The sequence below is a fragment of the Bubalus bubalis genome, chromosome 6, assembly GCF_019923935.1.
Source record: "Bubalus bubalis isolate 160015118507 breed Murrah chromosome 6, NDDB_SH_1, whole genome shotgun sequence".
In the NCBI taxonomy this organism is placed as follows: domain Eukaryota; kingdom Metazoa; phylum Chordata; class Mammalia; order Artiodactyla; family Bovidae; genus Bubalus; species Bubalus bubalis.
The window spans coordinates 5,736,937-5,881,115 of NC_059162.1; the positions used below are offsets into that span (position 1 = coordinate 5,736,937).

Genomic DNA, 144,179 nt, shown 5'->3' on the forward strand with positions numbered 1-144,179 from the left:
AAATAATCACATTGTGCATCTTTATGTATGTTGATAATGTTTCAATAAATCTGGAGGAAAAGATATGGGTGAAGGGGCAGACAAGTAATACAGAGAGAAAAACTAATCATCCTGTTTATTTTTAACAGATTGTCAAGAGGAATTGTGCCTTTATTTAATTATTTAACTCCTGGCATCTTGGTGCGCATAGTGAGAAACACAGGACCCTCTTTCATGTGCAAATTCAGTTACAGCAATTTCCAATTAAAGGTTAGACAGTTACTGCTGACCTGGCCCTCACAGAGATGTTGAAAATGACAACTGATGACTTGAATTCCAAAAAGAAAGACTTAAAACTGCTAAGTGTCAAACTTAAGAAATTAGAAAAAGAGTACAAACACACAAAGAAGAAAGTAGAAAAAAGATAGCTTAAATTAATGAAATAAGCAAACATGAAATAGAAAGGATACAAGTATGAAAAGGTTGACTTCCTGTAAAGTTTAAAAAACTGACAAACCATTTGCAAAACTGATTACAGAGAAAGAACATGGGAAAGATAAAAACAGAAAGAGAAGTTCCCAAACACAATATTAGAAGTAAAAGATAAACAGAACCACAGATGCACTAAAGATTAAATAAATATTATGATATATTTTAAATTTTATTTATTTTTAATTGAAGCATAATTGCTTTACAGCATTGTGTTGGTTTTACCAAACATCACCATGAATCAGCCATAGGTCTACCTATGTCCCCTCCCACTTGGCCATCCCTCCTACCTCCTTTGCCATCCCACTCCTCCAGGTTGTTACTGAGCTCCGGTTTGAGTTCCATGAGTCCTAGAGCAAATCCCTGTTGGCTATCCATTTTACATATGGTAATGCATGTTCCCATGTTACTCTCTTCATACATCCCATCCTCTCCTTCCTTCCCAGCCCCAAGCCACGTCCATAAGTCTTTTCTTTGTGTCTGTGTTTCCATTTTGCTGTGTTGCTGTGCTTAGTTGCTCAGTCGCGTCCTACTCTTTGCAGCCGCATGGACTTTAGCACACCTGGCTCCTCTGTCCATGGGATTCTCCAGGCAAGAATACTGCAGTGGGTTGCCATGCCCTCCTCTAGGATATCTTCCCAACCCATGGATCAAACCCAGGTTTCCTGCATTGCAGATGGATTCACCATCGTCTGAGCCATCAGAGAAGCTCTGCAAATATGTTCATCAGTATCATCTTTCTAGATTCCATATATATGTGTTAGCATACAATATTTGTTTTTATCTTTCTGACTTACTTCACTCCGTATAATTATACCAATAAATTAGCCTAACTTTTAGACATTCTATTAGGAAAATGGGAATTAGCTCCAAGAAGTCAACTTAGAAAAATCTTCTTTTATTAACTCAGGACACACTGCTTTAATATAATGCAGGTCATATACGTTGTTAAATATTGAAACATCTACACACTAGCTTTTAAGAACTCCTTCCTTGATTCCGAAGTACTAATCAAACCACTTTTTGCTCCTCCTCCAGGCCTCCATAAACCTCTCTACAATCCATCAGCTGAAGGTTAATTCTGGGTCCAGTAGATCTTCAGATCCTAATTCAAGGCTACTTGTTGGAATCTATCCTGACTAGTTCAGTGCCTGATGCAAAACACTAGTAAAATATTCTACCTGTCACTCCTGCTTATAACAATTACTTAAAATAAATAACCAATAAAAAATATATTCATCAAAAACATACCAGGTCCAGATAATTTTATAAATGAATTCTGCAAAGCATTTAAGAAATTGGTAAATTCACACAATTTTTCACACATTTCTTCAAACTCTATAAAAAGAGGAAATATTGCCTAATTCATTCTATTGGAATAATCTAGATACAAATTCAAAATGAGACAAGAAAATTATGAAATGTAAAAATCACAGGCCAATTTCATTGACAAATTTAAATGAAAAATTATTGGACACAATATCAGAAAATCAAATTCATAATGTATATAAAGATGGCACATCATTAGCAAAATTAGGCTTATTCCAAGAATGCAGCATGAAAGTGAAAGTCGCTCGGTTGTATATGACTCTTTGTGACCCTGTGGACTGACTATACAGTCCATGAAATTCTCTAGGCCAGATTACTGGAGTGGGTAGCCCTTCCCTTCTCCAGGGGATCTTCCCAACCCAGAGATCAAACCCAGGTCTCCCATATTGCAGGAGGATTCTTTACCAGCTGAGCCACAAGGGAAGCCCAAGGATAATTTTGGTATAAGAAAATGCAGTAATGTGGTTCACTGTATTAAAAGAATAACATAAAAAATGCAGTCATTTCAATAAATACAGAAACATAATTTAACAAAATTCAACTGATATTCATGATTTTTAAAAATAGAACCTTAGAAAATTTGGAATAGACATGATTTCCTTCGCCTGGCAAAAGTTATGTTCAAAAACTATAGTAACTCCATATTGCATGGAGAATATTTAAAGAGTTCTCTTTTCAGTTATGAATAACATTTTAAAAGCCTACTCTGATCACTTCTCGTCAACATAGTATTTGAACTTAGCTCAATTTGACTATAATAGTAATAATAATACAAAGAGTGGAAAAAAAGAGCTGAACTGTCATTCTCAAGTGATATGTGTTGATTGGAAACCGAAAAATAGAGATTAATTATTAGAATTAATAAAACAATTTATCAGTGTTTCCAGCAAGATGACCAACCTACAAAAATCATTTTCATAGCTAGAAATAATACAAAAGCATTAGAAAACATTGTGTGTGTTGTCGTTTTTCAGTCACTGAGTCATGTCCAACTCTTTGCGACGCTATGGACTGCAACATCCAGGTTTCCCTGTCCTTCACCATCTCCCATTGTGTCAGTGATGCCGTCCAATCATCTCATCCTGTTGTCATCTTCTCCTGCCTTCAATCTTTTCCAGCATCGGTGTATTTCCCAATGATTAAAGATTTACTGAGCATGGCCCTACCCATCAGAGCAAGACCTAGTTTTCCCTGCAGCTAATCCCTCCCATCAGGAAGCTTGCACAAGCCTCTTGTCCTCATCTATCAGAGGACAGACAGAAGAGCATTGTGTGTGTGTATGTGTACTATGTATGATGATAAAAAGAACAAGGAGCAAGTGCATCAAAAGATAGGAAGACCAAACCTTTTCGAAGAAAATTATAAAGTATTATCGAACTACTTTAAATAAATCATAAGCAAATGGAAAGATACATCTTACCAATCATGAATGTCAATTGTTTCTGAAATTATTTATTACATTCAATTCAGTTCCAAATAAAATTGTATACTTTTTTTTCAAACTGATTCTAACATTTATATCTAATAGCAAAAAATGAAGAACAGTCAATACATGAATTCTGAAGAAGGAAAAGATAATAAATCTTGCTATAAGCAAGAATTATAGTAAAGTCTAGTAAAGACAATATAGTTTGGGGATAGTGCAAGATAAATGGACAAATACAATCAAATGGAGATCTCACAAACTTAGAAACTTAATACATGATAGAAAAATCAGTGAATAAAGTAAACTCTAATGATGTATGTGGAGATCATTAGTTATCCATATGGAAAAAAATGGAATATTTCCTGCTATTTGCAAATATCATTTACAACTACATTTATGACATAAATGTAAAAGATGAAATATTTAACTTTTAGAACAAAATATAAGGAAAGTCTTTTGTGATTTCAAGATAGAAAAACATTTCTTAACCTAGACTCAAAAGCAAAAATCATAAAGAAAGAAATTGATAGATTCAACTATATTAAAATTAGAAATTGCTTTTAACAAAAGACACTATAAAGAAACTTCTAAGAGGCGAGCCACAAGCTAGGGAAAAAAATACTTGCAGCACATATAATAATAAAGTATTTGTGTTCAGATAAAAGAGAAAACCTCTGGATTTCAAAAAGAAAAAGACAAAATCTCAATAGGAAAATTTGCAAAAGTCATGAACGTGAATTTTCCAGAAAAGAAAACTCCAATGCTCAATAAACATAAGAAAATTCACTAACTTTATTATTAATCAATGAACTGTAATATAAAATCCCAGTGAGATACAAGTATACAATCAACACATTAGCAAAAATTGAAATGCTGGACAATAAAAAAGTTGTCAAGAATGCACGATGAAAAGTTTTATATTCTGCTAATTGGAGCATAAATGAATCCAATTACTCTGGAAAATAATTTGGTAATAAACACCTTGGAAAGTTGAAGATGCATAGACCTTACCACCCATCAATTCTACTCCAAGAGTTATATAAGGATGCTCAGAAAAGCAATGCTTTCAATGGAAAAAAATACAAAAACAAAAATGGAGAAGAACACAAATGCCCAACAGTAAAAAATTGTGTTATATGAAAAGTAGGGAATACTACTTATATACATGGATATAGCTCCATGTAAAAATTTAGAAGAATTTCAAAAATATGGGATTGAGAAAAACATTAAAAAATCTCAAAACATATGTGGCATAATTTCACTTATATGAAGTAAATAATATACTGCGTAGGGAGACATATATGTGTGAAAGCAACAACACAAACAATTAAGACCAAACCTAGTGTATGGTGAACCCAAGCAGGGAGAGAGGGATTTTGATCTGTGAAGGGCACACAGGATGTCGAAAGGTACTGGTATTGTTCTCTTCTGTATGCAGTCTGGTGTGTACACATGAGTTCATTTCAATATTTTTCTCTAAATTCTAAATATATGTTGTATAGATTCTTCTCCGTGGATGATGTATTTTATAATAAAAAATTTTAATATCATGGAAATCCCATGTTGAAAATATTTTAGAAGTCTCAAAAGAAAAGCCCTGTGGATTGCATATCAAGGCATAGTAATTCAGTGTAAGGAATAAACTCAAAGGTGATATGAAGAAAATACAACTTATACAAAAGAACCCTGTTACACAGCCTGGGCAACCAGGCACAGAAGTGAAATGCAATTTTAGACTAGCTTAAATCTTGGAATAAGAAAACAAAGAAAAAAAATATTGGTTTCAGAGAGGAAATGCAAATTTACATTTGAATGAGAATTTTGGGGGCAATGAAACCACAAGATGAAAATGTTCATGAATCTGTCTGCAGATGCTGGCAACAGAACTGTGACCTCCCCCACAGACCTCTAGCAGGGCATCCAGCTCTTGCCCTAGCATTAGAACCCTGGGACTCCTGGGCTGGGAGATGGGAATAGTTGGCAACTAAAAGTCCAGAAGAGTGGGTTAACCCACAGCTGGTGGAAATCAACCAAAGGACTAGGAAGACAAAGAACGTGTGGAGGAGGTGCCGACAGAAGCAAGAGAGGAAAAGAGCTGACCAAATTAAATCAGACATCCTATGAATTAAGCTTTATTAAAATGGTGCCTTGGTTCTGATTCTTTTAATACTAATGTATTGGTTTAATCGACTCTTACAGCTGAGAAGAGCTCAGGGTACAGGAAGGCAGAATGTTCCTGTGTTAGGGACAGAGAATACTATGAGGCTTCCCTATTCTCTTCTTCCTCCTTCCCGCAGTCCCTCATCCTTCAAGACAGCCTGGCATGTTTGTTTCCATGGAGCCCCTGAAACCAAGCATCCTGAAAAGCTAAGATCTGTGTCAATGGCTCTAGTGATGAAGTATAACTCACACTGATTCAGCTTTTAGGCTTGACCATTAAGAAAACATTTCTTACTGTCAAATGCAAAAGACTAAAACATATTTTGCTAAAGAGTGTAGTTTACCACTAAAAGCTAAGTGGGCCACATTTCAGAAAGATCTGTAAAGTTTAAGAGGAATTAAAGGAGGAATATATCAATGTTTATGGAAGATTAATGAAAGACTGCAAAATGTAAAATGCAATGTCCTTAAATTAGTCTGGGAAAAGAGAAATGAACAAAATGTTGAGGAAACGGATAAAATTCAGAAAGAAACCTCTTAGACTGAACATCAGAATGACAGACAAGGAGAAATTGACTATGATAAGGGGCTTTCCCAAGGAAAGGGAAGAAGTGGCCCAGAGGAGACAGATCGTTCTGGGGGTCCACTGTCAGGGCCAGGTGAATGAAATGATCTGTTTTGTACTGTATCTTCCATCTTTAATGTCTCATCTCTGTCTGACCAAAACAACTATCTATCTTACAGCAGGACATTTTCATCAAAGATGTGTCATTCCTAGGGTGGGCAAATTGACCTTAGGATAAAATGAAAATTCCAAATTTACTCAAACAGTCAAACAGGAGCTCTGTTCCCCAGAGGCCCTTCTTAATGCACCCCGATCAATTCCTGAGTATTTTCTAGAGGAGGTTGAATGGAGTGGGGGAGCAGAGAAGCAGGGTAGAGGATAAATTGTTTTGCTTTAAACAAAGATAAATAACATCTTGAATTTTGATATAACTATATTTATATATATATATGATATATATATATAAATGGGCTTAGAAGTTTAAAATCTCTAGTAAATCAGAGTAGACTATGAAGAAAACAAATTTATATAAGCTCTCCAATTTCTATCTTTTTTTTTTCCCCAAATGTAAAGGAGTAAAACTTCTTGGGGATCTTGAAGAGCAAATGACAAATGGTAAGTGAAAATGCTTTGTTAGTGCAAATAGAATTTTCATAGTAAAGAACATCTTTGGAGTTCAGACAATGCACACTTCATAATAATTTACACCCTAAACCTCTTTTCTTAAACATCAGTGAGGTAATCAGGTTCCCAAATGACCCAAATAACCCCACCACACTAAGAGTGAGTGCTTTCTGTATGTTACACAATATCCTAAGCATTAATTCCTCAGATGCAAAAACCTCATGGAATAGGCACAATCTCTATCTTCATTTTCCAGAGGAAACACATAAGCTCAAAGAGATTTGCTAATTTGTTTAAGGTCAAGTAGTGAACATAAAGGTGAGGGGGGTCCTGCCCAGTCCTGCCACTTAATAACTTTGTGATTTGGGGAAAGTTCCTGGTCAAAATATAATGGTACCCTCCCCTTGGGATTATTGGAGAAGGAGATTACATGAGATAAAAGTAATAGAGAATCTGGCACTAAGTAAGTAGGTGAAAAAGTTCATTTTAATGTTCATTAGTTGTAGAAAACACTGGTCTCTAGAATTTGGCTAGCATCAGTATTATCTATGGGTGTTATAGAAAAAAAAAAAATTAAAAAGCCTTGAGCTCCACTCCAACTTTGTCCTACTAAGTCATAATCTCCAGGAGTGGGCCCATGAACTGGTTTTTGAAAAAGCTTCCTCTCAAGGGATTCTGTTGTAGTAGCTGAGTCTGGTATTTAGAAACTTATTATTGGTATTTGGGTTAAAGAAGGTCAGTGAAAGGTCGACCATGAAGCTAGCTATGGTGGTTGGAATGTGCTTCCTGGGGACATAGGTAAAATCTGCCTCTTGAAGGCACATAAAATGTAGACATGTTGAACTGAGTCAACACATATCGCCCAGGAACTGGCCACCTGATTATGAGCCGTGGCTACTTTCACGAGATTGGCGCCCCCTCTGAATGTCCTGGGCAATGCTCAGGAAATAAACATCTAATCCACACTGCTGCATCTCCCATGCATACTGCAGTGGGTTAGGATTTCTTGGGCTCAGAAAGCTATCAAGGGGAGGAGGTGCTGTTACCCAATTCAAAGTGTTCATGGTCCTAAAAGCCCATCTCATCTTAAAACTAAGGTCAGGGCAAGGTGCAAATTCTCTGCTGGCCTCAGTGCCCCAGCTAGAAAATGAGAGGGGTCAAATCAAATAATGCTGTGACTTCAACATTCCATGAGTTTAAGACTTACAATTATTACTTAGACTTTCCAAGTGAGTGTACATGTTAAGAGGGGTTGGGGGAGGCACAGAGAGTGTGGATTTCTGTCTGGAACTAATCTCCATGAAGCACCAGGAATGTAAGGAAGTATGGATTCCATTTGTCCAAAAGAGTTCCCTTTTCCCCTTCCCTGTGGTTGCAGGTCCTCCTGCCTGCTAAAAAGAACCACGGACCCAAATAAAGTTACTTATGCTAAGCCCCAGGGCTTCCCTAGTGGCTTAGATGGTAAAGAATCTGCTTGCAATGCAGGAGATCTGGGTTCGATCCCTGGGTCGGGAAGATCCCCTGGAGAAGGGCATGGCAACCTACTCCAGTATTCTTGCCTGGAGAATCCCATAGACAGAGGAGCCTGGCGGGCTACTGTTCATAGGGTTGCACAGAGTTAAACACAACTGAAGTGACTTAGCACACATGCAGGCATGTTAAGCCCCAGGACAGTTTGCTTCTCTCAGAGACAGAATCCTAATCCAGTCAATCAGGAGTTGCTGATTAGCACACACACAAACTGCCTGATACACACCTGTCACACCCTAAAGCAGAGATCTGAATCTTTTTGGCACCAGGGACCAGTTCCGTGGAAGACAATTTTTCCACAGACCAGTGGTAGGGGGATGGTTTTGGGATGATTCAAGCAAAATAAATTAATTGTGAACTTTATTTCTATTATTATTATTGCATCAGCTCCACCTCAGATCATCAGGCATTAGATCCTGGAGGTTGGTGACCCCTGCTATAAAGAAAAGTAAACTTGCAATCAGTTCAGTTCAGTCGCTCAGTCATGTCCGACTCTTTGTGACCCCATGAATCGCAGCACTCCAGGCCTCCCTGTCCATCACCAACTCCTGGAGTTCACCCAGACTCACGTCCATCGAGTCAGTGATGCCATCCAGCCATCTCATCCTCTGTCATCCCCTTCTCCTCCTGCCCCCAAACCCTCCCAGAATCAGTCTTTTCCAATGAGTCAACTCTTCACATGAGGTGGCCAAAGTACTGGAGTTTCAGCTTTAGCATCATTCCTTTCAAAGAAATCCCAGGACTGGTCTCCTTCAGAATGGACTGGTTGGATCTCCTTGCAGTCCAAGGGACTCTCAAGAGTCTTCTCCAACACCACAGTTCAAAAGCATCAATTCTTTGGCACTCAGCCTTCTTCACAGTCCAACTCTCACATCCATGCATGACTACAGGAAAAACCATAGCCTTGACTAGACGGACCTTTGTTGGCAAAGTAATATCTCTGCTTTTGAATATGCTATCTAGGTTGGTCATAACTTTCCTTCCAAGGAGTAAGCGTCTTTTAATTTCATGGCTGCAGTCACCATCTGCAGTGATTTTGGAGCCCAAGAAAATAAAATCTGACACTGTTTCCACTGTTTCCCCATCTATTTCCCATGAAGTGATGGGACCGGATGCCATGATCTTCGTTTTCTGAATGTTGAGCTTTAAGCCAACTTTTTCACTCTCCACCTGCACTTTCATCAAGAGGCTTTTTAGTTCCTCTTCACTTTCTGCCATAAGGGTGGTGTCATATGCATATCTGAGGTTATAGATATTTCTCCTGGCAATCTTGATTCCAGCTTGTGTTTCTTCCAGTCCAGCATTACCTACCTGCTTTCTTGCCTAGGAGACTTGCCTAGGATAACTCCCTGTTTCTCTTACCTTCTGCCTATAAAAGTCTTTTATTTTAAGTATGAGGATCTAATGTATAATATGGTGAATACAGCTGACAACACTGTATTTTTTTAACTAATTAATTTATTTTAATTGGAGGCTAATTACTTTACAATATTGTAGTGGTTTTTGCCATACATTCACATGAATCAGCCATGGGTGTACATGTGTTCCCCATCCAGAAGCCCCCTCCCACCTCCCTCCCCATCCCATCCCCCAGAGTCATCCCAGTGCACCAGCCCTGAGCACCCTGTCTCATGCATTGAACCTGGACTGGCGATCTGTTTCACATATGATAATATATACGTTTCAGCACTACCCTCTCAAATCATCCCACCCTCACCTTCTCCCACAGAGTCCAAAAGACTGTTCTTTACATCTGTGTCTCTTTTTGCTGTCTCACATATAGGGTCATCGTTACCATCTTTCTAAATTCCATATATATGCAGACAACACTGTATTGTATAATTAAAAGTTGCTAAGAGAGTAGAACTTGTGTTCTCACCAAAATAAAATGGTAAATATGTGTGTATCTATCTATCTATCTATGATAGTCAGAATTTTAATCCATTGGTCTGAAAGCTAAAATTCTTAATATGTCCACCCATAGACTTCACATTATGTTTTTATTCTTTAGTCACTAAGTCATGTTCAACTCTTTTTGCAAACCCATGGACTGCAGTCCACCAGGCTATCAGTTCAGTTCAGTTCAGTCGCTCAGTCATGTCTGACTCTTTGCCACCCGATGAACTGCAGCATGCCAGACCTCCCTGTCCATCACCAGCTCCCAGAGTTCATTCAAACTCATGTGCATCGAGATAAGAAAGCCTTCCTCAGTGATGAATGCAAAGAAATAGAGGAAAACAACAGAATGGGAAAGACTAGAGATCTCTTCAAGAAAATTAGAGCTACCAAGGGAAGATTTCATGCAAAGATGGGCTCGATAAAGGACAGAAATGGTATGAACCTCACAGAAGCAGAAGATATTAAGAAGAGGTGGCAAGACTACACAGAAGAACTGTACAAGAAAGATCTTCTTGACCAAGATAATCACAATGGTGTGATCTCTCACCTAGAGCCAGACATCCTGGAATGTGAAGTCAAGTGGGCCTTAGAAAGCATCACTATGAACAAAGCTAGTGGAGGTGATGGAATTTCAGCTGAGCTATTTCAAATCCTGAAAGATGATGCTGTGAAAGTGCTGTACTCAAAATGCCAGCAAATTTGGAAAATTCAGCAGTGGCCTCAGGACTGGAAAAGTTCAGTTTTCATTCCAATCGCAAAGAAAGGCAATGCCAAAGAATGCTTAAACTACCGCATCAGGCTATGAAATCTAATAAATTCTAATATGTTAACTCACCAAAAAAAGTCTTTCATTTTGTACAGCTTCTTGGAGCTCCTGTTTGTCTGCTAGACTGGATGCTGTCCAAGTGAATTCAGTCTTTGCCCAAATAAATTCTTATAATGTTTAACATTCCTAAAATTACCTTTCAATACTTCCCATCCTGACTCTTTCTTCCTTGGTGCCCCTGAATATCAATCAGCAAGGCCCCCCTGAGCATTTCATCCCCACCCTCCCACTACACATTTTGCCTGCTGTATATTTATCCTGTTTAGAGTTGTATACTGTTGTGCTTGAAATCTGACTCTCTCTTTTGTTTGCTAAATCAGCAGTACTTCCCCTGCTCCATACATCTATGCTGGCAGTAAATTGGGACTTTGTCTTCTAGAGTCCTTTGGAGCTACTGAGTTTTGGAAATCCATTGATTCCACATTTGCATTTGCATGTTAGTGAACATTCAAGCATCTCATCTACATAAGCAAAAAAGAACATCTGTTTTCTTTTCCTAAATAGTATTGATCTTAGATTTTTCAGGAACTTTATCGCTGAGTGCTCCTTGATATCTAATCCCAGCATGTATTATAGAGCCACCTCCTGGCCAAAAGGAAGGAAGGAAGGGAAGAAGGGAGGGCAGACAGAAGGGAGGATAGGTTTGGTGAAGTAAGAGAAGGGGCACCTGTGGGAAGACAAGATTGTTCCTAGCGCTTGTGCAGCCCTAAACATGAACTGAGACTTCAAGGCAGTTGCTGACTCTTTCCTCTGAGTCTCTGGAGCTGTTTTTAATAGGAGTGCACATCATGAAAGAAAGAAAGTGAAGTTGCTTAGTCGTGTCTGACTCTTTGCGACCCCATGGACTGTAGCCTACCAGGATTCTCAGTCCATGGGATTTTCCAGGCAACAGTACTGGAGTGGACCATTTCCTTCTCCAGGGGATCTTCTCTACCCAGGGATCGAACTCTGCTCTCCCACATTGTAGGCAGACGATTTACCCTCTGAGCCACCAGGGAAGCCCATCATGAGCTCGGGTGAAAAAGGCCTGTTAGAGCATACAATTTGGTCCTTAGAGATAAAACAACTCAGGGAAGTATGAGTGACTCTCTTGCCAAAGGTCAAAGAGATTAGATTTCTTTTTAGCCTCACAACCAGAAACCATCACCTGCTGCACTTGTAGAACCAAAATAAATCTTTTCATTCCTTTGTCCATTCATATTAACACATAACTAGCCTTCTTGACCATGGTTCCCAGATGGCACCAGTGGTAAAGAATTTGCCTGCCAATGGGGAAGATGCAAGAGATGAGGGTTCAATCCCTGGGTCGGGAAGATCTCCTGGAGTAGGAAATGGCAACCCACTCCAATATTCTTGCTTGAAAAATTTCATGGACAGAGGAGCTTGGTGGGCTACAGTCCCTGAGTTTACTAAGAGTCAGACATGACTGAGCACACACATAAGCCTGCCTGATGCAGAATTGTAAATAAGAGATGTTTCAAGAAGGGGGGATCCCTTCCAAGGCCTTAAAGGAAGCTCTTGTCTAACACTCAGAAATGAATTGTCTGAGGAGATACACATGCTGACAAAGCAAGAGACTTTATTGGAAAGAGGCACCCAGGCAGGGAGCAGGAGGGTAAGGGAACCTAGGAGAACTGCTCTGCCATATGGCTTGCAGTCTCAGGTTTTGTGGTGACGGGATTTGCTTCTGGGTCATCTTTGACCAATTATTCTGACTCAGGGTCCTGATGACGCACACATTGCTCAGCTAAGATGGACACCAACAAGGATTCTGGAAGGTGGTAGGACACGTGTCATCTCCTTTTGACTTTTCTCAAATTCTTCTGGTTGGTGGTGGCAAGTTAGTTCTGTGTTCCTTACCGGGACCTCCTGTCATAAAATAACTCACACGAATAATTACTATGGTGCCTGGCCAGAGTGGGCAATTTCAGTCAGTGCATTTCCCCTAACAAAGAGACAATTATGTGCTTAGAAAACCTGGAGAGAGATATAACCATTTGTGAAAGAACATGGGTATATAGAATGCACCAGACTAGAACTCTGAATGGTGTGCTCCCCAGGCCCGGCTCTGTTGCTCCAAAGATGTGAGAGCTTGGAGCCATACTTCCTCTTCTGGACCTTAGTTTTCTCACACTGATACTGAGTTATAAAACTTCTGAGGCCCCCTCCATGTGTTTAATACTGAGTCTCAGAGTAGTTAGTCCTCTTTCCCCATATGTGTTCATCTCATCCTGCACGTGCACACGCACGCACGCACACACACACACACACACACACACACACACACACTCCTCAACAGTGCCCAGTGGTGACAAAATCTTTCCCTTCATCAACCCAGGGCCTATGCAGCCAAGATATTTCAGGCCTCAGTATCTGTATTCTTCCAGGTCAAAGTGAAGGTAAGAACTTTTCACCAAACAAACAAATTCTTGTAATGGGATAAAAATTAACTTCCTAGATCATATCAGGTTAAGTCCTTCACTGTTTGAGAATGCTTTTGACAACTTAAGTTAAATATTATTTTTTCCAGCAATGGAGACTCATGCTAGAAATACTTTTAAGGTGGCAGAGGTGCTGCAAGATACCTGGGACCACTTACTTGCAAAATTGGACCTAAATGAGATCTCGTAGTTTCTATTATTTACAGGTGAAGGGACTGCGGAGCCAGCATGACAGCACCAGTGAGAGGCACATTCGGGACTGGAGGCCCTGTCTTCTAACGTCTGGGTTGGTATCCTGCCCACTGTAGTGTTCACTCCATACCTTTTCCCTTTAGGAGTCTCCTGACACGGTGGTCAGCTGGGTTCTGAGACCACTGACCTGAGTTGGAAGTATGTGTCAGTCCTTGAGTGATGACTCACCTCAGCAGGAGCAAAGCACAGGCATAGCACAAAAGGGACACAGGTAGCAGCCTAGAAAACCAAGGCGTCTTAGAAGTAAAGGGTTCAGGATGGGGAACACATGTATACCTGTGGCAGATTCATTTTGATATTTGGCAAAACTAATACAATTATGTAAAATTTAAAAATAAAATAAAATTTAAAAAATAAAAATAAAAAAAAGAAGTAAACTTTGAACTTTAACAATAAGAAAAATGTCCTGCTGCTGATGCTGCTAAGTCGCTTCAGTCGTGTCCGACCCTGTGCGACCCCATAGACAGCAGCCCACCAGGCTCCCCGGTCCCTGAGATTCTCCAGTCAAGAACACTGAAGTGGGTTGCCATTTCCTTCTCCAATGCATGAAAGTGAAAAGTGAAGTCGCTCAGTCGTGTCTGACTCTTAGCAACCCCATGGACTGCAGCCTACCAGGCTTCTCCATCCATGGGGTTTTCCAGGCAAGAATACTGGAGTGGGGTGCCATTGCCTTCTCCGAAGAAAAATGTCCTATTAATGTTTAAATTCCTTCTCTTTTGGTCTCAGTCACAACACCTGCCACAGAGCAGGTTCAAGGCTTATAAGCTGATGGAGTGACAATGGAATGGAAGCAAGTGTGTGACACTGTAACTACTTGCTATCTGTCAACCTTAAACTTTTTGCCTTTTTAAACCTGTGGCGGATTCATTTTGATATTTGGCAAAACTAATACAATTTTGAAAAGCTTAAAAAAAAAATAAAATTTAAAAAAAACAAAAACAACAACAAAAAATACATCTAACAAAAAACAATTGAAGTACAGTTGATTTACCATGTGTACAACAAAGTGATTCAGTTATACAAATATGTATATATTCTTTTTCAGATTTTTTCAATTATAGGTTATTGCAAGATATTGAATATAGTTCCCTGTGCTATACAGTGGGTCCTTTTTAAATCCCTTTCATATAGTAGTGTGTAGTAGTGGGTTAGTGGTAAGAACCCAGGTGGCACTAGTGGTAAGAACCCGCCTGCCAATACAGGAGACACAGGAGATGCAGGTTTGATCCCTGGGTCAGGAAGATTCCCTGGAGTAGGAAATAGCAACCCACTCCAGTATTCTTGCCTGGAGAACTTCATGAACAGGGGAACCTGGTGGGCTATGGTCCATAGGGTAGCAAACGGCCAGACACAACTGAAGCAACTTAGTATGCATGCAGGAGAGGTGGTAGATATATAGTAGTAAATATAGTAGCAGATACATAGTAATGTGCATCTGTTAATCCCAAATTCCTAATTTATCTCCCTCCTCCTTTTCTGTTTGGTAACCAGAAGTTTGTTTTCTATGTCTGTGAGCCTGATTCTGTTTGTAATAAGTTCATTTATCTTTGCTATTTATCTTTCTCCATCTGACTTATTTCACTTACTATCATAACCTCTAGATCCATCCATGTTGCTGCAAATGGCATTTCATTTCTATGGCTGAGTAGTATTCTATTGTGTGTGTATATATACACCACATTTTCTTTATCCATTATTCTGTTGATGGAATGTTTGTTTCCATATCTTGGCTGTTTTAAATATTGCTGTGATTATCACTGGGGTGCATATAGCTTTTCAAATCAGAGTTTTCTCCAGATATGTGCCTATGAGTACTTTCCTGGTGGCTCAGATGGTAAAGAGTCTGTCTGCAGTGTGGGAGACCCGGGTTCAATCCCTGGGTTGGGAAGATCCCCTGGAGAAGGAAATGGTAATCTGCTCCAGTCTTCTTGCCTGGAAAATCCCATGGACGGAGGAGCCTGGCAGGTTACAGCCCATGGGGTCACAAAGAGTCAGACACAACTGAGCAACTTCACTTTCTTTCTTTATGCCCAGGAGTGTGGTTGCTGGATCATGTGGTAGCTGTATTTTAGTTTTTTGAGGAACCAGCATTCTGTTCGCCATAGTGGCTGTACCAATTTACATTCCCACCAACAGTGTAAGAGGGTTTCCTTTTTTCCAGTATTTCTTATTTCTAGATATTTTATTGATAGACTTTCTGACTAGTGCTAAGTGGTATCTCATCATGGTTTTGATCTGCATTTATCTAATAATTAATAATAGCAATGTTGAGCATCTTTTCATGTGTCTATTGGACATCTGTATGTCTTCTTTGAAGAAAAGTCTATTTAGTAAGGGTTTACTTCTACCCATTTTTTGACTGAATTTTTTTTATATTGAGTTGTATAAACTGCTTGTGTATTTTGGAAAGTAATCTATTGTTGGTCACATTATTTGCACATATTTTCTCCCATTCCATAAGTTGCATTTTAATTTTGTTTATGGTTTTCCTTACTGTGCAAAAGCTTTTAAGTGCAATTAGGTCTCATTTATTTATTTTTTCTTTTGTTTCCATTACTCTAGGAGACAGATTCAAAAAAAAATATTGCTGTGATTTATGTCAAAAAATCTTTTGCCTATGTTTACCTCTAGGAACTTTATAGTATCCACTCTCACATTTAGGTCTTTAATACATTTTGAACTTATTTTTTTATGGTGTTAGAGAATGTCCTAATTTCATTCTTTTACATGTAGCTGTCCAGTTTTCATTGGAGAAGGCAATGGCACCCCACTCCAGTACTCTTGCCTAGAAAATCCCATGGATGGAGGAGCCTGGTAGGCTGCAGTCCATGGGGTTGCTAAGAGTCAGATACAACTGAGCGACTTCACTTTTCACTTTCATGCATTGGAGAAGGAAATGGCAACCCACTCCAGTGTTCTTGCCTGGAGAATCCCAGGGATGGGGGAGCCTGGTGGGCTGCCATCTATGGGGCCGCACAGAGTCAGACACGACTGAAGCGACTTAGCAGCAGCAGCAGCAGTCCAGTTTTCATAGCACCATTTATTGAAGAGACTGTTTTTTTCTCATTGTATAGTCTTTCCTCCTTTAGATTAATTGACCTCCATAGATTAATTGACCACAGATGCATAGGTTTATTTCTCAGCTTACTATTCTGTTCTATTGATCTATGTGTCTGTTTTGTGACAATACCATACTGTTTTGATGATGACTGTAAGTTTGTAATAAAGTCTGAAAACAGGGAGCCTAATTCCTCCAGCTTCATTCTTCTTTCTCAAGATTATTTTGGTTATTCACTATATTTTGTGTTTCTATACAAATTTTAATATTATTCATTCTAGTTCTGTGAAAAATACCACTGGTAATTTGATAGGGATTGCAGTAAACCTGCAGAATGCCTTGGGTAGAATATTTGTTTTAACAATATTAATTCTTCCAATCTAAGAATACAGTATTTCTTTCCATCTGCTTGTGTTGCCTTCATTTTCTTTCATCAGCATCTTATAGATTTTAGAGTACAGGCCTTTTGCCTGCTTAAGTAGGTTTATTCCTAGGTAGTTTTTTTGATGCAAGGGTAAATGTGATTGTTTTCGTAATTTCCCTTTCTGATCTCTTTGCCTTTTGCTGCCTCTATCACATTTGCCTGCCACAATCTCAATCTTGCCAAATCTAGTTCTCCACTTATGTTGCACCTATACCAGAGGAAAATACACACACAAACATATATACACAAGGGTACTTTCTTCTTCATTTATGATCATCATCTTGGACATAAAACACTGTTAGACAATTTCGCTAGTTCCCAAGTAAATTCGCTTGTTCTTTTACACACTTACTCAAGTACTCCCCCCATTCCTGAAAATATCCACTTTTGCTTTTCTACCATCAGTTTCTTCCTCTCTGCTGGATTACAATCATCAGGATACAAGCCTTAACATCATGCTTTAATATCATCTATCTGAGGTGATATTAAAAACAAAGAAAAGAAAAGAAAAACAAAGTCTCCTTGAACTTGACTTGCTTAGCAGCTTTCATCTCATTTTTTCCCCCTATTTACAACAGAATACCTCAAAAGAGTTGTATATACACACTGACTCTTTTCCCTCACATTCTACCCTCTCCTCAACCACTCCCATTGGGCTTTTGTCCCTGTCTCAGAGCCCTCAACAGGACTCCTTAATGTCACCAATAACTTCCATCTTACCAGAACCTGAGTCATTTTGCCATGCACATCTCATTCAAATTCTCCCCAACATTTGACTCAATTGATCGCATCCTCCTTGTGATGGTTTCTTCTCTAAGCTTCCAAGGAAATTGCGTTTATCCAGTTTTCTCTTTATCTTCTCCTGAATCCCGTAATTGGCATCTCCTTCTCTGAAACATTTTTAAATGTTATTGCACTCCAAGAATCTGAAGGATTTGTCCTTGGCCTTCAACATTTTCTCCTTAGGTGATCTTTCTGAATGCTATGGATAAAATCTCTCTCTCTCTCTTTCTCTTTCCGTATAGATAGATAGATAGATAGATAGAATTTAGGATTCCCAAAACCATATCTCCAGCCTGGACCTCTGTGTTAAGTTTGTAAATCCAAATGCGTACAGCAAGTCCCCAACATACAAATTTTCAAGTAGTGAACTTTCAAAGATGCAAATGTGCATTGATGACAGATAGAATTAGAGGCCCAGAGAAAGGATGAAGAGAGATAAGAGAAAAAAGTAACTGAAGAACTGAAGAGATTCACAATGCAGGAAATGGCAAGAGGATTTTCTTTATTTGATAAGGCACTGCTAGTTTTTGAGGCATAGGACCCAAACTTAGAACAGTACATGAAGAATTTAGCAGCCATTCAGAATGCAATCCAGTGTTATGCGTCATTTATGATGAGAAAAAAGAGCTGCTACCAGGCATCACTGGATCATTTTTTCAGGAGGGTAGACGGAATTGAATCCAGCAAGGAGCTAAAACCTGTGCCATCAATGTCAGGCATGAGTGAAATTGCAACGGGCCTTCTGTCTCTTCAGTCAGTCGGTCAGTTGAGTCATTCAGTCGTGTCTGATTCTTTTCCACCCCATGGACTGCAGCACACCAGGCCTCCCTGTCCATTACCAACTCCTGGAGTTTATACAAACTCATGCCCATTAAGTCGGTGATACCATCCAACCATCTTATCTTCTGTCATCCCCTTCTCCTCCCACTTTTAATGTTTCCCAGCATCTTTTCAAATGAGTCAGTTCTTCACATCAGGTAGCCCAAGTATTGGAGTTTCAGCTTCAGCATCAGTCCTTCCAATGAATATTCAGGACTGATCTCCTTTAGGATGGACTGGTTGAATCTCCTTGCAGTCCAAGGGACTCTCAAGAGTCTTCTCCAACACCACAGTTTGAAAGCATCAATTCTTCAGTGCTCAGCTTTCTTTATAGTCCAACTCTCACATCCATACATGACTACTGGAAAAACCATAGCCTTGACTAGACGGACCTTTGTTGACAAAGTAATGTCCCTGCTTTTTAATATGCTTTCTATGTTGGTCATAACTTTTTTTTCAAGAAGTAAGCATCTTTTAATTTCATGGCCGCAGTCACCATCTGCAGTGACTTTGAAATCCAAAAAAATAAAGTCTGCCCCTGTTTCCACTGTTTCTCCATCTATTTGCCATCCATCAAAGATGCCATGATCTTTGCTTTCTGAATGTTGAGCTTTAAGCCAACTTTTTCACTATCCTCTTTCACTTTCACCAAGAGGCTTTTTAGTTCCTCTTCACTTTCTGCCATAAGGGTGGTGTCATCTGCATATCTGAGGTTATTGATATTTCTCACAGCAAGCTTCCTCCAGCCCAGCATCTCTCATGATGTACTCATATAAGTTAAATAAGCAGGGTGATAATATACAGCCCTGACATACTCCTTTTCATATTTGGAACCAGTCTGTTGTTCCATGTGCAGTTCTAACTGTTGCTTCCTGACCTGCATACAGGTTTCTCAGGAGGAAGGTCTGGTGATCTGGTATTCCCATCTCTTTCATAATTTTTCACAGAATTTTCTGTCTCCTATTGCTGACAATTCTTCAGCTCTACTATCTCCCACCTTCTCTCCCTCCTACAGTCAGTAACTCTTCTTGCCTGTTACTCCTTGTCAGCCCCTGTATGCCAATTGTTGTACTATACTATTGTACCTTTCAAGGTACGGTACTGTAAAATTAATAATATTTTATTTTTTGTGTTTCTTTTTATGTATTATTTGTGTGAAAAGTAATATAAACCTATTACAGTACAGTACTACAGGGTCAGAAACGACTGAAGAGACTTAGCAGCAGCAGCTACATAGCCGATTGTGTCAGTTGGCTAATTAGGCTAACTTTGTTGGATTTATGAACAAATTGGACTTAACAAATGCACTCCCAGAAAGGAATTCATTTGTATGTTGGGAACTTACTGTACTTGGCACCTCCTCTTGGGGAACTGATATCTGAAACATAGCATGGTCAAAACACAGCTCTTGTTTTCCTCTCACTCTCATCTTACTAATCTACAGCTCTTCTAGTCTTCCTTTCTGACAGCATTATCTACTCAGTTAGGCAAAGAACCCAATCATTATCTTTGATTGTTCTTTTTCCTTAATTCTCTATATTAAATTCTTCGAGGTGTCATCTCAAAAATAAATATTTCCAAAATACATCCAAGACCAAGCCACTTCCTATCACTTTCCTTATAACAACTTTATTACAAAGAATGAATGAGTGACTAATGTGATGGAACCTACTGGGGGGGAACAGTGCTAGGGGTAATATTTTTAATTGTTCTGTGATGTAACATCACATGAACATGAAGAGAGAATTTATGAGGTGTGAACTCTGATATCTATATGTATTTTGAAAGAGAAGTCACACTGCTGCCATAATTCGTTGGCACTTTGGCAGACTCTTTGCAACCCCATGGGCTGTAGCCTACCAGTCTCCTACATCCATTGGATTTTCCAGGCAAGAATACTGGAGTGGGTTGCCATTTCCTTCTCCAGGGGATCTTCCTGACCCAGGAATCGAACCCAGGTCTCCTGCATTACACACAGACGCTTTACCCTCTGAACCACCAGGAGGACTCAAATTAAAAATGGAATTTTTACAAAGAAATTTTTCAAAACTTTAGAACCTCATTATAACTATCTCTGTTTCTGGGTCCTACAGAAATCCAACTTCTAACAAGGATGAACTTTCTTTCCTGACTTAGTTAAGATAGCACCATGAGACTTCTGCTTTCAGACAACTTAAAGTTACAGGGACTAAATTTAGCCTTCCCCTAGAAACAGATAAAATAACGTACAAAATAAGTGAAGTAACAATTTTCATATCATTTAATATCAAGCAGGAAAGGACACGGAAACTTCAGAGACAAGAATTGATCTGAAGCAGCTCCTATGAGTATCTCAGTCTGCAGACAAGGAAACTGAGTCTTTTCCAATAATAACAACTAACATTTCTGTGACACTTACTAGGTGCCTAGCACTGCTCTAAGTATTTGATGCATATGTTAGCTCAATAAACCCATAGAACAACTATTTGAGGTAGGTGTATTACTACTGTCTTCATTTTCCAGAAAAGAATTTGAGACAAAAATGTTTTGAACTTTACTCAAGGTTACACAATTATTTTATAATGGAACTGCAGTTGAGTCAAGACAGTCTGCATTCAGAGTTTATGCTCATAACTACCGATCTAAACAACTAATTGGGGCTTCCCTGGTGGCTTGGTGGTAAAGAATCTGCCTACCAATGCAGGAGATGCAAGTTCGATTCCTGGGTCAGGAAGGTCACCTGGAGAAGGAAATGGCAACCCACTCCAGTATTCTTGTGTGGGAAATCCCATGGACAGCAGAACTCATGAGCTACAGTCCCTGAGGTCACAAAAGAGTCAGACATGACTTAGCAAGTAAACAATAAAAACAAGCAATCAATTCAGTAAGATTTCTTTGGATTCAGTAGCACTGAGAAATATTGGAGTGATTGGGGAAGAATTTTCAAGTCTGTAGAAATCTGAAGCATTCAGGATGTGTATTAACAATCAGCTCACAGAGATGAAGGTCATGTGAAGACAGAGGTAGAGACTGAAGGTATATTGCCACAAGCCAATGAATGTCAAGACCTACCAAGAGCTAGAAGAGACAAGGAAGACCTTCTGAGGAATTTTGGCCTTTCTAACACCTTCATTTTGGACTTCTAACCTCCAGAACTTTGAAAGAATAAACTTCTATTTATAGTAATTACCAACTTTGTTGTGGTTGATTATAGCAGCCCTGGGAGACTAGTAAACATTTTGATTTTCAGTTCCTGGAACTAAGTCAGTTTTGACTGAAGGTTTTTCAAGCCATCCATCACTTAGTTCCTCATGCTGTCTGTCACTATGGTTTCCTAGTATTCCAGAGCTATACAGTATCATATAGAATGCATAGTCCAAGGGTTTTCAGAACTTCCTAAGAGAGCCAGAAGAGTAATCCATTCTTGCAAACAAGAACTTTACCAAAGTTGACTTTGGTAATTGGTTTAGGTAGCTCAATGGTTAATTAAGTTCTCACCAGAGACCACAGAGACTACATAACTCCTTGAGTCCCCTTACTCTTCTTCAATGGGGCTGTGCCTTTCTCAAGTCTATGATCTTTGTTTACTGCTTGGCTTCATTGTTTAAGTTTCAACTCAATTGTTTTCAGCATATTCAGTATCTTCCTGACTTCTGGTCAAGACAACATTTTGAATATTATTATTCTAGACAAGTAGGGACTGGATTTACCCTCTCCTTGAAACAGTTAAAATATCATACAAAATATACATAACAAGCTATTTTAAGACATTAGATATGAGACAAGAAAACCTCAGAAATAAGAATCAAATGAAATAAGACCTATGATCTTCCAAGACTGCAGCACAGGAAGAAAGAACCTAGACAAAACTGGCAGTCTGTCTGAGTTGAGAAAATGGAGCTGGAAGTACAATTAGACTAAGGCAATAAGAGTTTTCAGGGAAGAATCTCAAAGAGGAGAGAGCTACATAGTGACAGAACAACTGAAATCTGCAGAGCCCGCAAATCCTTAACTTAGAAAAGATCAGCAATCACTTTTAAGAAAAGTAGCAGAAGCCAGGGAAAGAACCACCTGAAGGATTATCAGGACCAGTTCAGTTCAGGTCAATTGCTCAATCGTGTCCGACTCTTTGAGACCCCATGAATCGCAGCACGCCAGGCCTCCCTGTCCATCACCAACTTCCGGGGTTCACTCAAACTCATGTCCATCGAGTCGGTGATGCCATCCAGCCATCTCATCCTCTGTCGTCCCCTTCTCCTTCTGCCCCAAATCCCTCCCAGCATCAGAGTTTTCTCCAATGAGTCAACTCTTTGCATGAGGTGGCCAAAATATTGGAGTTTCAGCTTCAGCATCAGTCCCTCCAGTGAACACCCAGGACTGATCTTTAGGATGGACTGGCTGGATCTCCTTGCAGTCCAAGGGACTCTCAAGAGTCTTCTCCAACACCACAGTTCAAAAGCATCAATTCTTTGGCGCTCAGCTTTCTTCACAGTCCAACTCTAATATCCATACATGGCCACTGGAAAAACCATAGCCTTGACTAGATGGACCTTTGTTGGCAAAGTAATGTCTCTGCTTTTCAATAGGCTATCTAGATTGGTCATAACTTTTCTTCCAAGGCATAAGCGTCCTTTAATTTCATGGCTGCAATCACCATCTGCAGTGATTTTGGAGCCCAAAAAAATAAAGTCTGACACTGTTTCCACTGTTTCCCCATCTATCCGTCAATTACTTAACCTCAAACAGTCAAGAATATTGCCTGTTATCACCAACTAAATTAGAAAACCTCATAATTGATGGACCATCAGGTAGAGAATTCCTAAAAGTCTATTTTCGTAGTTGAACAAAATTAAGCTAGACTAAATACGTTTTGATTCAGCCAAAGAAAGCTTAAAAGTAAAATCTAAAAGGATTAAATAATTTCCAAGTAATATAACTGCTTTGCAAAACAAAGTTCAATAAGGCTTTTAGGAACACAAAAACATCTATCACATAATAAGTAACATTCACAGTGTCTGGCATCTGGTCAGAAGTTACCTGACATGCAAAGGAGGGAAATAAAACCCATAAGGAGGATAAATAAATCCATTTGAAACTGACCAAGAAATGATAGAGATGATATAATGAATAGATATCACAAAACAAATTTTACATATTCTATTTTTATATGCTCAAGAAGCTAGAGAGAGATTGAAAATTTAGGTTAAGATATGGAATATGGTTTTAAAAAATAAAAATTGAACGTATAGAAAAAAAAACTGTAATATCTGAAATGAAAACTAACTGGATGAGACTAATAACAGACTGCATATTGCAGAAGATAGGAGTAAAGAACTTGGAGAAGCAGCGATAGAAATAGAATTCCGAAATGAAATTCAAAAAGAAAATACTAATATAATAAAAAAAAAAAAAAAGAATAGAAGACATCTGTTTCCAGACAAGATAGGATAAGAGAGGCTGGATCTACCTCCCAGCCACATGAAGCAAGTTTTAAAATTTATTTATTTATGTATTTATTTTTGGCTCTTCTGGTCTTTGTCACTACAGGCAGGCTTTCTCTAGTTGCAGCAAGTAGGAGCTACTCTTTAATTGTGTTTCCTGACTAGAGAAGTTCCTTTAGCACTTTTGTAAAACTGGTTGAGTGGTGCTGAATTCTCTTAACTTTTGCTTGTCTGGAATGCTTTTGATTTCCCTGACAAATCTTATTGAGAGTCTTGCGGGGGAGAGTATTCTTGGTTGTAGGTTCTTCCTTTTCATCACTTGGACTATATTTTGCCATTACCTTCTGGCTTGTAGAGTTTCTGTTGAGAAATCAGCCGAAAACCTTATGGGATTTCCCTTGTACATTGTCTTTTTTCCCTTGTTGCTTTTAATATTTTTGTCTTTGTCTTTAACTTTTGTCAGTTTGATTCCTATGTGTCTTGATGTGTTCCTCCTTGGGTTTATCCTGCCTGGAACTCCCTGTGCTTCCTGGACTCGGTTGACACTTTCTTTTCCCATGTTGGGGAAGTTTCTAGCTATTATCTCTTCAAATATTTTCTTGGGCACTTTCTCTCTCTCTTCTTCTGGGACACCGATAATATGAATGTTGGTGCGTTTACTGTTGTCCCAGAGGTCTCTTATGCTATCTTCGTTCCTTTTCATTCTTTATTCTATATTCTTTTTTGCATCAGTGATTTCCACCATTCTGTCTTCATGGTCTCTTATCTGTTCTTTTGCCTCAATTATTTGGCTATTGATTCCTTCTAGTGTATTGTTCATCTCTGTTTGTTTATTCTTTAGTTCTAAGTATTTGGTAAACATTTCTTGCATTTTCTCCATTCTTTTTCCGAGATCCTGGATCATCTTCACTATCATTTTTCTGAATTCTTTATCTGGAAGTTGCCTATCTCCACTTCATTTAGTTGCTTTCCTGAGGATTTATATTGTTCCTTCACCTGGGACATAATACTATTTCTTTTCATTTTTGGTTAGTTTTCTGTGGTTATGATATTAGTTCTGGAGACTGTGAGATTATAGTTCTTGTTTCTTCTGTCTGCCCTCTGATAGATGAGGATAAGAGGTTTGTGCAAGCTCCCTGGTGGGAGGGACTGGCTGTGGGGAAAACTAGGTCTTGCTCAGGTGGTCAGGGCCATGCTCAATAAAACTTTAATCCAATTGTCTGCTGATGGGTGGGTCTGCACTCCCTACCTATCAGCTGTTTGGCCTGAGGTGGGTCATCCACCTGGAAGGTATAGGATTTGATTTTATCATGATTGCACCCCTCCTACCATCTCCTTGTAGTTTCTCCTTCATCTTTGGATGTAGAGTATCTTTCTTCAGTGGGTCCCAGTGTCTTCCTGTCTATAGTTGTTCAACAGCTAGTTGTGATTTTGGTGATCTTGCAGGAGAAGATGGGCACATGGCTTTCTACTCCACCATCTAGAACCAATCTCACAGGAGCTACTCTTCTCTGCGGTGCTCTGTCTTCTCATTGCAGTGGTTTCCCTTGTTGCAGGGCACAGGCTCCAGATGCATGGACCTCAGTAGTTGCAACATGTGGGTCCTGGAGTATGGGCTCAGTAGTTGTGGTTCATGGGCTTAGATGGTCCACTGTATGTGGAACCTTTCCAGACCAACTAAAAGAAACATATCAAAGTGTGTTAACTGAAAAGAACTTGTATCAGAATACAGGAAAATTTTCCAGAATAAAATAAGAAAACAAATACCCAATAACAAAATGGGAAGAAGATGTGAATAGATATTTCACCAAAGAGGATATATGAGTAGTAAATAAGCACATAAAAATCTCCTTAGCATCATTAGTGATTAGAGAAATCCAAATAAATCCACAGAAAATACAACCTTGAGGTTGTTAGCAAAATGGTTAAAATTTAAAATATTGACCATATCATGTGTTTGCAAGGATGTGGAAGAAATGAAACCTAAATAAACTCTTGCAGCAATCTAAAATGACACATCTACTTTGGAAAACTTTTGGTGGGGTTCTTTTTCTTTTGTGTGTGTGTGTGTGAAAGATACATTTGTCACATGATCTAATCATTCATTTCACCCCTAAATAAATTTCCCTAGGGAAATTAAAACATATATTCCTAAAACAACACTTGTATGCCAATGTTTGTGGTTCTTTAATTTGTAATAGCCAAAAAGTCAAAACGAGACAAATTTGCATCAACAGACAATTAAATTGTGGGTCATCAACCTATGAAATAATAGTCAACAATAAAAATAAATGAACTATAGGAACACACACCAGCATGGATGATTTTCAAGATAATTATTGTGTGTGAAAGAATCCAGACAGAGGAGATAGAGTAAATATTGTTTGGCACAACTAATATAAAATTTGAGAAACTGAAAACTAATTTATAAAAACAGAAGACACATCATGCTTGCATAAGGAATGGGTATGGGGTGCAAGGAGCTATGTTAGGTAGGAAAAGAGAAAATGTTTGGAAGGGTTGGATGTGTTTAATAACTTGATTTGGGTCACAAATTCAAGAGTGTATACTAGTATTAAAATTTATAAATTTATATACTCCATGTATGTACCATTTTTGTAGTTGCTTACAACTAAATAAAGCTGTTATTAAAAATAACATGGGGAGTTCATGTATGCCAGACAATATCCATCTCTATATATACCCAATGCTCTGAAATAAAATAAATCTCTCTGTGGAATAGAACTGAAATAGAATCCCAAGAGAGTAAATGGTGCTAAATCCACAGATCTTCTAAACTAAGTGCCTGAAAGAGGCAAAAGCAATGAAAAGTTACAATTTTGTTGAGTAATGGGGACTAAAACGTTCCCCCTGTGAAGAATGAAACCAGAAAAATCTTACAATTAAAAACTATGAAGTGAGTGTCTCCTTCTTATAAAGAGGGTCAAACACTATCTATGTTATGAATTATATAAAGTTGCTTGCTTGGAGAGGAATGAGGAAAAAAACACAGCTTCTTAGCCATAACTGGGTCTGGCTCCTAAAATTGGTGACCAGATCTTCAATATCTAGAATATAAAACTGTAGTAGGAGACTTTAACCCTAATATAAAACTAGGTTCTTGATAAAGGTGTTTAAGCCACACTTAAAACTACAATGGAGGGAGGAGTAAGATAAAAATTGTGCAAAGTTGGATTTCCACAGAAGATGAATATATAAAACAAAAAGTTGAAAAGCATAAGAAAAAAAGATGTTAAGAAAGCTACAAAAATCAATAGTTATGAAATTAATTCATCAGAGATTAAATAAAACCAATAGATTCAATTAAAATGACTTTAAAATAACAGTTAATATCCTCACATAAAGGAAGAAATGCTATTCTTCACACACACAAATAAAACATTATGAGATAACAAGAAAGAGAATTGTTTTTTAAAAAAGGAATAGAAAAATCCTGGATATGAAAGATATACAGCTAACTCCTAGATATGACATAGAGTAGTCAGATACAATTAATATTGAAGAATCCACCAAAAACACAGCACAGAGAAATATATATTTTTATTTTATATTAGAGTATATTTCATTAACGATGTTGTATTGGTTTCAGGTGTATGGCAAAGTGATTCAGTTATCCATATACATGCATCTACTATTCTTTTTCAATTTCTTTTTTCCCATTTAGGTTATTACAGAATACTGAGCAGAGTTCTCACTGCTATACAGTTGGTCCTTGCTGGTTATTTAATTTAAATATAGCAGTGTGTACATGTCAGTCCCAAACTCCCAATCTATTCCTCCCTGCTATCATTCCCTTCTGCTAACCGTAAATTCATTCTCTAAGTCTGTCAGTCTGATTCTGTTTTGTAAATGAGTTCATTTGTATTGTTTTTATAGATTCCACATATAAGCAATATCATATGATATTTGTCTTTATCTATATGACTTACCTCACTTGGTGTGATAATCTCCATGTTCATCTGTGTTGCTGCAAATGGCATTATTTTATTCTTTTTTAAAGGCTGAGTAATATTCCATTGTATATATGTACCACTTCTTTTTTTTTAATTTAAATTTATTTATTTTAATTAGAGGCTAATTACTTTACAATATTGTATTGGTTTTGCCATACATCAACATGAATCTGCCATGGGTGTACACGTGTTCCACATCCTGAACCCCCACTCCCACATCCCTCCCCATACCATCCCTCCGGGTCATCCCAGTGCACCAGCCCCAAGCATCCTGTATCCTGCATCCACTTCATCTTTATTCATTTCTCTGTCAATAGACATTTAGGTTGATTCCATTTCTTAGCTATTGTAAACATTGTTGCAGTGAACACTAGGGTGCATGTATCTTTTCAAACCATGTTTTTCTCTGGACATATATCCAAGAGTGCTGGATCATATGGTAGCTGTATTTTTAGTTTTCTAAGGAACCTTCATACTGTTCTCCATAGTGGCTATACCAAAAAAAAAATAAAAAGAAAAGTGTAATTTCAAAAAGCAGCATTACTATACCTAAAAATACAAATATTTTATTAGTATTTTTGTATGATTATCCTACTTTTCCACCTTATTTAGTTTGGCAGTATAGTTCTATTAAAACAGAGGCTTTATTAAAAAAATGAAAGTTAATTCAAAAGATATGGAGAATACATTGATAGACTCCAATATAGATCTCAGAAATGTAGAGAAAGAATGGTGGAAAAGTTAATTTAAAGAGCAAATATCTGATAATTTTTTTTTATATTTGAGTTCTCAGATTAAACATGTAAAAGTATAAACCAAGATAAAATATATTAATACCAAAACCTTTTGTACATTTTAGGGAGTTCTTCGGGCTTCCCTGGTGGTTCAGTTGTAAAGAATCTGCCTGCAATGTAGGAATCTCAGGAGACACAGCTTTGATCCCCGGTTAGGGAAGATCCTCTGGAGGAGCCCATGGCAACTCACTCCAGCATTCTTACCTGGAGAATCCTTATTCTTACCTGGAGACAGAGGAAGGAGCCTGGGGGGCTATGGTCCATAGGGTCACAAAGAGTCGGTGTGATTGAAGTGACTTAGCACACCCGCAGGGAGTTCTTCAGCATACTAATAACTAGACCGTTGACTACCCTTGAAAAGATCCTCAAAATGAGACAGTAGAGTAATTGAAGATCTTGTCTTTTCACTTTACGTGTGATTTTATTTGATTAATAGATTTTAATTTAACATAGCCAGATTTACCAACATTTCCTCTTAAGGTGAGCACTTTTTTTCATCTTGCAAGAGAAAAATTTTAACCCTCCTTCAGATATGTTTTACTTCCTTAATATGTAGATGCATGTTTTTCATCAGTTTTAGAAAATTCACACCCAATATCTCTTTAAATATTGTCTCTTTCTCATTTTTATTCTGGTTTTATATAAAACTCCAGAAAATGGTCTGCTAGATTTTCTTGTTCTATTTTCATATATTTATTTGTTTTATTTTGCTATTTAACCCTTCAACTTTGTCTAATATGCTATTTAAATCTATTTAATAAGATATCTTAAATTTTAGATATTAAGATTCTTTTTTTTTATTATTTTTTTTAAATTTTATTTTATTTTTAAACTTTACATAATTGTATTAGTTTTGCCAAATATCAAAATGAATCCATCACAGGTATACATGTGTTCCCCATCCTGAACCCTCCTCCCTCCTCCCTCCCCGTACCAGCCCTCTGGGTCGTCCCAGTGCACCAGCCCCAAGCATCCAGTATCGTGTATCGAACCTGGACTGGCAACTCGTTTCATACATGATATTTTACATGTTTCAATGTCATTCTTCCAAATCTTCCCACCCTCTCCCTCTCCCACAGAGTCCATAAGACTGTTCTATACATCAGTGTCTCTTTTGCTGTCTCGTACACAGGGTTATTGTTACCATCTTTCTAAATTCCATATATATGCATTAGTATACTGTATTGGTGTTTTTCTTCCTGGCTTACTTCACTCTGTATAATAGGCTCCAGTTTCATCCACCTCATTAGAACTGATTCAAATGTATTCTTTTTAATGGCTGAGTAATACTCCATTGTGTATATGTACAATATCTAGAAGCTTCATTTATTTCTCTCTTTTTTTTAAATTTCTGATAGCTTTTTTTGTCTTAAGCTCATAAAAATTCTTTTATATCTTGTACCTGACAACTTCACCATCTTCAATCTTTTGTGATCAAAATCAGTTTAGTGTGTGTGTGTGTGTGTGTTGTTGCTTTATCTGTTGTCACTCATAGTAATATAGGTATGATTTCTTGACCAAATTCATACAACAAATGAGTGGCAGAGTCAGGATTTAAGTCCAGGCATGTCTGTCCCATCATCTGAGTTGAAGCATTTGCTTGTGAAGGCAGATATATTTCCTTTTGAGTCTTTGCTTGTAAGGGCTAATATGACTATTAATTATATCATAACCCTCTGATTCTTATTTGTTTGGTATCTGTGAGAGGCCTAAAGGCCTAAAATGAGGACAGTTCTCCTTATACTAATAAGTCAGGAGATACCTATGAGTCAGACCACAGTGGCCCATTTGGAGGATTTTATCTCATAGATTACTTCCTCATTTAATTGCTGCTCCAAATTGTAGTGACCTTTTAGTGTGGGTATGTAAATCTATCTTAATTTCAGTTGACCAGATCTTGGCTCCAGACCACTGAGGGTCCAGCTCCCAACTGCCAACATCCTGGAAGTTCCAAGCCAAGTTCATTTGTGTCTTTTCTCATTAATTTATTTTCTTTGGGGTAAGATGTCCTTGACGATGTCTCCTATCTTCTATTACATGATTATTGACTCAGTGAGTATGTTATGTTTTGTTTTGTTATCACTAGTGTTAGCATGGGATGATACTAAAATCAGAACTCTATGCATGTCTTTAAATTACAATAACATTTTGAAGGATAGACATACAGAAGGAAAGACTGTAATTGGAGAAGCCAGTTAAATTTTGTTTATTAAGTACACATCATGCCAGGCATTGTTTTAAGAAATTTTCATGTGTAACCTCACTTATTCCTTCATCCTCCCCTGTGAGATAGATAGGCAGGTGTCTTTAAAAATTCCCACATGAATTAATAGAACACTTACGAGGACTGATTTCTTAACCAAGTTCATACAACACATGAGTGGCAGTCAGGATTTAAAATCCAGGCATGTCTTTCCCATCATCTGAATTGAAGCATTTGCTTGTGAAGGCAGATATATTTCCTTTTGAGTCTTTGCTTATAAAGGCTACTAAGACTATTAATTATATCATAACCCTCTGATCCTTCATTACTCAGTTGTTTAATGGGCTTAATCCTTACCTCATAGGGTTGATGTGAGAAATAAAATGCTAAATTAATATGGTCTTTGACACACAATAAGGACCAAGTAAATATTAGTTATTATTTTCTGCCTTATATCTTTTTTATTCAACAATATACAATGGAATCCAAACTGTTTTCATCATAGGAATTAGAAACAGCAAATAAATGTCTTTAGCACAAAACATTTTACAAAGTTCTAGGATCATAGTCAACTACTTCTTTTTACACCTGCCCCTAAATATTGGCCTAACCCCAATCTTCCCCCAAATAAATACCACCTCCTGTGTTCTTCACTGCAGATGGTGACTGCAGCCATGAAATTAAAAGATGTCTGCTCTTTGGAAGAAAACTTGTGACAAACCTAGACAGCATATTAAAAAGCAGAGACATTACTTTGCCAACAAATGTCTATCTAGCCAAAGCTATGGTTTTTCCAGTAGTTATGTATAGATGTGAGAGTTAGACCATAAAGAAAGCGCTGGAGAGTTGATGCTTTTGAACTGTGGTGTTGGAGAAGACCATTGAAAGTCCCTTGGATTGCAAGGTAATCAAGCCAGTCACTCCTAAAGGAAATCAGTCCTGAATATTCATTGGAAGGACTGATGATGAATCTGAAACACCAATACTTTGGCCACCTGATGCAAAGAACTGACTCATTGGAAAAGACCCTGATTCTGGGAAAGATTGAAGGCAGGAGGAGAAGGGGATGACAGAGGATGAGATGGTTGGATGGCATCACCAACTCGATGGACATGAGTTTGAGCAAGCTCTGGGAGTTGGTGACAAACAGAGAAGCCTGCTGTGCTGCAGTTCATGGGGTCGCAAAGAGTCAGACATGACTGAGCAACTGAACTGAACTGATCTCCTTTGTTCTCAGTGAAAATCATCACCCACCCTCATTGCCGAGCAAGTAACCTAGAAGTCCATCCCTACTAATACTCTTCCATTCAAACCATTATTTCTTTTTTTAAAATTAATTTATTTTTTTTTGAAGGATAATTGCTTTACACAATTTTGTTGTTTTCTGTCAAACCTCAACATGAATCAGCCATAGGTATACATATATCCCCTCTGTTTTGAACCTGCCTCCCATCTCCCTACCCATCCTACCCCTCTAGGTTGATATAGAGCCCCTTTTTGACTTTCCTGAGCCATACAGCAAATTTCCGTTGGCTATCTATTTTACATATGGTAATGTAAGTTTCCATGTTACCCATTCCATACATCTCACCCTCTCCTCCCCTCTACCCATGTCCATAAGTCTATTCTCTATGTCTCTTTCCCCACTGTTGCTCTGTAAGTAAATTCTTCAGTACCATTTTTCTAGATTCTGTATGTATGTGATAGAATACAATGTTTATCTTTCTCCTTCTAACTTACTTCACTCTGTATAATAGGTTCTAGGTTCATCAACCTCATTAAAACTGATGTAAATGTGTTCCTTTTTATGGCTGAGTAATATTCCATTGTGTATATGTACAACAACTTCTTTATCCATTCATCTGTCAATGGACATCTAGGTTGCTTCCATGTTCTAGCTATTGTAAATAGTGCTGCAATGAACAATGGGATACATGTGTCTTTTTCAATTTTGGTTTCCTCAGGGTATATGACTAGGAGTGGGATTGCTGGGTCATATGGTGGTTTTGTTTCTAGTTTTTAAAGGAATCTCCATACTGTCTTCCATAGTGGCTATATCAATTTACATTCCCACCAACAGTGCAGGAGCGTTCCCTTTTCTCCACACCCTCTCCAGCATTTATTGTTGGTAGACTTTTTGATGATGGCCATTCTGACTAGTTTGAGTGATATCTCATTGTAGTTTTGATTTGTATTTCTCTAATAATAAGCAATGTTGAGCATCTTTTCATCTGCTTGTTAGCCATATGTATGTCTTTTTTGGAGAAACGTCTGTTTAGGTCTTTTTGCCACTTTTTGATTGGGTTGTTTGTTTTCCTGGTATTGAGTTGCATGAGCTGCTTGTGTATTTTAGAAAATAATCCTTTGTCAGTTGTTTCATTTGTTATTAATTTATCCCATTCTGAGGGTTGTCTTTTCACCTTGCTTATGGTTTCCTTTGCTGCACAAAAGCTTTCAAGTTTAATCAGGTCCCACTTGTTTCCTTTTGTTTTTATTTCTGTTACTCTAGGAGGTGGGTCATAGAGAATCTCACTTTGATTTGTGTCATCGAGTGTTCTGCTTATGTTTTCCTCTAGGAATTTTATCGTTTCTGGTCTTACATTTAGGTCTTTAATCCATTTTGAGTTTATCTTCATGTATGATGTTAGAAGGGTTCTAATTTCATTCTTTTACATGTAGCTGTCCAGTTTTCCCAGTAACATTTATTGAAGAGGCTGTCTTTTCCTGATTGTATATTCTTGCCTCCTTTGTCAAAAATAAGGTACCCATGGGTGCCTGGGTTTATTTCTGGGCTTTCTATCTTGTTCCATTGGTTTATACTTCTATTTTTGTGCCAGTAATACTGTCTTGATGACTGTAGCTTTGTAGTATAATCTGAAGTCAGGAAAGTTGATTCCTCCACCTCTGTTCTTCTTTTTTAAGACTGCTTTGGTTATTCGGTTGGACCTAACAGAAGCAGAAGATATTAAGAAGAGGAGGCAGGAATACAAAGAAGAACTGTACAAAAAAGATCTTCATGACCCAGATAATCACGATGGTGTGATCACTCATCTAGAGCCAGACATCCTGGAATGTGAAGTCAAGTGGGCCTTAGAAAGCACCACTACGAACAAAGCTAGTGGAGGTGATGGAATTCCAGCTGAGCTATTTCAAATCCTGAAACATGATGCTGTGAAAGTGCTGCACTCAATATGTCAGCAAATTTGGAAAACTCATCAGTGGCCACAGGACTGGAAAAGGTCAGTTTTCATTCCAATCCCAAAGAAAGGCAATGTCAAAGAATGCTCAAACTACCGCACAATTGCACTCATCTCACACGCTAGTAAAGTAATGCTCAAAATTCTCCAAGCCAGGCTTCAGCAGTACGTGAACGATGAACTTCCAGATGTTCAACCTGGTTTTAGAAAAGGCAAAGGAACCAGAGATCAAATTGCCAACATCCGCTGGATCATAGAAAAAGCAAGAGAGTTCCAGAAAAACATCGATTTCTGCTTTATTGACTATGCCAAAGCCTTTGACTGTGTGGATCACAATAAACTGTGGAAAATTCTGAAAGAGATGGGAATCCCAGACCACCTGATCTGCCTCTTGAGAAACTTATATGCAGGTCAGGAGACAACAGTTAGAACTGGACATGGAACAACAGACTGCTCCAAATAGGAAAAGGAGTACGTCAAGGCTGTATATTGTCACCCTGCTTATTTAACTTACATGCAGAGTACATCATGAGAAATGCTGGGCTGGAAGAAGCACAAGCTGGAATCAAGATTGCCGGGAGAAATATCAATAACCTCAGATATGCAGATGACACCACCCTTATGGCAGAAAGTGAAGAGGAACTCAAAAGCCTCTTGTTGAAAGTGAAAGTGAAGAGTGAAAAAGTTGGCTTAAAGCTCAATATTCAGAAAATGAAGATCATGACATCTGGTCCCATCACTTCATGAGAAATAGATGGGAAAACGGTGGAAACAGTGTCAGACTTTATTTTGGGGGCTTCAAAATCACTGCAGATGGTGACTGCAGCCATGAAATTAAAAGACACTTACTCCTTGGAAGGAAAGTTATGACCAACTTAGATAGCATATTCAAAAGCAGAGACATTACTTTGCCAACAAAGGTCCATCTAGTCAAGGCTATGGTTTCTCCAGTGGTCATGTATGGATGTGAGAGTTAGACTGTGAAGAAAGCTGAATGCTGAAGAAGTGATGCTTTTGAACTGTGGTGTTGGAGAAGCCTCTTGAGAGTCCCTTGGACTGCAAGGAGATCCAACCAGTCCATTCTGAAGGAGATCAGCCCTGGGATTTCTTTGGAAGGAATGATGCTAAAGCTGAAACTCCAGTACTTTGGCCACCTCATGTGAAGAGTTGACTCATTGGAAAAGACTCTGATTCTGGGAGGGATTGGGGGCAGGAGGAGAAGGGGACGACAGAGGATGAGATGGCTGGATGGCATCACTGACTCGATGGACATGAGTCTGAGTGAACTCCGGGAGTTGGTGATGGACAGGGAGGCCTGGCATGCTGTGATTCATGGGGTCTCAAAAAGTCGGGCATGACTGAGCGACTGAACTGACTGACTTGACTATTTGGTGTCTTTTTTGTTTCTATATGAATTGTGAAACTTTTTGTTCTAGTTCTGTGAAAAATGCCATTGGTAATTTGATAGGTATTGCACTGAATCTGTAGATTCCGTTTGGTAGTATAGTCATTTTCACAATATTGATTCTTCCTACCCAGGAACATGGAATATGTCTCCATCCATTTATGTTTTTTTTTTTTTCTTTCATTAGTGTCTTATAATTTTCTGTGTAGTTCTTTCATTTCCCTAGGTAAGTTTATTCCTGGATATTTAATTCCTTTTGTTGAAATGGTGAATGGGATTTATTTTGAAAATTTTCTTTCTGATTTTTTCATTGTTAGTATATAGAAATGCAAGTGATTTCTGTGTACTGATTCCTGCAACTTTGGTAAGTTCACTGATTAGCTCTAGTCATTTTCTGATACTATCTTTAGGGTTTCCTATGTACAGTGTCATGTCATCTGCAAACAGTGAGAGCTTTACTTCTTCTTTTCCAATCTGGATTCAAACCATTATTTTTCTTCAGGGTTCTATAACCACCATAAACATGCCCCCTACCATGACTTGAGGCAGTTCGTTTTTTCCACTGTCCCAGGGTCATCTTTCTAAAACACACGTCTAATTCAGTAATTCTCTTACCTAATATAGTTTACTGGAGTCCTATATTTTCAGGATAATCTCTAAATTTCTTACCATATATACAAGATCCCCCTGAACTGGTATTGACCTACCTTTCCAGATTTATTCTCCACAATCCCCTTCTTTACACAGTATAAGTCTGTAAAGTAGGTAGAAGTATTGCTTTCCTTATTTTATGAAGTAGGTAGAAGTATTGCTTTCCTTATTTTATGATGTTTGTATATAGAATTATGACTTGTAGCAGATGAAAACTGAATTTAACAGGTAAATTCAGCTCCCCTTCTAGGTCTTTGTTTCCTCATCTAGAAAGAAGTTGGACTTTATGTTCTTTCCAACTGTAGCATGGCATAATTAGCAGCTATATGCATCTCAAGTTATACCTAGTGGAAAATTTTCTGAAGGTTGCCATCTTCAAAGACAGAAACAGGTCACCAAAGAGAATGCAACTATTTCTCTTAAATAATAAGATCGACTCACCTCTGTAGAGTGGGGTAGAAGCTCTGCTCTGTGTTTGTACAAAATAAGTGTTCAACAAATGTTTATCCAGAAAATAAAGTTGATGTGCATTTTCTGACATCTGGCTCACAAAGCACTTTCTCATGTTAAACTAACATGGTCTTTGAAATGTCAACCCACTCCAATATTCTTACCTGGAGAATCCCGTGGACGGAGGAGCCTGGTGGGCTATAGTCCATAGGGTCGCAAAGAGTCAGACACGACTGAGTGACTTCACCACCTCTTAACCTCAAGGGCTAAGTAAATATTAGTTATTATTATTATTTTCTGCTCTATGTCTTTTTTTCTCTTCAACAACATACACTGGAGTCCAAACTGTTTTCATCATATTTAGAAACAGCAAATAAATGTCTTTAGCACAAAGTATTTTACAAAGTTCTAGGATCATATTCAACTACCTCTTATCACATTTGACACTGCACTGTTCTTAAAAAGTGGCTAGAGAAAGTATTCTTGACCCTCTTTTCTAGACCCACAGAAAAGCAAGCCTCAGAGCATCTAAGTGATTACACCAAGGTCACAAAGCTAGGAAATGGCAGAGCCAAGTCTCAAACTGAGATCTTTTAGCTCTAAATCCTGTGTTCTTTCCATGGCATTATGCAAGCCTTGTAATTCTAAGATACAGCCCTTAAAATAACACAAAAGACTCAGCCAGCCTTCTGCTCTGTTCCCTTGACCTCATTAAAGCCTTAAATGAAACTTGTCCTCACAAACTTAGGATGCAACATCAAATCCATCTTAGTTTCTAGGGCACGTAGCAACAGCTTGCTTTAATCTAATAATTGGCTGAAGCAGAACCACAGAGAGGATGTTAGGAAAGAAAAAAAAAAAGGCAAATTGTTATTTTTCAAAACCAAGCCATTCCCCTACCTAAAAGGTTCACAGCTTTTTCCTTTTCCAAGAAAATATTTATCCCTCTGAAAAGATTCCTTCCCGTTAACAATATTTTTACAGCCTTTGTGATACTTTTAGAGCATTTTAGATACAACCTAAATACTATATATTTCAAGAATGAAACCATTACATTAAGAACACTGCATATGTTTAAAAGTGCCTTTTATGAGGTTTATTAAAAGAAGCCATAAATTTCCAAGAAAGGTTTAAGTCATATTACATTGATCTTACTTCTCATTTAAACAAAATGTAAACTTTAAGTAAAACCTTGATGTGGAATGTAAACGCACTCATCTACCCTGAGCTTACTCATTCGCATGTGCTACCTCGAAAATATTAAATCATCTGTGAAGCACTCCATTTCTTTGAGTGTTTTCCAATCACAACAAATAGCTTTCCGGTGATTGCTTGTACCTGTTGAATTTCTTGGATTCATTCACAGTAAGTGAAGAATGGGTGGTGCCAGCTGGATACAAAACAGGGTTTTTAAATCATTCTCAACTCTGCACACTAAGGGCAAATTACAGCCCACCTTAGCTCTTGAGGTGTCCTCTCAAAATTGAGCTCATATAAAGAAAGTAGGTATTATAATTATTCCCATTTTATAGATGGAGATACTGAGACACAGGTAGGAGTTGGGCAGCTTTCCAAGGTCACACAGTTAATAAGGAATGGAATCACCCCATGAACTCAGGCAGCATGGCTCCAGATGGCCAAAGCCCAAGCCCTGCTGTATATCCTGACACCACTCTGCCTTTGTAATAAGACTCCTGTGGCGATAGATGAGATCACACACATAAAGCATTTGGTACAGAATTTGACGAGTAGTACTCAACAAGATTAGCAGTTATTGATATTGTGATTGGGGCTTCCCTGGTGGTTCAGATCGTAAAAAAATCCCCCTGCAATGTGGGAGACCTGGGTTCAATCCCTGGGTTGGGAAGATCCCCTGGAGGAGGGCATGACAACCCACTCCAGGATTCTTGCCTGGAGAATCCCCATGGACAGAGGAGCCTGGCAGGCTACAGTATCTTTACGAGTCTGCAAAGAGTAAGACATGACTGAGTGACTAAGCACATGGGATTATGATTATTATCCAGTGCATGTTCAGGCTGTTCACGAGGGCCAAGGTACATTGTGTGGTGAGTCCAACATTACCCTCTTAGCCCAGGCCCTCGGGGAGTAAAGTGAGCACTGATTGTCTGACAAAGAAACTGGAGTTACAGAATCTACAACAGAGGAAAGAAAGGCGGCTCCAACTCTGCAGTATTTTAAGATTCCACTTATAAAATTGTCAGGCCTTTTTAACACTAGAGTCTCCTTGAATTAGAGAGTAGCACCTCATCTGTCCACTCCAATACCGATACCCTCCATTCAGAGCAATTGTCATTAATTTTGCCCCAAACTTTTTACACTTGTGTATGTATTGATTCTTCTATCTGGAATGCTCTTCTCTAACTTCTCCACATGACAAAAAAAGTCCAACTTCCCTTTCCTTATCGACTTTGTTGCCCTTTCTCTAATAATATTTCAAAGGTTGTGTTAGAATTATATGCTTACATGTCTATCTCTTCCATTCAAGAGACAGAGGACAGGAACCGGCCTTACTTATCTCTGTATCCCTTTACCTAATAGAAAGTTTGACCCAAACGAAATTTTCTGTGAAACTCCAATAAGTAAATGAGTATGTGATGACCCCTTTTGTCCCAGCCTACCCGTTTGACCTCAAGGCCTGGTCAGGTCAGAATCAAGAACCAGAAAGAACTCATTCACCCAACACTACACCTAGGCCAAGATCTATGTAGATCATGGAAAAGGCTGAATCTCCCCTGACCCATAGATAATAAAGCTTTAGGCTCAAATCCAGTTGCCATAAAGTCAGACTCAGTGAAGCTGCCTCTTCCTACTTTACAAAGGTTCTTTCCAAGTCACCATATTCCAATCTGATCTTAAGCTCCTTTTTAAGTTAGGCCTCAGTGGCTTTGTCAATCATTATTCCACACCTTCTCAGAAATGGTTTTAAAAGCACGAAAATGAGTAGATGCTTCCTGACAAAGTCTAAGCTGAAAGAATACATCCAAGATTTCTAGGAAGCAGGGAGAAAACTGCTTCCACCAGAGAGCCACTATGGAAAAAGTTCAAAATCATCAAGTAGGGGACTTCCCGGTTGTCCAGTGGTTATGATTTGGTGCTTCCAATGCAGGGCACATAGGTTTGATCCCTGGCCAGGGAACTAAGATCCCCTTATGTTATGTGGCATGGTCAAAACTGTCAAGTAGGTCTAAATGCAGAACTGTTTTTTATAAAAGGTGATCATCATCCCCTGGCCCATGTATATTTCACAACCTACTAAACCTCTGCCATATTTTGTATTTAGAGAAGATGGCCATTGAAGTAGCATTTTCCTGCAGGGATTGTTAAACCATAGACTTGAACTCCTAGTATCTCACCTAACTCGCTATGTAGCAGTGACATCTACTGGGGAACAATGTCACTTCAGGGCTCCTACTTTCATACTGGACTCATTAAGTTTAAAATGTTAACTCATTTCATCATTGTCATGGCTCTGTGGGGTTTTTAATATTATGATCTGCATTTGTGAGATGAGGAAACTGATAGCCCAGAAATGGAGCAGGTGACCTGGTGTCATAGAGCTAATACATGGCAGAGCTGGAGTCTGAACCCAGGGGAGCACAACTCGAGGGTCTGGGTTTTATGCCATGGAGACCTACCACCTCTTCTACACTTTGAATACATCCATCTTATTGTGCTTTGCCTACTGCTTTGAAATTATGCATTGATATGTCTGTCCCTAGGAAACTCTGTCCTTCCAGTGTCTCATTCCTATTTGTAAATTTGGTACCTAGCACCATTCCTGACACATGTGTTAGTTGCTGGGTCGTGTCCGACTCTTTGCCATCCAGTGGACTGTAGCCCACTAGGCTCCTTTGTCCATGGAATTCTCCAGGCAAGAATACTGGAGTGGGTTGCCATGCCCTTCTCCAAATCCTGACACATAAGAGGTGCTTAATAAATACCTGTTGAATAAATGTTGCATATATAAATGAACAAACAAAAGTCCATCTTAGCATATGTGTGTGGTAGACAGAATGAGAAGGGGTTGATAAGGAAGGACTGGCTTCTCTCTTTCCAGCCATAAGGCTTTATAATGTGGCTCTCAGAAATGCATGTCAATGAGGACAGTGGTGTCAATAATTCTGGCCTAGTTATCACTGATATCTTTAGAGTTTCTTTGTAGTTATTAGACTTAAGTTCATGTCTAGCTGGGACTTTGCAATCTTACACCTACCTACCTCTCCAGCTTGTGTACCAGCAACAATGTCTTGTACCATTCACTCCAGCGTCCTTGAGCAACTGGGGATTCTCTGAACAAGCCTGTCCTCTCTTATCTCCAGGTTTTGACATGGCCTGTGCCTGGAAGACCCCTCTCACCCTGCAGGCCCCTTCCCTCTTTGCCTGAGAAACCTGTATTCATTTTGCAAGATTCAGGGGACTTGCCTGTTGATCCAGTAGTTAATACTTTATGCTTCCAATCCAGGGGGTGCTGGTTTGACTCCTGGCCAGAGAATTAAGGTCCCACATGCTGAGTGATGCAGTAAAAACAAACAAACAAACAAACAAAAAACACTATTTCTCAAGATTTAGGTATCATCTCCTCCAGAAAGATTTATCAGAGGTGCCAGTCAGGGCAGAGACCCTCTCCAATAGAATAACAGTGTCACAGGTAGGGGAAGGGTTTGCATGATCCCAGCTCAGTTGTTCAGTCATATCTGACTCTTTGCGACTCCATGGACTGTGTAGTCCACCAGGCTCCTCTGTCCATGGAATTATCCAGGTAAGAACACCAGAGTAGGTGGCCATTTTCTACTGTAAGGGATCTTCCTGACCTAGGGATCGAACCCATGTCTTCTGTGTCTCCTGCACTGGCAGGTGGATTCTTTATCACTGTGCTACTAGGGTCCCAACCTGGCCATTCACTAAATGTGTGACCTTAAGCAAGTTAGTTTTGCTGTCACTCAGTCCCTCCATTTTCAAAATAGGATAACGAAAACAGTGTAATAGGTTTCAGAATTAAGTTGTAAATGAATAAGCATCAACTGCCTCAGACTGCATAGTAAGAGAAACTTTGGTGTTTGTGATGATTATCACTACGACTGCCTATTTCCCCATCTCTCTTCCTTTCGATCAATGAGCTCCTTCACCAAGACTAATTCTGTAGTGTCCATGGGGCCTAGTGAAGTGTTAGAAAACAATAAATACCCAGCGGGGAGAGAGAGAAGGAGGAAGACAGAGTGAAACAGGCTTGATTTTCAGGTGTGGTTATGGCATCCATCCCACAAATAGAATCGGGCATTCTGAGGCAGCACAGAGCAAGAAGGGGGACAAGGATGGAGCTGAGCTGATTATTTTGTTGTAGCTTTTGCTTCCTTCTCTCTATGCTTTGCTCTGTGCACAAAGTTCATCTATAGTTGCTTCATCCGCCCAGACCCTATGCTCCTCTCCAAGCCCATCCCCCATCAAGACATCTTTTAAAGGTTACAACAACTTCCACACATGGAAAACATATTGAAACCACTCTGGATAGTCATTACAGAGAGACAGGAACCAGAGTGATATGCTCTTTCTGGGGCCAGGCCTCATAAGCTGGGTAGGGAGCCATCTCTGTGGGTACCATGCCAACAGCTTGAAATGCACTCAGCTCCAAAATACCTCCCTATTGCTCCTCCTCTGGGGCTACAATTCTAATTAGCATTAGAATCATTCCTTGGTTTAGGTCACTGTATTTCCAGAAAGACCCCATTCAAAAAACAAAGATATACCCAAGAAGGCTAATCTCATTTATATACATGAAAGGATTTGTTTTTCCCATGGAAAGACAAGACTTAGAAAGTGTTAAATAAAGAGCTGGTTCAAGTTATAGGGAAAAAATAAAGTTACCATGTGTTGAGTACTTTCTATGTGCTATTGGGCCTCATGGAAAATTCTTCTTATGAAGCATTTAACTTTTAAATGCTGAGTGAGAAGGATGGGGCTAGATGGCCAGCATTGATTGGCAACCCTGCATTGACAAGAGGCAAAGAGCTTCTAAGAAGGGAGGGCAGTTCAAAAAAAAAAGAAGAAGAAAAGTACAGACTGTGGGTCAAATATCTCCTAAGTCAAACCCAAACTGGATAGTTCTGTGTTCTTTACAGGTAAGGAGAAGCTGCTAGTCTGAGGAAATAATGGCATAGCCATTCAAGGATCATTCTTACCTATCATTATATGGCCATAATTTAACATGTATTTCATTAACCTCTTTCTCTTCCTCTCTTTTCCATCACAATCCGTGAGGAACCAAGTAGATGAGCTCTTTCCCATGAGGTTCATTCATTTGCTGGGTAAGTGTGGATGGTGTACCAGCTCCCCGCCAGGCACTGAGGGCCCCTAGGACAGAGCATCCAGCTAGACTCAACCCTGCTCTCAGATCTTCAGAAGTCTGGGAGAGCCCTCTCACTAAGCCTAGTGTGGCAAATCCTTAAAATTATGCCCCCCTTAACTGGATCCCACTTTTTCCTCCTTATGACCCTTCCCATTGTCAGCCCCATTGTCTCATCCCTGGAATCTGGCATGATCATCCTCACCACTCTGTCTTAGGTTAAGTGTCCCATCTTCAGAACAAGTTCCACCTCTCTTTGTCAAGTGTGTCAGAAGCTCAAGATCCTGCCTGTTTGCTGCCATAGCCCCCTCCCCTCCTGCATCCCACACTTTGCCCCAGCCCTGCTGAGCCTGCAGAGGTTTCCTCCAGCACCATATGTGAGCACTCACCTGGGAACCTTTGCACTTGTTCTGCTCACTCTCATCCCATGGCCATTGTTCCTTTAATAGCATTATTCCCACCCCTCACATTTCACCTCTTCAGGAGCCTTCACCCGTCTTCTCAAGAAGGTTCCTCCTCACCTCCATGCTCCCAGAGCCTTATCTAGTGATAGCAAACACTTTGCTGTAATAATTTGCTTACCTATGTGTTTGCTTGCTGAGGCAGTGAGCTCCAGGAGGGGCAAGGAATGTCTCCTTGTGATCTCTGTACCCACCATCTTCAGGGTCCGTCACCTGACAACACAAATCATACATGAATGAGTGAGTGAATATTTTTAAATAAATTAAATACAGTAAAGTTGTGTAAAACGACTATGAGAACATACAGCAGGAGTCACTCATTCTGCCTTGAGGAAGTGGGGAGAGAAGACTTCCATTAAATGTTGAAGGATAATTAGGGATCATTCTTCTCTACTTTGGTATCTGGAAACGATGAAAGCTCTAATGTGAAAAGATGCATTCACCCCAATGTTCATTGCTACAGTAGCCAAGACATGGGAGCAACTAAATGTCTCAATTCAGTTCTGTTCATTTCAGTCGCTCAGTCATGTCTGACTCTTTGCGACCCCATGGACTGCAGCACGCCAGGCTTCCCTGTCCATCACCAACTCCCGAAGCTTGCTCAAACTTATATCCATCGAGTTGGTGATGACCTATAAATAGACATTTGGGATCAATGTCTAATGTCTATTGATAGATTAGTGAATAAAGGAGATATGTATTACATATATATTCCATATATAATATATATGTGTATATTTATATATACACACATACAATAGAACATTATTCAGCCATAAAAAGAATGAAATAATGCCCTTTGCAGCAACATAGATGGACCTAGAGATTATTATGCTAAGTGAAGTAAGTCAAACAGAGAAAGACAAATATATGATATCATTGATATTGGAAATCTAAAAAAAAAAAAAAAAAGTACAAATAAACAAAGGAAGAGAGTATGACTTAGGAGTTGGTAAAAGTGCCCTAACAGAGATGAATTGGATTTTCTTTACCTTATCTGGAGCTCCTGAGTTGACATCATTAAACAGCTGCCTGTCCAGATATCTCAACTTTCCTACATATGCTTTTGCTGTCCTGGGGAAACCCAGGATGCTGTGCTTCTTTCAGAAGTTTGTTAAGTACCTCGGGAATGATTCAAGCACAGGGTTCCCTGTTGCCACACCTACCCCTTTTCCCTGACTCTGCAGAAACACTAGTCCTTGAATCTAACCACTTCCAACTCTGCCCTCCCTTATCTTATTTCATGAAAAATGCTGCTCCCCCAACTCTCAGTCAAGCAGATATGGTACATACGTGTTCATCCCCCCCAAATGTTGAGGAAATCACATCAATGTTCAGAATACTGTTCACAGTTTTGGCAAAGCATATTTTATCCTAGAATGCATTCTAGCTGTTTTAAAAGTCAGTTTTGAAGATCTCTCTTGCAGACATAGTTTGCAGAGAAAAGTTCTAAACACTGAAGCTGGATGACAATTGCCCAAATAGACAGAAGTAATGCATATAACTTCTGCGACCAGCGCATTCAGCGCGGGTGGCTACCCTACGTCGGAGGTCAGGGGCAGAAGCCGGGAGGACCCCATGCCCGAGAGGAGGTGGCCAAAAGGAGATACCCCACGTCCGAGGTCAGGGGCAGCGGCAGGGAGAAGCTACACCACGCCCAAGGCCAGGGGCGGCAGCCGGGAGGAGCAAACCCACCTCCAAGGAGCGGTGGGTGGCTGCATGGGTGCAGGAGGGCCTAGAAGAGCTATTCCACGTTCAAGGTCAGAAGGGACAGGCGTGAGGAGATACCCCTCGTCCAAGGTAAGGAGCAGTGGCTGTGCTTTGCTGGAGCAGCCATGAAGAGATACCCCATGCCCAAGGTAAGAGAAACCCAAGTAAGATGGTAGGTGTTGCAAGAGGGCACCAGAGGGCAGACACACTGAAACCATACTCACAGAAAACTAGTTAATCTAATCACAGTAGGACCACAGCCTTGTCTAACTCAATGAAACTAAGCCATGCCCGTGGGGCCACCCAAGACAGGCAGGTCATGGTGGAGAGGTCTGACAGAATGTGGTCCACTGGAGAAGGGAATGGCAAACCACTTCAGTATTCTTGCCTTGAGAACCCCGTGAACAGTATGAAAAGGCAAAATGATAGGATACTGAAAGAGGAACTCCCCAGGTCAGTAGGTGCCCAATATGCTACTGGAGATCAGTGGAGAAATAACTCCAGAAAGAATGAAGGGATGGAGCCAAAGCAAAAACAATACCCAGTTGTGGATGTGACTGGTGATAGAAGCAAGGTCCAATGCTGTAAAGAGCAATATGCATAGGAACCTGGAATGTCAGGTCCATGAATCAAAGCAAATTGGAAGTGGTCAAATAAGAGATGGTAAGAGTGAATGTCGACATTCTAGGAATCAGCAAACTAAAATGGACTGGAATGGGTGAATTAAACTCAGATGACCATTATATCTACTCCTGTGGACAGGAATCCCTCAGAAGAAATGGAGTAGCCATCATGGTCAACAAAAGAGTCCGAAATGCAGTACTTGGATGAAATCTCAAAAACGACAGAATGATCTCTGTTCATTTCCAAGGCAAACCATTCAATATCACAGTAATCCAAGTCTATGCCCCAACCAGTAATGCTGAAGAAGCTGAAGATGAACGGTTCTATGAAGACCTACAAGACCTTTTAGAACTAACACCCAAAAAAGATGTCCTTTTCATTATAGGGGACTGGAATGCAAAAGTAGGAAGTCAAGAAACACCTGGAGTAACAGCCAAATTTGGCCTTGGAATATGGAATGAAGCAGGGCAAACACTAATAGAGTTTTGCCAAGAAAATGCACTGGATATAGCAACCACCCTCTTCCAACAACACAAGAGAAGACTCTACACATGGACATCACCAGATGGTCAACACTGAAATCAGATTGATTATATTCTTTGCAGCCAAAGATGGAGAAGCTCTATACAGTCAACAAAAACAAGACCAGGAGCTGACTGTGGCTCAGATCATGAACCCCTTATTGCCAAATTCAGACTTAAATTGAAAAAAGTAGGGAAAACCACTAGACCATTCAGGTATGACCTAAATCAAATCCCTTATGATTATACAGTGGAAGTGAGAAATAGATTTAAGGGCCTAGATCTGATAGATAGAGTGCCTAATGAACTATGGACTGAGGTTCGTGACATTGTACAGGAGACAGGGATCAAGAGCATCCCCATGGAAAAGAAATGCAAAAAAGCAAAATGGCTGTCTGGGGAGGCCTTACAAATAGCTGTGAAAAGAAGAGAAGCGAAAAGGAAAGGAGAAAAGGAAAGATATAAACATCTGAATGCAGAGTTCCAAAGAATAGCAAGAAGAGATAAGAAAGCCTTCTTCAGTGATCAATGCAAAGAAATAGAGGAAAACAACAGAAAGGGAAAGACTAGAGATCTCTTCAAGAAAATTAGAGATAACAAGGGAACATTTCATGCAAAGATGGGCTTGATAAAGGACAGAAATGGTATGGACCTAACAGAAGCAGAAGATATTAAGAAGAGATGGCAAGAATACACAGAAGAACTGTACAAAAAAATCTTCATGACCCAGATAATCACGATGGTGTGATCACTCACCTAGAGCCAGACATCCTGGAGTGTGAAGTCAAGTGGGCCTTAGAAAGCATCACTACAAACAAAGCTAGTGGAGGTGATGGAATTCCAGTTGAGCTATTCCAAATCGTGAAAGATGATGCTGTGAAAGTGCTACACTCAATATGCCAGCAAATTTGGAAAACTCAGCAGTGGCCACAGGACTGGAAAGGGTCAGTTTTCATTAAATCCCAAATAAAGGCAATGCCAAAAAATGCTCAAACTACCGCACAATTGCACTCATCTCACACGCTAGTAAAGTGATGCTCAAAATTCTCCAAGCCAGGCTTCAGCAATACGTGAACCTTGACCTTCCAGTTGTTCAAACTGGTTTTAGAAAAGGCAGAGGAACCAGAGACCAAATTGCCAACATCCGCTGGATCATCACAAAAGCAAGAGAATTCAAGAAAAACATCTATTTCTGCTTTATTGACCATGCCAAAGCCTTTGACTGTGTGGATCACAATAAACTGTGGAAAATTCTGAAAGAGATGGGAATACCAGACTACCTGACCTGCCTCTTGAGAAATTTGTATGCAGGTCAGGAGACAACAGTTAGAACTGGACATGGAACAACAGACTGGTCCAAATAGGAAAAGGAGTACGTCAAGGCTATATATTGTCACCCTGCTTACTTAACTTATATGCAGAGTACATCATGAGAAATGCTGGGCTGGAAGAAGCACAAGCTGGAATCAAGATTGCCAGGAGAAATATCAATAACCTCAGATATGCAGATGACACCACCCTTATGGCAGAAAGTGAAGAGGAACTAAAAAGCCTTTTGATGAAGGTGAAAGAGGAGAGTAAAAAAGTTAACTTAAAACTCAACATTCAGAAAACGAAGATCATCGCATCTGGTCCCATCACTTCATGGGAAATAGATGGGGAAACAGTGGAAACAGTCAGACTTTATTTTTCTGGGCTCCAAAATAACTGCAGATGGTGAGTGCAGCCATGAAATTAAAAGACGCTTACTCCTTGGAAGAAAAGTTATGACCAACCTAGATAGCATAGTCAAAAGCAGAGACATTAGTTTGCCAACAAAGGTCCGTCTAGTCAAGGCTATGGTTTCTCCAGTGGTCATGTATGGATGTGAGAGTTGGACTGTGAAGAAAGCTGAGAGCCAAAGAATTGATGCTTTTGAACTGTGGTGTTGGAGAAGCCTCTTGAGAGTCCCTTGGACTGCAAGGAGATCCAACCAGTCCATTCTGAAGGAGATCAGCCCTAGGATTTATTTGGAAGGAATTATGCTAAAGCTGAAATTCCAATACTTTGTCCACCTCATGTGAAGAGTTGACTCATTGGAAAAGACTCCGATGCTGGGAGGGATGGGGGCAGGAGGAGAAGGGGATGACAGAGGATGAGATGGCTGGATGGCATTACTGACTCAATGGACGTGAGTCTGAGTGAACTCCAGGAGTTGGTGATGGACAGGGAGGCCTGGCGTGCTGCGATTCATGGGGTCCCAAAGAGTCGGACACGACTGAGCGACTGAACTGAACAGAACTGAATGCATATAAAAGTCAAAAACCCTGAACAGTGATTCCATTTGGAAATATATGTTAAGCAGGCAGAACATACTCTTCTTCATTAAAAGAAAGTAAATTTTGTATGAAAGGGAACATGAAGAACCACAAAGAATTTCATGACAAGACATAAAGAAGTATGGAATTGCTGTATGGATGTAGCAAAATAGAAGGAAAAAAAAAAGTGTTTTTCAAACAAGAAGGAGGACCAAAAAAAGGAGGAAGAGGAAGGAGGGAGGAAAGGAGGAAGGAGGGGGAAGGAAAGGGAGTGTCAGGGAGGAATATACCTTTTTCTGCCCTTCTAGGTTCTTCTGGCTGATCTATGAATTAAACTGACCTGAAAATGATTAGGGCTTCACAGGTGACTTAGTGGTAAAGAATCCGCCTGCAAATGCAGGAGACATGGGAGATGTAGGTTTTATTCCTGAGTTGAGAAGATCCTCTGGAGAAGGAAATAGTAACCCATCCAGTATTCTTGCCTGGAAAATCCCATGGACAGAAGAGCCTGGTGGGCTACAGTCCATGGGGTCACAAAAGAGTAGAACACAACTGAAGGGCTCTTTCTACTGTTTCCCCATCTATTTGCTGTGAAGTGATGGCACCAGATGCCACGATCTTCGTTTTCTGAATGTTGAGCTTTAAGCCAATGTTTTCACTCTCCACTTTCACTTTCATCAAGAGGCTCTATAGTTCTTCACTTTCTGCCATAAGGGTGGTGTCATCTGCATATCTGAGGTTATTGATATTTCTCCTAGCAATCTTGATTCCAGCTTGTGCTTCCTCCAGCCCAGCGTTTCTCATGATGTACTCTGCATATATGTAAGCAGGGTGACAATATACAGCCTTGACATACCCCTTTTCCTGTTTGGAACCAGTCTGTTGTTCCATGTCCAGTTCTAACTGTTGCTTTCTGACCTGCATACAGGTTTCTCAAGAGGCAGGTCAGGTAGTCTGGTATTCCCATCTCTTTCAGAATTTTCCACAGTTTATTGTGATCCACACAGTCAAAGGTTTTGGCATAGTCAACAAAGCAGAAATAGAGTTTTTTTCGGAACTATCTTGCTTTTTCAATGATCCATCAGTTGTTGGCATTTTATCTCTGGTTCCTCTGCCCTTTCTAAAACCATCTTGAAGATCTGGAAGTTCATGGTTCACGTATTGCTGAAGCCTGGCTTGGAGAATTTTGAGCATTACTTTACTAGCATGAGAGATGAGTGCAATTGTGCAGTAGTTTGATCATTCTTTGGCATTGCCTTTCTTTGGAATTGGAATGAAAACTGACCCTTTCCAGTCCTGTGGCCACTGCTGAGTTTTCCAAATTTGCTGGCATATTGAGTGTAGCATTTCCACAGCATCATCTTTCAGGATTTGAAATAGCTCAACTGGAATTCCATCACCTCCACTAGCTTTGTTCATAGTGATGCTTCCTAAGGCCCACTTGACTTCACATTCCAGGATGTCTGGCTCTAGGTGAATGTGAGTGATCACACCATCATGATTATCTGGTTCGTGAAGATCTTCTTAGTATAGTTCTTCTGTGTATTCTTGCCACCTCTTCTTAATATCTTCTGCTTCTGTTAGGTCTATACCATTTCTGTCCCTTATTGAGCCCATCTTTGCATTAAATGTTCCCTTGGTATCTCTAGCTTTCTTTAAGAGATCTCTAGTTTTTCCCATTCTTTTGTGTTCCTCTCTTTCTTTGCACTGATCACTGAGGAAGGCTTTCTTATCTCTCCTTGCTATTCTTTGGAACTCTGCATTCAAATGGATATATCTTTCCTTTTCTCCTTTGCTTTTCACAGCTATTTGTAAGGCCTCCTCAGACAGCCATTTTACTTTTTTGCATTTCTTTTCTTGGGGATGGTCCAAGAAATTTTTGGGCTCCAAAATCACTGCAGGTGGTGACTGCAACCATGAAATTAAAAGATGCTTACTCCTTAAAAGGAAAGTTATGACCAACCTAGACAGCGTATTAAAAAGCAGAGATATTACTTTGTCCACAAAGGTCTGTCTAGTCAAGGCTATAGTTTTTCCAGTGGTCATGTATGGATGTGAGAGTTGAACTATAAAGAAAGCTGAGCAAAGAATAATTGATGTTTTTGAACTGTGGTGTTAGAGAAGACCCTTGAGAGTCCCTTGGACTGTGAGGAGATCCAACCAGTCCATCCTAAAGGAGATCAGTCCTGGGTGTTCATTGGAAGGACTGATGTTGAAGCTGAAACTCCAATACTTTGGCCACCTGATTCGAAGATTTGACTCATTTGAAAAGAGCCTGATGCTGGGAAAGATTGAGGGCAGGAAGAGAAGGGGATGACAGAGGATGAGATGTTTGGATGACATCACTGACTCAATGCATATGGGTTTGGGTGGACTCCGAGAGTTGATGATGGACAGGGAGGCCTGGCGTGCTGTGGTTCATGGGGTCACAAAGAGTCAAACATGACTGAGCAACTGAACTGAACTGAGGGGCTGAACACACACACCCATGCACACACATGAGACAAATTAACCGGAAAAAATTAAAACAAAAGTTTAAATACATGGGAAAGACCCAGGAAAACTGAGTAATTTGCCAAAACAGGCAAAGCCCTCACCTTAAATACCATCTTCAGCTAAAGGTAAAAAAGAAGGATGTTGGGTGCAGTGTTTGGGACTTCAAAGAGGAGGAAGAAAATTTACAGGGAGATGGGAGAGCAAATGTTTGCTAAACAAATGTTTGCTGTTTCAGGCAGAGAAAATGGGGTACAGAGTGGACTCTGATCTCTAGGTCCTGTCTAGAGTTTCCCCACCACACCTAGCCCATATTTTTTGCAGGTATCTCTGGTGATAACTCTATGTTAGTTCTTTTAAACAATTAGGGGAAGGCAGTGTTTCCTCCTGAGTCTTCTGGGCTTTAAAAATAATCAGCCTAAATTTATTCTCATGATAAAGACACAATTTGGGATGGCAAATTTTAATCCCCTAGAGAAGGAAGGAAGAAAGGAAGGGAGGAAGGGAGGGAGGAATAAAGAAAGGAAAGAAGAGAGGGAGAGAGAAAGAAAGAAGGGAGGAACAGAGGAAGAAAGCTTGTCTATTAAATATGATCATTTAAATGTATTGGTTAAATGAGCCCTACCTAAGGTTAGTAAAAGAGGAATTATTAATATATTATAAGAATACTGAAGTAGTTCAGCAAATTGAAGAAGGAGATTAAAAGCCCCAGGAATACCAGCAATTAGAATAAGCTCAAAATAGTTAGGATTCTTTCTGTATAGAAAACTACTGTGAGAACCATCAGGCTTCTCAACCATATGCTTTTTCATCCAAGTTTCACAATTGCAGAAGATAAGATCTGGTTGACCCAGCTTGAATCAGGTGTAAAATTTTCTGGATCAATGGTTACAGCTAAAGGGTTGGGGTAGGAGGAGTGTGAAGGCATTAAAGGCATGACCACTCAAAAGACACACAAATATTCTGTGCTCCTTACTGCGTTGGAAGCATTTTGAGGAGCTACAGTAGAGAACAAGAAGACAGAATTTCTGCTTTGAGGAAGCTCAGGGGATCTGTATGGACAAGGCTGCCACCCAATTAGGGTTGATAAACCAAGAAACAGTGTTTCTGAGAATGAAACAAGAAATCTGCAAACTACCAGAAAGCTATAGACTCGTTTCTGGAGGATATTTTTTTTTCAGACAGTGAGCTGAGCTGAAACCTCCAAATTACATGCCAGCCCATGGAGGATTTGAATATTAAGGGAAAGGAGGAGAAAGTGGTAGAGAGAGCTTGAGAAAGAGAAAATGAACTTCTCAAGTCTAAGGAAGCTCACCTTTTTTTAAGCCGTGTTAGATAATAATTAGAATTAATGGAAAAATCCAAATTGTATCCATATTTACAGTGGATGCTTATTAAATATTAGCTGAACACGAATTTACATTTCATTAATTGATAGGAAGCCACAGAATATAGACAGAGTAGTAGATGTACAGACTTAACGCAGCCTGGTCAGTCAAAAGATGCACAAATATCCAACGCATCCTTACTGTGTCAGAAGCATTTTGAGCGGCTAAAGTGAAGAACAGCAGAATTTGTGCCTTCAGGAAGCTAAGGGGATCTGTATGGACAAGGCTACCACCTAATTACTGTATCAACAATAATTGATACAAGAAATAGTCATTGCTATATGACCAGGACAAAAAACTTAAGCTTCTTTAAACTGAGGACTCTGAAGTTATATTTAAAAAGTATTATGAAGATGAAATAAAATTGTGTATATAAAGGCATATAGTAAGTGCTTAGTAAATGTTTATTCCCTCTCTGATCTCCTACCTCCTTTAAGTTCATGCTTTTAACATTCAAGGTTGGGTTTTATTAGAAGGTTCAATTTTTTTTTTTTTTTTAAAGGAGTCTTGAAAGGTTAATTTTATAATGGGCTAGAAGACAAAGCCCGGTGTCACATAAGCCACGTTTCCTGAAGTGCAGACAGTAACTGTACTCTCACGGCTGCAACTACCACCGCCCGGTGGCTGCATGCTGTATAATATTTTGAGTTAAGTACAGAGTCAATGTGTGTGTCCTTACAGCTCACACAATTGGAAGGGGAGATAAAACAAGATTTTTACAACATAGTTTCCTAACCGATATGTGTGAGACTTGGATATGTTGTGCAGGTGCCTGAAGCAGAAACCTATGTTTTCTAAATTCCCTGCTGCTGCTGCTGCTGCTGCTAAGTCACTTCAGTCGTGTCCGACTCTGTGCGACCCCATAGACGGCAGCCCACCAGGCTCCCCCGTCCCTGGGATTCTCCAGGCAAGAACACTGGAGTGGGTTACCATTTCCTTCTCCAATGGGTGAAAGTGAAAAGTGAAAGTGAAGCCGCTCAGTTGTGTCCGACTCTTTGCGACCCCATGGACTGCAGCCCACCAGGCTCCTCCGTCCCTGGGGTTTTCCAGGCAAGAGTACTGGAGCGGGGTGCCATTGCCTTCTCCGCTACCATCTACTCCAATACCACTCTCCTTCAGTACTCCTGTTGCAACCTGAATCAAAATACTTGTAAGTTCCTTTTAAAAGTCATATAAATAAAGCAGGTTGTAACATCAAAGGTACAAACAGATATAAGATAAATTAGACTTTATCAAAATTAAAAACTCTGTGCTTCAAAGGACACTATCAAGAAAGGGGAAAAAACAGAGAAAATTTTTGCAAATAATTTGTACATAGAACATATAAAGGACACCTACAACTCAATAATAAAAAGCCAAATCATACAGCTCAAAAATAGACAAAAGATTTGAGTAGGTATTTCTCTAAAGAAGGTTTACAAAAGGCAAAAATAAAAATGTTCAACATCAGTCGTCAGAGAAATGGAAGTTAAAATCATGAGATATTACTTTACACACACTAGGATGGCTATCTTCACAAAGACAAAGACAGTTAATAACAAAGATGTGGGAAAATCTGGAAACCTCACTAACTATTAAGGGAAGTGTAAAATGGTACAGCTTCTTTGGAAAACAGTCTTAAAACATTAAACAAACATGTCATATGATCCCAGAAATTCATTCCTATATCTTAAAAAAGTGAATATATAGCCACAAAAAGCTTGTACATGAGTGTTCATAAGAGCATTATTCATAATAGTCAAAAAAAGAAAACAACCCAAATGTCTGTAAAATTGATCATTACAACAGAATATTATCCATCAGTGAAGAGTTAAGTACCAATACATTGAACAACACAACTGAATCTTGAAAATATCATACAAAGTGAAAGAAGCCAGTCACAAAGCTACATATTAAGTAATTCCATTTACATAAAATATTCAGCCCAGACAAATCCATAGAAATGGAAAATAGATCATGTTTTCCTAGAACTATAGGGGATGATGCGATTGGAAGATATGGCTAAGAGAGGCAGGGTTCCTTTTGGGTGTGACTGATGTTCAGTCACTCAGTCGTCTCTGACTCTTTGCGACCCCATGGACTGCAGCATGCTAGGTCTCCCTGTCCCTCACCGTCACCGGGAGTCTGCTCAAACTCACATCCACCAAGTCGGTGATGCCCTCCAATCCTCTCATCCTCTGTCATCCCCTTCTCCTCCTGCCCTCAATCTCTCCCAGCATCAGGGTCTTCTCCAATAAGTCATTGCTTCGCATCAGGTGGCCAAAGTATTGGAGCTTCAGGTTCAGTATCAATCCTTCCAATGACTATTCAGGACTGATTTCCTTTAGAATGGACTGGTTGGATCTCCTTGCAGTCCAAGGGATTCTCAAGAGTTTTCTCCAACACCACAGTTCGAAAGCATCAAATCTTCGGTGCACAGCCTTCTTTATGGTCCAACTCTCACGTCCATACATGACTACTGGAAAAACCATAGCATAATAAAATGATTTTGAGGTGTGATAAAATGTTCTAAAATTGATTGTGGTGATAGTTGTAAAAATCTGTGAATATATAAAAAGCCATAAAATTGTCCATTTTAAAATGGGTGGGGTGTATGGTGCTTTAATTATATCTTAATAAAACTCTTAAAAAACAAAAACAAAACATGTCTGAAACATGATGAAGAAGTGGTCCCCTATCTCTCCCCCATGCCAACAAAAAGCTCCACATATCTAGGAAAAAAAAAAAAGAACTAAAATTTTTAATCTAATATTGGAAAATACTTTTTAATAGAAATTAAAATCTTTTTCATAAACTAATTTGGAAGTTTGGAAACATTTTTGCCCTATTTAGTTTTCCCATAAAATACCAGGCTTTTTTTTTTCTTCCAGTTTTAGTAGTGTTGGTCAAAATGGAAAAATAATATAATTTCACATTTAACTGTAACAAGATTCTCTTTAGATATCCAGAGCAGAGCTAATCTCACCATCAGGAGTCATTTATGCTGCACTGCATTACTCTTTTTTTTTTTATTTCTTTCTTTTTTCTTTTTTTTTTTTTAATTTTATTTTATTTTTAAACTTTACATAACTGTATTAGTTTTGCCAAATATCAAAATGAATCCGCCACAGGTATACATGTGTGCATTACTCTTTTAATAGACAGAACCATACCTGCTCTTCATAACACACACACACACTCACATGTGTGCACACACAAGCACCCAAGCCTACAGACAGTTGTTACATGGAACAGCTTGGGGACCTTCACCTGCAGTACCAAGGCAGGTCCAGGCTAAACTAAGCATATACAACTGTTTAATTCTGGGTACTTATTATATGCCTAAAAACAGCATTTTGGACCTTTATAGCTCCAGATTGAAACAAATCACAGAATCTCAGCGTTGTAAAGCATTTACCAGCAGCTAAGTCTTACAGAGGCCTTCCAGTGTGAATAAAGCCAGTACAATCTTTCATTCCTATCTGATTCTGCTATAGTCATAGAGATGCCGTGCAAAGGATAAAAGAACCATTTTTCATGACCTTCCTCATGTCTCTGAACAAAGCCCGGTGTCAAAATCTTTGAAAAGCTCATATTATAGTAAAGAATAAGATTTTTTAAAAAATATTTGGAAGCATTCATGATACAGGAAAATAATTTCCTCTCTCTCTCCCATCCCAAAATAAAAAACAACCTTATGATGTGTTAGATTGAAATGTTTAAATATTGAACCAGTGCCAAAAAAATGGTGCGTATGCCTCAATAAACTTCATGAAATTTAAAAATGATATTATTATCCCATCTGACAGAATGTCTTTCAGAACTTGAAGCTGTGTGGTTCAGATTAGGGGCTTTCTAATAAAAATAAACGTGGAACACATTTGAATTACAAATATAGTGACATATATAATACTCACAAGACATATATTCAATGAGGTCCATCGGCAATTGCGAGTTACTAGTATCAATTTTGCTTCCTATGCAAGGCAGTGGAGTCTTCTCTTGAATATTACATGCTGATAGTCATAACAAAAACCTGCTTTCCAGGAAGGAAACAAAGCCAGCACTTAAGAAAGGCAACACAGTGCCTATACACACTGACTGAAATATCCTAAAACTTGGTATTTTAGAAATATGGACAACTGATTCTCTGTAATGAGGGTATAATATTCAATATGAAATACATGTATTCACTATAGTTGTCTGTGACATAATGTTAGATGTGTGGCTGAGAGTCATTTCTGCAGTCTCAGTTCTAGTTATTCCATTTTTTAATGATGAAATATATTCCATAAAACCAGTAACATAGGAGAAAAGGGCCCCCTTAGTCCATCTTTCTGTAGCCGTCTCTTTACCAGGAACACTTTATGTAAATAGCATCTCTTGTTTTGCTGCCTCCTGCTTTGCTGCAAATCCTGGTAGAGGAAGCAAAGGAAGTAAGAAATGTTTAGACAGAGGGGGAGGGGTAGAGAAGGGGCCTTGTTCACTCAGCGGCTCTGAGCTCAGAGCATGCACAAGATTGATGATGCTCCCTGGATGTACAGGAAGATCTTCTTGTGAAAGACTGCTCATGAGGCCTGATAGACTTGTCATCTCTTAATAAACATCTCGGATATGTTGGGAGGAGAAACTCAGAGCAGGAGTGGGTACATGCCAGCAGAGGGCTTGAGGATTTACTCAGCATGTCCAGCTGATGGGCCTGCAGAGAGGTGGACCTGCTTCCCCAGCTCAGAACTCCCCTGGGAGATTTCATTCCCTCTGGGGACCCCAGCAGACACATTTGTGATCCCGTTCCTCCCTCCTCTAAAATTTTCCTCATTCAGTGGAGTTCTCAAAAAAGAAGAAGTTCAAATGTTTCAGGAGTCTCTTCTCTAGAAATGCAGGGCATCCACATACTATGATTTTTCTTAGTCACTTGGGAGGTTTTTCTCTATGTTTTTTGAATACTAGAAACAGAGCATCTAATCAGCTTTCATAAACTCCCATGGCAGCAGAAGCAACTTCAGCAGAGACTCTGTCCTGGTTCTACAATGTTCTTCACCTCTTGCCTCCTCTTGACCCACCCCTTTTTATAAATTATTACTGAAACCCAACCTTTCCCATAAGAATGTTATTGATCAACTAACTCCCTAGGCCATTCTTGTTGCCCTTTACATGCATTACCGAGGAAATTCTGTTTCTCCTGTACTCAACACCCCCCACTCCCAAGCAAAGGTCTCACCTCTGTTGCCTCCTCCAGGTCCCAGTTAGGAGCTGGCAACCAGAGCACAAGTCACTAACATTTGAAAACAAAAGAACGTGTTCATGGATGAATTCTATGTTCATCCTTTCCCCTTCCCAACTTAAAATGAAACATTTTTGTATAGCCATTTAAATGTTCATTTTGATATTTCATTCTACTTTCCAATGAGTGATCAGCACATTTTCCCTGGTGTATCTGCATTAGAACATCCTGGAAGACAGGGGTGCAGGCAGGCCAGTCTCTGGGCAGCCCTAGGGCCCCTTTCAAGGAAGTAAAGTCTTTCCTAATGGATATTGCCAATGATGATGCTGACAGCCCTCACTGACACCTGCTTCAGCTCTATAGACATTTTTAATAGTACTGAATCAGTCATGCAGGCCACTTGGCCAGCACAAGACAGCTATCTGACCACTATAAAAACAGAAGAATCTGAAGACACAAATGGGGCCATAGCTTGGTGGCTGTGGTAGGGCTTTATGGTCTCAGCTTTGATATCTAAGCTATGTTCCATCCTTCATTTCCCCCTGTAGGAAATAACTCTTTTGATATTTTGAAGCCTTTTATGTATAACATGTGTGTGTGGCCAAATAGCAAGCTTGCTTATATACATTTTCATCTTGAAATAATTGCAATTAATAAGTTACAATGAAGCTGAAGTACAAGCTTCATTCCTAGGGGAACCACATGTTTATATTCTTACAAGTCAGCTATAGCCTGAAGTCAAAAAGGTCAGCTTCCACTGGAATTCAAGGTTTGTAGAAGATATGTGATGGGGTGGGCAATGAGGAAGGGGGTGAAGTTGACTTCCAGAATCCTCTTCTAGAGTCCTCTTCTGTCCTCTGCAATACCCAAGGCAACCACTCTTTATTACTCTCCTACTCATCTTATCCCCAGGCAGAGCAACAGAGAACTGCACATGTGGCAGCATCATTCCTCTTCTTAGTCCCCCACCTTTCAAGGTAAACAGCCTAGTAGAAAGCCTCTGCAGGTCTGCTTGCTGAGAAAACTGGGAAAGCAGCTATTCTGTGATGGTGTGGATGGAGTCAGCTGCATAGCTTTGTCAAAGAAACCTTTTATTAGGTTCTTTCAGAAATATCAGCTATTCCATGGAAATACTAGAATTCACTTTATAAAAGCCCCTAAGCTCAATTTCCCTGATGCTGGGAAAGATTGAAGGAAGGAGAAGGGAACAACAGAGGATAAGATGGTTGGACGGCATCACTGACTCAATGGACATGAGTTTGAGTAAAGTCCAGGAGTTGGTGATGGACAGGGAGGCCTGGCACGCTGCAGTCCATGGGGTTGCAAAGAGACATGACCGAGCAACTGAGGGGAACTGAACTGAACTGAACTGAAACTCAACTCAGGCAGTACAGCAAAGATGTAAGAAAGCTTGCTCCAAGCAAGATCAGCTTTGCTTTGATTCCAGGCTCTACCACTTTAACTGGACAGCTTTACCAGTTCTTATAATTCCCTTCTGCCATTCTCCTTTCTCATCTACGGGGGTCATTCATGGATAATATCTTATACACAATCACCACTCAAAATTTAGGGCTATTATTATTATCACAGCTTGTTATCATCATCGTGCTTGTTATTACCAGGATTGACTGAAATTCCCTTCATTAATTTAACATTTATTGATCATGATCTCTGTGCTATGTGCGGTCAAAGATGAAGAAAAACATGGAGCCTGAAATGAATGTATTTTACCTCCCACATCAATCTAAGTACAAAAATATTCACAGAACCAAGCGATTCCTAGACTATTTCAGGTTGCAGACAAAAAGTAGAAGATAATCATGATAACTAAAGCACCTCATTTGGCTTTGCATCCACCGCTTCTTTCCCAATTAAATCTTGGTGTTCTTGAGTGGTTTCTTGAGGGTTCATGAAATAGTTCCCTCAGCTAAAAGATACTCCCTGTATCCTTTGGCTTCAGTTTACCCTACTGGTGTCTCTTTTTACTGTCATTCTCAATAAATCAAATTTGCATCTGTCTTTGGAAGACCCTTTTGAAGAGGAGCAGAGAATTTTTAAATGTTGACTTGATACTCTAAGCCAGCCTGAGCTCCCCAGTTTGACAGACCCTACCACTACAATTAATTATCATATATATCACTTCACATTTCATGCATATTTTATATTTCTTGCCAAGACATTACATAGGTTTTGCAAATACCCCTTCCCATAAATTCACTGATTCCAAAAGCCAGTGATGCATGCTGAGGGCATCCAAACTGCTGCCGAACCTAGGAGGCCACCCCAGCACCTTACTTTGCCTGTTTCTTCCCCATGCCAGCTATCTTTGGCACATGGGAGGTGCTCCATGGAACGCACTGACTGACTGCTCAGTCTGACATGTCCATCTCTTATTGGTACCTGCTCTTAACCACAGCTCCGAAGAGGAGGTACTTTACGTGACATTTGATTATTTAGGCTACAAAATAAGAAGTCCCATCATCTCAACATATCAGGGAGATCTTAATGAAACAGCATTTTATTTTTCTTTTCTCTTTATTGCTTCTCTTCCTCACCCATGTAAGTCTTGGAAGAGCCATAGAAAACAATAAGAGAACATCCTATTGCTCTCAAAACAGTGTGGGTGTACACGCATATTTGTTTTTGTTTTTTTTGCTATATGTTGCTCAGTCACATCCAACTTGCTCAGTTGGATGCCCAGTTGCTCAGTCACATCCAACTCTTTGCGGCTCCATAGACTGTAGCCTGCAAAACTCCTCTGTCCATGGGATTGTTCAGGCAAGAATACTGGAGTGGGTTGCCATTTCCTTCTCCAGGGAATCTTCCTGACTGAGGGATCAAACCTGCATCTTCTGCATCTCCTGCATTGGCAAGCAGATCCTTTACTACTGAACCACATGGAAAGCCCACATATTTGTCTTTACTCCCTACTTATTCCAGGATGTTCAGAGAAATTTATCAGTCAGAGATATATTCCACTGCAGGTAACAGAAAATCCCTCAGAGAGCGGCATGCACAAAGAAAGGAAGTAGTTGCTGTGTGGAACAAGTTCAGGTGTAGGCAATCTAAGTCTGGAGAGAGGCTCAATGGCTTCTGGACCCTTCTATCTTTGGGTTGAACCACCCTTACTGTGGGGTCTCATCTTTAAAATTGCAAGATGGTAGCAGCACTTCCAAGCATCATGTCTGAAATCCAGACCAAGAGAAGAAAAAAGAGCAAAAAGTTGTGTGAATAACCCTATCCTGTTTAAAGAATTTCCCAGAAATCTTATCTAGCAACTGCCACTTGCATTTCTATGAACAGAACAATGCTTTATATTAATCTCCAATTTCAAGGAAGTCTGAAGAAGATAAATTTTTTAAAGCAGGTTTCCTACCACTCCCAAATAAAGTAAGTTTTGTCATCAAAGGAGAGAGTAGATATTAGATAGGTAATTAGCAGTGTCTGCCAAAAAAATAGGCTTTGATATAGCAAAAAAAAATGTCATCAAAGATATTTGTAAAAGAAAATTTCAAGGTCTAACTTCTAAGAAGAATCTTTATTTTAGGTGGATAGCACTTTACAAAAAGCATAACAGGATGTTAAAGTAGGACATTTTCTTCAACCGCAGCTCCTAAGGCCAAGAGTGAAATGATAGGTGTCAAGTACACCTGCATGGCCAGGTAAGATTATGGGCATTCTGTACAGAATTGGCAGCAGGAATAGCCAAGAACTGGTCTTCCATGCTTTAGCTGAACACACATCTCCAGCTGACACAAAAAGGCTCACCTCAAGTCAAACAGAAGGCCTATAAAAGAATCACCTGTAGGCTCGACTTGTGTCCCATGAAATCAAGGCACCCAGGCACTGGTACCTGATTCTCTCCTGAGAAAAACAAGATAAGAAAACCATGTAAAGTCACAGCCTTGGGACAGAGCGAAAGAGGTAGCTGCCTTCAGAGTAAAATGTATTTCTCCCAAGAACTGGGCAAAAGTATATGTTTTTCAGAACTAAGTGTAGAACCTCATAGAAAAGAAATACCCTAGGTTTATTTGAAACTGGATTGCAACTAAAAGAAGGCCAGGCGTGCATACTCGACTGTTGTCATTATGAGTAGGATGAGTTATGTCCTGGTTGGCCAGGGGCAATCCCATGGGACAACTGCTGTCCCAGCATCCCAGCAACTCTACTGATAGCTCCTCCTTACAATCTCAAAAGTGTCCACTTCAGATGACAAATTACATGGTCACTTGGTAATGAAGGACTCTCATTGACACACAGAGCTGGATTATCAGCCTGCAGTTTCTCAAGATCTTAATCTGTGAGGGTCCTAAAACATCACTGGGAAGGTACCTAGCAAAACTACTTATGAGGGATATTGTTTATGTGAATAATAGGATGACTTCAAGGTGCCAGTTAAGGAGAAGCAGAGTCATAGGTAGTAACAGCAGATGACTGATAAACTTCTTTCTCAGGATGGTACCTCCAGATAATTGGTGGAACTCATTTTGCCAATAGATAGCTAGTTTGAATGGATCAGAGGAATAGAAGAAAACATGTTACAAGAGATCTTCTGATGTGTTCTCCAATATAGAATTCAGTGGTAAATATACATTGAACAAGCAGATGAAGGAGATATCAGTTTAAAGTGGGGCTAAATACCTTCTGTAGATTCTCATGTATATCAGTCAAGCTTTGTCAATGCGTCATAATTTTTGAAATTATAAAGTATCAGGTGCTTCATTTCTCTACAACATCACTTTGGGGCTCAAAACACCCACAGGGTGTTTCCTATATGTGAAAATCATCCCTATGTATACAGCAGGACCAATACTGGGATAAAAAATCATCTTTTTTGGATGCAGACTCTGTCACAATTACATTTGCTATGCCCCCCAGAATGTAAAGAGAAAAAACAGAGGAGAATGAAAAGGAGCCAAATAGAGCACATAAGCCACATGGATTATCAATATCCTGACAATAGAGCATTAAATTAGTTTTCTTCACATCATTGATAAAAACAAATGTTGATTAGGACAAAACTAACCACCTCCTGGACTTCCCAAGTGGCACTAGTAGTAAAGAACCCACCTGTAAGTGCAAATAGATGTAAGAGACACAGACTTGATCCCTGGGTTGGGAAGATCCCTTGGAGGAGGTCAAGGAACTCATTCTAGTTTTCTTGCTTGGAGAATCCCCATGGACAAAGGAGCCTGGCAGGGTACAGTTCATAGGGTCGCAAAAAGTCACACATGACTGAAGCATTTCAGCAAGCAAGCCAGCAACCACTTTCTAATGGCACCACTTCTAAACACCATCACACTGGGTATTAGAATTTAACATATGAATCTTGCTGGGACACAGACATTGAGTTCATAACACCTGCCCTACTGGAAACCAAGTCTACTAGGTCTACTAGTATCCCTAATATTGCATCTAATAATACTGTTGATGAAATATACATGGCTGGTCTGGATGGGCTTTTTCTTTGTGAACCCAAGAGAGACTGAGCCCTTAGTTGTCATTACTAGCTTTTCTAAATGTCTACACATTGCAGCATCTTGCTAGGGAACAGTGCCAGCCTTGTCAGGATTTATAAAATTCATCTTTTTTTGTTTGGGAATCAAAATAGCATTTGCCCATTTAGACTTCTGGCATCTCTCTGATTTACCATGATTCTGCAAAGATCACACATTTCAATAAAAGTTGCTAGATATTAAATGCTTACTAGATATCAATCAATGTGCTGAGAGCTCTTACATACATTATCTCCTACCAGGTTCAATGCATGAAAATGGATGCTTGGGGCTGGTGCACTGGGACGACCCAGAGGGATGGTATGGGGAGGGAGGAGGGAGGAGGGTTCAGGATGGGGAACACACGTATACCTGTGGCGGATTCATTTTGATATTTGGCAAAACTAATACAATTATGTAAAGTTTAAAAATAAAAAAAAAAAAAAAAGATTAATGGACCCTGTCTAATTGTAACATGTGTGAACACAAAATGCTAATTTTTAAACACTTTTAAGCCAGCATTATAGAATTTCTTTATTTTTCTACAAAACTTGGTTGTCCTCAAGTTCTCCTGTCTACCAAGTCACACTACATCTCTAGTATCCTAAAGGTCACCATCTGAGTCCCTGTTCCAGCTGACCTCCGGCAGGCCGGTGTCTTTCACAAATCTTGAGGATTCCAAAGAGAGTTTACTTAGTCCTGGTGTCATTTGTCACCTCTGAGAATAGCTTTTCTGGACTTTGTAAGATGCTGTGAAAGTGCTGCGCACAATATGCCAGCAAATTTGGAAAACTCAGCAGTGGCCACAGGACTGGAAAAGGTCAGTTTTCATTCCAATCCCAAAGAAAGGCAATGCCAAAGAATGCTCAAACTACCGCACAATTGCACTCATCTCACACACTAGTGAAATAATGCTCAAAATTCTCCAAGCCAGGCTTCAGCAATATGTGAACCATGAACTTCCAGATGTTCAAGCTGGTTTGAGAAAAGGCAGAGGAACCAGAGATCAAATTGCCAACATCCGCTGGATCATCGAAAAAGCAAGAGAGTTCCAGAAAAACATCGATTTCTGCTTTATTGACTATGCCAAAGCCTTTGACTGTGTGGATCACAATGAACTGTGGAAAATTCTGAAAGAGATGAGAGTACCAGACCACCTGATCTGCCTCTTGAGAAATTTGTATGCAGGTCAGGAAGCAACAGTTAGAACTGGACATGGAACAACAGACTGGTTCCAAATAGGAAAAGGAGTTCGTCAAGGCTGTATATTGTCACCCTGTTTATTTAACTTATATGCAGGGTACATCATGAGAAATGCTGGACTGGAAGAAACACAAGCTGGAATCAAGATTGCCGGGAGAAATATCAATAACCTCAGATATGCAGATGACACCACTCTTATGGCAGAAAGTGAAGAGGAACTAAAAAGCCTCTTGATGAAAGTGAAAGTGGAGAGTGAAAAAGTTGGTTAAAGCTCAACATTCAGAAAACGAAGATCATGACATCTGGTCCCATCACTTCATGGGAAATAGATGGGGAAACAGTGGAAACGGTGTCAGACTTTATTTTTCTGGGCTCCAAAATCACTGCAGATGGTGACTGCAGCCATGAAATTAAAAGATGCTTACTCCTTGGAAGGAAAGTTATGACCAACCTAGATAGCATATTCAAAAGCAGAGACATTACTTTGCCAACAAAGGTCCGTCTAGTCAAGGCTATGGTTTTTCCTGTGGTCACGTATGGATACGAGAGTTAGACTGTGAAGAAGGCTGAGCACCGAAGAATTGATGCTTTTGAACTGTGGTGTTGGAGAAGCCTCTTGAGAGTCCCTTGGACTGCAAGGAGATCCAACCAGTCCATTCTGAAGGAGATCAGCCCTGGGATTTCTTTGGAAGGAATGATGCTAAAGCTGAAACTCCAGTACTTTGGCCACCTCATGTGAAGAGTTGACTCATTGGAAAAGATTCTGATGCTGGGAAGGATTGGGGGCAGGAGGAGAAGGGGACGACAGAGGATGAGATGGCTGGATGGCATCAGTGACTCGATGGACGTGAGTCTGGGTGAACTCCCGGAGTTGGTGATGGACAGGGAGGCCTGGCGTGCTGCGATTCATGGAGTCGCAAATAGTGGGACACAACTGAGCGACTGGTCTGATCTGAAGATGCTTCTCCAGACTACTGTGATGCTCCTCACTTACATTCCATTGTTTGAGCAGCCCCTCTCGAATTTGCCAAATAGAGCTAACACTAGGCACTATAATCAATAAACTGGCTTCAGCCCCTGAGACAACACAATCCCACGCCCACCCTAAAACTCAGAAATATGATGGGTATAGTAGAGTGTGAGGAAAATAAAGGAAGAAGGGAGGATATCTTTTTTATTTTAAATTCCTCTATTTTCCCCCCATACTCTCACACGGATACTCCAGTCTCCCATTTGACTTTTTTATGTACCAGAGCCCTCTTTCTGAAAAAAAGAAGTTGGAAAAAATAATATAGGTTGAATCAGTGACCAAGAATAGAAGCAATGCAGAATAAAAGAGGATGTTTCAAGCCACACAGATGAATCATCTATTGATGCCACAGATACTGCCTTTTTTTGAAGCATCTATTGTGTTCTCTCTTTGGAGTTGTTTATTAGAAACTAAATATCTTCCATGGAGCAAAATTCCCATACTTTCATGGTGACTTTAATTTCTGAAAACAGGCAAAAGGTGTTTGGAACTAAGTCTGACAATTAAGGTGAGTAATGTGTTTCTAGGTCAAAAACCAGATGTGACAATATTGCAATGATAGTGATGTTTTTTGTAACTGGGGAAGTAGCTGTTAAGGATATTCCCAGAGAGGCACTTACAAAGATGTTTGAGCAATTGCAGTGTGAGTATTTCGAAGCCCAACACGCACCAGGAAACATGGTATCATGACTAGAACCTAGCCTTGTTGGTTAATTCTAGGGATAAAGCCACATTCTGCAACTCACTTTGTCAATTTGGAAACATTGTTTGGTCATTTTTCTTTTCATATTGCTCAGCTGCAGTAAGTGAATAATGTCTGCCTTGAAAAAATTGTTGTGAGGGTTCTTATGCCAGATGAGTGGGCCATGGAGCTCAGGAGATAACACTTCTACTTTCACTCTTTCCATGGGCAAAGCTAAGACATTTGAAAATCCTTGTCTGCTTCTAATCTCAAGGTGGATGTTTTAGAATCAATGAAAAAAATAATGTCCCTGTTAAAACATTCTGTCTCTATGTTTCAATGTATACAGGAGCAGAGGAATTAGTTTTGAGTGTTCAGGAGGCAAATATATTGAATGGATAAGAAAAAAATGTATAAAATCCAAATAGTCATAAACAGTGAGATTATCTGTTGAGATAATCCTACTTGCCTATCGCATACTGTTCATCACTTTGCTGCCTCAGAGGTGAGGAGTCCAGGCTGAGCTGACATAGCAACAGAACCCAGAGTAAACTATACAGATATTTACTGAACTGAAATTTTGTTTTATAGAATGTATTTTTATACACACACACATGCTACACAGAGAATGAGAAAGTGAAGCCTGGGAGAGATATCCCATCTGGAAATCCTACCTTGGGACAATATAATGAGGAGGTATATAGAAGCACAGTTTCCCATGGTAACAGCCTTTATTGTAGAAATTTTGTCAGCAACCGGGTGCACTTATTATTAAAGCTAATTTAAATAATAATAGCAATATTTATGAAGCTACTAAGCACTGTACTACATGCTATGGCCACATGATCATAGCTGCTTTGGTTTAGTATAAAAGTCAGTATCCACTAGTCACATAGTCAAGAATGAATTTTTATGGATGCAAATACAGATTATATAGATGTATCAATTACCAAGTAAAAGACATCAGGTTCCCCAAAATGTACAGGGAGTGTGGATTCCTTGGCACATCCACTGGAGTCGGGAATAGGCCAGGCCAACAAGGTGGAGACTATCAGATGCCAGCAGGAGGAAAAGAGGTCATGAGGGCAAGGAGACAACCCACTATTCTAAAGCAAATCATTTACTTTTGAATCGCTGGTGATTTTACAAAAGAGATGAGTTCTGCAGCAAGGGCAGCCATGTTTCACCAGCAAGCAGAGTTATGGGGTCAGTCTGAATTCCATAAAGCTGCAGAGGCTTGTGAAAGGCACTATATGGGCCTCAATAAACAACAATGATCAGGTTAACCTCTTGCTTCCGAGATGCTCCTGGCTTTCTGTTTGCAGCAGGACCTGATTTTGGGCATGGTTAACAGCATTCCCCACTGATGCTGCCCTTTACAAAGCAAGTGCTTTGTGACAGAAGGACAGAAGATAATCTCAGGATCTAAGTCCACTTTGATGAGTATGAACATTGGACTTTAGTGTGAAGGTATTTTACATCATCGCCATCCCATTTAAGCCAAATAAAGAGAAAGCACTCCTCGGCAGAGGTTTTGTTTAAAGTCCCTCTTGTGGGTTTCTGCTCTTAGTAGTTATATAACAAAGTGGTGGCATAACATATAGAGGCAGTGGGATGAGACTTGAACATACCTGTATTTGAAGCCGTAATGAGAGCTTGGAGGTAACAAGGGGGGTGATTTGGATAATAATTAATAACCTGAGTTCCAGGCGCCACTGGAGCAGCATGCAAATTCAATGACCCCGCAGTGGTACCTCTTGAAGAAGAAGGTGCTTTATTGCCTCTGTCAGGCGTTCCCTTCTCAGCTGTGGTTTCCTTCCAGACTCGGTGGTTTGCATACTGCGGCTAAGCATTAAGCAGTAATGAATAACAACCCAGCCACTCTGCACACTGCAGTGAGAAGCTGCCATAATTGGCTCCCCCAGCCTCACTGTTCCCTCCCCCTCTGCAGAGGAGAGGAGGCCACTCATGGCAAGCACTTTGACAAAATGCAAAGCGCGTGGGAGCCACCACAATACTCAGAGGACACAGAAGTGATTGCACCAAATCCGTACTTATACTTTCACCAAAGATACAGAGCCTACTGACTAGAGATATGAAGTATGCAGTTCCCCTCACACTCTGGGAAGTACAAGATTCTAAGGGACCAGGTAAGTATTGGAATTCTTGATATATGTACGTGCTTTCTGGGCTTCTTCCCCCTACTTTGGGTTTGGGTTTAGATTGCAAAACTGTAGGGATGAGAAGATCCACAAGAAAGATCGAAGGACATGAACCCTAATTTGGATATTGTTTTCTCTGATCATATCTAAGATTTTTGTTGTTGCTATTTTTAATGTCAGACTCAGTGCTCAGCCCTCTGTTCTAATTTAACTCTGCCACTACACAGATGATCCTGAACAGGCTGGAAGGCCATTCTGAATTGCAAATAGCAATAATATCAGTCAAAGGTACTGAAAATGAAATGAAATAGTAAGTTTAAGAATATATCTAAAACTTAAATCCAGATAAACAAAAGTTCTATTCATGTCTAGCTTCCATTCCATATCCCAATTTTTAAACTTTTTATGTTGCAATACAATAAAAGGCCTACTTTCTATATTTTGGATTCTTTAATAAGGATAATCCTCTGACATTTTGGCTTAAGTGATTAGATTTAACTGAAAATTAAATTCTGTACTTTTTACTAGTTGACAGACCCAGTGACTAGCTTAACTAGAGGCCTAGGAATAAGGTCAATAACAGATAGCAAACATTAGCCCAGTGGACTCTTCAATGTTGAACACTGAAACTATTTTTTTTTAATTTATGGATATGTTTATTGAAATATAGTTGATTTACATCATTGTGTTAGCTTCATGTGTATAGCAAAGTGATTCAGTTATACTTATACATATATGCATATACATTCTTTTCTAGTTTCTTTTCTATCATAAGCTATCACAAAATACTGAATGTAGTTCCCTCTGTTATACAGTAGGTCTTTGTTGGTTATCTATTTTATATATAGCAGTGTTTATATTTTAAAACTATGCTCCTAATTTACCCCCTACTTTTTCCTTTGGTAACCATAAGTTTGTTTTCTATGTGAGTTTATTTCTGTTTTGCAAATAAATTCATTTATATCATTTTTTAGATTTCTCACATAAGCAATATCATGTGACATTTGTTTTTGCCTGACTTACTTCACTTAATATGATAACTTCTAGGTTCATCCATGTTGCTGCAACTGGCATTATTTCATTCTTTTTTATAACTCAGTAATATCCCATTGTGTATATATACCACATCTTCTTTATCCACTCATATGCCATGGACACTCAGGTTGCTTCCATGTTTTGGCTATTGTAAATAGTGCTGCTATGAACATTGGGGTGCCTGCAACTTTTAAAATTGGAGTTTCCTCTGGATATATATACATAGGAGTGGGATCACTGAATCATATGATACTTCTATCTTTAGTTTTTTAAAAAACCTCCCTACTGTTCTGTACAGTGACTGCATCAATTTCCATTCCCACCAACAGTGTGTGGGGGGGGCGGGGGCAGGGGGGTGTTCCTTTCTCCACACATTTTCAGCATGTATAATTTGTGGACTTTTTGATAATGACCATTGTGACCAGTCTGAGATGATACCTCATTGGAACTTTGATTTTTATCTAATAATTATCAATGTTGAGCACCTTTTCATGTGTCTGTTGGACACCTGTATGTCTTCTTTGGGGAAAAGGAAAAAAGAAAAACAAAAACTTCTAGAAAGCAAGTACTTGGTACTTACATGTATAACACATAGTTATACTGCTATTCTTTCAATTGTAGGTACTAGAAATTTAACTGAGATTATCATTTGATATTCAATTGTTCCATATAGCTATTTGAATCACATTTAGAATAGTTATTTAACTTGGTAATTTATAAGCACAAGGATTTGAAATGAATAAATTAATACCATGGTGAGCAGTTCAGCCAAATCATTAAAAGCAAAGGCTTTTAACAGAGACTATAAGGAACAATGATTTCTTGGAAGGCGATTAACAGGATAACCTTAATTTAGACAGATAGTCACCAAACACTGCATGAACATTGTGCAGCCAAGATGTGATAATCAGAGGAAGAGGTTGTATCATAGGGTTGGAGAAGAAGCCAAAGTTCAGATCACTTAGGACTTTGTGATAAGCAATCCCACTGCTGGGCATACACACTGAAAAAACCAGAAGGGAAAGAGACACGAGTACCCCAATGTTCATCGCAGCACTGTTTATAATAGCCAGGACATGGAAGCAACCTAGATGTCCATCAGCAGATGAATGGATAAGAAAGCTGTGGTACATATACACAATGGAGTATTATTCAGCCATTAAAAAGAATACATTTGAATCAGTTCTAATGAGGTGGATGAAACTGGAGCCTATTATACAGAGTGAAGTAAGCCAGAAAGAAAAACACCAATACAGTATACTAACGCATATATATGGAATTTAGAAAGATGGTAACAATAACCCTGTGTACGAGACAGCAAAAGAGACACTGATGTATAAAACAGTCTTATGGACTCTGTGGGAGAGGGAGAGGGTGGGAAGATTTGGGAGAATGGCATTGAAACATGTAAAATATCATGTATAAAATGAGTTGCCAGTCCAGGTTCGATGCACGATACTGCATGCTTGGGGCTGGTGCACTGGGACGACCCAGAGGGATGGAATGGGGAGGGAGGAGGGAGGAGGGTTCAGGATGGGGAACACATGTATACCTGTGGCGGATTCATTTTGATATTTGGCAAATCTAATACAGTTATGTAAAGTTTAAAAATAAAATTTAAAAAAAAAATAAAATAAAATAAAATGCAAAAAAAAAAAAAAAAAGACTGATAGTAGTCTCTTCCTTTACAGGACAAGCTGATTTTTTTTTTTTTTTGAGGTTGGAAATGTTCTTGAATAAAATATCATCTTTCTTAGCCTCCTTTGACTATAAATATGGGCATGTGATTAGATTCTGCCCAAGGAGACTTAGCAGAACTTAGCTAAGAACATCCAGAAAGCTTTCTTCAAGTTTTCTGTTCTTTATCCCCTCTTTTCTCTTTCTTTCTTCCCATTTGAAAAATACATGTAATAGCTACAGGTTCTCTTACATTATGGCCATGGGCTACACTGAGGATGGATGCCAAGGTGAAGAATAGCAGACTAACACAATTGAGGGGCCCAGGGTCCCTCATGACTTTCTGGAGCCACCAAGCCACTACTAGATGAATGTATTCAGAGTTTTTCTACATGGAAGAATAAACCTTTGATTTGTTTAAATACCATAGTTGAATATCTGTTTCAGCAGCTGAACACAATTTCTTGTAGACCCAGACATCAAAAAAGGACCTTTATTTTATTTTCCCTATGATGAGAAGCCAAGAAACTTTTTATTTTTTTAATATAAATTTATTTATTTTAATTAGAGGCTAATTATTTTACAATATTGTATTGGTTTTGCCATACATCAATATGAATCCACCACGGGTGTACACGTGTTCCCCATCCTGAACCCCCCTCCCACCTCCCTCCCCATACCATCCCTCTGGGTCATCCCAGTGCACCAGCCCCAAGCATCCTGTATCATGCATCAAACCTGAACTGACGATTCATTTCACATATGATATTATACATGTTTCACACATAAAACACAAGATCCAATTCACATATTTTAAAAAGAAAACTGACTGTTATATGGAGAATGGATTGAAGCGGAAGAAAAGAGGAAAAGCAAGGAGGTCAATTAGAAATGTTCAGCCTTAGTTCAAATGAGAAATCAATATAGCTTTGAGTTGGGTGGTGCGAATAGGAATGGGGAGAATAAATATTTTACAGGTTGAAAATCTAGGGGATAGTGAAAGATTTGATGAGCGGTGAGAAAGAAGCAGATTACTTACCAATAAACTTCAGGTTTTTTAACTGTTATTTAAAACCACTTTAGTTGAGAATGTGGGAAAATAAAAGGAAAAATATAAAAGGAAAAGCTATGCAAACATTTAGAAGTAGAGTGAAAAAGGAAAAGCCATCAGTGAAAACTGAGATGGAGATGTCTGAGAGGTAAGGGGAAAAAGGAGTGTGGGGTTACAGAACTCAAGAGAGAAGAACGTTTCAAGAAGGAAAGAATGGCCAGAGCTGTCGAATGCTGTTGAGGATTCAAGTAAGATGAGACTCAAGAAAACATTAATCAAATATGGAAACATGGTAGCCAACATGATGGTAACTAATTGTAGACATGGAAATCAGATTGAATGGGTTAAAGAGTTCTGACAAACCCCTCCACTAAAAACAACTAGAAAAGCTGGGATATACTCACACAGATACACACATTTGTCTGCTTGAGTCATTATAAATATAATAAAGTTCTAACTAATCATGCAACCAAGATCCAGAAAAATGTAAGCCAAAGAGTTGAGCACAGCATTTGAGGAAATTTCCTCTTCGCAGCATCTCCTGTTCCCAGGAGAGGAAGCTGAAAGAGGACAGGAAGACAAAAGCAGAGTCCTGGGACTACCAGTAAGGAGTGTGCTAGTGAGTCTTCCTCCCTCTGTGCTCAACAGGAAAAAGCTACAAAGTAGAAGTAACAGTGATTCAGCATTCAAGAGGTTCTTGTTCAAATACTGAATTAACTCAAATCTAAAATCTATTGGCATTGACCTGTATTACCTAAATTACCTAAAATCTATAATTACTTTTTCCCTAGTAGGCTGTGATGCAAACTAAATCCCCTGAAAGAAGAACATCACTCTTTTCTCAAATTATTTCTATAAACTGTGACAAAATAATACCAGCCTGGCACTTAAAAAATATTCAAGCACATATGATGGAAAGCTACATTAAATAATAAACAACAGCATACTTTAAGGCAAGAAGCAATGCTGCAAACTGAGGACATTTTAAAATGATGGAAAGGTAAATTCACCAGGAAGATTAAACAATTTAAACTTCTTTATGGTTAATAATAACCCAAAACAGATACAGAATTTTGAAATATTGACAGAACTGAAGAACTACATAAAATGTCCAATCATTATGCAAGATTAAGTGTTTTTTCTCAACAACTAATAGGACAAACAGGTATTTTTTTTAAAGATTAGGAGGATATAGAAGATTTGAACATGATTAGTAAACTTTATCTAATTGACAGAGCACTGTGCCAGTCACTTCAGAATAAAAATTCTTTCAACAACACAGAGATATTTACAAAAATTGACCATAAAGTACATCACAGCAAACTCAAAAATATTGAGACTATGTTGCTTGTTCCCTACTATAACATCAAAAACTAGAAATCAACAATGAAAAGATAACTATAAATCCCTATATTCCAAGTATTAATAAACTGATCAACATACTATTTGTTTGTTTTTCTAAATTTTCAGTTTGTATCATATATTTTAAAAGTTAGTACATATTTCCTAGTTCTATTCATTGAAGAGGCCCAGACGAGACCCAAACCAAAAAGGAATAAGCACCACTAGAGCCCATGTTATGGTCTCTAAATGTCATTTCTCATTAAAGAAACCAATAATCTTTGGATTTCAAGCACCTAATCAATATACCTTTAAATAACATGATTCAAAGAAGAAATCTCAATGGAAATTGGCTGACAATGAAAATGTAACACTTAATAATTTGCAGCAGGTGGTTAAAGATATGCCACATCAAAGAAATGTGGTCATGCCTTAAAATTAAGGAACTAGTTCAGTTCAGTTCAGTTCAGTCGCTCAGTCGTGTCCGACTCTTTATGACCCCATGAATCAGAGCACACCAGGCCTCCTTGTCCATCACCAACTCCTGGAGCTCACTCAGACTCACGTCCATCGAGTCAGTGATGCCATCCAGCCATCTCATCCTCTGTCATCCCCTTCTCCTCCTGCCCCCAATCCCTCCCAGCATCACAGTCTTTTCCAATGAGTCAACTCTTCGCATGAGGTAGCCAAAGTACTGGAGTTTCAGCTTTAGTATCATTCCTTCCAAAGAGCACCCAGGACTGATCTCCTTCAGAATGGACTGGTTGGATCTCCTTGCAGCCCAAGGGACTCCCAAGAGTCTTCTCCAACACCACAGTTCAAAAGCATCAATTCTTCGGTGCTCAGCTTTTTTCACAGTCCAACTCTCACATCCATACATGACCACTGGAAAAACCATAGCCTTGACTAGACGGACCTTTGTTGGCAAAGTAATGTCTCTGCTTTTCAATATGCTATCTAGGTTGGTCATGACTTTTCTTCCAAGGAGTGAGCGTCTTTTAATTTCATGGCTACAGTCACCATCTGCAGTGATTTTGGAGCCCCAAAAAATAAAGTCTGACACTGTTTCCACTGTTTCCCCATCTATTTCCCATGAAGTGATGGGACCAGATGCCATGATCTTCATTTTCTGAATGTTGAGTTTTAAGTCAACTTTTTCACTCTCCTCTTTCACCTTCATCAAGAGGCTTTTTACTTCCTATTCACTAGTAATACATTCCAAAAGTTAGAAGAGCCTTGTTGGTGCTCATTGTTTAATTGCTAAGTCATGTTGACTCTTTGCAACCCAATGGATTGCAGCACACCAGGTTTCCCTTTCCTTTACTATCTCCCAGAGTTTTCTGAAATTCATGTCCATCGATTTGGTGATGCCATCCAACCATCTCATTCTCTGTTGCCCCTTTCTTCTCCTGCCCTCAATTTTTCCCAGCATCAGGGTCTTTTCCAATGAGTTGGCTGTTCGCATCAGGTGCCCTAAATAGTCAAGCTTCACCTTCAGCATCAAGCCTTCCAATGAATATTCAGGCTTGATTTACTTTAGGATTGACTGATTTGATCTCCTTGGTGTCCAAGGAACTCTCCAAGGGTCTCCTCCAGTACCAGAGTTTGAAAGCATCAGTTGCTCAGTGCTCAGCTTTCTTTATAGTCCAACTCTCACATTCATATGTGACTACTGGAAAAACCATAGCTTTGACTATCTGGACCTTGTACAGCAAAGTGAAGTCTCTGCTTTTTAATATACTGTTTAGGTTTGTCATAGCTTTTCTACCAAAGAGCAAACAACTTTTAATTTTGTGACTGCAGTCACCATCTGCATTGATTTTGGAGCCCAGGAAAATTAAATCTGTCATTGTTTCAATTTTTACCTATCTATTTGCCACAAATGATGGGAACAGATGCCATGATCTTAGTTTTTTGAATGTTGAGCTTTAAGTCAGCTTTTTCAATCTCTTCTTTCATCTCCATAAAGAGGATCTTTAGTTCCTCTTTGCTTCCTGCCATGTGGGTGGTATCACCTGCATATCTGAGGTTATTGATATTTCTCCCAGCAATCTTGATTCCAGCTTATGATTCATCCAGCCTGACATTTCGTGTGATGTACTCTGACTAGAAGTTAAATAAGCAGGGTAACAATATATAGCCTTGCCATACTCCTTTCCCAATTTTGAAACAGTCCATTGTTACATGTCGGTTCTAAATGTTACTTCTTGACCTGCGTACAGGTTTCTCAGGAAGCAGGTAAGGTAGTCTGGTATTCCCATCTCTTGAAGAATTTTCCAGTTTGTTGTGATCCACACAGTAAAAGGCTTTAGCGTGGTCAATGAAGTAGATGCTTTTCTGGAAATCCCTTGCTTGCTCAATGATCCAAGGGACATTGACAATTTGATCTCTGGTTCCTCTGCCTTTTCTAAATCCAACTTGTACATCTGGAAGTTTTCAGTTCATGTACTGCTGAAGCCTAGCTTGAAGGATTTCGAGCATTTCCTTGCTAGCATGTGAAATGAGCAAAATTGTGTGGTAGTTTGAGCATTCTTTGGCATTGCCTTTCTTTGGGATTGGAATGAAAACTAACCTTTTCCAGTCCTGTGGCCACTGCTATGTTTTCAAATTTGCTGGCATATTGAATTCAGCACTTTAACAGCATCAAATTTTAGGATTTGAAATAGCTCAGCTGGAATTCCATCACCTCCACTAGCTTTGTTCATAGTAATGCTTCCTAAGACCCACATGACTTCACACTCCAGAATGTCTGGCTCTAGAAGAAGAGCCTGATACAGAACAATTAATGATGATATATTGTAAAATGAAAAAAAAAAAGAATATAAAATAGTATTACATAGTGTAATTTAAATTCTATGAAATTAAAGGAATAATTTTCAAATGTTAGCATACCCATAGAAGAAAATTTGGAGGAACATAGAATATAGGAAATGCTGGGTTGAAAAGTGAAGTGTCTGAAATGGATAGTCTCTGGTGATGGCAAGACTCAGGTTATGACCTTGGGAAAGGGTGGCTTAAGGGCAATAAAGAAACAGGTCAACAGAGATGAGATCAAAGAACTACCTGATCTGCAGCAGAGATGTTTCCTTATATTAGAGCATTTGAACCACCATCAGGGAATATTGGTTTCTGAAACTGCTCAAAATTCAGTACATAAGTACTGAACTTCAGATACTGTGATTTTATAGTTAGCCCAATTTTAGTTTGTACTAAAGACCATAGAACTTAAGCAATTTTCCTCTGCCTCTGCCTCTGGAAATGCCTACTACCTAGTTTATTCTGGAAATGGCTTTACCTTATCTGCCCACCCCTAGACCTCTGTTCTGTCTCCTAGAAACTTCATGATCTGCCTATGATGCACTTTGGTTCAATTCAGTTCAGTCCCTTAGTCGTGTCCAATGCTTTGTGACCCCATGAATTGCAGCATGCCAGGCCTCCATCACCAACTCCCAGAGTTCACCCAAACTCACGTCCATCGAGTCGGTGATGCCATCCAACCATCTCATCCTCTGTTGTCCCCTTCTCCTCCTGCCCCCAATCCCTCCCAGCATCAGGGTCTTTTCCAATGAGTCAACCTGAGGTGGCCGAAGTATTGGGGTTTCAGCTTCAGCATCAGTCCTTCCAATGAACACCCAGGACTGATCTCCTTTAGGATGGACTGGTTGGATCTCCTTGCAGTCCAAAAGACTCTCTAGTGGAAAGGAATTTAGCCTTTCCAGGTTTTAGTGAGGCTAAAGTAACTTTCAGAATAGGTCAAAACTGAGAAAAATTTTACCATTAAGAAGAGTTGTCTCCACTAGGCTTCCTCAAAGTTAACATCAGATGCTTTCTTCTAATGGCACCATCTTTAAATTTTTATTTTCAATCATCTTCAGTCCTCTTGCATGCGTGTGTTGTGTGCTGAGTCATTTCAGTCATGTCCAACTCTTTGCGACCCTATGGACAGTAGTCTACCAGGCTCCTCTGTTCATAGGATTCTCCAGGCAAGAGTACTGGAGTGTATTTCCATACCCTCCTCCAAGGGATCTTCCTGACCCAGGGATCAAACCGCAGTCTCCTGTGTTTCCAGCATTGCAGGTGGATTCTTTACCCACAGCAACTTCTGAAAAGTTCCTTCAGTTCTCTTACATGTAGTCAACTTCAACTTTGTGATAGCATGTTCTTCAATGACTTTATAAATTAAGCTTTTCATTTCTTAAGCAGTTGTTGAGTATGCATATTATAGGGGTTCCTAATCCTCTCTGACCTAGCCTTGGAGGATTCAACATGTTCCAGTGTGTTTCTGAGGTACAGGTACAACAGATCTTGACTCCAGGGAGTTCTCTTGGAGTTTAGTGTCAAGGAAGCTGCTAGAACACTTGCAGTTAGGCTTAGGCTTGTCTGGGTAAAAGACTAGAGGAGTGCTGTCCAATAAAGCTTTCTGTAATGATGGGAAAGTTCTATACAGAATATGGCAGCCTCTAGTCACATGTGCCCATTAAAATAAAAGTAGCTGAAATTAAATAAAATTTAGGTCCTCAGTCACACTAACTACATTTTAGGGATCCCACTCCAGAGAAAGAGTGGCCAGCATTTCCAAATACAGAAATGTTTGTTTCCATCGACGAGGATATTTGAAGGTGAAGTTCCCAACACTGGCAACAGCCAGAATGCTTCTTGCTGATGCATCATAGCTCCCTGTGCAAACTTCCCCAGCTATGTTTGAGGTCCATCTTCTGGTCCTGGGCACTTCCCAGGCACCCAGAGTGGGACCTCTCCAGGTCTGCAGTCCCTGGAAATTTTAGCCTGTGCATCAGTGTAGCACTTACACTCAGGCAAAGGGATTAGGGGTCTAATCGCCAGACTCATTTCTTGTCTGTCTGTCTTTATCTTGCTTCCAGCTCAGAAAAAGTTCCTTGTCTCTGCTCTTGTTAAGACCTTGGACACAAAAGCCCCATTTGTCTTTTACAGACCTAGAATTGTATTTGATGAAACAGTGAAAACAATTTGCAAACACACCCTTATAACATAGACTTCTTTACCCCCACTAGTAATTTTTTAAAAAGCCAAATACTTGAAACAATGACCCAATTCCAGGGTCCAGAAGTTAAAGGAAATAACTTCACTCTTTCCTAAAACATAGAATTGAATAAAAGTACCAAAAACAAAGCCAAATGACTAGGAAACTACTTATCTACAAGCATCAGGTGAATTTTTCTACCTTGTTTTCTCAATTATTCACATATTACAATGTATAGAGATTGCCCTGCTGCTGCTGCTGCTAAGTCGCTTCAGTCGTGTCCGACTCTGTACGACCCCATAGACGGCAGCCCACCAGGCTCCCCTGTCCTTGGGATTCTCCAGGCAAGAACACTGGAGTGGGTTACCATTTCCTTCTCCAATGCATGAAAATGAAAAGTGAAAGTGAAGTCGCTCAGTTGTGTCCGACTCTAGCAACCCCATGGACTGCAGCCCACCAGGCTCCTCCGTCCATGGGATTTTCCAGGCAAAATACTGGAGTGGGGGTGCCATTGCTTTCTCCGATAGAGATGCCCATTAAAAGTTAAATCTAATTCCCTATCCCACAGTATGACAAAGGATTTTACCTAAACCACTGTTGAAAAGAAAAAATACAGTTATTAATAAATTAATCTTTCTGGAAATGCCCAGAGCACACCTACATTAATAGTTCAAGTCTCAGCATTCCTACTGACAAACAACCCTGGTGTTTTCTTCCAGCTCTAATAAGATATAATTGAGCTAGAATATTGTGTAAATCTAAGATGTACAATGTGTTAATTTTGTACACTTACATATTGTAAAATGATTACCACATAAAGTTAGCTAACACCTTCACCATGTAACACAATAGCCAATAATTCTTTGTGGGGAGAACATATAAGGTCTACTTTCTTAGAAACTTTCAAGTAGTATTAATATATAATGCAGTATTATTAACTGCAATCATCATGCTGTAGATTGGAGCCCGAGAATTTATTGCTCTTATAACTGTAAGTTTATTCTTTGACCTATGTCTCCCCTTTTCCCCCACTACTCAGCCCCAGGTACCACAAATCTAGTCTCTGTTTCACCTTTTAGAGTCCGCATGTAAGTGATATTATATATGCTTGTCTTTCTCTGTCTTATTTCACTCAGAATAACACCCTCGAGTCCCACCCATATTGTCCCCAGAGAAGATTTCCTTCTTTCTTGTGACTGAATAGCATCCCATCATGAATGTATGTGTGTGTGTGCCTGTGTGTATGTGTATCTCACATCTTTTTTATCCATTCATCCATTATCTAATTATGAATATAAGTTCAGTGAATGATATTTCTGAAGTTCTCACATTTAATGCACAAATGTGTTTCAAGATTCCTGAACACTTAGTATAGCATCTTGTTCTCATTTTCTTAAGAACTTTTAGATAAAAGAAAATAACATAAACTTCTTTTAGACTGGAATTCCTCTTATGTACTGTTAATGCACAGTTTTTGGCTATGCTTTAAGAGAGAGAGGTTTTAATTATATGTGCTCAGTGACTTTAGAGTTATGATATCAGGAAAAATATACTGCATAATGCAGAGTGCCTGCTTCCAAGAATAAGTCAAATAGAAAAGTCTGTATTCAGAACCAAACTTTGCTTTCATTTACACATGCACAATCCTCCTTGCATTAAGTTCAAAAAAGAAAAAAAAAAAAAGTGTACTTGGTCTTTCTTGACTCTGAGACTCCCTTTGAGTTCAAATGGGAAATAGATTTTTGTATATCTCATTTCTGGTATACGAGCTATGGACAATTATATGAGGTATGAATAATACTGCATTTTTGCCCTCCCTATGTTTTGAATCACATAAGATCACTTAAGACTTCAAGTCTAATTTTTGCTCAAGGTAGATTGTTTATTGATTCCTGTAACTTATAGGAAGTGCCTAGGTAAGCACATTTGACTGCCCAGGATGAGATTAATCAAACTCTCTTTTCAACTCTGTTATTGTAAAATCACTTCAGTAGTAGCCACAAAGAGTATCTCAGGGCTAGCAAAAAGGTTTATACCTCTCCTACCTTACGCTATTCATCAGTAACTACAAAACCTAAACTAAATATTACTTAATCTAAGCGTTAAGCATGCTTTCTAGGCAAATCAGCTCTCTTTCCATGCAAATCCACGTCTTCTTAGCACTCCTACCCCATCTTAATGATCCCATGTATATAGAAATTCTTGATCTTCTTCTGCACTACTAAAACTCAAGGCACTGTGAGGGGGACATGGCAGGTCATCTGTCATAATATTGATTAGCAGATTTGACGTCATTCTCTGGTTTGTTGGGAAGGGGAAAGTTTAGTAAAGAAAAGTTTCTTCCTTTACTAAATTCTCCATGTTCATCTTTCTCAAAGCTAGAAGAGGAGAGCTCTTTGGTCAGGATTCATATATGACCAAACCCAATCACAACCAGCTCCCGTGAATCTGCAGCTTAGTAGAGAAACACTGAAGGATCAGTACTATTTCTCCAGTCACAGAAGAGAAAGGATGTCGTTTCAGCAACAGAATAAAGATTAGCAGTTGGGAAAAATCAATAATGAGTACCCAGTTTTGGGGATGGGTGTGATAGAGTTTCATGTACAGCAATAGCAACAGATATAAAGATGTAAACAAAACTGAGCATGCTAAGTCGTTTCAGTCATGTCCAACTCTGCAACCCCATGGACTGTAGCCTGCCAGGCTCCTCTGTCCATGGGATTCTCCAGGCAAGAATACTGGAGTGGGTTGCCATGCCCTCCTCCAGGGGAATCTTCCCCACCCAGGGATCGAATCCACATCTCTTATGTCTCCTGCATTGGTAGGCCAGTTCTTCACCACTAGCGCCACCTGAGAAGCAGTTGCCATATTTATTGCACAGACTAATTTTCTCCTCGTGTTTCATTGGATATACCTCATGATCACCTGTATATAGCACTCTGTGATCTCTCCCCTTGATGTCTCCTGGAAATTTTACCTCTATTTCCTGAATGGAAAAGAAGGATGCCCAGAACTCAGGATTTTATATATACTGTATGAGTCACATCATTACCAGAGAGACAAGGCTGGCTGAATGGGTACCAGGTATGTGTGTTGTAAGGATTGCACTATGTTTAATATTTCAAATTAGAGGTAATGATGAATCAAAGAAATGGACCAGTGACCAAGCCTATTAAAAAAAATACATTTACAAGAAAAAAACACATTCAGATACCAAGTCTTAGGAGTTAGAGGACAAGGATCAAAGAGGGTGAAGGATGCATGTGTATCCTGCTTGCAAACTGAGCAAGCATCATCAAAGTAGGGAGTGAGACAAAGCTGGTACTAAACGAATGTCATAAACATCAGCTGTGGCAAATCTTTAGATGACGACAAGTATGTTGGAGAAGTGGGGTATACTGATCTAAAGGACAAGAGCCAAGTATACATCTCTCCTGGTCCAATCCTAGTAAATTTCTCCCTTTTTCCTATTCATATTGATATACATACCTAATATTCCAATGGATGGGATGAAAAGTGTTCATCTCCTTGTGAGCAAACTTTCAAGACAAAAAAAAAAATCTTTAGCAAGTAGTGTTAATGCAATTAAATCTCTAAAATCAAGGCTTTTACAATTAATCTTGATAAACTACACTATAAAACATCTTACTAGCCTCTGTGTTGTTTTTCTATTGCTATATTTAAAAATCACTACAAATTTAACAGCTTAAAATAACACATTCCATAATTCTGTAGGTCAAAGTTTGGCAGAACATGGCTGGGTTGCAAGCTAAGGTTAAAATAGATGTCAGCAGCTGAGAATGAGTCTTATTTTTGTAGTTATAGGACTGAGGTCCCCATACTTTTGTTGGTGTCAACCAGGAACAGATCTTAGTTCTAAGAACTGTTGCTTGCCCATGTCCACCTCCATTATAAAACTAGCAACAGAGAACCTCCCTCATGGGAAATCCTTTTCATAATTTTTATCTCTCAGATTTCTTCTTCTGCAAACACTCAGAGAAAACTCTTTGCCTATAAAGGTCTCATGTGGTTAGGTCATCTAGTTAATTTCTATATTTTGTGGTCAACTGATATGAGACTGGTGCTATATATGAAAAGTTCCCTCACAACAGAACCTAGAGAAATATTTGAATGTTACAGTGAATCAGTCTTTTTAGACCGTATCTCTAATTCTTTTCCCCTCTTCAATTAGTCCTCTCCAGTGACCCAAACACTTCATTATTTTTTGAATACAGAATTATGCCCCTCACTGCCTTTACTTATGATTTGGTTTTTCCTGGATTGCTCATTCACTCCATTTCCAATGCTTAAAACATCATACTTCACTTCTACATCTACCAATAAAAAAGTAATTTCTATGGGACATTACCTCCCACAATAAACAACTAGAAAAATGAAAGATATATGAAACGATTATTTTCAGGCAATGAAAAAAGGCAGCAGAGGGCTGTGATTCTTAAGAGAAGGGAAAAAAACTTAAGTGAACTCTATAGTTACCCCGGATTTCTACCAGAAAGACATTTCTGGACTGTATAATGTAGCAAGAAGGGATGGCAGTCAGAGAACTGAGGAGACAGAGTAGATTTCAGAAATACCAATGTGGCTAGACTTTGTAGGTCAGAGTGCCAAAGAAGAGGGAATTATATAGTGAAGGTTCTCCAGAAATTTGCATAGCTCCCTAAGGTCTTTGGCTTATTGCCAATTTCTGCATCTATAAGTAAACTTTCCAGGTCATGCCCAGAAAAAGTACAACTTATGAGGAACTATAAGCCAAACAATTCTCAAAGCTTCACACAAGAATGTAAATCTTTTAGATTCCTACCAGCCAGAGAGGAAAAACTGTGTCAAATACACGGACACTCACTAGAACACTATGAGGTCCATAGGTTACTAGTGTGAAGAGTAAAGGCTACTGTGCAGCCCCAACAAAAATTTAAAAATGTACTCCAGAAGAATTACCTGATCCACAAGGATCACTGCTTGATAGAACAAATCCCAACACTATTTAAAAGAATACAACAGAATCCAGCAAAGAATTATGCAATATTTAAAATGTCAGCATTAAATAAAAGTTACTGATATGAAAAAGCAAGAAAATGTTTCTTTTAATCAGGAGAAAAAGATCATTCAATACAAGCATACTCAGAAAGGAAATTTTAAAAAATAAATAAGTTTTTTTTTAAGTTATCTTAATATTAAAATATGCTCAAAAGTTAAAATAAACACATAGACAATGTAAAAAGAAATTAACGATATTTTAAAAAATAGAATTTCTAAAGATGAAAATGTGTCTGAACTGAAAATTACATAGTTGGGATTTGAAACAGATTAGACACTGAAGAAGGGAAGATCACTAGATTTAAAGTCATAGTAATATAAAATATCCAAGTGAAACATAGAAAAAAGATGGAAGCACAAAATAATCAGTGATGTGATTCAGTGGCTTGTGGGGAAATGAGTATAAATTTTAACCCCAGAAAGGAGGAAAATAGAAAACATATTTGGAAAAAAAATAGTAGCTGAAAATTGTCTAATTTGATGACAATCACAAATGCATTGATCCATGACTCTCAACAAGCTCCAAGCTGAATAAACATACAGAAAGTTACACCAAGGACATCATAATCAAATTGCTATATATAAATAATAAAGAAAAACAGCCTATGAGAAGAGGCAGCCCAAAAAGCCAGTATATGGTGTTATTAAACTCAGAAGCCTATCTGTAAAATGAGTAAGAGTGGAGAAAAACCGAACTACATCCACACAAAACTACTGCAAAATGTCAGAATTTGTAAATAAAAGATTTTTCTACTGATAAGCCTTTGAAAAAATAAACCACAAAGATGAAGAAAACAAAACATAGCATTTTAAACAAGCACATGAGGATACAAAGAAACCCCTTAAATAAAAAATACAGAAATTAAAAATAAAATGGAAAAAAATAGTATAAAAATAAAATTAGAGTTAATTTTCCTGGTGAAAGAAGTAGCAAAAGACAAAAAATCATATCAAAAAAGAAGACTAAATTACTGCATGTCCAGGTAGAACAGATTTTAATACAAATTTAATAAACAGTATTGAAAATAATCAGTAAAGAAACAAGAGAATAAAATTGCAAAGAAAAATGAAAAACAGTAAAGAGATTAAAATAGAAAACAGAAAAAAAAAATTTTTTCACATAACTCAGCCCCTGAAGAAAAACATCAAATCAATGTAAAATAATAAAAATTTAAACTATAATATAGGGGGTGGTCCTAAGATGGCAGAGGAATAGGATGGGGAGAACACTTTCTCCCCCACAAATTCATCAACTGGTTTCCCACAGCCACAGGGGTGACTTCCCTGGTCACCAAGGCAGTGCATGCATATTTGGGTTACCTTCATCTTTTCTATAAGTTGTAACAAAACATCTACTTAAGTTCTTTCTTTAGTACCATTCCTTCAAATAAAGTAATTTGGTACCCAAAAAAAAAAAAAAAAAAAAAAAAGAACATTTGAATGCTGAGTAAATTCCACAAAACAGCTTCTGAATACTGGCAGAGGACATCAGGCACCCAGAAAAGCAGCCCATTGTCTTTGAAGGGAGAAAGGAAAAAATATAAAAGATAAAAAGAGAGACAAAAGAGGGAGGGATGGAGATTTGTCCCAGGAAGGGAGTCTTAAAAAAGAGAGAAGTTTCCAAACACCAGGAAACACTGTCACTGGCGAGTCTGTGGCCAGCCTTGGAACCTCAGAGGGCAACATAATCGGGAGGGAAAATAAATAAATAATTAAACCCACAGATTACGAGCCCATCAGTAACTCCCACTGGAGAAGCAGTGCAGACGCCTGCATCCGCCACTAGCAAGAGGGGGCTGGGCAGGGAGGCACTGGCTGCATTGCTTAGAGTAAGCAATGGGCCTAAATGCCCCGAGGCCAATCTGAGGGAACTAATTTGAGATAGCAAACCAGACTGTGGGATAGCTACCACGCAAAAAGCCCTAACCTAAGACACCACCAGGCCTGCTCACAGAACAAAGGGCTGAACAGAGCTAGCCGGCTGCGGACCGGCCCATCCCCCGCTGGAGACAGGCAGGCAAAGGCAGCCATAGCCGGAAGGGGGCAATCGCGGCCCCAGAGAGGCATCCTCTACCAAACTGTAAGCAGGATTTGTTGCTAACCAAGACTTCTTGGAATTCTGGATGGTCAACATCCGCCAGGAGGATCGCAGCCAGAGATCAGCTCCCCAGAAGAGACACACAGCACACCTGAAAAAGTGTGCCAGTTGTACACCCAGAACACCTAGCAGCAGGGACGGGGGAGGTGATAAGTCACAGTGACCATGCTCACCAAGCACCTGGTCACCTGAGCTGCTCGGACCTGGGAAGGGCATAAAACGCAGGCCCAACTGACTCTGCACCTTTGTGGAGTACCCGAGCACCTGAACCTGAGTGGCTTAGACCTGGGAAATGCATACAACCCAGGGCATGCCTCAGACAGTTCCAAGCAGAGCAACCTAGAGCTTGAACAGTGTAGACAGGGAAAGCACAGATGCTGTGAGCAGGGGTAAACCCAGTGTGGTCGAGACACTGCGAGCACACGCCAGTGTTATTTGTTTGCAGTGTTCCCCCTTCACTTGCACGACTGAACAAGTGAGCCTAAAAAAGTGTCCACCACCGCCCTCTTGTGTCAGGGCAGAAATTAGACACGGAAGAGACGAGCAAACAGAAGAAGCCAAAACAAAAAGAGGGAACTGCCTTGGAAGTCACAGGTGCAATAGGTTAAAATTCTGTAGTTAGCACCAACTACATAGGAAGGGGCCTATAGATCTTGAGAAGTATAAGCCAGATCAAGGAACTATCTGAAAGTGAACTGACCCCACACTGTCCAAAACAACACCAGAGAAAGTCCTAGATATATTTTTACTATAATTTTTTTAATTAATTTTTTTTTATTTTTAAGTCCTCTATTACTCCTTTAATTTTCATTTTTATTACCTACTATTACTTTGCCAAAAAAAAAGACCTTATTTTTTAAAGCAAACTTCATATATATATTTTATAATTTTTGTGACTGTTTTTTTCTTTAATATTGTATTTTTGAGAATCCAACCTCTACTCTAGATTTTTAAACTTTGCTTTCTGGTATTTGTTATCAATTCTGTACCTTTAAGAACCCAATCTTAAGTACCCATTTTTGCTTGGGAGCGAGATTACTAGCTTGACTGCTCTCTCCCCTTTGGATTCGCCTTTTTATCCACCAGGTCGCCTCTATCTCCTCCCTCCCCCTTCTCTTCTCTACCCAACTCTGTGAATCCCTTTGTGTGTTCCAGGCTGTGGAGAACACTTAGGGAACTGATTACTGGCTGGATCTGTGTCTCTCCTTTTGATTCCCCCCTTTATCCTCCTGGCCACCTCTGTCTCCTTCCTCCCTCTTCTCTTCTCTGTGTAACTCTGTGGACATCTCTGAGGGGTCCACACAATGGAGAACACATAGGGAAATGATTACTGGCTAGCTTGCTCTCGCCCCTTTGGATTCCCCTTCTTCTTCTCTTGGTCATCCCTGTCTCCCTCCTCCCTCTTCTCTTCTCCATCTAACTTGGTGAACCTCTCTGGGTGTCCCTCACTGTGGAGAAGCTTTTCATCTTTAGACTAGATGTTTTCTCATCGGTGCTGTACAGATAGAGAAGTCTTGAGGCTACTCTAAAAATAAGACTGAAAACCGGAGACAGGAGGCTTAAGTTCAAATCCTGAGAAAACCAGAGAACTCCTGACTCCAGGGAACATTAATCAATAGGAGCTCATCAAACACCTCCATACCTACACTGAAGCCAAGCACCACCCAAGGGCCAACAAGTTCCAGAGAAAGACATACCACAGAGTTTTTCCAGCAATACAGGATCATAGCCCTGAGATTCAATATACAGGCTACCCAAAGTCACACAAAACCCACTGACATCTAAAAACTCATTACTGGACACTTCATTTCATTCCAGAGAGAAGAAATACAGCTCCACCCACCAGAACACTGACACAAGCTTCCCTAACCAGGAAACCTTTACAACCCCACCCATAGCGAGGAACCTCCACAATAAAGAGGAACCACAAACTGCCAGAATACAGAAAGGTCACATCAAACACAGCAATCTAAACAAGATGAAAAGGCAGAGAAGTACCCAGCAGGTAAAGGAACAGGATAAACGCCCACCAAACCAAACAAAAGAGGAGGAGATAGAGAATCTACCTGATAAAGAATTCTGAATAATGATAGTAAAAATGATCCAAAATCTTGAAAACAAAATGGAGTTACAGATAAATAGCTTGGAGACAAGGATTGAGAAGATGCAAGAAAGGTTTAACAAGGACCTAGAAGAAGGAAAAAGAGTCAATATATATTGAATAATGCAATAAATGAGATCAAAAACACCCTGGAGGGAACCAACAGTAGAATAATGAAGGCAGAAGATAGTATAAGTCAGGCAGAAAATAGAATGGTAGAAATAAATGAATCAGAGAAGAAAAAAGAAAAACGAATTAAAAGAAATTAGGACAATCTCAGAGACCTCTGAGACAATGTCAAATGCCCCAACATTCGAATCATAGGAGTCCCAAAAGAAGAAGACCAAAAGAAAGACCATGAGAAAATACTTGAGGAGATAATAGTGGAAAACTTCTCTAAAATGGGGAAGGAAATAATCACCCAAGTCCAAGAAACCCAGAGAGTCCCAAACAGGATAAACCCAAGGCGAAACACCCCAAGACACATATTAATCAAATTAACAAAGATCAAACACAAAGAACAAATATTAAAAGCAGCAAGGGAAAAACAACAAATAACACACAAGGGGATTCCCATAAGGATAACAGCTGATCTTTCAATAGAAATTCCTCAGGCCAGGAGGGAATGTAAGGGCATACTTAAAGTGATGAAAGAAAATAACCTACAGCCCAGATTACTGTACCCAACAAGGATCTCATTCAAATATGAAGGAGAAATCAAAAGCTTTACAGACAAGCAAAAGATGAGAGAATTCAGCACCACCAAACCAGCTCTCAAACTAATGCTAAAGGATCTTCTCTAGACAGGAAACACAGAAAAGGTGTATAAACTCGAACCCAAAACAATAAAGTAAATGGCAACGGGATCATACTTATCAATAATTACCTTAAATGGAAATGGATTGAATGCCCCAACCAAAAGACAAAGACTGGCTGAATGGATACAAAAACAAGACCCCTATATATGTTGTCTATAAGAGACCCACCTCAAAACAGGGGACACATACAGACTGAAAGTGAAGGGCTGGAAAAATATATTCCAAGCAAAAAGAGACCAAAAGAAAGCAGGAGTAGCAATACTCATATCAGATAAAATAGACTTTAAAACAAAGGCTGTGAAAAGAGACAAAGAAGGACACTACGTAATGATCAAAGGATCAATCCAAGAAGAAGATATAACAATAATAAATATATATGCACCCACTATAGGAGCACCACAATATGTAAGACAAATGCTAACAAGTATGAAAGGGGAAATTAACAATAACACAGTAATAATGGGAGACTTTAATACCCCACTCACACCTATGGATAGATCAACTAAACAGAAAATTAACAAGGAAACACAAACTTTAAATGATACAAGAGACCAGTTGGATCTAATTGATATCTATAGGACATTTCACACCAAAACAATGAATTTCACCTTTTTCTCAAGTGCACATGGAACCTTCTCTAGGATAGATCACTTCCTGGGCCATAAATCTAGCCTTTGTAAATTCAAAAAAAATTGAAATCATTCCAAGGATCTTGTCTGACCACAATGCAGTAAGATTAGATCTCAACTGGACTCTTGAGAGTCCCTTGGACTGCAAGGAGATCCAACCAGTCCATTCTGAAGGAGATCAGCCCTGGGATTTCTTTGGAAGGAATGATGCTAAAGCTGAAACTCCAGTACTTTGGCCACCTCATGCAAAGAGTTGACTCATTGGAAAAGACTCCGATGCTGGGAGGGATTGGGGGCAGGAGGAGAAGGGGACGACAGAGGATGAGATGGCTGGATGGCATCACTGACTCGATGGACGTGAGTCTGAGAGAACTCCAGGAGTTGGTGATGGACAGGGAGGCCTGGTGTGCTGTGATTCATGGGGTCACAAAGAGTCGGACACGACTGAGCGACTGGACTGAACTGAACAGAAGAAAATCTATTAAAAATTCCAACATATGGAGGCTGAACAACACGCTGCTGAATAACCAACAAATCACAGAAGAAATCAAAAAAGAAATCAAAATATGCATAGAAACGAATGAAAATGAAAACACAGCAACTCAAAATCTGCAGGACACTGTAAAAGCAGTGCTAAGGGGAAGGTTCATAGCAATACAGGCATACCTCAAGAAACAAGAAAAAAAAGTCAAATAAATGACCTAACTCTACACCTAAAGCAACTAGAAAAGGAAGAAATGAAGAACCCCAGTGTTAGTAGAAGGAAAGAAATCTTAAAAATTTAGGGCAGAAATAAATGCAAAAGAAACAAGAGACCATAGCAAAAATCAACAAAGCCAAAAGCTGGTTCGTTGAGAAGATAAATAAAATTGACAAACCATTAGCCAGACTCATTAAGAAACAAAGGGATAAAAATCAAATCAATAAAATTAGAAATGAAAATGGAGAGATCACAACAGACAACACAGAAATACGAAGGATCATAAGAGACTACTATAAGCAACTATATGCCAATAAAATGGACAAATTGGAAGAAATGGACAAATTCTTAGAAAGGTACAACTTTCCAAAACTGAACCAGGAAGAAATAGAAAATCTTAACAGACCCATCACAAGCACAGAAATTGAAACTGTAATCAGAAATCTTCCAGCAAACAAAAGCCCAGGACCAGACAGCTTCACCACTAAACTCGACAAAAAATTTAGAGAAGAGCTAACACCTATCCTACTCAAACTTTTCCAGAAAATTGCAGAGGAAGGTAAACTTCCAAACTCATTCTATGCAGCCACCATCACCCTAATACCAAAACCAGACAAAGATATCACAAAAAGAAAAAAAGAAAAAAGAAAACTACAGGCCAATATCACTGATGAACATAGATGCAAAAATCCTTAACAAAATTCTAGCAAACAGAATCCAACAACACATTAAAAAGATCATACACCATGACCAAGTGGGCTTTATCCCAGGGATGCAAGGATCCTTCAATATCCACAAATCAATCAATGTAATATACCACATTAACAAATTGAAAAATAAAAACCATATGATTACCTCAATAGATGCAGAGAAAGCCTTTGACAAAATTCAACATCCATTTATGATAAAAAAAAAAAAACCCTCTAAAAAGCAGGAATAGAAGGAACATACCTCAGCATAATAAAAGCTATATATGACAAACCCACAGCAAACATTATACTCAATGGTGAAAAATTGAAAGCGTTTCCTCTAAAGTCAGGAACAAGACAAGGGTGCCCACTCTCACCACTACTATCCAACATAGTTTTGGAAGTTTTGGCCACAGCAATCAGAGCAGAAAAAGAAATAAAAGGAATCTAGATTGGAAAAGAAGAAGTAAAACTCTCACTGCTTGCAGATGACATGATCCTCTACATAGAAAATCCTAAAGACTCCACCAGAAAATTACTAGAGCTAATCAATGAATATAGTAAAGTTGCAGGATATAAAATCAACACACAGAAATCCCTTGCATTTCTATACACTAATAATGAGAAAATAGAGAAATTAAGGAAACAATGCCATTCACCATTGCAATGAAAAAAATAAAACACTTAGGAATATATATACCTAAAGAAACAAAGGACCTATATATAGAAAACTATAAAACACTGGTGAAAGAAATCAGAAAGAACACAAATAGATGGAGAAATATACCATGTTCATGGATTGGAAGAATCAATATAGTGAAAATGAGTATACTACCCAAAGCAATCTATAGATTCAATGCAATCCCTATCAAGCTGCCAATGGTATTTTTCACAGAGCTAGAACAAATAATTTCACAATTTGTATGGAAATACAAAAAAAAAAAACCTTGAATAGCCAAAGCAATCCTGAAAAAGAAGAATGGAACTGGAGGAATCAACCTGCCTGACTTCAGGCTCTACTACAAGGCCACAGTCATCAAGACAGTATGGTACTGGCACAAAGACAGGAATATAGATCAATGGAACAAAACAGAAAGCCCAGAGATAAATCCATGCACCTATGGACACCTTATCTTTGACAAAGGGGTCAAGAATATATAATGGAGAAAAGACAACCCCTTTATCAAGTGGTGCTGGGAAAACTGGTCAACCACTTGTAAAAGAATGAAACTAGAACACTTTCTAACACCATACACAAAAATAAACTCAAAATGGATTAAAGATCTAAACATAAGACCAGAAACTATAAAGCTCCTAGAGGAGAACATAGGCAAAACACTCTGCAACATACATCACAGCAGGATCCTCTATGACCCACCTCCCAGAATATTGGAAATAAAAGGAAAATTAAACAAATGGGACCCAATTAAAATTAAAAGCTTGTGAACAAAAAAGGAAATTATAAGCAAGGTGAAAAGATAGCCTTCAGAATGGGAGAAAATAATAGCAAATGAAGCAATGGACAAAGAATTAATCTCAAAAATATACAAGCAACTCCTGCAGATCAATTCCAGAAAAATAAATGACCCAATCAAAAAATGGGCCAAAGAACTAAACAGACATTTCTCCAAAGAAGACATACAGATGGTTAACAAACACGTGAAAAGATGCTTAACATCCCTCATTATCAGAGAAATGCAAATCAAAACCACAATGAGGTACCATTTCACACCAGTCAGAATGGCTGTGATCCAAAAGTCTACAAGCAATAAATGCTGGAGAGGGTGTGGAGAAAAGGGAACCCTCTTACACTCTTGGTGAGAATGCAAACTAATACAGCCCCTATGGAGAACAGTGTGGACATTCCTTAAAAAAACTGGAAATAGAACTTCCATATGACCCAACAAACCCACTGCTAGGCATACACACCAAGGAAACCAGAATTGAAAGAGACACATGTACCCCAATGTTCATCGCAGCACTGATTATAATAGCCAGGACATGGAAGCAACCTAGATGTCCATCAGCAGACGAATGGATAAGAAAGCGGTGGTACATATACACAATAGAACATTACTCGGCCATTAAAAAGAATACATTTGAATCAGTTCTAATGAGGTGGATGAAACTGTAACCTATTATACAGAGTGAAGTAAGCCAGAAAGAGAAACACCAATACAGTATACTAATGCATATATATGGAATTTAGAAAGATGGTAACTATAGCCTTGTACGTGAGACAGCAAAAGAGACACAGATGTATAGAATTGTCTTTTGGACTCTGTGGGAGAGGGCAAGGGTGGGATGATTTGGGAGAATGGCATTGAAACATGTATATTATCATATATGAAATGAATTGCCAGTCCAGGTTCAATGCATGATACAGAGTGCTTGGGGCTGGTGCACTGGGATGACCTATAGAGATGGGATGGAGAGAGAGGTGGGAGGAGGGTTCAGGATGGGGAACACATGTACACCCGTGGTGGATTCATGTCAATGTATGGCAAAACCAATACAATATTGTAAAGTAATTAGCCTCCAATTAAATAAATAAATTTATATTAAAAATTAAACTATAATATATAAAAAAAGACTTTCAGACTCTCCAGAATAAAATAAGAACTCACATACTGAGAGGGATCAGCATGTTCCATAGAAAATTGGCATAGAAAGATGAACTCTGAGACATAAAGTAAAAATATTCAAGGGCTCAGGAAAGAAAAGATGAAATAAATTATAGAGGCAAGAGAATTAGATTATCAGATTTCTCAAAAAGCAACATAAAAAGCAGGATAATAATGGAGCAGTATTTTCAAGGAACTTAAGGGGGGAAAACGTGTGAACCAAGAAAATTATATCTGGTGAATCTGCCACTCAAGTTTTAAGATTATAGAACAGTTTTGCATGTTCCTGAACTCAGGAAGTACTTAGTGAGGGTCCCTTCCCTATGAGCCTTCTATAGGATGAGCTTCTTTCAATCAAAAGATCATTGGAGAAATGACCCAGGGTGAGGACTCATCTCTTATTCATACTAAGATCCTAAGGGCTAATGTAATTGTATAGGGAGTACTGAATTTGGAAAATTATCATTGTGCAACCAACATGGTAAATATTGGGTTAAGCAAGAATCAATGAAATCTCAGAGAATTTTGCTATGAATTTTGCTGTAAATAATTTATTTAATTAATTAATGTTAAAGAATATTACATAAATTAAATTTATTATTAAAAACACTCCAACAAAAAACCTCCAGGTTAAGATGGCTTCATTCTGAGTTTCATCAAACAATTTAGAGATAAATATTAAGCCTATGCAACCAATTTCAGAAAACATAGAAAGGGATATGCTTGTCAACCCACTGTTTAAGACCAACATTCAAAAGACAATACAATAAAATAAACTACAGAAAACTACAAGATCATGTCTTATGCAGAAAAAGCACTTGACCACCGTTATGAGATACTACTACACACTTCATAAATGGCTAAAGTTTAAAACTTGGCATATCAAGTGCTGATGAAGAGGTAGAGCAACTGGAAGTCTCATATATTGCCAATTGGAATGTAAAAATTTACAACCACTTTATGAAATAATGTATCAGTTTCTTATGAAGGTACACATACACTTACCATATGACATGGAAATTCCTCTGATATGTATGTAGCCAAGAAAAGTAAAAAGATTTGTCCACAGAAAGACTTGATCATGAATATTTATAAGCAGCTTTATTCACAGTAGCTGTAAATTGGAAACAACCGAAATGCCCATCAACAGGTGAATGGATGAAAAAATGTTGGTATACAATAGAACTGTTTAGTCCGACTGTTTTGCGACCCTGTGGACTGTAGTCTGGCAGATTCCTCTGTCCATGGGATTTCCCAGGCAATAATACTGGAGTGGGTTGCTATTTCTTTCTCCAGGGGATCTTCCTGACCCAAGGATAAAACCAGCATCTCCTGCATTGGCAGGTGTATTCTTCACTACTGAGCCACCACAGAAGCCAATCATATTGCAATTTCCATACAACAGAATACTACTCAACATTAAAAGCAATAACTACTTAAATAGCAACCACATGGATAAATTGTGAAAAAATAATATGTTAAGCATAAGGATGCATATCTATGATCTCATTTACGTGGAATTATAGACGAGGAAAAATTAATCTACAGTGACTGAAAGAAAAGCAGGAGTTCCCTGAGGCTAAGTATTGACTGCATGCAGGCATGACAAGATACCCTGGGATATTGGAAATGTTCTTTATAATGAGGTGTGGTTACATGAGTACAAATACTTGTCAAACTCCTTGAACTGCAAACTTAAAGTGGGAATATTTTATTATATGCAAAATATGCTTAATAACATTGATTAAAAACCCTGCTTGTCCTTAAAAATCATGCTGAAATATTACCTTTTCCATGAACCCTCCCCAGTCTCCAAACTCACAGGAAGTGCTTCTTCCTGCTCCTCCCACAGCCCATCATCAATATCTATATTATAGCTCTCCATAAGTCTGCTTTACACTACAGATGATGATGTGTGTGCTCCTCTCTCCCACTTGAGTTTACATCCCCTGTTTATCCCTTAAAAATCTGTCTTCCACCTGAAATGATTCTTGCTAACGTCAATAACTGCCGAGTGCAACAGTCACGGTGCAGTTCTTATCATAGTTAATTTCTTCTTGGCAACCAATGCTTTTGAGCACTTGTTTTTCCTCAAACTATCCGACTTACTTGTATGTTATTACATTCTCCTTAGTTTCATATTATGGTTCCTTTTTCAACTTACCTTTAAACAATGATGTCCCCTAGGATTTTCCTCTTGATATTTTCTCACTGACAATCTTCCTGGAAAACACTTTTCTGCCCAACAATTTCTACCACCGCTATACTAATAACTCCAAAATTTTTTTTTTTACTTTGAGTTCTTTTAAATAAAAATCATTGTAGACTGTGACTGCAAGCCATGAAATTAAAAGACACTTGCTCCTTGGAAAGAAAGCTGTGATAAACCTAGACAGCGTATTAAAAAGTAGGCACATCATTTTGCAAACAAAGGTCTGTATAGTCAAAGTTATGTTTTTTTCAGTAGTCATGTACAGATGTGAGAGCTGGACCATAAAGACTAGGTGCCAAAGAATTAATGCTTTTGGATCGTGGTGCTGGAGAAGACTGTTGAGATTCACCTGGACTGCAAGATCAAACCAGTCAGTGTAGGAAACCAACCCTGACCATTCATTGGAAGAACTGAGGCTAAAGTTGGACCTCTAAAACTTTGGCCACCTGATGTGAAGAGCTGACTCATTGGAAAAGGCCATGATATTGGGAAATATTGAAGGCAAAAGGAGAAGGAGGCAGCAGAGGACTGGATGGTTAGATAACATCACTGACTCAATGGACATGAGTTTGAGCAAACTTGAGGAGACAGTGGAGGACAAGGGAGCCTGATGTGCTGCAGTCCATAGGGTTGCAGAGAGTTTGACATGACTTCATGACTGAACAATAACAAAACTCATTTACGTACCTGCATTCTGAATATCATATTCATTCAAATTATTCTTTTCCAGAAATGACCTCATTTTTTAAACTCTCAAATGTATTCCTCCTTTGTATTCTCTCTCCTATTAGGAAACTACATAAACCAAGTCACTTTAAATTACATCTAGAGATTATCCTAGACTTCTGGTTATCCCTGCCTATTTAACTGATCATTAAGTCAGACACAACTGGGCAACTGAACAATAGCAACAAGTCCTTTTTGCTCTGTTTTGTGATAGTTTTAAAATCATTTAGTTGTTCTCGTCTCTGATTTAATTTAAAATCATATGACTATACAATGAAGCTTTCTATTACATCTCAGGTTTAAGAATAGGAATATATTAAATTCAGTGTGGGTTCTGTTGATTTTTAAGGTAAACGAACAACAGTCAACAGGAAATGTTCACTGAGGAGTTGGATTTATGAGCTCAAATATCAGTGAAGGGAACAAACTTGAGATTAAAGTACAGATTTGGGAGTGCTTAGAATGTAAGTAGTGGTTATTTTCACCAGAGTATGAGCATCCAGTAATGGGTCAAAGTTAGAAGCCTGACACCCTCTATTTCCTTCTGGGAAGAAATGCTGCCTGTGAAGGCAGGGAATTTACAAGGAAAACTGAAGTCTTGAAAGAACTTCTTTGGAAGATGGGAAGGGAAGTGGACAAGGAAAGTGTGGCATGGTTCTTGAGCAGCCCTGAGAGAAGGAGGCAAGAGAACAAGGGGTGAGGGTTTTCTAGGGTCCCAACCAAAAGATCCCATGGTGTCCTAGAATAGTGACTATCCCAGATTACTAGTGAGCAGAAGTTAGGCAGGGGAAGGGATCCTGACAGACTCAGAGAACAGGGGGAGTCAAGGGATTAGAGATCACATTTAGAGCACAGCAAAGATGTATAGTGTAAAACAGAAAAACATAAGGAAGGACAGAGATTAGGTCAGAAAACAGAAGATTACTGGGGTGCTGAAGGGGAACAGATGTAAGGAACATTAAAATCAAACATGGCAAGGAATTATATTGGGGCACTGGATGTGATGTCAACAAAGACACTGAATCTCTCCAATATTTTAGGTGTCTTTTGGGGTAACCAGGAAGGCTTTAGCCAGATATCAAAGTCCTCTATGAAGATCGCAAAATGACAAGAAGTATACAGTCACCCATAATACCAAAGAGTGCTAGTTTAAGTGAATTATAAGTTTTAGGAAATATAATGTGGCTAGAGACTCAGGAACTTCACTCTGGAGTCTGGAGTGGGAAATGGGATGGGAAGATGGAGTGGGAATGAGATGCTACCAGTTCTTGTCGCCTTGAATTACAGAGGGCAAAACTCTGGGGTAAAAAAAAAAATTTAAAGTCTGTATCTTGTGTGTTTAGGTGTTGAAAGGCCTCTAAACATTTTTTTTTTTTTCAAATTAGTTCTGATTTTAAGCCCTGGAAATTTAGAAACTACTTTACTCATGGAGGATGGGGGAATAAGGGAGGGGGGATATTTTTTCTCTTTCTCTTGAAAATGAAACACTTCTTGGTAGGAAGTCTCTGGAGAAAGAGCTGACTCATAGCTCTGCTTGTGACAAAACCTTACCGTGGTGCTGCTTCTCGGGTCACAGAGAGCTTGGACTTCCTGCCAGTCAAGCAGGTTGAAGTTGGCTAGAGAAGAATACAATTAGTGTCTCTTCCTGAAAGACCCACTGGCTCATCCTGGAAGACACTTTGCTTTTGTGACCTTTTTCAGCTTCTAGTTTTAGATTTCTTATAGAAGCTAAAGGAAAAGGCATTTGGGCTGCATTTTTGTTTAGGTAAACTTGTTTTAGCCGATTTTTCCTCTCCCCAATATTTTGTTTTCCCTTTTGATCCTAAGTGGAGATCATGTAAAGGGATAGTATCTTTAAAGACTATTACTATGAGACATACCCGCTCCCCCCACCCCCGCAAAGAAAAAGTCATATATGTTTGTGAGGTGTATAGAGGCTGCAAAATACAGACAAAAAACACAGGCAGAGAGAAGAAAGACTATGAGGAGAGCTTCTAGAAATCACAAAAGGCAAAAAGGCTCTGCCAAAATCCACAGAAATTTTAAAATAACAGGTATTCCCATTTAAAAAAATGAACTTGTCAGTCTAAATAAATTACACACATTCAATGACAAAACCTAAAATATAAAGAACCAATGGGGGAAAAAATAATGAGGGATGAGATTTTCCCAGCTTTCCAAGAGTAATTTTGCCTTCCCAGGAGAGAGAGCTATTTTGCTGACTCACTAGTTAAGATGGTAGGAGAAATGTGTCAATAGCCCTAGAGAAGATTTACTAGCCTCAATTCTAATCATGTCCAAAAAAACTAAAGAGTCAGTGTAGTTGAGCAGAAGGATTTGGAAGTAGAAATACCATCTCTAACCCAAGATTTTCTAGGCAAACCCTGGGATCTCCACTCTCATACAGGGACTTTTCCTCACTAAGTTTGGTTGCAGATCATTCTGGTGACCATCATAATGGAGAGATGCTTTTCTTCTGCATCATAGCTAGTGCCTTAAGTTTCAAAAAGCTGTATCCTTGATAACTGGGTCAGGAACTCTGCTGCACATTAGACAGACACAAATATTCAGCAAACCCTATGAATATTTACCATTTAGTGGGGTTATGGCACTGCATCCAACAGCCAACTAGCTGCTGTTGATGACACCAAAGAACATAAATGTGATCCCTTACATTATAAGACAGGAGAAAAGACATATGCAAGAGAGATTTTTAAAGGGCGATGGCCTTTCCATGTGGCGGCAGCCATCAGGTGAGCTCAGATAGACACTTACAGACACCTCCAGGAACTAGGGAGGAAGAAGCAGTGGACATGGTGCCCTCAGGATACGTTGCTGGCAGTACCGCCAGCTCTCCATCCCGCACTGCACTGCCCCCAGCCCCTGCACCCCACCCAGCCAACAGGCACACAGGCTGAGATACAAGGCCAAGCAAGGTCATGTCATATATTGGATTCCTGTGCACCATGGTGGCTGCAAATGCCCAGTTTCTAAGGGTGCCACCTATGCAAGCCTGTCCACCATGGGGTCAACCAGCTCAAAATTGCTCGAAGCCTTCAGTCTGTTGCCAAGGAGCAAGCTGGATGCCACTGCGGGGCCTGTGGGGTCTTTCTGTGTTAGGGATGATTCTGTGTATGAATCTTCGAGGTTATTCCCATTGATCCACTCCATAAAGTTGTCATCAGAAACCCTGACACCCTATGGATCACCAAACCAGTCCACAAGCATAGGCTGACATCACCAGGCAGAAAGAGCCCTGGTGTTGGAAAGGGTCACTTGTCCCTGCACAAAACTGGTGGTTCTTCCTGGACAGCCTGGAGACAACATAATACTCTCCAGCCCGAGCTCCACCGCTACTGCTAATATAAGTAATGTTTATAAAATTCTTACCTAATAAACTGTTTAGGACATTCAAAAAAAAGGCAACAAACACAAGCCAAGTCAAATGAGAGATGCTTACAGTAAGTAAAAGACAGAGGTGGTAGTGAGCTCTAGCACTCAGAAAACTTCTTTTGTGAGGTCACCTCAGTGAGAAATGGTGCATAGGTTTTGAAGGTTGAAGTGTCACCAGCAGATCGCTGTTTTAGAATATTACTCCAGCAACATTTATTACAGATGGATTTAAGGAGGAAAGAGGACAAGGAGACTAGTGATTTATCAACAATGATACAAATTAATGCGGTGGAAGCGAGGATGAAGAGAAATAGATGCATTTAAGTCATAGTAAGATCTGTCAGAAATTAGTGACTGATCGGAGGCGAGGGTTGCCAAACAAGGAGGAGTTTAGAATAACACACAAGATTTTTTGACCTAAAAACACTGTTTAGATTCACTCAGATAGGGAGTGCATTTGAAGAGACAGACTTCTGTGCTAGTATTACCTAAAATGCATACACAGTATAAAATGTTGTCCGTGCTTGGGTTCCACTTCTCCTTTCTCTTTCTTTCCTCCTTTATTTCAGGAGTCTTAAATAGTTTCATTGCCCAACTTCATTTAAATATTTTTGTGGCCAAATTTGTTGCCCTGTGGCCTTTCCTTTGGCACTTCTGAAAGCCTTAGGGAAGCTAACTGAAGTGTGACCAGTTCATAACAAAGAGATTCCAAAGTTCTTTTTATGGGGATCTCTCCAGTCTTCCATTCCTAACTCTCCCAACTTTTCTAATTAAAAAGACTAAAAGAGGGACTTCCCTGATGATCCAGTGGCTAAGATTTCATGCTCCCAATGCAGGGGGCCTGGGTTTGACCCCTGGTCAGGGAACTAGATTCCACATGCCACAACTGTTTGCATGCCACAACTAAAACCCAATGCAGTCTAATTAATTAATTTTTTAAAAAAAAAGGACAAAAAGAGATTGAGACAGACAAGACAGACTTTCAAATGTCTTCACAAACTAGTCAGGTTTTCAAAAATGCTTTTGGACCTACTCATCTTTACCTGTATCTAAGGGATATTGTACAAGAAGTCCATGAAGACCGGTCTCCAGGCCAGGACTGAGGCTTTCAATTGCATTTTCTGCTTAATTTTTTTTTTTTTTTCCTGTAAAGATTTCCAATTTTCTGAAAATTTGAGCTCTCAGCTGGAAATCTCTTAGGCCTCTGAGTCAGGCCTGAGCCTGAGAGATGTGAACGCATTTATATGGCTGGATTAAGCAGATCATTTCTAGCCTCATTTGGCCTAGACAAGAAACCAGCTTTCCCCCAGTTGAAGCTTCTCCCAGGAAAAAGGCTTCATCACCACTGTCTATTCTACTTTGTGTCTGGAATTGATGGAGCAACCAATGTTTCATGCAAGAGAGAAAGGGGAATTTGCACATGTCAACATCGTGTTGGCAGCAAAATGCCACCCCTGGTACATGTCTAGAGGCCCAGCAGCATAAGCGTGTATCTGCCAAGATAAGGATCGGTGGAGAGAACCTAGGCCCAGGTAAACGTCCCAACTGAAGTACTGCTAGTCAGCACTGATAGACGCAAGACCTAGATACGTCACTCAGAGCCTGTCTCTCTGTTCTCCTGTGGCATTCAACTGAAGACAGTTGGTGTATGTTGGCTTTTTCCCACAACAGGGAAGTACTTTATGTCCCAATCAGAAGTATTCTCAGAGTTCAAAAGTACTTTTTACTAAATGGTTGCTGCAAAGGTCAAACCCGTCTGTGTACAGTAATCTCTGCTGGTGAAGTCTTTCTTTTGGAATCTTTACATCTAGGCTCCTAACCATTAGGGTTTGAACAGTTATTCCTGTATTTCCCAATTTGGGACCCCAAGGAATGAAGCCAATGGCACGCTTCTGTAAAACGGGGCCACCCTGAAACAAGTTGATAACAGCGGCGGCAACAGTGGCAGGAGCAAGCCAGAGTTGAATTCCATTTAAATAAAATGCCAAAAGGCAGTCAGTGAAAGTGACATTTATGGTGTTACTACAAATGCATTCAGTGGGAAAGCTCAGTAGCAGAAGCAAGGGGGAAAAAAACAAGCTGTAGTGAAAACTGCCATCTGTATATTGTGCCCCGTTTTTAATATTCTGTATTCTCATAAAAAGTGTTGTTTCTGTCACTATTCAATCTCACAAACTCACACAGAACACTGTTAAAAGTCAGCAGTGTGTGAAATGGTATTTTAAAATAAATGAAACCCGCTCGCAGAGCTGCGGAGGAATATTGCAATGCTGGGCGCTGACAGACAGGCACTGAAAAGTAACAACCGTTATCATCTTAAAGCAAAGCGGATTAAATAAAAACCCACAGCCAGTGGTGCATTACCAAGTCTGATATTGACACAGCTGCTGTGGTGGTTATTTTTCATTGTCTCATCAAGACAAAGCATCATGGGATATCAATCTTCCCTCTGTCAGGCCATGCCTAGTATAAAGTTTTTCGTTTACATTTTCATTATATCCCTTTTATCTCCGGTGCCAGCAATTTTTTTTTTTTTTTTTTCCCCTTAACTATGGGATCAAATGACCTGCAGGGCGGTGTTGGGCTATTAGCTTCTGGCCGGAAGAACTCCCTCCTGGGGCAAAGGCTAGTTGAGCCCTCTTCCCCTCCCCCATCACCTTTGAGCATCTCTCAATGGTCTAAGATGGCCATTATCCTCATGTGCTGTCGGATGATTAGAAACAGGAATACTCATGTGTTTGTGTGGTGGAGAGAAAAATACAGAGCAACCAGGAAAGAGATAATGACTATGAGAATTAGAAGAGAATTTGAGAGTACTGTTTTACCTCTTTCCCTTTTCACTGGAGAGGGACGGTTGGAAAATACACAACTCTTGAGAATGCTTCAACTGAAAAGCCAGATTATAGCTTAACTTTTCTACACCACTGTTTCATTTTCTGGACTGGCTCACTCTTCCTAGAATTGGCTTTCAATGGAGAAGTTGACTTATCTGTAAAAAAATATATTTTAATTTGACTCACAGAAAACAGTATCTTTGAAAAAAAGTCTTCCTTGGGAGGTAGGGGGAATTGATAGTTTTCTGTACATTTCTTCCCCTACTATTATGTCACCTGTTTTGGAAGTTTATTAATGCTATTTCTTTAGGAGAGAAAATTCAGTTATGAAATACAGTATTTTGATCTCCTGTCTGTAAACCATTAGCCCCAATGACAAGGAAACATGACCACCAAGTTCTCTTAGCAAAGGTTAGAAACATTTGATTTTTTTAAGACTGAGGTGAGTATAACAGGGAATAGAGCTCAGAGTCCCAAGGGGGTTCTGCCTCTTTGAGCATCTTCTATGTCCCCGACAGAAAGGTTGGAAATGAGTGAGTGCACTCAAATCATGATGCTCTACACCTTAACAATACAATGCTGTATGTTAATTATATCTCAGTAAAACTGGCGGAAGTAATGAATGAGAGGATGTGCTGAGGTTTTGTGAGATAGTCACAGAAAGGACTGCTCCCCAGGACTTCTCTGACAGTCCAGTGGTTAAAACTCCATGCTCCTAGTGCAGAGGACGCAGGTTCAATCCCTGGCCAGGGGACTAGATCTTGCATGGCACAGCTGGGACTGGGCACAGCCAAATAAAGTAAATAAATATTTCTTTAAAAAAAAAAAAAGAAAAGAAAGGACTTCTCCCCATAGGTGCCTTCCATGCCAACAAAAAGCAAGTCAGGTCAAAGGATTCTATGTAAGTTAAGGTAATGCTCACTGACTACTGAACAAATAACCTTGGTACTCAGCATCTCAGTGGTTTAATAAAAGTTTATTTCTTCCTCATGTCACAACCAATGAAGGCTGAGTTGTCCTCCTACAACTTCTGAAGCATGTGGCCTCCAAGATCATTGCTGAAAGAGAGTATCCAAGTGTCACATAGAAAGTTTTTGGGACCAGGCACTAAAAGTTTTTAGGACTAGGCAAGAGGGGGCATATTTATATCACTCTGGCCTCAGCCAACTTTAAGAAAGTCAGGGAATCTTGTAAGAGGCTACATATGTATTCTGCAAAGGGGTGCAGTGAACACAAGGAGGAAAGGGGAAGGTTGAAGGGACAGTGTGAAATCACAGTGAGTAGGAAGAGCAGAACTATTGTTGCAGTAAGGCATAAGGAGCAACTTCCACCTCATTCTGTTTAGCCATCCTGCCAAACTCAGTGACTAGACCTCTCACTACCACTTCTGCCCATATCCCCTGCCCTCCATCAGAAAACAGAGACTCCATAAAAATGTTCATAAAATTGTGTTCTGGTTATCCATTGCCAGGTGATGACTCATTTAAAAGAATGACATAAAACATACAACTTTCAATTTTTTGTGTGAATCTGGAAATTGACTGGGCTCAGTAAGTGTTATAGATTGGATGTTTGTGTTCACTCCCCAAATTAATATGTTGAAACCTTAATCCCATGTGATAATATTAGAAGGTGGGGCATGTGGGGGGGGGCGGGGAATTGGGTTATGAAGGTGGAGCCCCCGTAAATGTAATTAAGGCCCTCGTAAAAGAGACTGAAGAAAGCTCCATTGCTCCTTTTGTCATGTTATGTGAGGTTACAGTGAGAAGATGACTATCTCTGAGGAAGTAGTGTTTTTAGCAGACACTGGATCTGTTGGAACAATAATCTTGGACTTTCCAGCCTCTAGAACTGTGAAAAATATATTTGTATTGTTTGTGGACTATCCAGTTGCTGCTGCTGCTGCTAAGTTACTTCAGTCGTGTCCGACTCTATGCGACCCCAGAGACGGCAGCCCACCAGGCTCCCCCATCCCTGGGATTCTCCAGGCAAGAACACTGGAGTTGGTTGCCATTTCCTTCTCCAATGGATGAAAGTGAAAAGTGAAAGTGAAGTCACTCAGTCGTGTCCGACTCTTAGAGACCCCATGGACTGCAGCCAACCAGGCTCCTCTGTCCATGGGATTTTCCAGGCAAGAGTACTGAAGTGGGGACTACCCAGTTGATGGTACTTTTTTTAAGGCAGCCCAAATGGACTAAGACATTGAGGCCATTCTTCCTCAAGGTCTTCAGAGAGTTTGCAGTGGAATAGTGACTTTGGTGGATCCAAATATTTCTTTATTCACATGTCTGGTGCTTGGACTAGGAAGACTCAGAACAGCTGTGACTGGAATTTCTGGGGCTCCTTGAGCATCTCTCTGTACATGTGATTATTCTGTGTGCTCTCTCCACATTCTGGTCTCAGGGAAGCTGAACTTCTTACGTGGCAGCCAAAGGGTCTTAAAGAGAATCTCCCAAAAGAAACCACCAAGAGTTACGAGGCTTTTTCTACTCAAGTCTCAGAAGTCAAAAGGTGTGATTTCTGCCACAGTCAGATCAGATTTCCTTTCTCTCCCATTTCAACGGGAAGAGACAAAGGCTTCCACAAACAGTTTTAAAACCATGACAAAATTGAAAGTTTTAAACTACCCATCTTGATGAAGGTGAATGTTCAGAATAGACCCCTATCCTAGCAAATTCTTAAATTTTGAAAGTCAGTCTACCATGGGAATAGATCTAACATGGTAATTCTAACATAGAAGCAAACATATGAGTGGCTATGAGGCACTGATACTTTTCATCTTAGTCATCCAGTTTGGTTAAATTTGTTCTATTTTTACATTTGCAACAACAAAAATCCTTCAGGAACTGTTCTATTACAGGTTATCTCCTAGCTATCCATTCCCTCTGTAACATCTCTAAAGGTTCAAAATGGATTTTTTTCAGCCAAAACTTTTCATTAGAAAAAGTTCTTTTGAAGAACCTCAAAGTGTGACAATGTCTATAATGACCTGGCTGCCCATCCACCTCAGTAAAGAGAACTAAAGTTCTCTCTGTGAGAACTTTATCAGAACAGAAAGTTGGTAGGTGGCAGAAGAGCAGTGGGAAAACGTCAATGTCATCCTCACAACCAAAACCCTGACTTCCCTGTAGATATAAAGATCAGAAGCCTGTACACATAGCCCCCAAATGTAGGAGGAAATCTGATACTTCCTCGTGAGTAAAATCAGTGTAGCTGCCTGAGAATTGCTATCTGTGTGCCAATGATGGCCCAGACATCCTCATGTCTTCTAAGCTCCAGCTTTATCATCTAACTTCTCCCCTCTTAACCCCTGTTTAGAGCCCGGCTTCTGCTCTGGTGTACTGATTGCAGTACAGCTCCCCTTTGAGACAGACAGCTGGCCTGAATTCCTGTGTCTCTTGTTGGTGGCTCTGAACTTCTGCTGCACTCTGAGTCCCAGCTGTCCACACCACAAATTTTGACTGACATTCTTCTGCACATAATCACACTACTACGAAGCATCCCAAAGAGTCTTTTAAGTGAGATTTCTGCTGCCATTGCAGCAGGAATTGGACCTCTTTATGGAGCAGTGTCATGGCTACTTGGATATTGAGATATGGACTAACAGCCGCCTAAGGTCTTCTTCAGTGGTACAGTGGATAAGAATCTGCTTGCCAATGCAGAGGACACAGGCCAAAACCTTGGTCTAGGAAGATTCCACATGCCATGGAGCAGCTAAGCCCATGTGCCATAACTACTGAACCCTTGTGCTGCAACCACTGAAGCCTGTGCTCCTAGAGTCCATGCATCACAAGAAGAGTAGCCTCACTCTGTGAGTGAAGTAAGCCAGAAAGAAAAACACCAATACAGTATACTAACGCATATATATATGGAATTTAGAAAGATGGTAACAATAACCCTGTGTACGAGACAGCAAAAGAGACACTGATGTATAGAACAGTCTTATGGACTCTGTTGCAGAGGGAGAGGGTGGGAAGATTTGGGAGAATGGCATTGAAACATGTAAAATATCATGTATGAAACGAGTTGCCAGTCCAGGTTCGATGCACGATACTGGATGCTTGGGGCTGGTGCACTGGGACGACCCAGAGGGATGGAATAGGGAGGGAGGAGGGAGGAGGGTTCAGGATGGAGAACACATGTATACCTGTGGCGGATTCATTTTGATATTTGGCAAAACTAATACAGTTATGTAAAGTTTAAAAATAAAATAAAATTAAAAAAAAAAAAAGAACTCTAAAAAAAATGACCACTTCAACCAAATTTCTTCCCCTGGTCCTGGCCTCTTAAGTTACCAGCTTACATTCCGCTTTCTCCAGCATCACTGAGTTCTCAAGATGCTTAACAATGAGGTTGTGTGAATAATTATAGATAGGTGATAGATAGATAAATCTGAATTGTCCACCGTTTATTCCAACTACTTGCAGAATCTCTCTTCTCCTTTTATATCCTGAGTTTCACCTCGTGGACAGCATTTAACTTAAAATTTGTGACCTCAAGAATGTGATCCAATTTGAATTTTCACCAACCTATGACATCACCAAATCAGTAAGATAGTAACTTCTATTCAGCATAGGGAAAAAAGCATTCTCACTAATCACATGTTCTGACAATCAAAAACTCATAACTGAGATAATCTACCTATTGTAAGATATACCAAACGTAACAAAACATTTGGGGCATAAAATTTTTTCTGAACATAATTCACCACACCTTGATGATTCATAAGTGGCTTTAGAATCATACTATGAGGCCAGTGCATCATGTTTATGAGCCTCAGTTAACATGGAGCTATTTCTGTGATTGGGGAGTGTTTATCAACAGAAGCTGTCCAGTTAATGGAGTGCTGGATAGTAAAGGGTATGGGAGGCACTGTAACATAAGTGCCTCGAGAAAGCAGCAACAGGACAGTAATCAGAGTGCTCCATCCCTCTGTGGTTGCCATAGGTCTCATTGGGGTTTAAATAAACACGTGTACACCCGTGGTGGATTCATGTTGATGTATGGCAAAACCAATACAATATGGTAAAGTAATTAGCCTCTAATTAAAATAAATAAATTTAATTAAAGAAAAAAAATGTCAAAACACAGCACTGATCTTCCTTCACCAGATACCACCTCCTTCCTGTAACAACTGATAGCTCACTTCCCACACTTTTCTCCTTGCACAGAAAAAAAAAAAAAAAGGCTCAAAATCAGGTAATCATTAAAACCCTGATATTCCTTTTCAGAAACCTCATAATAAATTTTCCACTTTACATCCAGATTAAATGACTCAGCATCAGTCAGTAACCTATAGTGTTATTACCATTCTATGGACGTCTCAGGTTTACCTATATCACGCTACTGATCCTTTTGTGGTTTAGCGAGTATTGCTATGTCTGTCTGTAAGCAAATGACCACCTTCAGTTTCCAGCTGAAGTCCCACCTGAACTATCTTGGCCCCTCATTTGTATCCTTCTGATTGGGGGATGCTGGATCAAATGTTGAATTTGTGTGTTTCTCATATCTGTCAATCATATCTGATGGTCTCTAAGGACTAATTATAATTTCATAAAGTTGATGATTCATTTGAATAGAACTTAAAAACTCTGTGCTTGTCTCAAATTGATGCTTAAAACAATGGTCTGAGATAGGCAAAGTCTGTACAATTGATCTTATATCACAAATAAGGAAACGAAGACACAGAAAAGGTTTTCCCAAGATTCCCACAAAAAAGGAAGTTGAAACCTCAGATATATAGAATTATTTACTCAGAATCATGAAATCAAAGGATCAACTGAGTCCTAATCTGATGTCCTTGTCTCTGTCCCAGCCTTTGCCTTTCAGATTAAAAGATTATCATCTTTACTCCAACATGCAGGTAGCACAAGTCCCACCCTCAATGCTCTTGTTCATCATCCTCGTCTTTCCTGCATCTTTGCCCTTAGGTCATTTTTACATTTTAAACTTTAGTCTTGCATGCACTATTTGAGTTGCAGATGCAGTCACCTTTGTATCACTTGTCAAACTTCATATTATGTCATGAACATGGAGGGGCCTCAAAACATATGTGATGAATGAATACATTTCTAATAGTACTCAGGTCCAGCACACCTTCTTCCTGAAGAGGCCCATTGGCAGTTCAGCCATCTCTGGTATATTCTTTGGAATCCACCATTCACACATTGGCAGAAGGAAATAGGTATAGCATTATTTGTTTGCCTAATAAACATCAGTTTATTTTGCATGCTGGAAAAATTGCAGGCTATGGGTCAGATAGACCTGGATTTAGATCTCAACTCTGACAATTTACTGGCTCTGTAAACAGGCAAATTATATAATTTCCTATTTCCTAGTTTCCTCATGTATAAAATGAAATAAGAACCTCTTTGTAGGTTAATTTGAAAGATTGCTGCTAAGTCGCTTCAGTCGTGTCCGACTCTGTGCGACCCCATGGACTGCAGTCTACCAGGCTTCTCTGTCCATGGGATTTTCCAGGCAACAGTACTGGAGTGGGGTGCCATTGCCTTCTCACAATTTGAAAGATTAAGATAATGTAAATAAAACTGCGGACACATAATAGTCCCCCAATCAGCTGCAAAAAAGGTTACTTCATCATAATTTCTTAATGTCTTTTTGCCCAAGAGAAACCCTTCCAGTCTCCATGGTTTTCAAAGACTGTTTACTAAATCTATAGGCCTTTTCTCTATGGCAACTCTTTAAATATTATAGTTTCAATCTGCTATGCTAAGTCACCTCAGTCATGTCTGACTTTTTGCCACCCCATGGACTGTAACCTGCCAGGCTCCTGTCTGTGGGATTCTCCAGGCAAGAATAACAGTACTCAAAAGTCTCTTGGCAATTCTATGCTTACATGTATTGGGCTTTCTTATATATTAAGAAATTTTCCACTATGGAATATATAATGTATATTTTCCATTATCAAAGCATGATAATATGTGATTACTTATATTTATCATCTATACACCCAACTAACAGAAAATGATGGTGGGATATAACCTCCTAAAAGTTTCAGTTATCCAGATGCTTTCCCAGACTTTACTCAGTTGGAAATGAGAGGCACAGCTAATCAGGGTGAGTAATAAGATTTTCACTAGCTAATGCCTTCAAAGTCATTATCCAGGGCTTTGATTGCTAGACAAAGTTGTGAGATGCTTCTGATTCTTCTCCAAAAATAAAAGGGGTCACTTGAAAAACAAGAGGGCAGGCAACTCCCCATTTTCAAGAATGCTATGCTTAAGGAGGCCACATGACCTTCAGAAACACCTCAAAGAGAATGCAAATGTATGAACGCCAGTCTTCCCCTTACATTTTTCCAGGAAATGAATAGCATTTATACATGAATTGCACACCCTGATTTATCCACATCAAATTCCTAATATGATCTGGATAACTGAAACTGTACCTTGAACTTACAACAGCTCCTGGAACCTCTACAATTAGATGCTGGCCCTCTGAAGTGAGTGGCTTCTCAGAGCAAATCTTTTCATCATGACCCAATGTCTGATTTCTTATTCCTCTTCATTTACAAAATTATTTAAATAAATATTAAGCCGCTTATTTACCAACATTAAATTTCACAGTGATTATGTGGAACATTTCTTTAACATGATTAACCACAGAGCAGTCACTTCTCATTAGTAAAACTCTTTTTTAATGTCCTCAGTAAGGGTTCCAAAAAGCAGTCTGATTTCTTCAGACACTACCTTCGGTAAGTACATTTCCATGGCCTTCATCTTTTTTAGCATCATCATCAGAGTTTAAACCTCAGCCTTTCCAATATAGTATCGAAAATATTGTTTTCAGATATCAGTTTGTCCATTTGTTTTGACTCGGGTAGACTCTGTTACATCTATGGTTGATTCTCAGTAATTTAGGTAAATATTTCATGCTTCTGATGTCTAAATATTAACACTGGTCCAAATAAACCTCTCTATTCCTACGTCATTGTGCTGTGATAAAGGTCTTGTTATCTGACTGCAATTACTTCAACTCAGTCAGTAAACTAGACAATCAAATAAATGAAGGGAGGGGGCATTAAACAGACTGTTTCTATTCTATCCCTCATTTCTAAAACTTTGTCAAGGTCCAATTTAGTATTGCTTATATTTGTACAAGACAGGATTTTCTAGATGTCTGTCTGAACAGTGGCCCATTTTTTATTTATTTTTTTTAATTTTATTTTATTTTTAAACTTTACAATATTGTATTGGTTTTGCCAAATATTGAAATGAATCCGCCACAGGTATACATGTGTTCCCCATCCTGAACCCTCCTCCTTCCTCCCTCCCCATACCATCCCTCTGGGTCGTCCCAGTGCACCAGCCCCAAGCATCCAATTCCTCTCTTAAAAGAGTCAAGACTGGCCTAACCACCCTTTGAACATTGGATTTTGGTGGGCTGGGACACAGCAGGGATATATACTAAATTACAATGAAAACTGAAAGTCAAAGGATTAGACTCACATAAAATCTAAAGGAAAAAAATGAAGTCCAAGCATCAAAAAAATTTCATATGAACCATAAGCCCATAGAAAGTGAAAGAAAGTGAAGTTGCTCAGTCATGTCTGACTCTTTGCAACCCCATGGACTGTAGCCTATCAGGCTTCTCCGTCCATGGGATTTTCCAGGCAAGAGTGATGGAGTGGAGTGCCATTTCCTTCTCCAGGGGATCTTCCTGACCCAGGAATCAAACCCAGGTCTCCCTCATTGTAGGCAGACGCTTTACCGTCTGAGCCACCAGGGAAGACCCAAGCCCATAGAGGCAGAGTACAAATAGAGAATATGTTATCAGAAGAAAAGGGGGTATTCTTGAATGACCATGCATCAGAAGACCAGAACTTTATTTTTTTTTAATTTTATTTTATTTTTAAACTTTACAAAATTGTATTAGTTTTGCCAAATATCAAAATGAATCCACCACAGGTATACATGTGTTCCCCATCCTGAACCCTCCTCCCTCCTCCCTCCCCATACCATCCCTCTGGGTCGTCCCAGTGCACTAGCCCCAAGCATCCAGTATCGTGCATCGAACCTGGACTGGCAACTCGTTTCATACATGATATTTTACATGTTTCAATGCCATTCTCCCAAATCTTCCCACCCTCTCCCTCTCCGGTCAAAAAGAAGCAGTGCATACAACAGTGGTCAGGTGGCCTGGCTGGCAAATGCAGCCTACTGTTACAGTAAGTTTGTAGATGGGGCAGGCTTGTTTAAAGGCCAGAATCAGAATGGCCATTGCCTAGCAGTAAGAAATTTTAAACAGTAGTTTTGATATTTTGACATCCATCTATGAAGTTATCACAATGTATTTACACAAGACTCATCTGAAAGGTCATCAAGCATCACCTACAGCCACTAATCTGACTGCAGAATAAGTTATAAGATTTTGGTTTTAAAGGAGGGACACATTCATTCTGTCTCTCTCTATCTCTCCCCCACCCCTTTCTCTCATTCTTTATTTCATTAGAAAATCCTTTATAAATCTGGGTAGTAAATCTGGGACGATGGAGGATGAGATAGTTAAATGGCATCACTGGCTCAATGGACATGAGTTTGAGCACGCTCTGGGAGGTGGTGATGAGCAGGGAAGCCTGGCGTGCTGCAGTCCATGGGGTCACAAGGAGTTGGACACAACTGAGTGAACTGAGCTTAACTAAGAAGAGTAGACTGTGTTGAAATATATATCCTTGGGAAAGACTGAAGGTTGATAGGCTGATTTTATTCAAAACTATTTGGCAAGAGATTCTATCAAATGGTTATCTTCAGTTCTCATGGTACTTTTTAAATAATAATTTTTATAATTTATAAAGTTATAATTTTATATTTTTATATACTTTATAATTAAAATTTTTATAATTTTAATAATTTTTATCTTTACCACATAAGCTGACGTTGGCAGGTTCTGGCTGAACCAGTGTCCTAAGAGCTAGGCATAAAAGAGCTTGCCTCTCACAAACTCTATCTGATTTGATAGCAGAGGTTTCCTGTGGTCATCTGCTCATTTGACCTCTGGCAGTACCCTTATCAACCCACTTAAATCAAGCGTAATATCCCTCAAAGGCTGAATATTTGTGTCTCATCATAGGACTCAGTTATTAAATCTTTCACCCATTTCTTTTTTCTCCCTTTTTTAACAGCCAAGTTTCATGTTTTATAGAACAATGTTTTCTCCATTATAGAGTTCCATTATTTTTAAAAGAGTTGGTGACGCAGAGATCCCAGGAGATATTTGTATCATAAAATGTGATGTTCACAGAAGTGATTCCAGATGCAGATCCATTTTTTAAAGCTTAGACTCTCTTTGAGGAGTTCTTTCTCACACTTGGAACGTTTAAGACAGTGTCCTGGTTTTGAGAAATGTCAAAGGGAAACAGTTACTGTCAGCAGATTGACACTCCCACTGAATCTGCAGCAGTGTCATTCACACTGTCTTACGCTGTGAATAGTGAAAACTCCATCTGCCCAGGGACCTAGTATAAAATACGTAAGATTTTATATGTTCAAATAATTAGATGAAAGAAATAGTACATCTCCTTAGTTTCCCCTAAAGAGCATGCTTCCTTTAACGGTAAGGTGCCAACATCTGTGGATACTTACAGTAGTGTGCTGGGCACTGTTCATGAGTCTTCAATGTGCTGGCTCATTTATTCCACTTAGTACTCCTAAAATGTGATGGGTATTATTTTACTTTACTGTAACTTAGTTTCCTAGGCCACAAAAGAGGCTACGTTTAAGTCACGTGTTCAAAGTCACAGATCTGGAATTGCAACATGAGCTGTCCAGCTCTTCAGTTCAGTTCAGTCACTCAGTCGTATCTGACTCTTTGTGACCCCATGAACTGCAACATGCCAGGCTTCCTGTCCATCACAAACTCCTGGAGCTTGCTCAAACTCATGTCCATTGAGTCAGGGATGCCATCCAACCATCTTATTCTCTATCATCCCTTTCTTGTCCTACCTTCAATCTTTCCCAGCATCAGCGTCTTTTCAAATGAGTCAGTTCTTCACATCAGGTGACCAAAGTATTGAAGCTTCAGTTTCAGCATCAGTCCTTCCAATGAATATTCAGGACTGATTTCCTTTAGGATTGACTGGTTTGATCTCCTTGCAGTTCAATAGACTCTCAAGAGTCTTCTCCAACACCATGTTTCAAAAACATCAATTCTTCAGCGCTCAGCTTTCTTCATAGTGCAACTCTCACATCCATACATGACTACTGGGAAAACCATAGCTTTGACTAGATGGACCTTTGTTGGCAAAGTAATGTCTCTGCTTTTTAATGTGCTTTTTAATGTGCTGTCTAAGTTGGTCATAGCTTTTCTTCCAAGTGTCTTTTAACTTCATGGCTACAGTCACCATCTGCAGTGATTTTGGAGCTCAAGAAAATAAAGTCTCTCACTGTATCCTTTGTTTCCCCATCTATTTGCCATGAAGTGATAGGACTAGATGCCATGATCTTAGTTTTCTGAATGTTGAGTTTTAGTGGTACATATACACAATGGAGCATTACTCAGCCATTAAAAAGAATACATTTGAATCAGTTCCAATGAGGTGGATGAAACTGAAACCTATTATACAGAGTGAAGTAAGCCAGAAAGAAAAACACCAATACAGTATACTAACGCATATATATGGAATTTAGAAAGATGGTAACGATAACCCTGTATACGAGACAGCAAAAGAGACACAGATGTATAGGACAGTCTTTTGGACTCTGTGGGAGAGGGAGAGGGTGGGATGTTTTGGGGGAATGGCATGGAAACATGTATAATATCATATAAGAAATGAATCGCCAGTCCAGGTTCGATACAGGATCCTTGGGGCTAGTGTACTGGGATGACCTGGAGGGATGATATGGGGAGGGAGGTGGGAAGGGGGTTCAGGATGGGAAACATGTGTACACCCATGGTGGATTCATGTTGATGTGTGGCAGAACCAATGCAATATTGTAAAGTAATTAGCCTCCAATTAAAATAAATAAATTTAAACTAAAAAAAAAAAGGTCAACAGATATTCAAAAATAAATTAATTAATTAAATAAACCAACTTTTTCACTCTCTTCTTATACTTTCACCAAGAGGCTCTTTAGTTCTTCTTCACTTTCAGCCATAAGGGTGGTGTCACCCTCTGCGTATCTGAGGTTATTGATATTTCTCCCAGAAATCTTGATTCCAGCTTGTGCTTCATCCAGCCTGGCATTTTGCATGATGTACTCTGCATATAAGTTAAATAAGCAGGATGATAAGATACAGCCTTGACGTACTCCTTTCCCAACTTGGAACTAGTCTGTTCCACGTGCAGTTCTAACTGTAGCTTCTTGACCTGCACATTTAACCAATTTGTTGTTGTTTAGTTGCTAAGTCATGTCCAACTCTTCTGTGACCCCATGAACTGTAGCCCACCAAGCTCCTCTGTCCATGGGATTTCCCAGGCAAGAATACTGGAGTGGGTTGTGCCATTTCCTTCTCTAGGTGATCTTCCCGACCCAAGGATCAAACCTGCGTCTCCTGCATTGCAGGCAGATTCTTTACCACTAAGTCATGAGGGAAGTCCAATACACTGTACTTATTCCCCAATAAACTATCCCTTAAAATTGTATCTACATTTTTATTCTCAATCTCACTAGTTAGATGCTCTCCACCAGATTATTATCTATGCTTCTAAAATAGCTAGGTGAACTTTCTTACTAGAACACAGCCAATTTGGGGTCAAATCGCTATGTCTTTCATTGTATGTCAAGGATAATGTATGGATGCTCTTCTAAAGTAAATTTTAATGTAGAGTCCAGTGAAGCTCTAGAATCACCCTTAATTTTCAGGTAGTGCTCACTCAAATGACCCCTCCCATTCAGTGTGTCCAAGTCTATAAGGTGGCCCAAAACTGCTTCTGTAAATATATTCAAATTATTCTCTCTTTTCTATTACTTAAGATCCTATCATCTTTCCAGTAGCTCTCTAGGATATGTCAGTTCCCAACTTCCCATGCATGTTAGATTTTCCTTCACAGGTGGTCTGACTTTTGTTCCTCTTCAGTTCTTGACTCAGAATCACAAAGTCATGGCAAATCCATATAGACAAAAAATAGATTGGTGGTTTCTAGGGGCAGGAAGAAAAATCGGGAATGATGATTAATGGGCACAGGGTTTCTTGGGAGGTAACTCCCAGGAATTAGATAATGGTGGTGACTTTACAATATTGTGAATATATCAAAAGCCACAGAGCTATCCACTTCAAAACGGTTAAAATGCTGACTTTTTTAATGCAATTTGAATTTTACCTCAGTTTAAAAAAAAGAGGAAAAAGAAACAAAGAAACATACCAAGGCTAGCCTTGTTCACTGTCTCATTCAGTCCTGACTCGATAGGCCTCAGTAGGAATTCTATAGACATCTAGATGAGGTTGGTTTTGCTATAATAAGGATGCTTCAGCTTTACCTTCCTACAAGGCTTCACAAAGATCAAATATGTGCCTTTGCTGTTGTTTTGCCTTATTCCGTGGTATTATTTCTTCAGACATGGTTCTAAGCACCCCTGAGACTGAAGCCTCCTTAACCACCTGCCTGTGAAAGCAAGCCGTTCTATTAAAATCCCACCTAAGCTTGTACCATGGTTTTAAAACAAGCAGACAAATTTTTTGACACAGAATTCTTCCCCACAGAAGATGGAACTTAATTCTCCTCTTTTTCAGTGTGGGCTGGACTTAGTGATTCCAGTATAGACGTGATGATGTGTAACTAGGTTATAAAGGCACACCATCCTCTTTCCGTTGTCTGTCTTGGATCGCTAACTCTGCGGGGAGAGCCAGCTACCACGTGATGAGGACACTCCAGCAGCAAATGGAGAGATCAGCTTCATGAGGAACTGAGACCTCCTGCCATCAGCCATGTGAGGTGAGTCACTTTGGAAGCAGATTCCCTGGCCCCAGGCAAAACTCAAATGACTGCATCCCTGAACAAACCCTGACTGCAACCTCATAAAAGAACCTGGGCCAGAACCACCCAGTTAAGCCATTCCTGACACAGAAAGAGTAAATGTGTCATGTTTTAAACCAGCAAGTTTTACAGAAATTGTTTATGCAGCAGTAAATATCTAATACAATTATACTGTACCTTGTTGTCTTCCTTCTGTCCACATCCTTTGTTTTCCTTCTTTGACCCATCACTTTCTCAACTCCTAATTAGTACTACATCAATAGCTTTTAATTGATTTACTGATCATTTCATGAAATAAGTATACCATTTCAAACACTGTAAAAGTGGTTTCTATACTGCGTACCCATATACCACCACCTAAATTTAATATTTTGCTGCCTTTACTTTTTCATTTCCCTCTCCATCAATCAATTCATCCTATTTTTCACATATTTCTAAGTAAATTGCAGACATCAGTACCCTTCACCCCAAATATTTCAATATTCAAGTGTGCATAGTGGTGAGTGGGTTTCAATATTTATGTACAGTGTTCTTCTTGTAAAGTAAAAGTTCAATGCAATGAAATGTACAGTCTTAAGCATCATTTGTTGATTTTGACAAATGTATACACCTGTGTGCATGCCAAGCTTTCATGAAGATATAGAACATTCATGGGTGTAAATTTATATTACTGAGAGTCCATAAGACAATTTCTTATAGTTCTGTGTCTGTCTCATAACATCAGATCACATGGTAGGTACCTTTTAATCTATTACTAAATGTCGCCTGGATTTTTGAGAGAAGGCAACTAAATATTTTTGTGGCCCTGACAGACTGAAAAACAAAGACATTTTGGAGTCTTGAGACACAGAGGAAGGACAGAGAAGCTGCCCTTTGTTCTTCATCTGAACAAAACCCCTTAAGGAATAGTTTGTCTACCAAAATCAACATGGTGTAGTGATAATAAAAATGCTTATGAAAAGCAATTTGTTTTCCATGGTATTCACCAGATGGTCCATACTGTTAGGTATCACTTAAATCCCCACTTGGGAAAACCTGTTATATCTCTTCCTTATAATAACCTCTTGGCCAGAATATTATGACCTGTACACAGAGTAACTGAAAAGTTTTGCTACAACCATTTAATGGCTTTGGACAGCATGTGAAACAAAGATATCTTGGAAGGAAAAAAGGAAAAAAATAAAGAGCAATCTTCTGGTCTGAGCATGCTTTAGATAAGGAAAGGAGAGGTTCTGCCTCTTTCATTATAAGGGCTCAGCTCCAACCACCAGAGCTACCCATGCACCTGAACCCCACTCTCACCTCTGCCTGCTCACTCTCCCTCCCCTCCTCCCTGCATGTCCTGGCCCTGGCTGACAGCAGATAGCTCTGAACAGGCCCTTTGAAATTACACGCTGATACCGGCCTGAATTTACAGTGGTGTCTGCATTTTTTTTCTTTTTTGGCTTTCCATTGTCTTCTTTCTTTCTGACCCTCTCTCCTTATCTCTCATCTTTGTCTATTGATCTCCAAACACCTCTTTTCTTGAAGTTTCCATTTATTTCTCTCACAGTCTATCTTGCTCATGTTGGCTCTCACATCATTTTTATCTCTACCTTCTCCCACTTTCTCTCTCTCTCATCTTTTTCTCTGTAGCTTTTTTTTTTTTCTTTCAAACTTTCAGTCTCACACCCAACACCCACTTTGCCAGTTCAGTCTCTTGTTCTGCCCTGATCCAAGTTGAGTGGACATATTGCCCATTTTCAAACCTTCTTGAAATGATGCTATTCCTCTTTCCTACCTATGCTGCTGCTACTAAGTCGCTTCAGTTGTGTCCGACTCTGTGCGACCCCATAGACGGCAGCTCACCAGGCTCCCCCGTCCCTGGATTCTCCAAGCAAGAACACTGGAGTGGGTTGCCATTTCCTTCTCCAATGCATGAAAGCGAAAAGTGAAAGTGAAGTCGCTCAGTCGTGTCTGACTCTTAGCGACCCCATGGACTGCAGCCCACCAGGCTCCTCTGTCCATGGGATTTTCCAGGCAAGAGTACTGGAGTGGGGTGCCATTGCCTTCTCCTCCTACCTATGCTAGGCTCAGTCTTTGGTAGCAAAGTGAAAATACATGATTTCCACCTGTGAAGGTTGCCCAGAGATGTCTAATTTGTTAGCCTGGTTCCACCTGCTGTGTGCATAGCCTGACACCCCATGACAGCCCTCATTTTCTAAGCTGACCTTCAGTCTTTGCCCTTAGACGCTTTTGTTCACATTCTGTTGTTGCAAAGGGACAGAAACACAACCCACTGCTGCCTTATTATGTTTTAATTTCCTGAGTAGTTCTAGCATCTCATAGACATCTTCCTGTCTCTCTTTTCAGTTGCTCCCTTTTGCTTTGGGTGAAACATAACCCCGAGAATCACATTTGCATTTTCTCTGTGATTGAGATCGATGTTAAGGTGAGATTTTCTTTGAATGTTTTTTTGAGTCCTCTGCGCTTCTCTGTTTCTAGATGAATATACTGGTTATCACTCACCTCTTCCTCTTCACACATCCAATATAAAACATATAGATTAACACAGAAATCTTTAAGGAATTTTTTCACTTTTATGATATCTTGTTGGCATTATTGTTGCTATTTCTGCTGCAGCTGCTTCTGTCCTGAAACTCACCAACAGAGTTTTGTGTTTTTCAACCTAGACTTTTGACCCAGGAAAGGAGGGATTGTTGGTCAAAAGCACCTAGTTTCTGTATGTCTATCCATGGTAAGTTTATTTTGTTTTGAAATCATGGTTAAAAAGAATATTCAGCCTAGTTAGAAATATTGTCATCATTATTTGCTGTTGTTGTTTAATCTCTTAAGTTGTGTCTGACTCTTTTGTGACCCCATGGACTGTAGCCCTCCAGGCTCCTCTGTCCATGGTATTTCCCAGGCAAGAATACTGGAGTGGGGTGCCATTTCCTTCTCCTGGGGATCTTCCTGACCCAGGGATCAGGCCTATGTCTCCTGGATTGCAGGTGGATTCTTTACCACTGAGCCACCTGGAAAGCCCATAGTCATCATTATGGCCCTTCATTAATCTAGAAAAACTAATTTATCTTGAAACTTTTAGGCCAACAACTAGAAAGTTCAGTGAATAATCTTCACTTAAAAGTACTAAACTGAAAAATACTTCAGCAACTAGAATGCATAATTGCATTTAAAACATCTCCATGAGGCACGAGGTAGTAAACAATCTCCCATAGCACACAGCAAGGGACATTACATATTGTAGACTGGACTCAGAGCTATTATAGAGGAAACGGTGTCCTTTCTCTTTGAATTTCCAGCAGTTAGCAAGGTAGCTAACATTTAATATTGTCTCCATAAATTTTTACAACTAATCACTTTGATTTCACTAATATGTCTGATCATTAGTCAGAATTATCATTTGGCATTGTAGACTTTCTAGAAGGAAAAGATTTGATGGAATCTTTGAATGCCCACATAGCAGGCTCAGAAGAAAAAAAAAAAGTGTCACTTCTTCACTCTATAACTCAGTTTCTTCACCTATAATGTAAAAACAGTCAAAGAGATCATCTCTAGGTCTCCGACATTTCCAATACTACAAAATGATCATCCTGATTTAATCCCATGTGAACATAACCTATACACACAATGGGGGAGAAGCTAAGATTTAACAGAATTAACAAGAAATTCAACTGTATTGACCACAAATGTATATGTATGGTAGATATAACTAGGATTCAGTGTACTCTGTATTCTTCATGTATCCACATTCTAATGAGGAAAACAAAATTTAAGCAAAATTATCTATAAAAAATAGTCTGATAGTAACTATCATTCTGTTTTTCCTTTTTTAATTGGAATATAACTGCTTTACAATATTTTGTTAGTTTCTGCCATACAGCATTGTAAAATAGCTATCAGTTCAGTTTAGTTCAGTTCAGTCGCTCAGTCGTGTCCGACTCTTTGTGACCCCATGAATCGCAGCACACCAGGCCTCCCTGTCCATCACCAACTCCCGGAGTTCACTCAGACTCAAGTCCATCGAGTCAGTGATGCCATCCAGCCATCTCATCCTCTGTCATCCCCTTCTCCTCCTGCCCCCAATCCCTCCCAGCATCAGAGTCTTTTCCAATGAGTCAACTCTTCGCATGAGGTGGCCAAAGTACTGCTATATGTCTACATATATCCCCTCCCTCCCAAGCCTTCCTCCCAATCTTCTAGGTCATCATAGAACACTGAGCTGAGTTCCCTGCACTGTGCAGCAGCTTCCTGATGGCTGTCTGTTTTACACGTGGTCGTGTATATACGTCAATCCCAACCTCCCAATTTATACCCTCTTCTCCCTCCCCACTCCCACTCCATGTCCGTATTCTCTACGTCTGCACCTCTATTCCTGTCCTGCAAATAGATTCATTGGTAACATTTTTCTAGGTTTCATACATATGTGTTAGTATGCAATGCTTGTTTTTCTCTTTCTGACTTACTCCATCCTGTTTGACAGGCTCTAGATTTATCTACATCACTTCAGCTGACTCAATTTCATTCATTTTTATTACTAATATTGTATTGTATATATGAACCACACCTTTATCCATTCATCTATCAATGGGCATCTAGGGTGCTCCCATGTCTTGGCTATTGTAAGTAGTGCTGCAATGAACATTCGGGTAAGTATGTCCTTTTGAGCTGGTTTTCTGAGTATATGCCCAGTAGTGGGATTGCTGGGTTATATTTAGTTCTATGTTTAGTTTTTTAAGGAACTTGCATACTGCTCTCCATGGGCTTCCCTTTTGGCTCAGCAGTAAAGAATTTTCTGCAACTCAGGAGACACAGAAGACATGAGTTCGATCCCTAGGTTGGGAACATCCCCTGGAGGAAGGTATGGCAACCCACTCCAGTATTCTTGCTGGGAGAATTGCATGGATAGAGGAGCCTGAAGGGCTGCAGTCCATGGGATGCCAAAGAGTCAGACATGACCGACATGACTGAGCATGCAAGCATACTGTTCTCCATAGTGGCCGTATCAATTTACATTCCCACCAACAGTGTAGGAGGGTTCCCTTTTCTCCACATTCACCAGCATTTATTGTCTGTAGATTTTTTGGATAATAGTCATTCTGGCCAGTGTGAGGTGATATCTCATTGTAGTTTTGAGTATGTATGTAGTCATTTTTCCCTTTCTTCCCCTCTCCTAAAAGATTTAGCAATCAGTTACATAGTCTATTCATTTAGCACATATATATTTTTTTTTCACAACAGTTAAAAACAATTCAGCTCTGAATATCTAACCTCCAACTCAAGATGTTAGCAGTGAACACAAATAAGCAACCTCTGCTTTAACCATGAAAGTCCTTGGGACTGCAAGCAAAGGATCAAGAAGGAGAGGGATTAAGGCTCAACTAGATTCTTCACAGATCACTGCCGTGTCATGGCAAAGGGGCTTGCATAAGTCAATGAAGCTATGAGCCCTGCCAAGCAGGGCCAACCAAGACGGACAGGTCACAGTGGAGAGTTCTAACAAAATGTGATCCACTGGGGGAGAGACTGGCAAACCACTCCCGAATACTTTCTGTGAAAACCCATGAGCTGTTTAAAAAGGTATGGCACCAAAACATGACTCCCCGCCCCCCCAACCCCGCCCAAGTCAGAAGGTGTTAAATATGCTACTGGGGAAGAGTGGAGGACAACTACTAATAGCTCCAGAAAGAATGAAGCAGCTGAGCCAAAGTGGAAACAACGCTAAGTTGTGGATGTGTCTGGTGACGAAAGTAAAATTCGATGCTATAAAGAAAGGTTTTGCACAGGAACCTGGTATGGTAGGTCCATGAATCAAGGTAAATTGGATATGGTCAAGCAAAACATGGTAAAAGTAAACATCAACAACTTAGGAATCAGTGAACTAAAATGGACAGAAATGGGTGAATTTAACTCAGATGACCATTATATATTCTACTGTGGGCAAGAATCCCACAGAAGAAATAGAGTAGCCCTCATAGTCAAAAAATGAGTTCAAAATGCAGTACTTGGGTGCAATCTCAAAAATGACAGAGTGATCTCTGTTCTTTTCCAAAGCAAACCATTCAACATCACTGTAATCCAAGTCTATACCCTGACCCACTGATGCTGAAGAAGCTGAAGTTGATCAGATCTATGAAGACCAAGAAGACCTCCACGAAATAATGCCAAAAAGGATGTCATATTCATAATAAGGGATTGGAATGCAAAAGTAGGAAGTCAAGAGATACCTAGAGTAACAAACAAGTTTGGCCTCAGAGTACAAAATGAAGCGGGGGGAAGGCTAACAAAATTCTGCAAAGAGAATGCACTGGTCATAGCAAACATCCTCTTTCATCAACACAAGAGACAACTTTACACACGGACATCAGCAAATGGTCAATATTGAAATCAGATTCATTATATTCTTTGTAGCCGAGGATGGAGAAGTTGTTTACAGTCAGCAAAAGCAAGACCTGAAACTGACTGTGGCTCAGATCATCAGCTTCTCATAGTAAAATTCAGGCTTAAACTAAAAAGAGCAGGGAAAATCACTAGACCAGTCAGGTATGAGTTAAATCAAATCCCCTATGAAGATACAGTGGACATGACAAATATATTCATGGGATTAGATCTAGTAAACAGAGTGCCTGAGAATTATGGACAGAGGTTTATGATATTTTATAGGAGACAGTGAATAAAATCATCCAAAAGAAAAAGAAATGCAAGAAGGCAAAGTGGTAGCCTGAGGAAGCTTTACAAATAGCTGAGGAAACAAGAGAAGCAAAAAGCAAGAGAGAAAGGAAAAGGTACACTCAGCTAAACGTAGGGTTCCAGAGGCAAGACAGACAAGTGGGCCTTCTTCAATGAACAATGCAAGGAAATAGAGGAGAATAACAGAAGAAGAAAGATTAGAGATCCCTTCAAGAAAATTGAAAAAAAAAAGAAAAGATCAAAGGACTATTTCATCCAAAGATGGGCACAATAAAGGACAGAATCAAAGATCAAGAAGAGATGGCAAGAATACACAGAAGAACTGTACAAAAAAGATCTTAATGACCAGGATAATCACTCACCCAGAGCCAAGCATTCTGGAGTGTGAAGTCAAGGGGGCCTTAGGAAGCACTCCTGCTAGTAAAGCTAGTGGAAATGATGGAATTCCAGCAGAGCTATTTAAAATCCTAAAAGATGATGCTATGAAAGTGCTTCACTCAGTATGTCAGCAAATTTGGAAAACCTAGCAGTGGCCACAGGACTGGAAAATGTCAATCCTTATCCCAATTCCCAAGAAGGACAGTACTAAAGAATGTTCAAATCACCAGACAATTGCACTTATCTCCTATGCCTGTAAGATTATGCTGAAAATCCTTCAAGGTAGGCTTTAGCATTTCATGAACCAAGACCTTTCAGATGTTCAGACTGGGTTTAGAAAAGGCAGAGGAATCAGAAATCAAATTGGCAACATTTGCTAGATCATAGACAAAGCAAGGGAATTAAAAAAAAAAAGTCTACATCTGTTTAATTGACTGGAATAAAGCCTTTGACTGTGTGAATCATAACAAACTGGGGAAAAATCTTGAAGAGATGGGAATACCTTACCTGTCTCCTGAGAAACCTGTAGGCAGGTCAAGAAGCAACACTTAGAATCTTGTGTGGAACAACAGACTGGTTCAGAATTGAGAAAGGAGTACATCAAGACTGTTTATTTTCACCCTATTTATTTAACTTATACACAGAGCAATCATGCAAAAATGCTAGGCTGGATGGGTTACAAGCTGGAACAAAGATTGCTGGGAGAAATATCAACAACCTCAGGTATTCAGATGATACCACTCTATTGACAGAAAGGGAAGAATAACTAAAGAGCCTCTTGATGAGGATGAAGGAGGAGAGTGAAAAAGCTGGCTTAAAACTCAGTATTAAAAAAATAAGCTCATGGCATCTGGTCCCATCTCTTCATAGCAAATAGAAGTGGAAGAGGTGGAAACAGTGACAGATTTCCTCTTCTTGGGCTCTAAAATCACTGTGGATGGTGACTGTAGCCATGAAATTAGAAGAGGATTGTTTCTTGGCAGGAAAGCTATGACAGTGTGTCAAAAAGCAAAGACATCACTTTGCTGACAAAGGTCCATATAATCAAGGCTATGGTCTTTCCAGCAGTCATGTAGGTGAGAGCTGGACCATAAAGAAGGCAGAGCACTGAAGAATTAATGCTTCCAAATGTGGTGCTGGAGAAAACTCTTGAGAGTCCCTTGGACAGCAAGGAAATCAAACTAGTCAATCCTAAAGGAAATCAACCCTGAATATGCACTGGAAGGATTGATGCTGAAGCTGAAGCTCCAATACTTTGGCCACCTGAATCGAAGAGCCGACTTATTGGAAGAGACCCTGATACTGGGAAAGATTGAAGGCAGAAGGAGAAGAGGGTAACAGAGCATGAGATGGTCGGATGGCATCACTGATTCAGTGCACATGAACTTGGGCAAATTCTGGGAGATGGTGAGAGACTGGGGAACCTGGCTTGCTACAGTCTATGTGGTCTCAAAGGGTCAGACATGACTTGGCAACTGAACGACAGCAAAAGCAATATCCAGAGAAGGAGGGAACATAAGTTCCTTCAGTGAACTGAATACCTATCGTATATTAAGCACTGTGCTTGACAGCTTGATAGAGGCAGAAAGGGAATCACAGAATAATGAACAAGACATTCTTTCCATCATCAAAGAGTTCAGTTCAGTTCAGTCACCTAGTCATGTCAGACTCTGCGACCCCATGAACTGCAGCACACCAGGCCTCCCTGTCCATCACCAACTCCCAGAGTCCACCCTAAGCCATGTCCATCAAGCTGGCAATGCTATCCAACTATCTCATCCTCTGTCATCCCCTTCTCCTCCTGCCCTCAATCTTTCCCAGCATAGGGTCTTTTCTAATGAGTCAGCTCTTCACATCAGGTGGCCAAAGTACTGGAGTTTCAGCTTCAACACCAGTCCTTCCAATGACCACCCAAGACTGATCTCCTTTAGGATGGACTAGTTGGATCTCCTTGCAGTCCAAGGGACTCTCAAGAGTCTTCTCCAACACCACAGTTCAAAAGCATCAATTCTTCGGCACTCAGCTTTCTTTATAGTCCAACTCTCACATCCATACATGACCACTAGGAAAACCATAGCCTTGACTAGAAGTACCTTTGTTGGCAAAGTAATGTCTCTGCTTTTGAATGTGCTATCTAGGTTGGTCATAACTTTCCTTCCAAGGAGTAAGTGTCTTTTAATTTCATGGCTGCAGTCACCATCTGTAGTGATTTTGGAGCCCAGAAAAATAAAGTCTGATACTGTTTCCACTGTTTCCCCATCTATTTCCCATGAAGTGATGGGACCAGATGCCATGATCTTAGTTTTCTGAATGTTGAGCTTTAAGCCAACTTTTTCACTCTCCTCTTTCGCTTTCATCAGGAGGCTCTTTAGTTCTTTGCTTTCTGCCATAAGAGTGGTGTCATCTGCATATCTGAGGTTATTGATATTTCTCCTGGCAATCTTGATTCCAGATTGTGCTTCATCCTGCCCAGTAGTACTCTGCATATAAGTTAAATAAGCAGGGTGACAATATATAGCCTTGACGTACTCCTTTTCAGAAAACAGAGAAGGTACCAACTAGAAGAACTGAAAAATGCTTTCTTTCATGGTGATTCTGGCCTTTAAGCTAACTTTTGAAAAAATGAATGAAAACCTGAAAGATGGTGTGTATGGGGGGTGGGAGGAGTAGATGAGTAGCATGTGGAGAATTAAAGGTGATAGTTTACAGTGAATGATGTCAGATTCATGATCTCTGAAGAAGATTTAGCTTTCGGATCAGGGACCAGGCTTGATCACTCAAGAGTTTTTGTGTAGCAGAGTTTTATTAAAGTATGACAAGGGACAGAGAAAGCTTCTGACACAGACATCAGTAGGGGATGGAGAATGACCCTGTGCTAGATTTAGCAGCTGTTTTATGTTGGTTAGAAAGTTATTAATCAGATAAGAGAGACACCTCAAGGCTGACAGAGTTTCTTTCACAAGCTCTTCTCCCACAATATGCATTTTTGTGATAGGACGGCATGAGGTGTGTCATCCCCCAGCCATAAAACAATTGATATGAATACTGGTTTGTTGAGCTATTATCAGCCCAAGGTTTGAGAAAATAAAAAAGTTAGTCTTAGGTGAAACCATTTTGAAGAAAGGCAAATTGCAAAGCAAATACATAGTTTCACTAACATAGCTTAAGAAAAATATTTCCAAAGAGAGTTTGTTTCCTCCTGCCACTTACGGGAGAGATTTTAAAAGGTCTGACACTTGCAGCCTATTTCCTCCATTTGGAGACCCCTGGCCTTCCTGCCTGTGACCCTCTCAAAGACATCTCAAATTACTCTGGAAATATAGACTTGGAATAGATGGAAATAGTCCTGCAGTGTAGGACAAAAGATCTGGGACCTGATTCCAAAGGTAAGGAGAAGCTGTGGAAGTTTTCCAGGGAGAGGAGTTTTCCATTTGAGGAAGATTATGTTGGCACTAGCGTAAAGAATGCACAAGATGCAGGAGACATGGACTCACTCCCTGGGTCCCGGCAATCCCCTGGAAGAGGAAATGGCATCTCCCTCCAGTATTCTTGCCTGGAAAGTTCCATGGGCAGAGGAGCCTGGTAGGCTACAGCCCACAGGGTGGCAAAGAATTGGACATGACACCACACACACCCACTTTATGGTAGGAGTATATAGAGTAAGTTGATGAAGAGATAAACAGGAAACCAGTGGGCTCATAGAGATGCTGCCAAATATGTGTCTGGTGGGAACTTCCCTGGCAATCCAGTGGTTAGATTTCACACTTCCACTGCAGGGGGTGTGGATTCCATCCTATATCCCATGTGACATGGCAAAAAAAAAAAAAAAATTAAAGAAGTGTATTTGGTTATCTTCATTTTTTTTACTAAATGTTCCAATCCTGCTCCCTCCCAGATATTGTAGAATTGTGCTTCCCTACTATCATGAAGTTGAACATGGCCACATGACTTGCCTTGACCAATAGAATTGAACAAAAGTGACACATATTGCTTTAGGACAGAATCATTTTATTCCCAGTGCAAACCCTGCACTGCCTCTCTCCATTTCACTATGTATCCAGTAATTCTTTAGATGACAGAAGTCTACATCTCTGAGTGGGAACAGAATTCCTACATTGCCAATGCAGCAAAAGAGAAATAAATGTTTATTATTTGGGGCCACTGAGATTTGACCTATTCTCACTGATGTGTGTGCTCAGTTGCTCAGTTGTGTCCAACTTTTTGTGACCCCATGGGACAGTAACCCTCGAGGCTCCTCTGTCCATGGCTTTCCTAGTAAAAATACTGGAGAGGGTTGTCATTTCCTCCTCTAGGGGATCCCCCTGATCCAGGGATCAAACCTGCAGCTCCTGTGTGGTCAGGCGAATTCTTGACCACTGAACCACCTGGGAAGCTCATTTTCACTGATAATGTGCCTCTACTATAGTTTCACTTCTACCAGTTAACATTCCCCACCCACCCCCAACCACCCGCATATCTCTTGCTACATTTTATCTTTTTTTCATTAAGAAAAACTACTCTGTAGCTATACCTGAGCCATTAGTAAAAGCTCTTTGGGTCTAAAGCACTTATATCATTTATAATCACTCCCTATCAAAATAGTGCAGCTGTACTCCCTCCCCCGGGCGAGAGGCTCCTTCCTATACTTCCACATCAATGTTTGTAATGCCCTCTCCTGCCCTTTAAAACACTACATTGTAATTATTTTCAGACTGTATCCTCTACTTGCACAATGCTATGAAGTCCTTAAGAACATGTTCTGAGCTTATACACTTTGGTAACCCTGAATCTTGAAACTGGTTTCTCAATAAAACTTGGTGAATTAGTAACTAATAACCAGTGGAGAAGGAAATGGCAACCCACTCCAGTATTCTTGCCTGGAGAATCCCATGGACAGAGGAGCCTTGTGGGCTACAGTCCATGGGGTTGCAACGAGTCGGACACAACTGAGTGACTTCACTTCACTTCACTTCACTTCAACCAATGGATGAGTAAACCCAGATTCTACTAACTAGTGATATGATTTTGAGAAGTGCTGGTCTGCTCTGAGTCTCTATTTCACCTTTTGAAATAAGACATTTGGATTAGGTGATTCCTAGTGACCTTCCATCTCTGAAACTCCTTTGACAATAAGTCTAATATCTCTCCTTCCCCTTTCAAATCCCTCTTTATTTTCTCATTCTCATGCTTTCCTTCACTTTTATGTCAGAGTTACAAGCTACTCTTTTCTAAACATTTTCTCCCTTTTCTTGTGTGACTATCTTCTCTGTAGAGCCTAGGTCTATGTCACCAGGCTGATTCTCTTACTCTCCACTTCATTATCACTGTCCCACTTCCTAGTCAGCCCTCATATTGATTGAAGGCTTTGGTTCTTGATTGAATCAACTGCTCTAATTGAGATTTCATAATCATCCTGGTGGCTTCAGTTTTCTCGTCAACAGACTGATCCTTTAATTTTGTTTCAGTTGCTTCCTTCTTCAATTCCAGTCATTTTTAACTCTTTTGGAATCATTCAGAAAAAAATGGCCATACCCTAGACCTGATGTCACAGGGACTTGCTCTACTTTTAACCTTTAATTAAAAAAATGCCAGCATACCCCCCTGCTAGCATGTGAAATGAGTGCAATTATGTGGCAACAAGTAGATCAAACCAGTCAATCCTAAAGAAAATCAACCCTGAATATTCACTGGAAAGACTGATGCTGAAGCTGAAGCTCCAATAATTTTGGCCACCTGATGAGAAGAGCCAACTCTTTGGAAAAGATTCTGACGCTGGGAAAGATTGAGGGAAGGCGGAGAAGGTAGCGACAGAGCATGAGGTGATTGGATGGCATCACTGACTCAATGGACACGAGTCTGAGTAAACTCTGGGAGGCAGTGAAGAAGGGGAACGTCTGGCGTGCTGCAATCTCTGGGGTCCCAAAGAGTCAGATATGACTTAGCGGCTGAATAACAGCAACAGCACGCCACACTTGCATCAGTGAAAACCTCTTAATCTCTAACTCTTCCATTCCTTGATGTGTACAATATTTGTTGTTCAAATTTCACCCAGAGAATCATTTTCTTGATCCCAATTTTCTTTCAAATGTGTTTGCCTCTTGTTGATTTTATTCCCTTACTTCCCTGGCCCATAAAACATGGTTTGCATTGTCAGTCTCTCGTGTTAACATCTTCAGTCAGCTAGTCTTTTGTCTTTCCTCTACACTCAATCAACAATGCTGAAATCAATCCAATTATTTTCCTTCTCTGATCTTAAATCTAGACCTTCAAGCTCTAGAAGAGAAAATTCCAAAATCTCTCATATTGGTTTCAGAGGTTCTTTGTTTCTGACTTCATCTTGCCAATCCCCCATGGTTTCTGGAAACTCTTCTATATGTCCCTGAATAACAGTCTCTCCATCCCCTTCTAGAACTGTTTCATGAATGGAAACAGTTTATCATACTAAGTGAAGTAAGTCAGTCAGAAAGAGGAATATCATATGACATCACTTATAGGTAGAATCTAAAAAATGACACATATGAATTTTTTACAAAACAGAAACAAACTTATGGTTATCAAAGGGGAAAGGGAAGGAAGAGTAAACTAGGAGTTTGGTATTAGCTGATACAAACTACTATATATAAAATAGTTAAACAACAAAGCCCTAGAGAGAGAAAATACATATAACATATGTGTGCGTGTGTATTCTGAATCACTTTGCTGTACATCTGAAACTAATCAAGCATACTTCAGGTTTTTTTTTAATTTGAAAAGAGCTGTTTTAAACAGTCTTCAAGTTTCCAAGTCAGTATTTCTGTTTATTATTTCACCACCTAATTCTATGTGGAAATAGAGGTAACTAGGGTAAGACTCTTGGCTTCTTGTTCAATTGTCATATCATCCCCACCTCGGAGAGGTTTAGCAATCCATCTCTTAGTTTCTGATTCATTTAGCCTGGGTGCACCCAGATATATTTTTGGAGTTTTGATTTGTTTTTTAAATTATCCATGTAACATAATGTGGGGTTAGCTTTTAATCTTCAAATCACTGCTGAAATGTCCTGTTCTGTGGTATTGTTTGCTTACTCTCAAATTTAACGCTTCTAATCAAAATTCAACATTGGCACCAAAGTATTGTGGGGTGTTTTTGTTTGTTTTGTTGCTGTTGTTGTTTTCTTTTCCAGTGATAAAAAAATCCAGGGGCAAGAAGTATTGGCTTTAGTTTGGTTAGTCAAGGATGTCAGGGCTGGGAGCTGAGAGCTGAAATATTCTTGGGTTTTGCTTTATATTCCCAGGCTGCTACTACAGTTCTAACAATCACATCTGTTTTTGGGCAGAATAAGAAAAGCCAGATGCTGAAAATGGTAGAACCTCCCTCAGGAACAGGCTTCCACTTATGTTTCTTGGTCAGTGCCCATCACATGGCCAGCCCATCGTATGACCACTCTCTCACAAAGCACAGGATCTGAAGAGGTGATAGTCTAGCTTTCTATCTCTGATGACAAAGGAAAGGAGGAAAAGGGGTAAAAATAAATGCTGAGTGTGGTATCTGCCATGAAGCTTGTCTCAAGAGGGTTTTTTTGGTGGGTAGGGAATAGTTTGTTTTGTTTGTTTTTTGTTAATTGTTTTCCTAGTCAACTAGTTTTAAAAACCTGATATCACCCTCAGCTCTTCCTGTCCTCCCACATTCATTTCCAACTAAGCTTTTAAAGCTAAAATAAATGCCTTTCCAACTCCATTGTCATCATCCCAACTCAGACCCTTGGTATGTTTGGCCCAGACAGGATAATTACCACCTTGCCTCTAGTCTCTCGATACTCTGCCCAAGCTAGCCTGCACACCATCACCAAGGCTTACGTTACCAAAAGAATCAGAAGTCTTTAATGGCACCCGTTGCCCTTGAGGTTCTTCACTGTCTACTCCTGAAGATCAGGCTGCTCATTGAGAATATCTCAGGCCTCTCGACCTCTGCCACCACTCATGCCCTACTCTCTGTTCAGTGTGCCCACTTTCTCTCTTTCCTTTCTTGACCTTTACCAGCTTCTCCTAATGTGGTGGTTACATCAGGATCTAGGGCAATGATTTCTTACTGAGCCATAATGCTGAAGTCCAGGGACTCACTGTGATAACTCAATGTGTTCCAAATTTCAGCCCACAGAGGGCTGTGTTCATTCAGATTTTATTCTCTCACATTGGGAAGCAGATGAGGCTGTTGCTTAGAAAAACATGAGACATGCAGGATAAGCAAGCACAGAATAGATAAATACTGTTCAACTTACTCTTCTTTAGAGAAAAATTTTGTCGATGTACTTTCTCTCATTGATGAGGTAAGCATTGCAAGTATAGGATAAAAAAAAGTTCTTTCAGCTTGCCTTGCTGCTGCTAAATCACTTCAGTCATGTCCGATTCTGTGTGACCCCATAGACAGCAGCCCATTAGGCTCCTCTGTCCCTGGGATTCTCCAGGCAAGAATACTGGAGTGGGTTGCCATTTCCTTCTCCCAGCTTGCATTAGGCCAAGGTAAAAGAAGACATTTTGGTGGCCAGCCTAGCTCACAGGATGATTACACTGGAATTGGGACATTTCCAATAACCTATCACTGTCAATATTTTATAATATCTAGCTCTTTATAGATAAATCTTACTATATCTATATATATCTATGCATCTATCTATCATCTATCTATCTCAAGATGTACAGAAAGTAAAGACAGGCTTTGTGGCCTGGTGTTCTGGTCATTGTTTAACAACTGGTTTCCCTGGTGGTTCAGACAGTAAAGAATCCACCTGCAGTGCAGGAGACCTGGGCTTGATCCCTGGGTAGGGAAGATCCCCTGGAGAAGTAAAGTCTACAGTCCATGGGTTCACAAAGAGTTGGACATGACTGAGCGACTAAGCATGCATTAGGGAAGAAAACCTTTCCCTGATGTGTTTGCCAATTTCCAAAGTATGAATACATGCACTGTGAACTATTTCAAGCTACCAGTGTGATACCTCTGAACACAGAATTGAGAAGACATGCGACACAATTATCCCTTGCAAGTACACTGCTGTGTGCTACCCATTACTGAATAGTTATTTATTAAATGCTTACTACATTCTATGTAGTGTGATATTGATAATGCAGGAAACAAGACAGACATAGTCCCTGCTTTTGTGACATTTACAACCTAATGGGAGGACAAAAGCTAATTCTCCAGGAATCCAGGCTTCTGTCATCTTTTCCACCATTGTCATAATTTCTATAAAAGTAAATTAATTCAATTTACTTTTAAAGTATGCCATACAAATTATTTTTATAATTTATGCATATCAATTATTATGTAGATATCTTTTATCCTGCATTATAAACTCCCTCAGAATTTATATATCCTCAAATGATATTCCTTCATTTTGACCCCACCATATTTAGTCAACATTTCATCCATAGTAGACCTCTGTATATATTTATTAAAGAAATGAGTGAGTGTTGGAATGGTTATTGGGTTACTTGGGAGTTTTTTGTATAATTTGATGGCAGTTGGGACATGGGTTGAAGTGGCAAGAATACCCATTAACAAAACCTCTTCCCTTTTAGTTCCTTCTGCTCCCAGGTGACTGAGTTCATTATGTAAGTCAAGCTTTGAGTGATTTCAACCATGCCCTCCTCCTCCACTCAGTTCCAAATAAAAATGAGTTACACAGAGCCCACCAGCAGTACTTTACGAGTGCTAGCAATTGCTACCGTGCATCCTTAATAGCAGCATAATCAAAAGTTATGATGCATTTTTCCGTAATCACAAGAAATGATACCCACTTAAGTGCTAAGTAAAGCAAATTCCTACCAAAAAAAAAAAAAAAAAAGGCAAAAGCATTTCAATTTTCATTTTGAAATGAGTAAGTCAAAATCAATTTGGTGAAGCAGTTAATAGCAACTGTGTGCCTCTTTCCTGTTCCTAACAGGTACAATTTTCTTTCAACAAACAGCTATGCAGAGGTCTCTGATGCTGCATTAACATGTGTATTCAAACCATCTCACTATTGTGTATTAAAATTGGGTAATAGAGGCCATAAGAGAAACACGAACATGAATCTTAAGAAGCAGACCAATTTGCCAGCATCAAGAACATATACTTAGCAAAAAATAAATATAAATAAACTGGTAAGGAGTTTTTACATAGGGATTTCAGAACACTACAGCTGAAAAGTGCATCCCAAGTGCCTCTGTGTGAGCTATCAGCTGCGCCAAAACCAAGCTGGAGGAGGAAGGAAATATCTTTGTTTGTAAAGAGTATATTTGTGTTGTATATCCTCACTCTTTCCCCCAAAATGAGGATGTCAGCTAAAAAGAGACAAGTGTTAAATATTAATTGGATTGAAAAGACCAACAGTCTCCCATTTCTTACACATACACACACACACACACACACACACACACTATCTTGTCTAGGAACTGTAAAAAGAGTTGACAAAATATATTTGTCTAATGTAATTATGTGTCCTAAGAAACTGATTTGCAAAAAGAAAAAATTGTAACCTTGAATTATCACTATGGCACATTTTCTCCTATAACTCCCTTATTTCTCTGTCCTTCTCTCTCTCTTTCTGTCTTTAATTTTTAGGAAATCGTATTGTAAATATATGTGCATGTGTGTATGAGTGTGTGTGTGCATGTGTACACAAATGTTTGCATTTTATCTTGCAGCAGGTTTTAATAAGAATCATTGAAGACTATTAAAAATGCATGTTCTCTGAAGCAACAGGCATTTTTGTTTCTTTGCATTTTTTCACTATATATTTAGTTTAAAATTTAAGCAAGAAAATCACATTGCAGTTGTTAAGATAAAATCCCTAAGATAAAACATTCTGAGGTTACTATCCAAAGATAATATAGTAATCCAACACATATTCCCAGTACTGTCTTAAGAGCGACAAAGATAGCTTACTGCACATATGAAATTATTAGAACATAAATTTCTAGAAATGAAGTCACTTCAGTGATGCAATGTCCTATTTCTTATTTTTTAGACTTCAAATAAATGCTTCCCAAATTTTCACTGAAGCCGCTGTTGAAATCAATAATGTAGGAGTCTAATCATAAGACTCGATTAATATGATGCAGGCAAAAGCTGGATATTGATCCAGCTGATGTGAAATAAGTCACTGAGTGCACTGGTAGCCAAAACACACCTGGAGGAAAATTAACAGGGGCCCTACTTTTATTTTTACGAGTGGGTTATGTTTCCCTATTCACACCCTTGCCCCAGGCATCCAGTCCAGTTTAGAGACAACAAATCTTCATTCATGAAGTTGGAGGGATTACTGTGCCATTTTTTTAAAGCATGGACCATACTTTGGATTCAGTATGATAAATATATATATTGAAATTACAGTAAAATTTGCTGAAACTTTGAAGAAAGTGAAAGTGAAAGTGAAGTCACTCAGTCATGTCCGACTCTTTGCGACCCCATGGACTGTAGCCCACCAGGCTCCCCCGTCCATGGGATTCTCCAGGCAAGAATACTGGAGTGGGTTGCCATTGCCTTCTCCAGGGGATCTTCCCGACCCAGGGATCAAACCCAGGTCTCCTGCATCGCAGGCAGACGCTTTAACCTCTGAGCCACCAGGAAAACACAGATAGTTTGTTCTTTTGTAATGTTCTATATTGAAAACTATTCTGGATTTCCTTTTTATCTGAGAGAAACATTCTGAGGTGAAACTGAATTTTAAAAGACAGGTATTTCTGTTGAAAAATATTTTAGAGATGATTCCTATACACAGAATTAAATATAAGAAGGTTAAGAAGAGTATATGCCAAAACACTGATGATAACAGGTTATCTCCTATAACTAGGATAAAGGAGATTTTTATCCTCTTTGTGTCCATGGTATGTGTTTTCTGATGTTTCTATGATTGCTACCAATTACTTGTAAAATAAAACTGAAAATAAATACACGAATATCCAGAGATGTTTTCAATACCAGTGAAACAGACAAGAAGAAGATAACCCAAAGGACAGGCTGAGTGGAAGCCAACAAAAATTATGAAGGCCAAGAGACAGCAAAACTGGAAAAATTACCTAAAATGTCCTGGTCACCAGAGGTGGAGGGAGAGAGCTGCAGCCTTGAACCAGGAGAAAAGTGAAACCATTAAAACACTAAGGTTGCAGTCTGTTGTCACTGCCTGCCTTCCTCTGGAACTGTTGCAGATCCTTGATTAGACCAGCCTCACCCAAGAGCCAATATATGTGTCTGGGTTATACCCTGTACTACAGTCTGTTATGGAGTATGTGGGAGCTGAAATTCCGTCCACTCTCCACTTACCATGTCTGGTTTCCTGGTATGCGGCAGAACACCTCAGACGAATAATCACTTTTTTTTTTCTAATCATGGAATAGCATTGGGCAGGTAAATACAATGTGAACCAGTGAGCTGCTTCCATTATAAGATTATCTTGTGCATGTGTGCTGAGTCCTGTACGATTTTTTGGGACCCCATGGACTGTAGCCTATCAGGCTCCTCTGACAATGAAATCTTCCAGGCAAGAATACTGGAGTGGGTTGCCGTTTCCTTCTCCAGGACATATTCCAGACCCAAGGATGGAACCCACATTTCCTGCATTGGCAGGTGGATTTTTTAACGTAGTACCACCTGGAAAGTCCATTAGCAGAGTAAGTGATGCATAATCAGATCAGATCAGATCAGTCGCTCAGTCGTGTCCAACTCTTTGTGACCCAATGAATCGCAGCACGCCAGGCCTCCCTGTCCATCACCAACTCCCGGAGTTCACTAAGACTCACGTCTATCAAGTCAGTGATGCCATCCAGCCATCTCATCCTCTGTCGCCCCCTTCTCCTCTTGCCCCCAATCCCTCCCAGCATCAGAGTCTTTTCCAATGAGTCAACTCTTCGCATGAGGTGGCCAAAGTACTGGAGTTTCAGCTTTAGCATCATTCCTTCCAAAGAAATCCCAGGGCTGATCTCCTTCAGAATGGACTGGTTGGATCTCCTTGCAGTCCAAGGGACTCTCAAGGGTCTTCTCCAACACCACAGTTCAAAAGCATCAATTCTTAGGCACTCAGCCTTCTTCACAGTCCGACTCTCACATCCATACATGACCACAGGAAAAACCATAGCCTTGACTAGAAGTACCTCTATTGGCAAAGTAATGTCTCTGTTTTTGAATATGCTATCTAGGTTGGTCAAAACTTTCCTTCCAAGGAGTAAGCATCTTTTAATTTCATGACTGCAGTCACCATCTGCAGTGATTTTGGAGCCCAGAAAAATAAAGTCTGACGCTGTTTCCACTGTTTCCCCATCTATTTCCCATGAAAGGATGGGACCAGATGCCATGATCTTAGTTTTCTGAATGTTGAGCTTTAAGCCAACTTTTTCACTCTCCTCTTTCACTTTCATCAAGAGGCTTTTGAGTTCCTCTTCACTTTCTGCCATAAGGGTGGTATCATCTGCATATCTGAGGTTATTGATATTTCTCCTGGCAATCTTGATTCCAGCTTGTGCTTTTTCCAGTCCAGCATTTCTCATGATGTACTCTGCATATAAGTTAAATAAGCAGGGTGACAATATACAGCCTTGACATACTCCTTTTCCTATTTGGAACCCGTCTGTTGTTCCATGTCCAGTTCTAACTGTTGCTTCCTGACCTGCGTACAAATTTCTCAAGAGGCAGGTCATAGGCATCCAATAAATATTAACATCGACATTTTAGGAGTCAGTGAACTAAAATGGACGGCAATGGGCAACTTTAATTCAGATGACCATTCTATCTACTTCTGTGGGCAAGAATCCCTTAGAAAGAACGGAGTAGCCCTAATAGTCAACAAAAGAGTCCAAAATTCAGTACTTGGGTGCAATTTCAGAAACAATAGAATGATCTTGGTTCATTTCCAAGGCAAACAATTCAACATCACAGTAATCCAAGTCTATGCCCCAACCACTAATGCTGAAGAAGATGAAGTTGAATGGTTCTATTAAGACCTACAAGACTTTCTAGAACTAACCCCCCAAAAGATATCCTTTTCATCATAGGGGACTGGAATGCAAAAGTAGAAATTCAAGAGATACCTGAAGTAACAGGAGAGTTGGGCCTTGGAGTACAAAATGAACCAGGGTAAAGGCTATCAAAGTTTTGCTAAGAGAACACACTGGTCATAGCAACCACCTTCCTCCACAAGAGATGACTCTACACATGGACATCACAAGATAGTCAATAGAGGGATGGTATGGGGAGGGAGGTGGGAGGGGGGTTCAGGAGGGGGAACACATGTACACCTGTGGCAGATGCATGTTGATGTATGGCAAAACCAATACAATATTGTAAAGTAAAAAATAATAATAATAAAAAAATTTTTTTAAAGAAATAAAATTATGACAGACATATCTCATTTACATGAGGAAGCAGAGTGAGGAACACTCCCCCACCCTGCATAATTGAGTTTATATAAGTCATCTGTGTTTGTTGCTCTAAAAAATAAAGACCTTTGAACTGGAAAAAAAAAATACTGAAATAAGATTGATTATTTTCTTTGCAGCCAAAAATAGAGAAGCTCTATACAGTCAGCAAAAAACAAGACCAGGATGATCTGTGGCTCAGATCATGAGATCCTTATTGCAAAATGTAGGCTTAAATTGAAGAAAGTAGGGAAAACCACTACATCACTCAGATATGACCTAAATCAAATCTCTTATGGCTATACAGTGTAAGCGACAAATAGATTAAAGGGATGAGATTTGATAGACAGAGTGACTGAAGAGCTATGAACAGAGGTTTGTAATACTGTACAGGAGGCAGTGACCAAAACCATTCCCAAGAAAAAGAAATGAAACAAGTCAAAATGGTTGTCTGAGGAGGAATTACAAATAGCTGAGGAAAGAGAAGCAAAAGGCAAAGGAGAAAAGGAAAGATATAGCCATCTGAATGCAGAGTTTCAAAGAATAGCAAGGAGAGGAAATAAAGTCTTCTTAAGTGAACAATGCAAATAAATAGAGGAAAACAATAGAATAGGAAAGGCTAGAGATCTCTTCAAGAAAATTAGAGACACCAAGGGAACATTTCATGCAAAGATGGACACAATAAAGGACAGAAATGGTATGGACCTAAGAGAAGCAGAAGAGATTGCAAGAATACACAGAAGAACTATACAAAAAAGATCTTCATGACCCAGATAACCACGATGGTGTGATCACTGACTTAGAGCCAGACAGCTTGGAGTATGAAGTCAAGTGGGCCTTAGGAGGCATTACTATGAACAAAGCTAGGGGAGGTGATGGAATTCCAGCTGAGCTATTTCAAATCCTAAAAGATGATGCTGTTAAAGTGATGCACTCAAAGTGATAGTAAATTTGGAAAACTCAGCAGTTACCACAGGACTAGAAAAGGTCAGTTTTCATGACAATCCCAAAGAAGGGCAATGTCAAGCAATGTTCAAACTACTGCAGAACTGCACTTATGTCACATGCTAGCAAGGTAATGGTTAAAATCCTTCAAGCTAGATTTCAAGCTAGGTTCACAGTATGTGAACTGAGAACTGCCAGATGTACAAGTTGGATTTAGAAAAGGCAGAGGAAACACAGATCAAATTGGCAACAACCATTGGATCATAGAAAAAGCAAAAGAATTCTAGAAAAGCATCTACTCCTGCTTCATTGACTATGCTAAATCCTTTGATTGTGTGGATCATAGCAAACTGTGGATAATTCTTAAAGAGATGGGAATACCAGATCACCTTACCTGCCTCCTTAGAAACCTGTTTGAATATCAAAGAACAACAGTTAGAATTGGACATGGGACAATGGACTGATTCAAAATTGAGAAAGGAGTACATCAAGGCTCTATATTGTCACCCTGCTTATTTAACTTATATGCAGAGTATATCATGAGAAATCTGGGTTGGGTGAAGCACAAACTAGAATTGAAAAGATTGCCTGGAGAAATATCGATAACCTCAGATAGGCAGATGACCCTACCCTAATGACAGAAAGTGAAGAGTAACTGGAGAATCTCTTGATGAGGGTGAAAGAGGAGAGTGAAAAAGCTGACTTAAAACTCAACATTCAAAAAACTAAGATCCTAAGATCGTGGCTTCTGGTCTTACCACTTCATGTCAAATAGATGGGTAAAAATGGAAACACTGACAGACTTCATTTTCTTGGGCTCCAAAGTCACTGTGGATGGTGACTGCATCCATGAAATTAAAAGACCCTTGCTCCTTGGAAGAAAAGCTATGGCAAACTTAGTGTATTAAAAAGCAGAGACATCCTTTTGCTGACAAAGGTCTGTATAGTCAAAGCTGATTTTTCCAGTAGTTAGGTAAAGACGTGAGGGTTGGATCATAAAGAAAGCTGAGCCCTAAATAATTGATGCTTTTGAATTGTGGTGCTGAATAAGACTCTTGATGGTCCCTTGGACTGCAAGGAGATGAAGCCAGTCAGTCCTAAAGGAAGTCAGCCCTGAATATTCATTGGAAGGATTGATGTTCAAGCTGAAGCTCCAATATGTTGGCCACCTAATGCAAAGAGCCAACTCACTGGAAAAGATCCTGATGCTGGGAACAATTTGAGAAGGAGAAGGGGGTGACAGAGGATGAGATGGTTGGATGACATCATTGACTCAATGAACATGAGTTTGAGCAAACTCTGGCAGGTAGTGAAGGACAGGGAAGCCTGGTGCGCTACAGTTCATGGGGTTGCAAAGAGTCAGACACAACTGAGAGACTGAAAAACAAATATTAACCACTAATTTATTAACATAACATCTTAGTTTTATCCAAGTATCTATGGCTGTTAGTTTTATCAGATATCTATGACTGCACAGCATAGTACCCCAAACCTAGTGGCTTATTTCAGTGAGCAGTTATTATCTCACAATTTTTCTGAGTCAGGAATTTTGAGTGTCTTAACTGGATGGTTCTGGTTCAGAATACCTCAGGTGGCAGTTAGGATGTCAGCAAGTGTAAAGTCATCAGAAGAGTTGACTGAGGTTGGAGGATCCACTTCTTAGATGACTGACTCCCATGATTGTTGGCTGGAGATCTCAGTCCCTCACCCTATGTACCTCTCTAAGGAGTACTGAGTATCCTTATGATATAGCAGCTGTCTTCCCCCAATTCAAGCTCTCTAAGAAAGAAAGAAGGAAATCACAGTGCCGTTTAGGACCTAGTCTCTGAAACTGTACATTGTCACTTCCACTTTTTTTTTTCTCCATAAAGTCCAGTCCACATTCCAATTAGGTATTTTAAAACCCAGACATAGTTTACTATCAATATTCTTAGTATTTAAATGAAGTTGAACATAGTAATGAAGATATTTTCTTATATGCATCCCAAAGCCCCATCTCTTCCTCTACCAAATCCACATTTGGGCAATTGAGCACAGTAGTTAAGCAGTCCCAAGGCACGAATTTGCAGATTGTGAAAGGCAATTGAAATAAGAGTTTATAATGGGATACAATTTTGAAACAATTCTATTATTTGATGATAAGAATGTTCCCTCTTTTATATGAAATAAAGAAGGAATTATCATCTTAAAAATGGTTTTAAGGAAAGAGCAGATACGATACTAACTATGGAGAAAGTGACGATTAAGAAAGAAATTAAGTATATTTAATTGTTTGGCAAGTATTGTTTGTATGGATGCCTATGATGGATACATTTCACCTTGTTTTTATTTTTTTTTTTTCTCAGTTACATGAAACCACTTGTTTTTTGTTTTTTGTTTTTTTAATTTTATTTTATTTTTAAACTTTACATAACTGTATTAGTTTTACCAAATAAGGATTTACAAAGATATAGGTTCAGGATGGGGAACACATGTATACCTGTGGCAGATTCATTTTGATGTTTGGCAAAACTAATACAATTATGTAAAGTTTAAAAATAAAATAAAATTTAAAAAAAAAGATATAGTACATATCTAGCCAATGCCTGAACATAGTCTTAAAAGAGACTAGAGCTGCTCAGCAACCTGACTGCCATCCTGTAGGCCTTATCTATGGCTATAGTCCCCTCAGTTCAGTTCAGTTCAGTCGCTCAGTCGTGTCCGACTCTTTGTGACCCCATGAATCGCAGCACACCAGGCCTCCCAGTCCATCACAAACTCCCGGAGTTCACTCAGACTCAAGTCCATCGAGTCAGTGATGCCATCCAGCCATCTCATCCTCTGGCGTCTCCTTCTCCTCCTGCCCCCAATCCCTCCCAGCATCAGAGTCTTTTCCAATGAGTCAACTCTTCGCATGAGGTGGCCAAAGTACTGGAGTTTCAGCTTTAGCATCATTCCCTCCAAAGAAATCCCAGGGCTGATCTCCTTCAGGATGGACTGACTGGATCTCCTTGCAGTCCAAGGGACTCTCAAGAGTCTTCTCCAACACCACAGTTCAAAATCATCAATTCTTCAGTGCTCAGCCTTCTTCACAGTCCAACTCTCACATCCATACATGACCACAGGAAAAACCATAGTCTTGACTAGATGGACCTTTGTTGGCAAAGTACTGTCTCTGCTTTTTAATATGCTATCTAGGTTGGTCATAACTTTCCTTCCAAGGAGTAAGCATCTTTTAATTTCATGGCTGCAATCACCATCTGCAGTGATTTTGGAGCCCAGAAAAATAAAGTCTGACACTGTTTCCACTGTTTCCCCATCTATTTCCCATGAAGTGATGGGACTGGACACCCTCAGATCAGCCCAAAGTAAAGAGAAATTTGGAAGAGGGGGAAAGGGGTATTATTGAGACAAAGCAGCATGCCAAGTCCTTTTCTTTTAATATCTCATTTATTCACCATCTCATAATTTATTATTCTTCAACATATAATGCACCAACATTAGATTATGGCCAGGCTCAGCATCCAAGAAAATAAGAAAAACATTCTCATATTCCTCTGGCCTTGTAACCTTGGCCAATTGCCCATAGGAACCAGGATATGAGTTTCCCAAGATCTGTTCACTGAGGATTGGAAATCTTGAGTTGGGAAGCATAAACTGAGTAAGACAATGAAGAAAGGAGAGTTTTATCCATATGGACAAAGTTCTGCATAATCTAAGCTATAGTTTTTCCAATAGTCATGTACGGATGTGAGAACTGGACCATAAAGAAGGCTGAGCATTGAAGAATTGATGCTTTCGAACTGTGGTGCTGGAGAAGACTCTTGAGAGTCCCTTGGATAGAAGGAGATCAAACCAGTCAATCCTAAAGGAAATCAACCCTGAACATTCATTGAAAGAACTGATGCTGAAGCTAAAACTCCAAAACTTTGGCCACCTGATATGAACAGTTGACCCACTGGAAAAGACCCTGATACTGGGAAAGATTGAGGGCAGGAGGAGAAGGGGGCAACAGAGGACAAAATGGTTGGATGGCATCACTGACTCAATGGACATGAGTTTGAGCAAGCTCCGGGAGATGGTAAAGGACAGGGAAACTTGGTGTGCTTTCAGTCTATGGGGTCGCAAAGAATCAGACACAACTTAGCGAATGAACAACAACAAGTCAAACACATCACAATGCACAGTAGCCCCAAGGAAGTCTGGAGTCACAAATTCCAACTAGAAAAGAGATGAGAAGGGAGGCACAGGGATGTATGAGACTCTCAACTTAGGTGGCAAAATATTTCTCCTCATTCTCTTTTCTTTTGCTTACTAAATCCATCTCCATGGATTAAAAAAAAAAAAATCCTTGAATAAAATACAAAAGGGGCCATGGATTGTGAAATGTAGGATAGGGACATATTAGAATCAGAATCATAGCATTTTATAGCTGGAAGGAAATATCAAGATCCCCTAGGCAAGTTTTCACAGAATGTTCTGTACAGTTCTTATTCTACGGTACCTCAGGGCTTTAGCTGGGGGAGACTAGGGAGGAGCTTGACTGGTACAGCGAAGAGGGAGTAGGAGAGGTTAATTTTACTTTCTTTTATGTGTTAGGAGTCTATATGAGATTTCCTTTAGAGGAAAGAACAAAAGAATTCTATTGCATTTAAAAAAGTGGGGGATAGGACTTCCCTGACAGTACAGTGGTTAAAACTCTGCCCTCCAATGCAGGAGGTGCAGGCTGGGAGCCACACCTGGTCAGGGAGCCAAGATCCCACATGACTTGGGGCCAAAAAAAACCAAAATATAAAACAGAAGCAATATTGCAACAAATACAATAAAGACTTTAAAAATGGTCCACATCCAAAAAAAAAAAAAAACAGCAGGGGATGGGGTAGAGTGAAGTCAGCCACCAAACTGAGTCCTTGGTGTTAGACTGGAGATGAGATGACCTGTTGAGCATCCCGAGTTTGTGGCAGTACCTCCAGCCCACTGACTCTCGTCACTACGCCAGGCTGCCTCTCATTATGCAGCCTAATTCCCTATGAGATGATTTAATTAAAACTGTGGCCATTTTGATTTCCATCTTGAGATTCTAATTATTTTATGTTAAATATCTTGGTAGCTAATAAAAATGAATTAAATGTATAAATACAACATTAAGTTTAAATAATATTTTAAACAGTGTTTGGATCCTCTATCCCTCTGTCCACCTGGACTTTAATATTTTATTACTGCCTCTGCCAATAAAACTGCCTGCCATTTCTGAAAGTGGAGACTGTATCACTTCTTTCTTCAAGGTCAAGGTATTATTTTTTAGGACGAAAATTGTTCTCTTCAACCAACCAAGTATAATTACCAAGTGTTTTTTATCCTGCAGGAATTTACATAAAAGTGGCAGTAAAGCAACAATAGAGTTCTAATCCCTCCCCAACCAGCCCTGGTTCTGCCATAAACCTACAGAAAAAAATGTCTCACACTGCCAGAGCCCACCACTGCATTTACCACCCCAGGTTTTACGCTCTTAGTCACAGACACAAAGGACTGAGATCTGGAGCAAGGAGACACACAAGATCCCAGCTTCCCTCTT

General features: G+C 39.5%; 1 pseudogene; it reads left to right on the forward strand.

The window, feature by feature from the left end:
• Positions 1-5,937: 5,937 nt before the first annotated feature.
• On the forward strand, positions 5,938-99,449 carry LOC112585502 (annotated as a pseudogene).
• Positions 99,450-144,179: the final 44,730 nt, after the last annotated feature.